Source organism: Microtus oregoni, unplaced genomic scaffold, assembly GCF_018167655.1.
Source record: "Microtus oregoni isolate MIOR12 unplaced genomic scaffold, Mior012 000025F_ref0000491, whole genome shotgun sequence".
Taxonomy (NCBI): domain Eukaryota; kingdom Metazoa; phylum Chordata; class Mammalia; order Rodentia; family Cricetidae; genus Microtus; species Microtus oregoni.
In genome coordinates, this window is record NW_024543084.1 from 24,803,905 (window position 1) to 24,924,575 (window position 120,671).

At 53.7% G+C, this 120,671-nt stretch overlaps 7 protein-coding genes and 1 non-coding gene across 25 annotated transcripts; 3 read left to right on the top strand and 5 right to left on the bottom strand.

Moving 5' to 3' along the window:
• Positions 1-9,755: 9,755 nt before the first annotated feature.
• Slc5a5 (solute carrier family 5 member 5) lies at positions 9,756-19,437 on the bottom strand. Of its 4 annotated transcripts, XM_041674102.1 has the most exons (15): positions 19,056-19,427; positions 18,380-18,445; positions 18,033-18,084; positions 17,862-17,929; positions 16,820-16,974; positions 16,424-16,564; positions 16,196-16,325; positions 15,815-15,903; positions 15,559-15,671; positions 15,416-15,486; positions 14,974-15,060; positions 14,715-14,896; positions 12,956-13,080; positions 11,850-11,965; positions 9,756-10,797 (listed from the first exon to the last, which is right to left on the bottom strand). In XM_041674102.1, exons 1-15 carry the CDS (start codon positions 19,410-19,412, stop codon positions 10,699-10,701), a joined length of 1,851 nt encoding a protein of 616 aa, XP_041530036.1. In that variant the 5' UTR covers positions 19,413-19,427; the 3' UTR covers positions 9,756-10,698. The 4 variants fall into 4 exon arrangements, with proteins under 4 accessions (XP_041530036.1, XP_041530037.1, XP_041530038.1 ...); XM_041674103.1 differs by lacking the exon at positions 12,956-13,080 and having other exon boundaries at positions 19,056-19,437; XM_041674104.1 differs by lacking the exon at positions 14,715-14,896 and having other exon boundaries at positions 19,056-19,433.
• Positions 19,438-22,160: 2,723 nt separating this feature from the next.
• Rpl18a (ribosomal protein L18a) lies at positions 22,161-24,500 on the bottom strand. Its single transcript, XM_041674785.1, has 5 exons — positions 24,404-24,500; positions 22,924-23,103; positions 22,709-22,838; positions 22,378-22,487; positions 22,161-22,287 (listed from the first exon to the last, which is right to left on the bottom strand). The coding sequence occupies exons 1-5, from the start codon at positions 24,419-24,421 to the stop codon at positions 22,195-22,197; spliced, it is 531 nt and encodes a 176-aa protein (XP_041530719.1). The 5' UTR covers positions 24,422-24,500; the 3' UTR covers positions 22,161-22,194.
• Positions 22,542-22,672, bottom strand: LOC121463192. The gene has a single exon (XR_005976410.1). It is a non-coding gene; the product is annotated as a small nucleolar RNA SNORA68 (small nucleolar RNA).
• Positions 24,501-33,096: 8,596 nt separating the features above from the next.
• Map1s (microtubule associated protein 1S) lies at positions 33,097-41,813 on the top strand. Of its 2 annotated transcripts, none has more exons than XM_041675021.1 (7): positions 33,097-33,251; positions 35,501-35,605; positions 36,303-36,385; positions 36,599-36,739; positions 36,945-39,054; positions 40,275-40,498; positions 40,836-41,813. In XM_041675021.1, the coding sequence occupies exons 1-7, from the start codon at positions 33,146-33,148 to the stop codon at positions 40,989-40,991; spliced, it is 2,925 nt and encodes a 974-aa protein (XP_041530955.1). In that variant the 5' UTR covers positions 33,097-33,145; the 3' UTR covers positions 40,992-41,813. The 2 variants fall into 2 exon arrangements, with proteins under 2 accessions (XP_041530955.1, XP_041530956.1); XM_041675022.1 differs by having other exon boundaries at positions 36,945-38,630; positions 40,836-40,978.
• A 12,852-nt stretch (positions 41,814-54,665) lies between these two features.
• On the top strand, positions 54,666-71,556 carry Fcho1 (FCH and mu domain containing endocytic adaptor 1). 6 transcript variants are annotated; one of them, XM_041675109.1, is made up of 28 exons: positions 54,666-54,732; positions 58,256-58,296; positions 58,795-58,847; positions 61,442-61,533; positions 62,199-62,273; positions 62,426-62,567; positions 62,772-62,924; positions 63,062-63,166; positions 64,552-64,650; positions 64,720-64,816; positions 65,287-65,331; positions 65,445-65,517; positions 66,160-66,184; positions 66,428-66,485; positions 66,846-67,024; positions 67,115-67,139; positions 67,388-67,439; positions 67,772-67,866; positions 68,020-68,262; positions 68,898-69,019; positions 69,104-69,191; positions 69,294-69,402; positions 69,864-70,019; positions 70,203-70,335; positions 70,558-70,757; positions 70,919-70,974; positions 71,151-71,315; positions 71,404-71,556. In XM_041675109.1, the coding sequence occupies exons 3-28, from the start codon at positions 58,821-58,823 to the stop codon at positions 71,424-71,426; spliced, it is 2,637 nt and encodes an 878-aa protein (XP_041531043.1). In that variant the 5' UTR covers positions 54,666-54,732; positions 58,256-58,296; positions 58,795-58,820; the 3' UTR covers positions 71,427-71,556. The 6 variants fall into 6 exon arrangements, with proteins under 6 accessions (XP_041531043.1, XP_041531049.1, XP_041531048.1 ...); XM_041675115.1 differs by having other exon boundaries at positions 68,898-69,007; XM_041675114.1 differs by having other exon boundaries at positions 54,696-54,732; positions 58,799-58,847.
• Positions 71,557-83,277: 11,721 nt separating this feature from the next.
• B3gnt3 (UDP-GlcNAc:betaGal beta-1,3-N-acetylglucosaminyltransferase 3) lies at positions 83,278-89,755 on the top strand. 4 transcript variants are annotated; one of them, XM_041674588.1, is made up of 5 exons: positions 83,278-83,393; positions 83,624-83,833; positions 87,386-87,451; positions 88,126-88,698; positions 88,802-89,753. In XM_041674588.1, exons 4-5 carry the CDS (start codon positions 88,138-88,140, stop codon positions 89,351-89,353), a joined length of 1,113 nt encoding a protein of 370 aa, XP_041530522.1. In that variant the 5' UTR covers positions 83,278-83,393; positions 83,624-83,833; positions 87,386-87,451; positions 88,126-88,137; the 3' UTR covers positions 89,354-89,753. The 4 variants fall into 4 exon arrangements, with proteins under 4 accessions (XP_041530522.1, XP_041530523.1, XP_041530521.1 ...); XM_041674589.1 differs by having other exon boundaries at positions 83,624-83,756; XM_041674587.1 differs by having other exon boundaries at positions 83,624-83,789; positions 88,802-89,752.
• A 469-nt stretch (positions 89,756-90,224) lies between these two features.
• Positions 90,225-91,826, bottom strand: Insl3 (insulin like 3). 2 transcript variants are annotated; one of them, XR_005976363.1, is made up of 2 exons: positions 90,908-91,598; positions 90,225-90,773 (listed from the first exon to the last, which is right to left on the bottom strand). XR_005976363.1 is itself a non-coding variant. In XM_041674591.1 (2 exons), the coding sequence occupies exons 1-2, from the start codon at positions 91,823-91,825 to the stop codon at positions 90,571-90,573; spliced, it is 387 nt and encodes a 128-aa protein (XP_041530525.1). In that variant the 5' UTR covers position 91,826; the 3' UTR covers positions 90,225-90,570. The 2 variants fall into 2 exon arrangements, 1 of the variants encoding a protein (XP_041530525.1); XM_041674591.1 differs by lacking the exon at positions 90,908-91,598 and adding an exon at positions 91,642-91,826.
• A 22-nt stretch (positions 91,827-91,848) lies between these two features.
• On the bottom strand, positions 91,849-104,752 carry Jak3 (Janus kinase 3). 5 transcript variants are annotated; one of them, XM_041674585.1, is made up of 25 exons: positions 104,699-104,752; positions 102,669-102,861; positions 102,375-102,505; positions 102,107-102,218; positions 101,846-101,991; positions 101,319-101,604; positions 100,660-100,782; positions 100,410-100,567; positions 100,169-100,280; positions 99,453-99,639; positions 98,958-99,079; positions 98,724-98,855; positions 98,269-98,353; positions 97,868-97,995; positions 97,052-97,184; positions 96,797-96,948; positions 96,533-96,683; positions 95,821-95,960; positions 95,483-95,672; positions 95,201-95,325; positions 94,908-95,080; positions 94,436-94,553; positions 93,885-93,995; positions 92,824-92,939; positions 91,849-92,701 (listed from the first exon to the last, which is right to left on the bottom strand). In XM_041674585.1, the coding sequence occupies exons 2-24, from the start codon at positions 102,771-102,773 to the stop codon at positions 92,832-92,834; spliced, it is 3,228 nt and encodes a 1,075-aa protein (XP_041530519.1). In that variant the 5' UTR covers positions 102,774-102,861; positions 104,699-104,752; the 3' UTR covers positions 91,849-92,701; positions 92,824-92,831. The 5 variants fall into 5 exon arrangements, with proteins under 5 accessions (XP_041530519.1, XP_041530516.1, XP_041530518.1 ...); XM_041674582.1 differs by having other exon boundaries at positions 102,382-102,505; positions 104,699-104,746; XM_041674584.1 differs by lacking the exon at positions 104,699-104,752 and adding an exon at positions 104,538-104,571.
• Between the last annotated feature and the right edge of the window lie 15,919 nt (positions 104,753-120,671).

Sequence of the window (120,671 nt, forward strand, 5' to 3'; positions counted from 1 at the left end):
AGCGAGTAGAAATTTAATTAGACTAAAATGCAACCGATAAAAAAAAAAAAACACAAAGGGTAGCGCTCACCCGCCTTTAATCCCAGCACTCGGGAGGCAGAGGCAGGCGGATCTCTGTGAGTTCGAGGCCAGCCTGGTCTACAGAGCTAGTTCCAGGACAGGAACCAAAGTCACAGAGAAACCTTGTCTGGAAAATCCAAAATAAATAAATAAAATGAAATGAAATGCAGCCGACATAGCCAGGCGTAGTTTCCAGCGCAGTGGGGCCTGAAGCAGCCGGCGGGGATGCTGAGATAAATCACCCGGATAATAGACAAACCGCAGCGGCTCGGCTTCCTCCGTTGTCCCTGTTTCTTCTCTTCAGCTTCGCTCCCCGACTCCGCGGAGCTGTTCTCTGACACCTGTAACTTCATCCGTAACTAAGCTTATCCTAACCTGCCATAGTCAAATGTGCATCTGTCAGATTTACTGCCGCGTGGGTCACCCCGGGTCCCTGTGTGTCCAGATGGTGTTGTGCCTCCAAGGAGGTTTTCAGTGAGTCGTTCGCCATTCCCCGACGGCATCCTCGGCCCCGCTGCAGGGCCCTGGCTCCCCGCGGCCCCGCGGGGCTTCCTCCACCGCCTCCTCTCCCCAAACGCCAGGCCTGGTCCTGCCTGATTCCGCTTCCCCTGTGACTGTGATATCGGGAACCGGGGACCTGAGGCATTGGGGTGTTGTTTGGCATCCGGAAAGCGGGGAAGAGCAGGACCCATGTCCACACCCACTGTGGGGCTGGGGACTGGGGCACAGCCCCGCTGTTCCCTGAAGCAGCGCGAGGAACAACACTTCCAGAGAACTTGACTGTGGTGAAAGCCGGATGCTGCGTGGATGGAAAAGCACCTCGGGAGCTGCCTCAGGTACGGGGGCGCAGAGTGACTAAGATTGGCTCGGGAGCCAAGGCCCCCCGGGGCGCGGGCGTGGACTTTCAGGGAAGATCCGTGCTCCGGCAAGACACTTTCAAAGTTTTTAAAGTTCCATTTCCCTTGCGGTGCGCGTGTGGACTCCGGACCCCGGTGCAGGTGTGGCGTTCGTCCTCTCACCTCAGGGCTGCGGGTCAGAATGTGGCAAAGGCGGGAGCAGGAACCCCTGGGACTGTGCCCTTTCTGGAAATAGGAAAATTTCAGGTCTCCAGCCTGGGAGGAAGCATTGGAAACGGTTGGGGTTCCAGCTCAGCCAGATCCGCGGGTGAGGGTTTCCTCCCATCTCAGGGTCTCATGGTTTGCACCCCACCCTGCCTCGGGTTCAGGGCTCAGACACCAGATGGTATCTTCCAAGGAGACCCTGACCTCAGGTTCCTATTTTAGTTCTGAAAACAAATGGTGTAGACCAGGCCGGCCTGGAGCTCACAGAAATCTCCCTGCCTCTGCCTGGCAGGCAGGGATTAAAGGCGAGCGCCACCACACCTGGCCATGTTTGTTTATTTAGACGGAGGACTCTGTAGCCCAGTCTGGACTAGAACTCACTCTGTAGCCACGGAGCCCATCTGAGTGCACTACATCCTGAGATCTGGGATGGCAGGTGAAAGGAACCGGACTGTGCAGTCCGAGGTCATGGAAAGTGGGGAAAGACGCCGAACCCAACAGCCTGAGCTGGCCCCCCATCTCGGGGCATGCTGAGAAGGACCCAAAGGAAAAGAGACACAACTGTCAACCTGTAACACTGAAGTCGACTCTCTCCGGTGCCTCTCGGCAGTGATGGGATGGGGGATGGGCCCCTACAAGGAAGCCCCCTCTTGGCCAGGCCCTGCTCGCAGCACTTCTGTTGCCATGGAGACATCCACATTGAGTGGCATTCACAGAAGAAATCAGCCGAAGGATACCAGGTGTGGTGGCACACGTGCATTATGTCAGCCCTGGGGAGGCTGAGGCAGGAGAATTATCACAAGTCTGAGACCAGCCTGAGCTACACAGTAAGACAAGTCTCACAAAAGTGAGTGCTGGGGCTCAGTTAACAGTGCTTGCACAGACTAGGACTGAGCCATAAGCTGGATAGAAGGTGGCACCATCTGTCACCATAAGACACAGGAGGAAGGAGAATCAGGAGTTCAAAGCTGGCCTTGAATTTGAGGCCACAGTGGGCCACAGGAGAACCTGAGCCAAAAAGAGAAAGCCAGGTGGTGGTGGCGCACGCCTTTAACCCCAGCTCAGGAGGCAGAGGCAGGCGGATCTCTGTGAGTTTGAGGCCAGCCAAGGCGATAGAGGAAGAAAAACGATGAGGAAAACAAAAGAAAGAGCATAGAACAATCAGACAGTGCTGTCTCTGCCTCTCAAGCGATGGCAAAGGCAGGCAGGCCTCCTGTGACAGCAGCGTTTGGTGCCCCCAGAGAAACACAAACGTTTGTCCTGATAAAGCCATTGCCTGTGTTTGTTATTAAACTTCATAATTTTATCTAAATGGCAAAGTTCACATGTGACATTGATACGATGATAAATTTACAGTGTGTTTGGAGACAGAAACTCAAGCAGCTGGGGTGACCTCCTTGGGTCGATGTTGCGGCAGGATCTCCCTGTGCAGAGCAGGCTGGCCTCAAGTTAAGAGCCCTGAAGAAGGAAGTGGGCACAGTGCACCCCCATTATGTTAGGGATGGACCAGCGCTTCATGCATGCTAGGGAAACCCTCTACCGTTGCGCTGCAAGCTCTGCATGCACTGAGCCCCCGCACTCTGCCTGCTGGGCTGGTCACTTTCTCTGAAGTCTGTTTTGTGGTGAAGGTTAGAATGTCCCCAAACCCTGATGCTTCATCTGCCCGTGTGGAAGGTGACAGGAGTGGGGTTCATACCTGGCTCAGACTTGCTCATCCATTTTCAGTTAAGCTCAGGCCGATCAGGCAGCCAACAGGCTCACGTTCCTCCCACTGTCCATGTGGCATGTTGATGCTGCTAAACACAGAGACCCCTTGACAGAGCGTGGCCTTACACACATGGCTCCCGCGGGTCACAGCAAGGCTGCTGAGAAGCTGCCCTCACAGCCACGTCCTGCGAACAGACCCAGTTCTCACCACTGCTACTGCAGGAAGAGGAGGCCGGGGGACGGCTCCTCGAGAACCTTTCTACGCTCCTCCTGAAAGGTACATTTTCACACACTTGCGAAATTCGTCCTCAGAATCGGGCCTTAATCTTCCACACATGAAATGTTTCTGAGGTCACGGCACCCTGGCCAGCAAGCCCAGCCATCCACAGCCAGAGCAAACTGGTTATCTTCCCAGTCAGCAGGGGCCCAGAGGCCCTGGCTACACTGTGGAGGGGTGGGGGTGCCGGTAGGGCCCACCTAGGATCTCCCGAGGGGCTGGGGCCAGTTCTAGTTTCCTCCCAGTAGGGGACATAGAAGGAAAAAGAAGAAAATGGAGTCAATTCAGATAAAATGAATTCCAACATCCAAGTGAGTTTGTGGTAAAGGCAGAGAGACACTCTGAGTAGCTTTGTCCAGGCCCTCCTCACAGGGGCTGCCGGTAGACCCCGCCGTGTTGAGGGGTGTAAGAAGAGGCTCCCCTAAGAGCACTGGCTGCTCTTCCAGAGGTCCTGAGTTCAATTCCCAGCAACCACAGAGTGGCTGACAACCATCTGTACTGAGATCTGGTGCCCTCCTCTGGCATGCGGGCAAACATGGAGGCAGAATGTTGTATACACAATAAATAAATAAATCTTTTTTAAAAAAAAGAGTTACCTGCATTTGGGGCTGGAGAGATGGCTCAGTGGTTAAGAGCACCGGCTGCTCTTCCAAAGGTCCTGAGTTCAATTCCCAGCAACAATATGGTGGCTCACAACCATCTGTAATGAGATCTGGCACCCTCTTCCTGCGTGTGGGCATACACGGAGGCAGAATGTTGTATACATAATAAATAAATAAATCTTTAAAAAAAAAAAAGAAGAGGCTCCCCATTTCTTCTTTATTATTTTGTTGTTGTTGTTGGAATTCAGATAAAACCTAACAGGACTAATCATAGCTGCTGCTTTTCTTCTTTTGTTTAGAGGCAGGGTCTCTCAAGCCAGCCCAGTCTGGCCTGGAACTTGTGACAATCCCTCTGCCTCCACTTCTCCAGTGTTGAGATGACTGTGTGCACCAAGCCTGGTCTTGATTTTATTTTTGTTGCTTTATTTTTTTTTGTTTTCTGTTTTTGATTTTTCGAGGCAGGGTTTCTCTTTGTAGCCCTGGCTGTCCTGGAACTCACTCTGTAGACCAAGCTGGCCTCGAACTCAGAGACTGAGATCCGCCTGCCGCTGCCTCCTGAGTGCTGGGATTAAAGGCCTGTGCCACTGTCACCTGGCCGTCCTTGTTTTCCAATGTGTTTCTAAGTTAGTTTTTATTTGTTTTCTGTGTGTGAAGCCCAGAAGTTCGCGCAGACCCACTTCCTTCCCCTCCCCTCTGCCTCCTTTTGAATCAGGATTTCCCTGAACCTGGAGGTCGCGGATTCAGCTAAGACTGTGTGGCCAGCAAGTCCCTCTGTGTCCCCATGCTGGTATGCCAGGGGCCTGCCTGGTATATCTGCTGTTTTAAGCGTTCTGTGTGTGACTGTCTGCCGTCGCGTCTGTGTGTGACTGTCTGCCGTCGCGTCTGTGTGTGACTGTCTGCCGTCCATCGCGTCTGTGTGTGACTGTCTGCCGTCCATCGCGTCTGTGTGTGACTGTCTGCCGTCGCGTCTGTGTGTGACTGTCTGCCGTCGTGTCTGTGTGTGACTGTCTGCCGTCCATCGCGTCTGTGTGTGACTGTCTGCCGTCCATCGCGTCTGTGTGTGACTGTCTGCCGTCGCGTCTGTGTGTGACTGTCTGCCGTCGCGTCTGTGTGTGACTGTCTGCCGTCCATCGCGTCTGTGTGTGACTGTCTGCCGTCCATCGCGTCTGTGTGTGACTGTCTGCCGTCCATCGCGTCTGTGTGTGACTATCTGCCGTCGCGTCTGTGTGTGACTGTCTGCCGTCGTGTCTGTCTAGACACGCATGTGTCAGTGCCCACAGAGGTGAGAAGGGGGTGTCAGCTCCCCTCAACTAGAGTCCCAGGCTGTTGTGAGCACCACGTGGTGCTGGAGTTGGGCTCTGGTCTGCAGGAACAGTTGTGCTGTAGCTGCTAAGCCGTTTCTCCAGTCCCTGTGTCTGGTTTAGTTGATCAAAGCTGATGTAAAATGAAACTTACCATGGTGTCTACAGGGACTTGGCATCTTCTCTCTAAGGACCCCCTACCTCTGCCAAGCCCCAGAATGTTCTGCCGCCAGACGCCTGTCATGGAGGCCCTTGCTCTGGGGACTTCTGTGCCTGCTGTTGTCAACCAGGGATTTGTGTGTCGTTTTCCTCCCAGACCCCAGGATGGGAACCCTGGCGTCTCCTGGCCCCCTGGCCTAACCCTGCCTTGCGCTGGTCCCTCCTAAGTGACCCCAGATTCCCATCTGGCCCTGGGGCTTGTGCAGCTGCAGCCTGGGCCCTCTCCTCAGCTGCCCTGGCCATGACTCACCTGCAGGCATCTTGTCTCAAAACAAATGTTTGAGAAAGGACAGAGCCAGCAGCCGCCCTGGAGCCTCATGTGAAGTGGGCTGGGCAGTGTGAAGCCCAGCATGTGACAAGGCCCCTGGGGACACAAAGCGGAGGCCAAGGGCCTGTTTGCTTTCTGGGGTTGACCCCTCTTCTCCTCTCTAGCCGCAATCTGGTGCACTGGATAAGGTGGGCCCAGAGCTTGCTGATATGGGGACAATCTGCAGACTCTCTGCCGGCATCAAACGGGGGCAACCAACAGCCCTGCGGTGTTCAGTGCAGAACCTGGGGAGACCTCCAAAACGAGTCCACATTCTTCCTTCCTTTTTCTTTTTCTTCCCCACCCACCTTTCTTCCTTTCTTATTTCAAGACAGGGTCTCACTGTTTAGCCTCGGCTGTCCTGGAACTCACTCTGTAGACCAGGTTGGCCTTGAACTCAGATCTGCCTGCCTCTGCCTCCTAGTTCTGGGATTAAAGGCAAGCGCCGCCACCACCGTGCAAGTTTTTTCTTTCTTTCTTTTTTTTTTAAAATATTTATTTATTTATGCAATATTCTTTCTGTGTGTATGCCTGAAGGCCAGAAGAGGGCACCATTACAGATGGTTGTGAGCCACCATGTGGTTGCTGGGAATTGAACTCAGGACCTTTGGAAGAGCAGGCAATGCTCTTAACCGTTGAGCCATCTCTCCAGCCCCAAGTTTTTTCATTTATTTATTTATTTATTTATTTATTTATTTATTTATTTATTTTTGGTTTTTCGAGACAGGGTTTCTCTGTGGCTTTGGAGCCTGTCCTGGAACTCGCTCTGTAGACCAGGCTGGTCTCGAACTCACAGAGATCCGCCTGCCTCTGCCTCCCGAGTGCTGGGATTAAAGGCAAGTTTTTTCTTTTAAAACATGTTTATTTTGTTATTTTAAATTATGTGTGTGTGTGTGTGTGTTGCCTGCAGAGGTCAGAAGTGGTGTCGGATCCCTGGAGCTGGAATTCCAGACAGTTGTGAGCTGCCATGTGGGTGCTGGGAACCAAACCTGAGTCCTCTGCAAGAGCAGCCAGGGCTCTTAGCCACTGAGCTGTCTCTCCAGCCCCTGCAATTTGTCTTTTTATTTTTGTTACAGAAGAGATGGTGGTTTGTTCTTGAGGCTTGTTAAGAGTTCCTATGGTCCAGGCTCACCTCATTCAAGGAAACCTTCTACCCCACCAAGGAGCAGACAGCACTTGTGTCCATCACTGGGCTCCAGGGGAAGGGGAGGGGTTTGAACTCCAGGCCAACACCTTGGCCACCTCAGATCCCCTCGCGCACCCCCCCCCGCCCCCGTCACTCCCCACTGCCCTCCTTTCTTCTCTCCTTCCCAGTGTCTCTAGTTCTGTTGTGTTTCAGGAAGACTTTGGGGGGGGGGGGACGTCTGGCCTGGACCTGCTCCTGGGCTCAGTCCTGCCACAGAGGAGGGCCAGTGGGTGACAGCCACCAGCCTTGCCTCACAGGGGACCAGCAGGGCTCTGCGCTGAGCCTCGCTCCCCCTCCCCTCCTGTCAGGAGCCTGGGTCATTCATTAGAAAAGCTCAGAGCAGGCTCTGGTCAGGCTTTGTGTTCCCAGGGCAACTGCATTTTAACCCCTGCTGAGAAACCCTGGCCTGGCCTTGGTGACAACAGCATAGAGAACCAGAGAGGGGCAGCCACAGGCTGCAGCTCACACAGCACCCTCACTGGGATTCTCGTGGATGATGCTGTGTGCAGGAAGTTGTGAGTGAGCCCCAATACTCTCTCCTATGTGAGGCCCGACTGTGGGCAGGTCTTCAGTATTGAATTTGTTTGGGACTTCAGTCTCACATAGCCCAGGCTGGCCTTATACTCGCCAGGAAACCAAGGATGACACACCTTCAGCTTCTGGTCCTCCCACCTCTGCCTCCCACATGCTGGGATGCCAGGCAGGGACCACTCAGCTGGAAGGCCCTTGGGTTACTGCATCACAGGTGTCCCAGAGCCAGCCACACCTGGAGCTAATGCTGCCAAAGAACTTAACTGCTTCCTGCCTGCTGTGACCCCGTCCTCCTGTCTGTCTGCTGTGACCCTGTCCTCCTGTCTGTCTGCTGTGACCCCGTCCTCCTGTCTGCTGTGACCCTGTCCTCCTGTCTGTCTGCTGTGACCCCGTCCTCCTGTCTGCTGTGACCCTGTCCTCCTGTCTGTCTGCTGTGGCCCCATCCTCCTGTCTGTCTGCTGTGACCCCGTCCTCCTGTCTGCTGTGACCCTGTCCTCCTGTCTGTCTGCTGTGACCCCAGGAGCCAACAGGAATGTCAGGCTTTTGGCCTTAGCTATGAATGCCAGATCAGCAGGGAAGCCCTGGAGAGAAAGGCTCCACCTGGCCCTTTGGCAGTCAACTGGAGTGGGGGCAGAAGAGGGAGGGGAAGGGCTCCACGCTCTGTTCCAGAGGGCAGCAGGCAGTTCTAGGAGGGGTCGCCAGAGTGAGTCAGCAGGTGGGCTTCAAGGGAGCGTCTAGAATTCCTGCTCAAAAGAGCCTCACCACAGGATAGAGCGCAGAACAGCCAGGGGCCCATGCATGCAAAAATGCTATAAACAACATAGGAGATGAAAGCCAGCTGTGAAGGTCGCTGGACGGGGGTGTGACGGTTTCTTTCTGGGACCAGGGGGCCCAGAGCTCTGAGTGCCTGGGTCATTCAAACACAAGAGGAGAAATTCCCCCAAGAGCAGTTCCCCGTGCTGAGTTGATAACATCCCGCAACGCTTTAGAGGCCTAAAGTCTGTGCTAAACGAGGCATTGGGGAGACCAGGCTGATGGGAGCGGGGAGTGGATGGGGCTGTGGCCTCCTGTCAGGTGACTGAAAGACAGACACGATATATTCTGGGTGCGGCAAGGCGGCCACCACCCTGGCTGGCAGTCAGCGCCGCTCTGGGGATGTTTGCCACTGAGATAAGAAAAGGAATCGAGGGTAGGGTGAAACAGAAAAGAGGGGCTGTCGAGAGGGCTCAGGGGGCACAGGAGCTTGCTGTGGAGTCTGAGAACCAGAGTTTGATCTGCAGTTTCACATGGTGGAAGGAGAGTCTGCTCCTGCGAGCTCCTCTGGCCTGTGGCCTGGCATTGGTGTGTTTGCATGCACACAGAAGAAGGCAACGACCTTTTCGGAAAAAAAAGGAAATAAGGGGAGTGGTGACATGGTGGTTCACGTGTTCAGTCCTGGCACTCGGGAGGCAGAGGCAGGAGGATCTCTGTGAGTTCCAGGACAGCCTGGTCTACAGAGTGAGTTCCAGGACAGCCAGGGCTACACAGAGAAATCTTGTCTTGGAAAACCAACCAAGCAATAAATAAATAAGTAAGTAGATGGATGGAGAGATAGATAGATAGATAGATAGATAGATAGATAGAGGAGTAGAGGAGGTGGTGTCCTGGAGGAGGGGATGTGGGGGGCTCCGAAGCTTCTTGCTTGAAACAGTGAACACTGGGGAGGTGGAGGCCAGAGGGTCAGGTGTTCAAGGTCATCCTGAGTTATACAGCAAGTGGGGGGCCAGCCTGGGCTACATGACTTTGACTCAGTCCTGGCCCCATATTAAACATGTCACTGCCATAGGAACCAGCCAGGTCATGGTCACCCAAGAAAGGAACTCCTCGGGAGAAACCGAAGCGCAGTAGCCTGAGGAACATGGCTGCCAGGACACAGTGCCTGCTCAGGGCCCCACACCGTGTTTGTACAGAGACCCTGCGCACAGTCGGCCAGACTCGTCTTTCTTGTGCAGGGACAGCACCTCTGGCGATGACAAACCTTCACCAGGTCACAGCACCAGCTGTCCGCCTATTATCCTGTTTTGAGGCAGGAAAACTCCATAGCCCAGATGGGTCTGGGGCTCAGCACGTCTCCCGCCCCAGCTTTCTGAGGGCTGGGATGGCACCTGGCTTGCTCCTGTAGACTCCCTAACTTACAGTGCTGACTTGTCTCTGTAGATGTTTCTTTCTCCACCCTCGCCCCTAGACAGGGTTTCTCTGTAGCTTTGTAGTCTGTCCTGGAGCTTGTTCTGTAGACCAGGCTGGCCTCGAACTCAGAGATTCACCTGCCTCTGCCTCCCGAGTGCTGGGACTGAAGGCGTGCGCCATCATGGCCTGGCTGTAGATGTTTCTTACACTATTTGTCTAGGGAACCAGGATCCCCAAAAGACCACATATGTTCAATAAGAAAGTAAGTCTTTTTGAGATCTTTTCCGAGGAACACAGACGTGGGGCCAATCGATCACATCACACCCATGGCACTTGAACACCACAGCAATTTTATTGTTTTAGACGAGGCTGGAACGCAGCTAGCCAGCTGACACACTGTGGTATGTCCGTACAATGGAATACTACTTGGCACTGAATAAAAGTGAAATATTGATATACCTAGAAGCATGAACAAATCACTGAGTCAAAAAAAAAAAAAGAGGCGGTCTATGTAGGTGTGCAGTTCAGTGGCAGCTTGCTCAGCACGCACCCGGAGGTGAAGGTGGGAAGCATGGGAGATGGCATTTACGGGGCCTTGTGAAGCGGAAGGAATTAGCACAAAACAAACGCGCTCTCTGATAGTTCTGTTCTACAAACCTTAAGTCCGCAGTCAAAGTGTTACCACATCCATGTGTCTTGTGGGGGCTCCGGGAATCCATCCCTTGGCAGCTCCCGGCAGCTCCCGCAACCCTGGCGCTCTATGTCCTAGAGACCCCTTGCTTTTGCCCCTGCCTTGGTTTTCCATGTGTCTATGTCCCTTCCGCTATTGGTGGTGGGGATGGGACCCTGGGCCTACTGTGTGCTGGGGAAGCCCTTTCCTGCCAAGCACGGTGCCAGCAAAGGTTACCTATATTTGTTTGTTTGGGGACAGGGTCTCCTGTAGCCATGTAGCCGAGGATGACCCTGTATTTCTGAACCTCCCCACTGCTGGGGTGACAGTCCTCAGTTTCTTTGCCTGTTAAAAGGGCCCGGGTGGCTCAGCCGGCAAGCCTGTCAGAGCAGCTGGGCTTTCTCAGCAGCTGACCGCAGCTCTACAAGGTCCAGAAGGTTCCAGACGGTTTCCTTTGTGGATGGAGAACCATCCTTTGTGCGTAGGAGGGCCAAGGGGACCCGGGAGGGAGCAGAGCCAGTACCAGCCAAGCTTCTGTCCGCTCCCGTCCAGCCAATCAGAGAAGAGGCTGATGACCCGAGGCCCGCCATTGGCCTTCTGGGGCCTCGCCCTCAGAGGTTAGTCTCCCGCCCCAGGGACAGCAGGTGGGCCTCGTCGCCTGGCAGGAAGCCAGAGGGCTTTTTGGTCACAGCAGGGATGTCTTCCGGACCCTGGGAGAAAGCGGAGCACATTGTACACCCGTCCCAGATGGGGTCCCCGAGGACCAGGTCGGCCCCCAACCCCCAGCCGCGACTCATCCTCCCGCCACCCCACCCGGTGCTACGCACGCGCTTTACCGCACGCGCTCTACCGAGCCTCAGCCCTGCTCCATCTCACTTTTTTTTTTTTTTTTTTTTTTTGGTTTTTCGAGACAGGGTTGCTCTGTGGCTTTGGAGCCTGTCCTGGAACTAGCTCTGTAGACCAGGCTGGTCTCGAATTTACAGAGATCCGCCTGTCTCTGCTTCCCGAGTGCTGGGATTAAAGGAGTGCGCCACCACCGCCCGGCCATCTCAGTCTATTTTTGAGACAGGGTCTTACTCTGTACCCCAGTGGACCTCAAACTTGCAGTGATCCTCCTGCCTCAATGCTGGGATCATCACCGTGCCCGACCCAGCTTCATAACCTTATTACTGTTTTATTTTTGTATTATGGGTATGCATATTTGGCCAACATATGTGTGTGTGCTGGGTGCCTGGAGGCCAGAAGGGGACCTCCTGAAGTTGCAGACGTGGGTGCTGAATAGGGACCCGGTCCTCTGTGAGCCGCTGCCTGCTTCTTACTGTCTGTCACGTAGACAGGCTCTCATGGTGCCCCAGGCCTCGAGCCTGCTGTCTTTGGTGTCACCTGCTGGAAAACCTCTTTCTTTGTGTCACTGTGGTCTCTCAGGAGGTGACAGCGTCTCCCACTTTCGGGGACTCTGCAGTCCGGGGACTTGGCTCCAGCCTAGCTCCCACCCCCTGTTTCTTATGTAATTCTTAATTAAGTAATGTTATCTTAAGAATATTCTTCAGAAGTGTCTCTCGAGGGGAAACCAGTTTCCCCCGCCACAGGCAGGAAATAATTGTTTAAAAAAACAGATATGATAAAAATAGGCAGCGTTGATGTGTGCCGGCCCCTGGGAAAGAGACAGCTTTGACCGCAGAGAGGAATCTGCCCGGCCCCTAGGGCCACACCCACCGGGTCCCCACGGCCCTGGCGCCCAGTGACCCTAGCTGGATCTGACCTTCACCAGGCTGTCCTCCAGAGTGGCGGCGTCCTCCTTTGGGGCCACGGATGCAGTCTGCCGAGCCAGGTCCCACCACAGCAGTCCAGGGCCCAGGGAGCTGCGCTTGGTGGGGCCTGAGGGGGCAGGAGGACAGGAACTCAGTGCTGGGTGTTCTTTCAGCCCTGCCAACACCCATGGCAGCCCACTCGTGAGGAGCTGGGTTGGCTTCAGTTTTAGGTTATCTTTCCCCCTGCCCTCTCTGTCCTAGGAGTCTCGTTTGGCCTACTTTTCTCTTTTGAGACAGGGTCTCCAGTCTGTCCTGGAACTCAAGGCAATTAATTCTCTTGCCTTTGGCTCCGGAGTGCTGGCATCACAGGTGGGCACCGTCACTCAGTAGGCTAGGAGTGCCCAACCTTCCATCCACCCACTTTCAACCCTAGTGTCTAGAAGCTCAGACAAAGCCAAGGGCATCAGCTCACTCTCTCAGAGGTTCAGCTCAGGCTGGGGCTGTGCTCGACCATCACAGCTTGCAGCTCAGTGGTTGAGGATTGCTTTGCTAGCACTGAGCCCCGACTTCCATCCCCAGAACACATAAACCAGGCATGGCAGTGCATGCTCCCATAAGGATCCGAGGTTCAAGGTCTGCCTCAGCCACATAAGGGATTCGAGGCTAGCCTGGGCTACATGGAACCCTTGTCTCAAAAGGAAACACGTGAATGAGAGAAGCAAGTGTAGCAGGGGTTGAAGGTGGTGATGCACACATACTGTCCAAGCACACAGAAAGCTGAGGCAGGAGGATTGTCACGAGTTTGAGGGTCAGCCTGAGTTACAGAATGAGGACGAGGACGCCACTCCCATCTCAAACCCAAGCAAACAATTCTGCGGGGGTCTGGGAGCCTCCTAACAACGAGATTTGGCTTCAGGACCGCGGACAGCGCCTCGCATCCCTGGGCCTTAGCCGGGACCCTCCTGGAGGAGCCGGCCTCAGTTCCCAGGTCTGCAAAAGAGAACTGGCCTCGGGGGCGGGGGCGCAGCTCACAGCGGGATCCCTCCCAGGTTCCCTTCAGGGAGTGGGGGTGAAGGCAGGAGGATGAACAACTGACCTCGGAGGCCACTGCACTAACCTGTCAGATAGCTGATGAGAACTCCGCACAGCATGGTGGTCAGCGTGCCCAGAGCCCCGTAGTAGAGATAGGAGATGGCATAGAAAGTGTCGGCGAGCGCGGGGCGGTCTGCCTCTACTCTGGAGCTGGGTGGGAGAGGAGGGCACAGATGCCGGCTGTCCACAAGCACACTCTCCGCCCACCTTGTCAGCTCAGCCATCACTCAGACCTGTGCAGGAGCTAGGTCTCCCCACCCACCATGGCTCCCCACTGATCTTGGAATTAAATGAACCTAAATACTTAGAAAAAAACCCTTCTGGTCACCCTCCACAGATGCACCCTCTGAGGCAGAGGCACAGGAAAACGTCAACGGGGCCTGACCAAGCTCGGAAGGTTCCAGATGGGCATGTTGCATTTTCTCTTCTTATTTTTCTAAAGGAACCCAGGCCCTCTCCCATGCTGGGAAGTCACTGAGCTACACCCCAGCCCAGGCCTCCTTTTGAGACAAGGTCTAGCTAAGTTGTCTAAGAAGGGCTGGAGGAGAAGCCTATGCAAGCTTGGCTTTGTGAAGCGCGAGGGTCCACAACAGCCCCAAGCGGGACACTGCCCACATGTCCACTAACTGATGGGCAGTTACACATGTGTGCGATCTGCATGGCATGGAGAGCAGAGGAACAGCACATCTTCCCCACAGTCATCAGGGATGAACCTTCAAAGCCCGGAAGAGGGAAACCCACAGATTCAGCACATGGATCTTCCCAGAAGCTGGGAGAATTAAAATTTTTGATTTATTAATGTAGCCCAAATGTCCCTCTGTAAGCAAGGATGATCCATGATCTGCCTGCTCCTCCAGCGTTAGACCACACCAGCTAAACCTAAGATCCTATGGTGAGTTATGTAGGGTGCTAATTACATCCCAATAGAAAATATAATCACCAAGAGAGAAGGAAAGAAAAGGTCGCCAGAAATGTTGGGCACACATGTGGTCCAGCATGCAGCAGGTGCAGACAGACAGGAGGACCCAGACATGCTGGGCACACATGTGGTCCAGCATGCAGCAGGTGCAGACAGACAGGAGGACCCAAACATGCTGGGCACACATGTGGTCCAGCATGCAGCAGGTGCAGACGAGAGGCTCCAGACATGCTGGGCACACATGTGGTCCAGCATGCAGCAGGTGCAGACGGGAGGATCTAGACATGCTGGGCACACATGTGGTCCAGCATGCAGCAGGTGTAGACAGACAGGAGGACCCAGACATGCTGGGCACACATGTGGTCCAGCATGCAGCAGGTGCAGACAGACAGGAGGACCCAGACATGCTGAGCACACATGTGGTCCATCATGCAGCAGGTGCAGATAGACAGGAGGACCCAGACATGCTGGGCACACATGTGGTCCAGCATGCAGCAGGTGCAGACGGGAGGCTCCAGACATGCTGGGCACACATGTGGTCCAGCATGCAGCAGGTGCAGACAGACAGGAGAATCAAGGGTTTGCTCAGGGTCATCATGGCTACATAGCGAGTCTGGGGCCAGTCTGTCTCAAACTACTAAAATACAAAAATAAAAAATAAAGCCAAAGCCAGTCAGTCTTTGGGCTCCTCTTGTCTTTCTGTTAAGCCCAGCTCACACACCTGTGGCCTTCGGAACCTGAACGTGGCCCCAGGGCCTTTGCACAGACTGTTTTTGTCCCCTAGGAATGTTTTTTCCACAGCTCCCAGTTCCTTCCAGTTGACACCATGACATTGCACACTGGACCCTACCCCTGGGCTGCTCACCTAGGGACCCCACTGGAGGTGTTGGCAGCTCCGAGTGGGCCCATGAGGAGCGATGCATTGGTGCAGCCGGCGGCCGAGGTGGGCAGCACTCCCATGATCTGCTCTCCGGGTGGATACAGTGTAGCCCCCAAGGCCACCCACAGGGATACAGCCAAGCCTGCAGCCAGTCCAGACAGGACGCCCTGGGGGCGGTGCCACCATGAAGGGCGGTGCCTCTTGACCATGCCCCGCAGGCCACACCCACACCCTCCCCACTCACGGGTGTGTTGCAGGCTGGCAGCAGCATTCCCAGCGTGAAGGCACCTAGCAGAGGCCCACTGATGACGCCCATCACCGTGAAGGAGCCCTGCGAGGCAGGCGGAGAAGGGCTGGGCTTAGCCACCGCCTCTCGGGACTCAGTTTACCCTAAGGAAACCCACTGCAGGCCTTGACACTGCTCTGCACCCCAGTTTTCCCAGTCCTCTTTCTCCTCGAAGGCTGGTAGAAAATGACAGTGGCGGGTCTCAGGTATGCCCTCGACCTCTTTATGCAGGTAGCTAAGTCTAGCCTTGAACTCCCCATCTTCCCGCCTCAGCCTCTCGGATGACTGGTGCTCCCCACACCAAGTCCTGCCTCTCCAGTGTCACAGCGGCCTGAGCATCTCCTCGAGCCTTGACTGGGACTCACTTTGGGGTGCAGGGCAGGTGGGGTTGAAGTCTCACCTGGAGGACACCACCTCCCAGCAGCGAGGACAGAGCAGCCACCGTGAGGCAGGCTGAGCCATAGATGAGGGCTGTGGGGGTGGAATGACGCAGTCAGTGTGGGGGTACTACCTTGGCCCCACACTCTGGTCCCTCAAACTCACAGAGCCCTTTCGAGATGAGAACGAGCTTCCGAGGTGCCAGGCCAGGCATCCGCGGCTTGATGAGGTCTTCCACCGTGACGGCTGCCATGGCGTTAATGCTAGTGGATGCCGTGCTGCAGGCGGAGGAGAAACAAGGGCGGAGCCTCAGGGCGCACAGCGCTATCCTGCAGCAGTCTCTCTGCCTACGGCCCTCCCCATAATTTACAGACAGGGCCCCCTCCCCCGCTGTTACAGCTGGAGTGAGCAGGGTGCTCACCTGAGGGTGCCACTGTAGGCACAGGCCAGGAAGAGTCCGGGGACTCCGGGCAGGTCCTCGAAAATGTCCAACACGAGTAGCGGCATGTACTGCAGGAGACAGAGGCCTGGCTGTCACACACGGGACGTGGGCGGGGTTTCTTTTTTTGTTTTTGGTGTCCTGGGCAGGCCTCAGCTACGTAGTGAGTTAGGCCAGAGCCCCTGTGTCAACAGTCCGGCTGCTATCATGCTGGCCCGAGGTCTTGCCTGCTCACACACCCACCCTGCCATCTCCCTCTCCTCCCAGGCCAAAAGGGCGGCACAGACGGTGCCTTTGAGAGGGAATGCTTTTCCAGCCCCGCCTCTGGGCCTGGAGAGGGCGGAGTCTGGTGTGTGAGCTCACCTGATCTGGTGCAGAGATGAGTCCTGTGAGGAGGGGGTCACAGTCCTTGTAGAAGACGAACATGACGATGCCACAGAAAGCCGCGCTGGCCACGATCAGAAAGAGGCCCAGCTGGTTGACAAGCAGGGCCCTGGAGGGGGGGCGGGGATGGGGTGGCCTTAGGAGTGCGTGGGGGAGGGACAGCCTGTCCCCGAAGCCTCTGCGTGGGTCCCTCACCTGCATACTCACAGTTTGGCCTTACTCTCCGAGCGGCAGGCCACATAGCGCTGTACCTGGGCTTGGTTCACACCGTACATGGAGAGCCACACCAGCGTACCACCAACTACAAAAGTCCAGAAGGTGTAGCGGCTCCGAGGATCTGGGTCAAAGCTGAGGAGGGAAAAAGGTAGGCTAGCGACCACGTGAGGATGCCCTCCCCAGATCCCCAGGGCTTTCCAGGTCCTAATGGGGTGCTGTGCTTGCAGGGAGTTTTGAAAGGTGGGTAGGTGTTTTCTAGGTTGAGTTTTGTTGCCCTGGGACACCTGTGGGGGGGGGGGGGGGGCGGACTCAAAAACCTTCACAGAGACTGAGGCATAGATGTGAGGCTAGCCTGGGCTACAGAGTGAGGCCCTGTCTCTCACTCACTCCATCAGGTTGATCCGGGAAAGGTTCTGGGCAAGACTGAGCACATTCCAGGGGCCTCCCATGAGCATGGCGCCTCGGGCCAGGATCACCCAGAAGCCGCTGAGCATCACCACGACCTGGAACACATCTGTCCAGACCACAGCCTTCATACCGCCCTGTGCATGAGAGGGGAGAGGGGAGAGTCACAGGCAGGCCTGTCCCTGGCTGCTGGGGCAGGACTCCACCCAGCATGGCTTCCTGTGACCCCCCCTTGAGTTTCCCCACCTGTGAAGTGAGGATAGTGTGCCTTCCCAGTGTTGGTTGGAGGATTAAACAAGAGCGTGGGTGGAAAAGGTGCGATTGTGCTAGCCGTCACAGCAAATACCCCAATATCTCTTATCATTCCCCCCCTTTTTTTTTTCTAGGCAGGGTTTCTCTGTAGCTTTGGAGCCTATCCTGGAACTCACTGTTTAGACCAGGTTGGCCTGGAACTCACAGAGATCCGCCTGCCTCTGCCTCCTGAGTGCTGGGATTAAAGGTGTGTGCCACCACCGCCCGGTTTCATTATCTTTTTTTTTTTTTTTTTAAGGCTTGCAGAGCCCAGGCTGGCCTAGAATTTCTAAGCCTCAGCCTCAGCCCCGAGCGCTACTGTGATGGCTCTTGGGCAGCTTCCATCTATTCTCTTTTATTGTTAGCTCTCCCTGTGTTCTCCTGCCTCACCGAAAGCTGAGCCTCCAGTGCCATGAACAGCCCCAGAACACGCCAGTCCCTCAGGAGGCACAGCCAAGACATGGGGCCCAGAGAAAAGCAGGCCGGAGTCTCAGCCAGCTCCAGCTAGCCCCCCCTCCCCCCACCGCTCACTTTGGAAAGGCAAAGGCCACAACTCAGGGACCGACCAGAGAGCCCAGGCAAAGCCCCTCGGGGCTGCTGGATTCAGCAGCACCTGAAGTGCGCCTGCCCATGAGGCCCTGGGGGTCCAGTCAGGCAGGGGAACAGGGAGTTGGGATGGTGCTGCCCGCCTGGAGTCGTCCACAAGACCACGCAGCGGCCACGGCTCACTCACCACGGTAGTGTACAAGGTGCAGATTACTCCGGTGGACAGTAGCGACGCCCAGATATCCAACCCGGTCACTGCAAAACACACCTCCTGTCAGGCCTCCAGCTTCTGTGCGCTCATACAAGGTCCAGCCTGGGCTCCTGGGCGCCCGGCCCCTCCCCCACCCGCCAGTCTGACCTTGGTTCAGGATGAGCGCGGGTGCATAGATCACGATGCCTGTGTACAGCATCTGTGGGTGGAGAGGGACGTGAGATAGGGGCGAGGAAGAGGGCGGGACCAGACGGTGGGAGGGGCGGGGCTAGGTTACAAGAGGGCGATTTTAGGAGGGATGGGGTGGTGCAGGACAGGAGGGTATTTCCAGGCAGGATGAGGGCGGAGTCTTGGGCGTGGTCCCGGTCGGTCCCTCGGAAGCACAGTTCATGCGGGTATGGGCGGGGCCAGGCAGGATGGGGGCGTGGCGTGAGGGCAAGGTGGGGTGGGATGAGTGTCTGGTGTGGGCGTGGTTGGGCGGGCAGCTTGCTCACCGTGGCCACCAGGTACTGCAGCGTTCCGCAGAGCCGCACTACTCGGCTGAAGCGAAGCTCTAGATACTGAAGAAGGAGCCAGGGCTGGAGGTCACCGGGAACGTAACCCCTCAGCCACCCTCCTTATTCTCCCTCTCTCCCGGGTGCCCACCGGCGCTCACACAGTTCTTTTGAGTCAGTGTCTCTGTGTGTAAACCAAGCTGACTTAGAACTCGAGGCAATCCTCCTGCCCGAGCTTCTCAAGTACTGAGATATATCAGGTATAAGCTTTCAATTGTCACTACCCTTGTTGGACGGTTGCAGTGTGCCCAACTGTGCCCGCAGATTTGAAGCTGAGGTCTCCCTAGTGAGCCCAGGTTGGCCTGAAACTCATGGCTATCCTCCTGCCTCAGTTTCCCCAGTGCTGAGACTACAGGCCCGAGCCATTTCGTTTGCACTAGGCGTTGAAAGGTTGGGAAATCCTGAAGGGCCCTGGTCTCTCTGAAGGCGTTTGAACCGTGTGCGGACGCGGGTGGGTGGCCCGTCCCCGGGCGCACACGGAGACAGGTGTCTGCGGGAAGTCACCGCCCCGAGGCTGCTTCGAGCCGCCGTGGGACCCGGACTCTTCCTCTTTCCTGGCCCTGCCCCGCGCCCGGGGCATCTTCCCGGAACATTCCCGCGGGACCGGGTCCCCTACCTGGTAGGTGCTGGTGAGGCCCAGGCGGTAGAAAACCGGCAAGAAGACCAGCGCGGTGAGCAGCGAGTTGAGCAGCTGGCCCGCGCACATCCACAGGAACTTGAGACCATAGCGCGCCGCCTCGGCGGGGACCCCGAGCACCTGCACCGCCGACATGAAGCTGGCGGCCAGCGACAGCCCCACGGGCACGGCCGCCAGCTGCCGACCCCCGGTGAAGAAGTCGTCGGCGCTGCGCTGGCCGCCGCGGGCCAGGCCGACCCACAGCCCGATGCCCGTGGACACCAGCAGCATGGCCGCGAACACCCCGTAGTCCCAGGCGCCGAAGGTGGCAGGCGGCCCGGCTTCCATCCCCTCCATGGGGGCAGGTGACTCGGTGCAGGGAGGATGCAGAGACGGGCAGGACCCTCGGTGAGTGCGTGCACGGCAGCGCGCGACTCACCGTGTGTGCCGTCGGTCCCCTCGCTCCTCGCGCCGAGGATTTATTGGGCTCCGGGGTCAGTGCAGCTCCGCCCCCAGCCTGGGAGGCGGGCGCGACCCGCACCCTTTCCACCCTGAGGCGAGCGGGCCTGTAGGGGTGTGGGCGGTGTTGGGGGGGGGGACTCCTCCGCGACACTCGCTTCTCCCGACACTTTCTCTCACGTCCAGGGCTATGAACAGACCGGACATTGGAGGCTAAGACCCGCGCTCGCACAGCCTGCCGGGTTTTGGTATCCGGAGCTACGAGGAGCCTGGCACTGGGATTTCCTTGGGCGGGGGGGGGGGGGGGGGGAGAGCTACCGGACCCCATAAGAAAAAGCGCCCTCCCCCAGAGGGCGTCTGTCTTTCCTCGCAGTGTGGGACAGGGAACTGTCCAATCTTGCCCTCCAGCCAATCCCGGTGGGAGGCACTCTGGGCTTCCCCAGTGATAACACACTTGGAGAATTTTTTTTTCTGTTTAGGTGTTTAGTACTCATCTTCTCCGTCTGTACGAGGGCAGTCTGGACCTACTTCCCTTTGCGTGCGTGTGTGTGTGTTTGTGTGTGGTGTCTCTGTGTGGTGTGTGTCTGTGTCTGAGGCAGGTTCTCAAGCAGCTCAGGCCGGCATTCATGGAGTCCTGGCCGGGTTGACAGGAGTGTGCTCCACACCCGTCCTTGCCCTCCTCCCCTTCCCGTCTACTCTTCCTTCCCTCCCACAGGCTGACCTTGAAGCTATGGCAATCCTCCTGCCTCATCTTCTAGTGCTGGGATGGCAAGTGTAGACCAGCCTCCCTGCGCAAACTCGTTTGCTCGTTCTTTGAGCGCCCATCCTTTCCTTCAATTTGGCGAAGACCTAGGTCCTGAGCTGGTTTTCAAGGGAATGAGGACTTGGCCTGAGGTTTGGGACGATGCAGCCAGAGGCTCAGGAGATTCCACCGTGGAACCCTTCCCGGATGAGCTGGTGGAGAATCTGGGGTATCCAGTGTTGATTCCCTGTCGAGTCCCCCACATTTCGGGTGATCTGACAGGTAGAGGACCTGGTTGCCTCAGGCTGTAGACCTGCCCAAAGTGCCTAGCTCTCCTCCGTGTTTCCCAGTAGGACGAACGCTGTCTCCATCTGAGGTGAATCGCCAGGCAGGGCCCCAAGGCAGAGAGGAGCTGGAGGTACTGGCTGTTACTGGCTCCCAAGTCTCGCTGTCAAGGGCACTGGGAGAATTTTCAGGTCTTCAAAATGCTTCGGAATGGGTAGAGCTAGGGGAAGATGTGACAGGCATGGGGCACTCTGAGTCTAAGGGGACTGGAAAGGGAGAGGCAAGCCCTCCCAAAACAGGACTGCTGTTTTTTTCTGTACAGGCCAGCCGGCAGGCAGGCTGCAGGTGCTGAGCTGACAGGTGGGGACACACTAGCGGTCCTACCAAGAGGAGCAGTCTTGTGCTGAAATGTAGCGTCACACAGAGCTGTGCCCAACGCTCTTACGCTGCCCTACACAATTTGCAGTTGGTTTCTCCAGACTTGTTTGTCTGTGTAGTCCTGGCTCTCCTAGTCGCTCTGTAGATCAGGCTGCCTCTGGCTCCTGAATGCTGGGATTACAGGGATGGGCCACCACTGGCCGGCAGCAGGTGTCTTATTATAAGACAGTGCTTCATTGCAGTTTTGGAACCTCTCCTGAACTAGCTCTTGCAGACGACACTGGCCTCAAACTCAGAGATCCTGCCTCTGGCTCCCGTCCGCTGGGATCAAAGGGCATAGGCGTTCCGCACGGTAGCAGTTGTTTTTTTATAGCTCATTCAAGAGGCAGAGGTAGGTGATAACCTGAGGCCAGGCAGGCTTAAACTACCATTAACAAATCCTAAAGATGAGTGTGTAAGGGTGAGGGACAGGTGGACAGGAATGCGGGTGCCTGCAGAGGCGATAGCAGCTCTCCTGAGGCTGGCTGGAGTCACTAATGTGGGCCTGAGGCCCTGGGTGGAGGCCACGCCAACTCCTCTCCTGCCCACCTGCACAGTATGACACCACCTGAGTTGGAAGTTCAGCCTTGCCAGATGGGGAAAGTAGAGGACAAATGAACTATCTGTATCCTTTCTGGTTGATGTTACTGAGTGGATCCCAGACGCCCTCTTTGGGCCTCCAGAGGTGAGGAGTATGTTAAAGATGCACAAACCTCAAGTGCATTACTTTTAATGTTCTTCCACTCTAGCTCTCAGCCGCACGAGCAGGAACCCTGCACACTTTAACACCGCTGTATGCAGGGCACGCAGGCTGGGCCGGCCTGTACCACTTTCAGAATCCAGCCTGGCCATGTCAGTGCTGGTCACACCTGACCAGGAGCCTCAGTTGCCTGGGCAGCAGCACCTAGCACCCACATTGACTCTTGGAAAAAGACACCTCTGGTCCTCAAAGGCAGCCTTGAGGCCCCGTCCCTAGGGCTTGGCTGGCCTCATTCCCACCAGTAGAGGTTTAGTGCCCGCAGGATAAGGGGCTTAACCAGGTCCTGGGGGTGGATTAAGTTCGTGCCTAAAATTCTCAGGCCTGAGCTAGCACCCATGCAGCCTGCGTGAGCAATGAGGGTCCTGGGGTACAATAGCTATAGAAAGAGGCTGAGCCTGTGCTTAGTCGTCCCCGCCCCCCACAGAAGCAAAGGAGCCAGGCAGAACTCTGAAGTTTTATTCAGTGGGTCTCTGGGTCTAGAAGAAGGTGTTAGGCCTCTTGGTAGTGAAGCGAGGCTTGTGCTGGCGCCGCAGAACACGGTGGGGCAGTGGGAACTTGATCTTGGAGTCCTGTGGAGAGGGAGGGGATGAGTGTCCAGGGCTCAACCAGGCAGAACCACCCCCCACAGCCCTGCGTCAGCCTCCACTCAGGGAACTCACATGGAACTGCTTGACAGCCGGCCTGCGACATTTGCCGGCGGCAATCTCTTCCACCTTCATGATCTGGATGGAGTGTGCACGGGCACGATGCCGGGCACCCATGTCTCGGTCTGAGGACGGAGAAGGAAGTCAGCCTCAGGCACTCACATGGCACCTGTTCCCAGGGCTGTGGAACCTCCTGATTCACTCTGGGGGGCACTGCACAGCCCCCCAAAGGCGACGAAGTTCCTTTGCTGTGTGCACCACTGTTTAAACAGCCGCTATAGGCAGTGGCAGTTCTTGGGTTGGGTGCAGGGCAGGGTGGGGGAGAGAGGCAGGGGTGGGGACTCACAGCACTGTGTGACAGCCCCAGCAGTGGTCAGGTCGCGGTACTCGCGGTACATGTTGTGTGTCCCACTGCGGGAGTCATAGCGCAGCCAGATGCCGAAGTTCTTCACGCGCAGGGGGGACTTCTCGAATACCTGTGGGCAGGGAGGACAGTCAAGTGTGCTGCCTTGGCTCTGGGGGAGCCCAGGCACTGCCACCCTGCGGGGCCCTGGGCCGCACCTGCCCACAGTACACGATCTCCCCGGATGACTTCTTCATCTTCTTCAGCTGTGACACGAAGTACCAGAAGCGGGACTTAGCCACCACATGGTTGGGGGCGAAGATGCGCATTCGGTACAGCGGTGGTGTGTGGCACTTCGGGGTGGGCAAGCAGCGCCCCACCACCTTGTACTCCCGGAGCTGAAAGACAGGGTGGTGAGCTGAGGCCTGCCTGTCACGCCAGAGGCAGCCACTTCAGAACGCAAGTGCCCCGCCATGGACTGCCTCAGTTTCCCCAGCCCCCGAGCCTAGGTCAGACTAGCTTTTCACCAGGAGGCAGAAGGAGGGCCCCCACGCTAGGTCAGCCCTGTACCTGCACAGGCATAGGCGGGGCAGCTCGCAGCAATCCTCCTGCTCACGGCGCTAGTGTGAGACACCACACCCTACACGGCTACTCTTCTGCCCTTCCCAGGGGTTACACAAATACCAGGCAGGCCAATTCGGCCTCCAATTTGGAAATAGCTAAGGATGACTCAATCCTGACCTACGTGCCTCTACCTCCCAAGCACTGAGATAACAGGTGTGCAGCAACATGCTTGTGGACTTCAGAGCCGGAAGGGGCCGCAAGGCATGCTTGTCAAAGGCTCTAACTGAGGCAGAGCGCCACCTCCTCGCGTGTCTAAGTAATCCAGGTTAGCTTTGAAATTGAGAGTGTCCTGTCTCGGTAACAACCAAACTAGACAACCGTATCTCGTTTCGTTTCTTTCTGGATTTTCGAGACAGGGTTTCTCAACGTAGCTTTTTGGTGTCTCTCTTGGAACTACCTCTTGTAGTTGCAGCCAGTTGTGGCCGGCATCGAACTCAGAGATCCGCCTTTCTCTGCCTCCCGAGTGCTGCGATTAAAGGCCTGCACCTCCACCGCCCACCTTCTTTTTGTTTTTCTTTTTTTTTTTTTTTTTTTTTTTTTTTTTTTTGGTTTTTCGAGACAGGGTTTCTCTGTGGTTTTGGAGCCTGTCCTGGAACTAGCTCTGTAGACCAGGCTGGTCTCGAACTCACAGAGATCCGCCTGCCTCTGCCTCCCGAGTGCTGGGATTAAAGGCGTGCGCCACCACCGCCCGGCTCTTTTTGTTTTTCTATACTGGAACTCGAGATAATCCTCCTGGCTCTGCATTCCAGTTCTGCTATCACAAGCATGCGCCACTGTGCCAGGTAGTTTCCAGACAGGCGAACCTTGGCCTGTGGTCCTGGAGGGGGAAGCCGGCCCCATCGGCTTGCCTAGTGGGCCATGCTCCCACACGCGCCCTGATGCGCCCGCTCCCTCCGCGGCTGCTCAACACGCGGCGGCCGCCATGTTGCCGCGAGGAGCCTGCGACCCGCGGATCGCTGCCCGTGCCCGGCGAGCGGGTCCCCGCGGCCGTGCCCGGCGCCATCCCGGCACACAGCCACTCCGCGCGGCCCCGCCGCCAACGCCGCGCCCCCAGCCGCACCGCGCCCGCCTTACTGTGCCCGAGGCCTTCATAGAGGTCCGTCCTCGTCCGCCGCCAGTCACAAAAGGAAGTGTTACTTTCCGCGCAGGCTCTCACCATGTACTCCCTGACGGAAGTCCCGCCCTTCTCGATGCCGTGCGTCCATTGGGTACGTACACTAACGCTCTACGATCTTAGTTTCTCTATTGGTTACAGATCAGCTCCGTAACCCCTCCCTATCCCTCTCACGTCGGGACTACAATTCCCAGGAGGCAGCGAGGCAGACCGACGAGCTTAACAAGATCCTCCGGAGTTACGACAGAGCGTCTGCGTGCGGGGGATGCTGGGAGTGGTGGGCGTAAAGGCGGTCTCGATTTCTAATTCAGCGGTCTTCTTTTTTTTCTTTCCTTCCTTGCTTTCGCTCTTCCTCCCTCCCTCCCAACCCCCCCCCCCCCCTTTTTTGTATGGTTTTGGTTTTTTTGAGACAGGGTTTCTCTGTAGCTTTCGAGCCCGTCCTGGAACTAGCTCTTGTAGACCAGGCTGGCGTTGAACTCGCGGATAATCCTCCTGCCTCTGCCTCCCGAGTGCTGGGATTAAAGGCGTTCGCCACCACCGCCCGGCTCCTTCCTCTTTTTACGTCATCTCCCTGTGTATCTACCATCTGTCACCCATCATCTGTCCATCTTTTTAAAAAGTTGTTGTGCTAATTCTTTTTTAGGTGTTGTACCTTCAGTTAAGTTTGCATCATCTGCGTGTCTGGTGCCTGCGGGAGGCCAGAAGAGAGCATCGGGTTCCTTTGAGACTGGAGTTAAATGGTTGTGAACCATCATGTGGTTGCTGGGAATCGAACCCCGTCAGTGCTCTTAGTTGCTGAACTATATCTCTCTAGTCCATTGATCTTTTTATCTGTAATCAATTTATTTTTACTGTTTGTTGAGACAGGAGTTACAGGCCAGCTTGTAACTCACTGTAATTCTCCTGCCTCAGGTTTCAGATTCTTGGGATGCAGGACTGTGTCACCCGACGGCTCACGTAGCTGTTTTCTTCATAGAATTGTATCACTCCGTCTCTTAACTTTGTTCTTTTCCTGTTGGTGTTCTCTAAATTGTAGGGAGACAGGCAACAATATCCGCTGTGTGTCTCCACTAGCGACCACTAGGTAGCGCGCGCCTCCCTTCGGCTTCGCTGCAGGGCAGAGCTGGACCTTTCTGGGCCGCCTGCTGGTTGGCTTCCTGCTCCCATTGATCTTAGGAATACACAAGTGTGGGGCCTTAGTTTTCCCAGCCTTCAGAGAAAGCCACAAACGCTCCCCGGCACATAGGATGGTCCTAAGATTTAGAATTGGACATGGTGGCACATACTTGTGTCTTTACGAATAGGAAAGTGAGGCAGGAGGATGCCACTGGCTCCTTAGCAACATTTCATCATACAGTCCCCCTTCCTCCGCCGGAAAAAAACAGCATATCAGAGTAACTGCAATGGGCAGGCTAGGACACAATGCCTCCCTCTGCTGGAACACAGGCTCCATGCCTCTGTGAGAAGCAGGACAGATCCTGGGCTGCAGCCTGTACCCTGAGAGGGCACAGTGTAGGAAGTGGAGATGCAGAGGAGAGAGAAGTCTACCGAGATACCCGCAGTTCCCAGCCTTAGCCATGTGCCCAGAACACAGAGCCAGAGACAGGGTGCTGGGAATGTCACCTCTGCAGATGTCCCCTTCGGCCTCTCCTGCAACACACCTCTTGCTCTAATGGGCTCCACTCTGGGGGGTGGGGGGAGGCTGTGAAGACTCCCAGCAGGGCCACCTGTTGGTAGGACCTGGGCTTCCATCACCAAAGGCTGTCAGGGTTCTGGATTGCTAAATTGCTGGCTTCATCATTCCACACTGCACCCAGCTAATCTGGGGTCTCAGGCCACCCTGCTTTGATCCAGGGTGAGCTGTCCCCTCCCTGCTCACTCCAGTCCCTGTGCCTTTCAGAAGTGGGGAGGATTCTGCACCCAGCCCTCAAGCCCCAAATACCCTCAGGTGATCTGTTGGGTCCCAGGTTTCCCTCACAGAACACACCCAGACATTCTTGGCACAAAGATTTATTACCCCCCAAGAGGGACAGCTGGGGCTGGGTGCCTCTGGGTCCCACAGAGGTGCCAGCGGATGTCTGTGTATGTGGGAGGTCTGTCCTGACTGGACAGGTCAGCCAAGCCAAATAGTGGGTTTTGATTGCTGGACCTTGAGTTTAGTCAGGCATGAGGGAGTGGCCAAATAAGGGAGTAGACTGTGGGGGCAGCTTTAGGATGTTACCTAAGGCTCTTGGTGAGGCGAGGGAAGGGGGAGAAAGGCAAGGCCTGCTGGGCAGTGTTTGTCACTGTGTCCTCTAGGAAAGGACTCGGGCTCTGGGCTCCCCTGTCTTCCCAGCTTTGCCACCCCAGCCTCCGGGTGCTCTTATTACAGGTGTGCACCACCGCATGAGGCTCATTTAGGGGAGTACGGGTGTTTAGCCCGCATACATGCATGTGCGCCGCTGTGTGCCTGGTTCCCAGGAGGCCACAGAGCCATGTTCCCAGACGGTGACAAATGTTGTCCCTGGGAATGTTCTGTCTGTATTCTTCCCATGAGGCCTGGCTGTGCTCACAACGCTCATGAGGTCAGGGGGTCAACAGCACTCACCAAATCTTGGGGTTCACCAGCATTTACCATTGATTGTGGTGATATTTTCTTTGTATTTTAAGAAATAAAGCTTGCCTGAAGATCAGAGTGCAGAGCTAGCCACTAGTTAACCATGGAGACCAGGCGGTGGTGGCGCACACCTTTAATCCCAGCACACAGGAGGCAGAGGCAGACAGATCTCTGTGAGTTCAAGCCTACCTGAGCTACACGAAATTGATCCAGTCTAAAAGAGAAACAGAGTCAGGTAGTGGTTGCTCACACCTTTAATCCCAACACTAGGGAGGTGGAGACAGGAAGGGATATGGCTGGGCAGAGAGAGGAATATAAGGCAGGAGGAGACAGGAGCTTAGGATACAGTCTAAGGTTTCATAGAGACAGCGTTTGGCCTGAGGATTTGTAGAGGTGAGAACTAGTGGCTGCTGCTCTGCCTCCCTGGTCTTTCAGCCTTCACCCCCTAATATCTAACTACGGGTTTTATTATTAAGACCATTTAGAATTCACGCTACAATCAGTCTGTTAAGTTCCAATAAATTCTGAGTCCTGGGGCCGAGCCTTCTCTCCCAGGGCTCAGCTAACTCCTGGCTACTCATCTGCCACCTCTGGGCTCCTCTGTAGCCCCCACTCACCCTGTTCTGTACGCTTTCAGCCTCCCCCTGGCCAGTGGTTTTCTCCTGTGACTTTTAACTTCTCTGGGTCTCCACATCACCCTGTGAAGCCCACGGAGAGAATGGGCAAGGGACAAGAGTGTGTGTGGGGCTCGCCTATCTCCCCAACATTAGGAAGGCTGAGGCTGGAGATTGGAAATTCAAGGTCAGCCCTGAAACAGGTCCTCAAATAAACAAAAACAAGAAGCCACGAAGGTGGCTAAGGTGCCAAAGGCAGTTGCCACCAAAGCCTGGGGACCTGAATCAGACAACTGAGTCCCATAATGGTGGGGTTTATTTCTAAAGGTTGTTAAGCCCAGCACTTGGGAGGCAGAGGTAGGCTGATCTCTGTGGGTTTGAGGCCAGCCTGGTCTACAGAGTGAGGGCCAGGACAGCCAGGGCTACACAGAGAAACCCTGTCTCCAAAAACAACAAAAAAGTTGTGCTGTGTAACAAACGTGCTGTCACACACGCGTGCACGCACGGTCTGTTTGCCTGGGATGGGCGTCCACATGTGACATCCCAGCCACTCTGGAGACTGTAGGTCTGACTCATCATCAGAGAAAATTCCTAAGTAGGCGCTGGGGGGTACTGGCTGCTCATCCAGGGGATCCAGGTTTCCTTCCAGCACCAGTACAGCAGCTCGCAGCTGTCTGCACCACAGTTCCAGGGGACCTCCTTGGGCACCACGTGGCAGCTCGCAGCTGTCTGCACCACAGTTCCAGGGGACCTCCTTGGGCACCAGGCGCACATGTGCACATAGACACTGTAGGCAAAACAGCACCTACACAAATTAAAACTGAGGAAGGTGCATGTGATGGGTGGGCAAGATGGCTCTGTGGGCTGAGTGTCTGCTGCCAAGCCTGACACCTCTTCATCCCCAGGACAATTCCCCCCCCCCCCGAGACAAGGTTTCTCTGTAGCTCTGGCTGTCCTGGAACTAGCTCTTGTAGACCAGGCTGGCCTCGAACTCACAGAGATCCGCCTGCCTCTGCCTCCCGAGTGCTGGGATTAAAGGCATACACCACCAGCACCTGGTTCCCCAGGACACACTTTTGAAAGGAGAGAACGGAAAGTTTTCCTGACCTCGCCATGCCTGGTTGTCCCAGATGTGGTATGTGCCCTCCCCACATACGCATTAAAAAAAAAAAACAAACAGTACTGACTGCTGGTGGTGGCACACACCCTTAATCCCAGCAATCGGGAGGCAGAGGCAGACAGGTATCTGTGAGTTCGAGGCCAGCCTGGTCTTCAGAGGGTGGTCCAGGACAGGCTTCCAAGACAGTTGCAGTTTCTACACAGAGAAACCCTGTCTCATACCCCCCAAAACAAAACAAAAACCCAACTCAGTCTGTTGGTGGGCTACTGTACTCTCCCGGGAGATTCAGACTCTCCGGGCCCTGTGGCCTGGGTAATTTGATCACTTGCCCTATCTGGATCTGAAAACACACCCAGGAAGAATAATCGATCAACCATTGCAATCAGTGGGGAAGGTCTGAGTGGGGTATGGGAAAGCTGGACGATTCCCACTCAGGAAGGCTGGGAGGGCAATCTGTGGGCACAGGCTGGGACTGACCTCTGAGGGAGCTTGCCTGCACTTACCAGACCGAGATCAGCTGATTTGACCATGAAGATTTAAACCACACGGGCTGAAGGGGCCTCAGCAATACTGACCCTGGGAAAATTTTATTGCAAGCAATCAGACCTTTTATACCCCACCACCACCCAGGGCCTTGCCCTCGCTAGGCAAGCACTCTACCCCTAAGCTAAATCCTCAACCCTGCAATCAGACTTTTTATACCTTTATCAGAAAGAGAATATAGTGGCCATTGCCAGGATCAGTACAGTTGTAGTTGCCAGGATACAGTGATATTTGCAGAGTTTACAGACTACACAAGATGAATGTCTAAGACAATTGTCCGGAAAGCTCCCGTGCTTCCGTGATTTCTAAGGGATCACACAGAGAAGCACATGGCAGTCTGAGAGCTTCACTGCCTGAGGGAGGAACTGAGAGGCACAAGGTGCCCCAGGAGCCGTGGACTCTAACCTGGAAAACCCCAGGCACTGGCTGTCAAGGGAGCGAGGCCGACCAAAGCCCTGAGCTTCCTTAGCACCCGAGGGGGCGTGTCCTCGTGCTCATTCCTCCAGCGGACGGAAGGGGGCGGCATGAGGCTGTTGGTGATGGGACTGGAAAAGCCCAGAGTTGGGGGGAATGAAGAAAACTGTGAGCGATAGCAGTTGTTCTCAAAGCTCAACAGGGATGAGAGATGGAGGCGGGAAGATTGTAGGTTCCACGGAGGTGGTTGGTGCGTGGCTCGGGTAGAGTGGCAGCCTAGGATCCTACAGAGAGGGGCTGGGGGCGTAGCTCAGGGGCGGAGCGACAGAGGGATCGCCCAGTGAGGGGCTGGGGGCGTGGCTCAGGGGTGGAGCAGCCTACAGTCACCGGAGCTGGCCTGTGGCTACGGTCCTGTGGAGGCTGAGACCTGTCCCCAGCCGCGGAGAGGGACGTCTGACTGAACTAGTTGGGAGTGTTGCAGACAGAATGCCTGCCCTGAGGGCTCACAGTTTCCTCCATTATACACACACACACCATTCCCACGAGGACAAGACGGCTGACCCGTCAGCTGCCTGGATCTACATGTGGACCTAGTATTTTGGGATTGACCAGTGATTCTTCTCCCGAGGAGCCTAGCACCTCTACTCCTAAACTTGGGGATAGAGAAGCTCAAGGACACGAAGTTTTTGTTTTAATTTTTTCTTTTTGTGACCACTAGCAATGGCCACACTGTGCAAATGGTAGAGAGTAGGGAAGAATAATGGATATATAACTCTGAACACCAGCCCCATGCCTATGGACCCGCCACACGGCTGCTAGTGGGAGGGGCTGCTGGCTAGCACCCTGGGCGACTAAGGAGGCTGAGCTGCCATACAACTCAGCCAAGGGGACCAGTCTGGTCACCAGGAGTGGACTCTGCTGGCAGGGGCGGAAGTAGAATCTAAGGTGCTGGGGATGGAGCAGGGAGTTCTGGGGTCCCAGTCAAGGCCTTTAAACATAGCTCCGTCCTATGCTATGGGTGTGGGTGCCTTTGCTCAAGACAAGTGCCCAAGAGGCATGCCTACACTCCAGCTCTGCCCCAGGCCAGTAGGCCTGCTGTCCCCAAACTTCCAGGCGCAGATACCCTAGCAGTTACCAGGGAGGCCAGGAAGGACACGGTTTTGTTTTGGGGATTTTTTTTTTATTTTTGCAAAGCTGTTGACCTCAGAGCCTTTCCCCATTTGACTCATGGTGGAGGTGTACTGTGCCCTCAGAGGTCAGACTGTAACAGCACTCACTTCAGGTGTGACCGACCGTGCAGGACTGTCTTGCCAAAGCCGGGAGCAGAGCCTGAGGCAGGAGAATTGACAGCTTGGGGCTGCTGTGGAGTACAGAGGGAGATGGGGAAAAAGAGAACAGAGGTGCCAAGGCAGCTGGGAGGGTACAGACTTCAGCTCCTGGGTTCAAATCCTGACGGGCTCATGGACCAGGGAAAGACTGAACAAACAGAATGGGCTGTTGTTGGTCCATTCGCTTAGTGTCTTCTGCACGGGGACAGAACCAGACAGCAAGAAGCTACTGGGCTTCAGCAGGCCTCCAGCTCTGTTTTTCAGTGGGATTTTCTCTGTAGTCCAGGCTGACCATAAACTCACAGAAATCCTCCTGCCTCTGCCCTATGTGTGGGGATTAAAGGGGCCAACATGCTCATCTCTTTTTGGGCATGCACCCATGAAGGCCAGAAGGGGGCGTTAGATCCCTTGGGGCGGGAGTCCAGGCAGTTGGGAGCTGTAATGTGGGTGGTTTTAAAGGATTAGCCTGGCTGGCCTGGGTCTCTCTGTACTCCTGATTGACTCTGAACTCCCTATGTAGCCCAGGCTGGCCGTGGGCTTGCTCTGTAGCCCAACATGGCCTCAGACTCTCCTAATGAGTCAAACCCGGCTCTGCACTTGATCTCAGCCATCAAGCCCAGTTCTGTTTCTGTTATAACAGGAAGTGACAGTCCCCAGGTTTCGCCACAGGCTGGCCAGCCACGGAGGGAGAGAGGATTCGGGAAGAATACTAGCACCAAAAAGGCAGAGAAGTTGGTATCCAGGAGCCTCAGACTGTGGCAGGAGGCCATGGCTGTTGCTACACACTGACCAAGGAGGAAGTTTGCTTGGAACATCCCCGACAGGCCGCAGTCAGCAGTGGGCCAATCCTGCTGCCTGGCCTTTTTGGCATCAGCCCTTGTTTGCCTTTTCCTTAGGTTTTTGTTGTTGTTATTCTGAAGCCCTGGCTGTCCTGGAACTCACTCTGTAGACCAGGCTGGCCTCGAACTCACAGAGATCCTCCTGCCTCTGCCTCCCAAGTGCTGGGATTAAAGGCACGAGTAGGTTTTCTTTTATTTTTCTTTTTGATGCAGGGTCTGATGTAGCCCAGCTGGCCTCATATTTGCTAGGTAGCTGAGGCTGACTGTAAACTTCTGATCCCCCTGCCTCAGCCTTCTTAGGAATGCCCAAGCACCTTGTCTTAGTTGTTTACTCCAGAAACGGGGGCTCCCTTTGGGAGGGAGCCAGTGGGCCATTCCTGGGATGAATAGCCGTTCAAATATTTAACATGGAATGGCAATAAAAGATATAAGATTGGAGTGCCAATGTTCCCCAAGGTCTGGATGGGAGTCAAGTCTCCATCAGGCTATAACCCAAGTGAGCCCCAAGCTTTTGTATTGGCTGTCTGTATTGACTGTCTGCTGTCCCAGTGTGCAGGAAGCAGTGGAGGCAGGATTACTAGCTCGAGGTCGGTTGAGAGACAAACTTACTTGGAGTCAGATGGGCGCTAACATTTACCAGGCCTGCTGATTTCACCCCTCCAAAATGTCCTTTCTTCTTCTTCTTCTTCTTCTTCTTTTTTTTTTTTTTTTTTTTTTGGTTTTTTGAGACAGGGTTTCTCTGTGGTTTTGGAGCCTGTCCTGGAACTAGCTCTTGTAGACCAGGCTGGTCTCGAACTCACAGAGATCCGCCTGCCTCTGCCTCCCAAGTGCTGGGATTAAAGACGTGCGCCACCACCGCCTTTCTTCTAAAAAGATAGGAACAGTGCTCACCTAACCTAAAGACCTCCCATGACATGTGTCTCACTTGGTCCCGGCCCACCACACACACCTCGCAAACTCCTACACATCCCTCAAAGCCCTCTGTCGGAATGCTACCTTAGAAAGCCCGCAGCACCCACCGGGCCCCGGTAACAACGGTTATAGTGAATGAATGACATTTTGGCAGGGACGCCGTCGCCTTCGCACTCAGCTGTCTCAGCGATCTAAGGTCTGCAGAGGCCTGGAGGGCGACCACAGGCTGGAGAGGAGGGGGCGCTTCCGGCCGGGGTCTCCGGCGCTTCCGGTACGCTCCTAGAAGGGGCGTGGCCAGCGGGGCCGGGGCGCTCAGAGCGTCGGGGCGGCGCGAAGATGGCGGCGGTGATGGCGGCGCCAAGCTCGCTGCTGCTGCTGGTGGTGGGCGGCGAGTGCGGCTGCCCGGGGCTGCTGGCCCACATCCTGGAGGAGCTGGAACGAGGTGGGGCCGCGGGCACCGGGGCCGCGGCGGCGGGGCGGGGCGTCCGGGTGGGGCTGGGGGTTCCGGCGGGCCGGGGTCCGAGTGGGGCGCAGCGACCCCGGACGCAATGTTCCGGGCGGCGGGGTCCTCGCGTGCCAGGCAGGGCCCCTGGGCCCCTCGTGGCTGCGCGGGTCGCTGGGTCTGGGTGGGGGCGCGGCGGCCTGGGCCCCGTGTGGGGCAGGGCAGGTGGGGCGTCGGGTTCCGGGAGTACAGGGTCCCGGGGGCGGCCTGGGGCCCCGGTGGGCGCCGCATCACCTGCTCTGGGGTTCTGGCGTGGTGCGGCCTCCCTCTTCTGACCCCGCCTGTCGCCGGGCTCGCACGTTTCCCCGCGGTGTCCCGGGACCTGCTTTCCCCGCTGCTAATTGGCGCGTGGGTGGCGCCTCCGCCCCGGGGGAGCTTGGCACGAGGGGAACTGACTCAGGTGCACCTGTCACACTGGGACACGGGCGGGGCTGCATCGCCTGCAACGGGGCAGCGAGTGCGATGCACGTGCCGGTCACCCATGCACTCCGGAGCTGAGGCCGGAGGAGCGCTGAAGCTCCAGCCAGCCTGGGCTACAAGACCGCTTTCTCGAAAACAAGTGCTGGGGTTCAGTAGAGTCGTTGCCTGGCATGCTCGATCCAGCTTCATCCCCAGCGTCCTTCTCTGGTCATCTCAGCGCTTCTGAAATGGAGGCAGGATAAGGGCTTTATGCTCAGCTAGAAGCATCATAGGGAATTTGCGCCATCCGGCGGTGGTGGTGGCACACGCCTTTAATTACTTGGGAGGCAGAGGCAGAGGCAGGCAGATCTCTGTGAATTCGAACCTGGTCTACACAGCGAGTTCCAGGACAGTCAGGGCTACACAGAGAAGCCCTGTCTCAAAAAACAAAATAAAGACCCCCCAAAACCAAAATCCCCAGAAGAACATAGAATGCCCATCTGAATGTGTGATCTGGAGTGTCCCTAAGTGTGACAGCTCACCACAGGCCGGCCTGGCAAGGGATAACGGCCAAGGTATTGGTCCTTAACCTGTAGGTCTCAACCCCTTTGAATGACCCTTTCGTAAGGGTCACATATCAGATGTTTACAATTCATAACAGCAGCAAAACTATAACTGTGAAGTAACGAGATAATTTTATGGTTGGGGTTCATCACAGCATGTATTGGAGGGTCGCAGCATTAGGAAGGTTGAGAACCACGGGCTTAGAGTAAGCCTGCTGTAGAGTCTGAAGGGAGGGGTCACAGTGATGGACCCTGCACATTGGGGAGGGTGGGAGAGCATAGGAGGGAACAGGCCAGGTGAGCCAGGGATGTGCAGCCCTTGTTGTTGCAGCCCTTGGATTTAGGCAGGAGAATTGTTGTGAATTCCAGCTTGTGCTCGTGGGAGACTGCTGCCCCAAATGCAGTGACTGAGTAGGCCAGGTGCTGGGAGTCTGAGACTCACATCAAAGCTGGGCTTGGCTGTTGGGGAGTATACTTTCAGGTGTTGCTGTTGTTTCTGCTGCATTTGTTTAACTCCATGGAGCTGTGATTCTTTGCCTGTCTAAAACACCTGAGGGTCTAATCAAGAGCTGCATGAGCAATAGCGAGACAGGAGTAAGAAGAGGCGGGGCTCTCAGGTAGAGAGTATAAATAGAAGGAGAACCAAGGAAGAGAAGGAGGAGGGTAAGATCACAGAAGTAAGAAAAGGAGAAAGCCCAGAGACAGAAGGTGGACGGGATAATTTAACAAAAGCAGGCTAGAAACAAGCCAAGCTATGGCTCTGTGTGTTTTATTTGGGAGCTAGGTGGCAGAACACCCCAAAAGCCAAAAGACTAAAACATCACACTATATTTGGCAGTGTGCGCCTGTAATCCCAGCTGTGGAGGGGCGCAGGGCAGTGCTGGCACTCAGCCTGAAGACTCCGTGAAGGCTCTCCTGAACATGCGATGCAGGGAGGATGGCGTCCTGTGCTGACCTCTGGCCTCCACATGCACGTGTGCACATGCATGCACACGCATGGTACACCTATGCGCATAGATGTTCACACAGGATCCTAGCAGGAAAGCAGGCATCAAGAGCAGGTGGCCCCTAGACCTCAGGCCTGCCCGAGTCCCTCGACTCTGCTGGCCCGTGATCCGAGCTGTGGGAGCCGGGGCAGGTTGACGGGTACTGCAGCTGAGCACCATGTGTTGCTGTGGGAGCCGGGGCAGGTTGACGGGGGCAGCTGAGTGCCATGTGTTGCTGCAGGTGTCCGCTCCTGGGAGGATGTGGACCCCGCCGTCTGCAGTCTGGATGAGCAGCTCAAGACCTTCGTGTCCCGGCACTCGGCCACCTTCTCCAGCATTGTCAAAGGTGACCTGTCCCACTCTGCCCCTCACGGGATGTCACGCTGCTGAGTAACTGCTGTGTGCTGGGTCTGGGTTGGAGCACCACCCAGGCCTGCGCAGTGCTACCCTAACTGGGAGATGCTGCCTCGGCTTCAGGACAGCAGGGTGCAGTGACTCTAGGGAGGGACCCTACAGGGCGCTCGCAGTCAATACAGAAGCAGGATGGGGTGCAGGGTAGACTTCCCAGGGGATCCCAGGGTGTCTGGAGCAGCCACTGGCCACTCTGTGTATTGCTTATAGTTATAGCTCAGCGCCTGGCCGGGGGGTTGAGTCACCACCCACAGCTTCCTGAGAGGACGGAAGCGTCCATCTGATTGTCCCTGTGAGTCACAGAGACTTCCTGATCCCTGGTGGGGTGGAGAAAGAGCTGGAGATGCCATACGTGTGCGACCCACTGTGTCCTCGGGAAGCCTCTCTGGGCAGGCAGCCTCGCAGGGGCAGGCCTGAAGCTCCTCTGCCCGCCTTGGCGGTGCTATGCAGCCTCCTGCTAGGGTGACTAGCCCAGCACCAGTGCTGCTGCTCGTCCCCGTTGTCCCTGCTTGATGCCCCAGGCACCCTTGGTTTCCATCTGCCCTCATCTGCACACAGCTGTATTGGGGCTTCAGGAGTTGGCATCAGGCTAGCCTGATGCTGAGTCAGGGCCTGGACCTGTCATCCCACAGGCCAGCGGAGCCTGCACCACCGTGGGGAGACCCTGGAGACTCTGGTGCTGCTGAACCCTTCAGACAAATCCCTGTGCGATGAGGTAGGAGGGCTCGGGACAGGAGAGCTGGAGTCTAGCTGGAGGCGTTGGGGAGCATGGTGGGGAGGAACCTTGCCTTAAAAAAAGGCTGCCTAAAGCAGTCTCTTGCCACGAGGAGCTGAGCCTGCCAGGCAGGCCACATCAGTTGGTGCGGGCAAGAGGCCGCTGGGCCCCAGCCTGGGCACCACTCACGAGGTCCTTCATCCTCACCCATAGCTCCGGAACCTCCTGATTGATCCGGCCCCTCACAAACTGCTGGTGCTGGCAGGGCCCTGCCTGGAGGAGACCGGGGAGCTGCTGCTACAGACCGGGGGGTTCTCAGCCCAGCACTTCCTACAGGTGCTGGGGGACAAAGAGGTGAGCTGTTCTTCCCTTCTCCCCTCCACAAAACTGCCCACCCACTGCACGGTGCACTGAGTGGGGGCGGGGAATGTTCTCACAATGGGGCTGTAGGCCAGGAGGGCAAGCCCGTGAGCCTACGGGGTGCCTAGTGGCAGGTTGGGGATTAGGGGGAGTGGTGCACAGGTCCTTGGGTCCTGATGGCCCTGTGCTGGTTCCACAGGTTCAGGAGGCGCTAGCCTCAGCACCCACTGCCCCACCGGCCCTTACCGTGTCCTGTCCGACTTTTGGGGACTGGGCGCTGCTGGATCCCGCACCCGGACTGCGGCTGCGACTGAACCCTCCCGCGCGGCTGCCTGCCTCCGAGGGCCTGCGAGCCTTTCTGGAATATGTGGCCGAGTCCCTAGAGCCGCCATCGCCCTTTGAGCTGCTGGAGCCCCCGGCCGCGGGTGGCTTCCTGCGCCTGGCCCGGCCCTGCTGCTACGTGTTCCCGGGCGGCCTGGGCGACGCTGCGTTTTTTGCAGTCAACGGCTTCACTGTGCTGGTGAATGGCGGCTCCAACCCTAAGTCGAGCTTCTGGAAGCTGGTGCGCCATCTGGACCGCGTGGACGCTGTGCTAGTGACCCATGCCGGTGCCGACAGCCTGCCTGGCCTCAATAGCCTGCTGCGCCGCAAGTTGGCAGAGCGTGAGGCAGCCGTGGGGCCACAGGGACAGCATGAGGAGAGACTGCGTCGCCTGCTGTCGCCTGCCCTGGGTGTCGTGTTCCTGAATGCGCGCCAGGCAGCGTCTCGGTTGCATGGGGGTGAGGATGAGGCGGTCTGTGCTCGGGGCCTGCTGCGGAGCCTGGGTATTGCGCCCCTACCTCTGCAGCGTGGCCCGCAGCCCACGCGCCCCACCATCCTCTTCGAAAAGCTGGGCGTCGGCCGTCTTGAGCTTTTTGTGCTGCACCCGCCACCCGGGGACCCTGCGGCACCTGCCTGCGCTCTGCTGGTGTGGCAGCCTGCTGCGCCCAGTGACAAGGTGGTGCGTGTGCTATTTCCGGGCCACACACCGCCTGCACGCCTACTGGACGGGCTGCAGCGCCTGCAGCATCTGCCGTGCCTGCGCCGGCCAGTGGTCACTGCACGTGACTTGGATACACCGGCGAGGGCCGACAGCCAGGACAGCTTGGCCTCACGGGACAGCTCGCGCAAAGAGCCGGTCCGGTGTACTAGCACTGTCGCCAGCTTCACCAGCAGGAACACAGTGCGAAGGGAGTCTGCTCCACCCATGCGTGACCTGAAGAAGGACACAAAACCTGGGCCTGCACGGCCTACAGTCCGCGACGTGCGCCGCTCTGGGCCTGGTGTCACCAACATGAAGCCCCGCGTGTCACAGAACGGGCCTCGTGCCCCGGTTCCAGTAGGGCCACCTATGGCTCATGTACCTGAGTGCCCCGGAGCAGCTGGGAGCAGTGTGGAGCCTGAGCAGCCACCTGCCCCATCCCGGACCCTGTCCCCAGCTCGGTCCCCACAACCTACCGCACCTGGCAGTAGCCCTGAGCACCTGTCACTCAGCCCGCTACGCTCTGAGCCCGCTCCAGATGCATCGCCCTCAGCCACTACACCCACGGCCACAACACCCACGTTGACCACGCCCTCGTTGCCCGCAGAGTTGGGCTCACCGCACTCCACTGAGGTAGATGAGTCACTGTCTGTGTCCTTCGAGCAGGTGCTACCAGCAGGCGACTCGGGGCTTAGCCTTCCCCTGCGCCTTGCACGCCGCTCCACATCTCCGCACGACGTGGACCTGTGCCTCGTTTCACCTTGTGAGTTTGCACACCGCAAACCGCCCCCTCCCACATCTCCAGGCAGCTCAGACAGCAGCGCCCATTCACAGGAGCGGCCACCCGAGACACCGCCCACGTCGGTGAGTGAGTCACTGCCCACATTGTCTGACTCTGACCCTGTGCCTGTTGCGGACTCCGACGATGACGTAGGCGGTGAGAGTGCAGCCAGGGACCCGCTTCCCACTCCCCGTGTGCCACCACCGCTGCCCGATGCACCCGGCATCTGTATGGTGGACCCTGAGGCGCTGCCGTCCCGCTCCAGGCAGCCCCCCAACCCTGCCAATATCAGTCGCAGCCGCAAGGCCCCTGCAAGGCCCAGCTCCGCCTCTGCCGCCCCCAGAGCTGCACCCTTAGCTGCCAAGACCAAGGGCCCTACGGGGGACCGGGCCCGGCCACTGAGCGCCCGCAGTGAGCCCGCAGACAAGCCAGGCCGTGTGCCCCTCACCAGGAAGCCCTCGGTCCCCAAGACCACTCCCAAAGCCCCTGGCACGAGGATCTCCTCAGGTGAGTCCTCATTCCTGCCTTTGTGCTGTGGCTCCTGTTCTGGGCCTGTCGGCCTCCTGCCGCCTCCTCTTAGATCACCCAGAGACATCTTCCTGGGTGTGTTGCTCCCTAGGAAGTTCAGCCTGGCCCTGGGCGGGCACTGAGATTTCTGCTTGTCAGTATTTTGTCTAGTTTGTGTTTTGAGATGGCCTCATGCTGGAACCTTCTGCCTACAGAGGCTGAGAGGCCCAGGGTGTCGGGGCAGGGCATGCTTAGCTTTTTTTTTTTTGGTGTTTTGAGAGGTTTTTGTTGGGTGTGGTGGCCCAACCTTTAATCCCAGCACTCTGGGAGGCAGAAACAGGCGGATCCTTGTGAGTTTGAGGCCAGCCTGGGCTATGTAGTGAGAAAGACTCTGTCTCAGAGATAAACTGAGTGTTTTGAGCTGTAGCCCAGGCTGCCGTAGAACTGGAAACCATCCCCCTGCCTGGGTCTTGTGAATGCTGATTTGATTGAAAGTAGGTGGCCCTGAGGGTGCTCTTGTGCCTGTCCCCAGCTGACGGTGGCTGCTTTGGCACAGGTTACAGATGGGTCCTGAGGCCGGAGGCCGCACTGACAGGAAAGAAATTAAGTGGCTAGGGGTACTTGATAGCTCTGTCTACCCCTCAATCCCGCCTTGTGGCCCCACTGCAGACAGGCCCACGCCCCAGGAAAGTGCATAGCTAACCATGGCAGAGCCAGGCGGGGTGGTGTTCATAGGTTCTCAGGGTCAGGCTCCGAAGGGCCCGCAGTCCCTCTGCAGACCTCACCTCCATGCTGCATCCCCAGGGTCCCGCAGGTCAGTTCCCTAAGTCACAGCTCTCACTGACTGTGCCAGTTCCAAGCAGGGCTTGATTTTGTCCTAGACTTGCCATCACCTCGCTCCCTGCGACCCTGGAGCTGCGGGGTGTTGTTCTGGGACTCTCGGGCCTGTTCTGCTGCCCAGGGGGTGGGTGCGGGGCTTTGCGGCTCAAGCACTTGCCATGTGACCAGTTTTGTGAACACTCTTAGTTCTCACACTCAAATCTCAGGCTGTGGGCTGAGCTTGTTCCCTGAGCACCCATCTCTGTATGGCCCAGGAGGTGTGGCCGACACTGGCCCCTGTGAATACAGGGTGTCTGTCCCCTGCTGGGAGGTGATAGCCATCTACCACAGGGTTGCCCTTCAGCCATGTGATTCCACCACCAACCTGTATATCCCCACAGGGCCCAGTAGCCGCCCTGTGCCACCCACTGCTGGCTCCCCTGTCTACTTGGACCTGGCCTACCTGCCCGGGGGTGGCGCGGGTCACCTGGACCAGGACTTCTTCCTGCGGGTGCGTGCACTCTGCTATGTCATCAGTGGGCAGGGCCAGCGCCAGGAGGAGGGGCTGCGTGCTGTGTTGGACGCACTGCTGGCCGGCAAGCAGCAGTGGGACCTTGACCTGCAGGTGAGTAGACCCCAGGACTCAAGTCTTTCTTCTGAGAGGTGGTCTCTGCTCAGCCTCAGGACCCCAGTGCAGAGGGGTGGGTGCTTCCCAAGTCTGTGGGGCCAGGACACCAAAGTGAGGGACTCTGGTTGAGAGGCACATCACATGCTGAGCAGACGGCCAGGCACCCCGTGTGTGCAGTGTCAGATTTGGGCAGAGCTGCATCAGCGCAGAGGAGCCCACAGCAGGGGAGGTGACATCGTCAGCCTGACTGCAGCACTGCCCGTCACAGTGGCGAGAGACTCGCACAGGGGGGACAGGCAATGGGTGTGACCTGTGTGCCTGCTCCACCCCACAGGTCACCCTGATCCCCACCTTCGACTCCGCGGTGATGCACAGGTGGTATGAGGAGACACACGAGCAGCACCAGGCGCTGGGCATCAGGGTGCTGGGCAGTGGCAGCATGGTGTCCATGCAGGATGAGGCCTTCCCGGCCTGCAAGGTGGAGTTCTAGCCCTGGCCGCAGTGCACCCTGGGACCCAGGTTGCGCTCCTTACTCCACGCTGAACCCCGACACCGCATACGAGTGAGCCACTGTGTGACACGCCAGCTTCCATCCTAGCACAGACGGGGGCAGTGCTGCTCTTACCAGCTGTTGAGCTGGCCACGGGGCAGGCACAGCTACCCACGCTCTCCTTCCTAGCACTCAGGTTGCAGAGGCAGGAGGATCATGTGGGTTCCAGGCCATCCTGGTCTCACACAAGATAAAGCGGATGGGGAAGATTTTGGTCTTGATGTCTTAGTTAGGGTTTCTTGTGCTTTGTAAACACCTCGGCCGTAAACACCTCGAGGGGTTTGCTGGAGGCAGGAAGGAGCCTGGAGGCCACCGGAGGGTGCTACTTACTGGCTTCTCCCACGCTTGTCAGCTGTTCTCTTATGCACCCAGGCCAGTCTGGGGGTGCAGATTGTAGTTTATGTTCCCTCTTCTCAAACGGCTCTCGCCACCACACTTGGAGAGAATCTAACAAGGAAAACAGACTGGGGTGTGCTCGGTAGTCCTCTGTCAGCTCAACACAAGCTGGAGTCACCTGAGAGGAGGGAACCCCAGCTGAGAAGATGCCTCTGCTAGATCAGGCTGTGGGCTGCCTGGGGGCATTTTCCTAATTAGTGATTGATGGGGACAGCCAAGTCCATTAAGGATGGGACCACACCTGGACAGGTGGTCCTGGGTTCCATAAGAAAGCAGACAGAGCAAGCCGCCAGGAAGCAGCACCCTCCATGGCCTCTGCATCAGCTCCTGCCTCCAGGTTTCTGTCCTCTGTGAGTTCCTGTGATAATGAACACCAAATAAACCCTTCCCCTCCGTGCTTATGGTCATGGCATTTCTTTCTTTTTTTAATTGATATTTATTGAGCTCTACATTTTTCTCAGCTCCCCTCCCTGCCTCCCCCCCTCCCCTTCAACCCTTCCCCAAGGTCTCCATGCTCCCAATTTACTCAGGAGATCTTGTCTTTTTCTACTTCCCATGTAGATTAGATCTATGTAAGTCTCTCTTAGTGTCCTCATTGTTGTCTAGGTTCTCTGGGATTGTGGTTTGTAAGATGGCTTTCTTTGCTTTATGTTTAAAGACCACTTATGAGTGAGTACATGTGATAATTGTGTTTCTGTGTCTGGGTTACCTCACTCAAAATAATGTTTTCTAGCTCCATCCATTTTCCTGCGAAATTCAAGCTGCCGTTATTTTTTCCTGCTGTGTAGTACTCCACTGTGTAAATGTACCACATTTTCCTTATCCATTCTTCGATCAAGGGACATTTAGGTTGTTTCCAAGTTCTGGCTATGACAAACAAAGCTGCTATGAATATAGTTGAGCACATTTTTTTTTTTTAAAGATTTATTTATTAAGCATCCAATGTACTGCTGGCAAGGAAAGCACCAGGTCTCATTACAGATGTTTGTGAGCCACCATGTGGTTGCTGGGAATTGAACTCAGGACCTTTGGAAGAGCAGCCAGTGCTCTTACCCTCTGAGCCATCTCTCCAGCCCCCGAGCACATGTTTTTATGGCACGATTGAGCATCCTTTGAATATATACCCAAAAGTGGTATTACTGGGTCTTGAGGAAGGGTGTCTCCTAATTTTCTGAGAAATCGCGACACTGACATCCAAAGGGGTGTACCAGCTTGCATTCCCACCAGCAGTGCAGGAGTGCTCCCTTTTCCCTACAACCTCTCCAGCATAAGTTGTCATCAGTATTTTTGATCTTGGCCATTCTTACAGGTGTAAGATGGAGTCTCAGAGTTGTTTTGATTTGCATTTCTCTGATGACTAAGGATGTTGAACATTTCCTTAAGTGTTTTTCAGCCATTTTAGATTCCTCTGTTGAGAGTTCTCTGTTTAGGTCTTTACTCCATTTTTTTTTATTAGATTCTTTGAACTTCTAATGATCAATTTCTTGAGTTCTTTGTATGTTTTGGAGATCAGACCTCTGTCTGATGTGGGGTTAGTAAAGATCTTTTCCCATAGCTGTCGTTTTGTCTTGTTGACCATGTCCTTTGCTTTATAGAAGCTTTTCAGTTTCAGGAGGTCCCATTTATTAATTGTTTCTCTCAGTGTCTGTGCTGCTGGGGTTCTATTTAGGAAGTGGTCTCCTGTGCCAATGCGTTCAAGTGTACTTCCCACTTTCTCTTCTATAAGGTTCAGTGTGACTGGCTTTATGTTGAGGTCTTTGATCCATTTGGACTTGAGTTTTGTGCATGGTGATAGATATGGGGCTATTTTCATTCTTCTACGTGTTGATATCCAGTTATGCCGGCACCACTTGTTAGATATGTTTTCTTTTTTCCATTTCATATTTTTTTGCTTCTTTGTCAAAAATCAGGTGTTCATAAATGTGTGGATTGATATCCGGATCTTCAATTTGGTTCCATTGGCCCTCCTGTCTGTTTTTATGCCAATACCAGGCTGTTTTCAGTACTGTAGCTCTGTAGTAGAGTTTGAAGTCAGGAATTGTGCTGCCTCTAGAAGTTCTTTTATTGTACAGGATTGTTTTGGCTATCCTGGGTTTTTGATTTTCCATATGAAGTTGAGTACCATTCTCTTGAGGTCTGTGAAGAATTTTGCTGGGATTTTGATGGGCATTGCATTGAATCTATAGATTGCTTTTGGTAAGATTTCTATTTTTACTATGTTAATTCTATATACCCAAGAGCATGGGGGATTTTTCTGCTTTCTGGTGTCTTCTTCAAAGATTTAAAGTTCTTGTTATACAAGTCTTCCACTTGTTTGGTTAGAGTTACTCCGAGATATTTTTATGCTATTTGTGGCTATTGTGAAGGGTGTTGATTCTCTGATTTCTTTCCCAGCCCTTTTATCATCTGTGTACAGGAGGGTTACTGTCTTTCTTTCTTTTTTTCTTTCTTTCTTTCTTTCTTTCTTTCTTTCTTTCTTTCGTTAATCTTGTATCCTGCTACATTTCTGAAAGTGTTTATGAGTTGTAGAAGTTCCTTGGTAGAATTTTTGGGATCACTTATGTAAACTATCACATCATCAGCAAACAGTGAGAGTCTGACTTCTTTTCTGATTTGTATCCCCTTGATCTCCTTTTGGTGTCTTATTGCTCTAGCTAGAACCTCAAGAACTATATTGAATAGATATGGAGAAAGTGGACAACCTTGTCTTGTTCCTGATTTCAGTGGAATCGCTGGGAGTTTCTCTCCATTTAGTTTGATGTTGGCTGTTGGCTTGCTGTATATTGCCTTAATTATGTTTAGGTCTGTTCGTTGTATCCCTCCTCTCTCCAAGACCTTTATCATGAAGGGATGTTGTATTTTGTCAAAAGCTTTTTCGGCTTATAATGAGATGATCGTGTGGTTTTTATTTTTCAGCTTGTTTATATGGTGGATTACGTTGACAGATTTTCATATGTTGAACCATCCCTGCATCTCTGGGATGAAGCTGCCTTGATCATGGTGGATGATGGTTCTGATGTGTTCTTGGATTTGATTTGCCAGTGTTTTATTTAGTATTTTTGCATCAATGTTCATGAGTGAGATCGGTCTGTAATTCTCTTTCTTAGTAATGTCTTTCTGTGGTTTGGGTATCAGCGTAATTGTAGCTTCATAAAAAGAGTTTGGCAATGTTTCTTCTGTTTCTATTGTTTGGAATAATTTGAGGAATATTGGTATTAGTTCTTCTTTGAAAGTCTTGTAGAATTCTGTGCTGAAACCATCTAGTCCTGGGCTTTTTTTTTTTTTGGTTGGGAGACTTTTGATGACTGTTTCTATATCTTCAGCAGTTATAGGTCTGTTTGGTTTGCTTATCTGGTCTTGCTTTAATTTTGGTAAATGCTATTTATCCAGAAAGTTTTCCATTTCCTTTAAGTTTTCCAATTTTGTGTAGTACAGGTTTTTGAAATATGACCTGGTGATTCTCTGTATTTCCTCCGTGTCTGTTTTTTGTACCCCTTTTCATTTCTGATTTTTTTAATGTTGATATTCTCTCGCTGTCTTTTGGTTAGTTTAGATAAAGGTTTTTCTATTTTGTTGATTTTTCTGGAAGAATCAACTCCTTGTCTCATTGATTCTTTGTATTGTTTACTTTGTTTCTATTTTGATTTCAACTCTCAATTTGATTATTTCCTGCCATCTTGTCCTCCTGGGTGAGTTTGCTTCTTTTTTTTGTTCTAGTTTTCAGGTGTTCTCTTATTCCATTTGTGTGGGATTTTTTCCAGCTTCTTTATGTAGGCATTTAGTGCTATGAACTTTCCTCTTAACACTGCTTTTATTGTGTCCCATAAATTTGTGTATGTTGTGTGGTCATTTTCATTGAATTTTAGGAAATCTTTAATTTCTCCCTTTATTTCTTCCTTGACCCATTGATGATTCAGGTGAGTATTGTTTAGTTTCCATGTGTTTGTGGGTTTTCTGGAATTCGTATTGCTGTTGACTTGTAGTTTTAAAGCATGGTGATCTGATAAGGTACATTGGGTTATTCCAATTCATTTGTATTTGTTGAGGTTTGTTTTGTTACCGAGTATGTAACATGAGGTGCTGAGAAGAAGGTATATTCTTTTATGTTTGGATGGAATATTCTATAGATGTCTGTTAAGTCCACTTGAGTTATGACATCTGTTAGTTCTCTTATTTCTCTGTTCATTTTTTTTTTTTTTTTTTTTTTGGTTTTTTGAGACAGGGTTTCTCTGTGGTTTTGGAGCCTGTCCTGGAACTAGCTCTTGCAGACCAGGCTGGTCTCGAACTCACAGAGATCCGCCTGCCTCTGCCTCCCGAGTGCTAGGATTAAAGGCGTGCGCCACCACTGCCCGGCTCTCTGTTCATTTTTTGTGTGATTGACCTGTCCAATGGTAGGAGGACAGTATCGAAGTCTCCTACTATTAGTGTGTGGGGTTTAATGTACGATTTAAGCTTTAAAAGTGCCCTTGTGTTTGGGGCATAGATGTTCAGTATTGAAATTTACTCTTGATGGATTTTTCCTGTGACTAATATGAAATGTCCTTCTTTGTCTCTTTGATTGATTTTAGTTTGAAGTCTATTTTGTTAGATATTAGGATAGCTACACCCGCTGTTTTTTAGGTCTATTTGATTGGAATATTTTTTCCCAACCCTTTACTCTGAGACGATGTCTGTGTTTGAGGTTGAGGTGTGTTTCTTCTGTGCAGAAGAAGGATGGATTCTGTTATTCGTATCCAATCTGTTAGCCTGTGCCTTTTTATAGGTGAGTCGAGTCCATTTATATTAAGGAATATTAATGACCAGTGATTGCTATCTCCTGTTAATTTAGTTTTTGTTGTTGGTGATGTTAATTTATTTGCTTTTCCCTTCTTTGGGATTCGCTGCTATGAGATCATCAATTGTCTGTGTTTTTGTTGGTGTAGCCACCTTCCTTGGGTTGGAGTTTTCCTTCTAGTATTTTGTGTAGGGCTGGGTTTTTTGGCTAGGTATAGATTAAATCTGGTTTTGTCATGGAATATTTTGTTTTGTCCTTCTATGGTAATTGATTTTTTTTTTTGTTTTTTGTTTTTTGTTTTTCGAGACAGGGTTTCTCTGTGGTTTTGGAGCCTGTCCTGGAACTAGCTCTTGTAGACCAGGCTGGTCTCGAACTCACAGAGATCCGCCTGCCTCTGCCTCCCATGTGCTGGGATTAAAGGTGTGCGCCACCACCGCCCGGCCCTTCTATGGTAATTGAAAGTTTTGCTGGGTATAGCAGTCTGGACTGGCATCCGTGGTCTCTTATTGTCTGCATAATGCTTGACCATGACCTTCTGGCTTTTATTGTTTCCAATGAGAAGTCAGCTGTAATTCTGATAGGTCTACTTTTATATGTTACTTGGCCTTTTTTCTTTTCAGCTCTTAATATTCTTTCTTTACTCTGTATGTTTACTGTTTTGATTATTATGTGGCGAGGGGACTTTTTTTTTTTTAATTCAGTCTGTTTGGTGTTCTGTAAGCTTCTTATATCTTCATAGACATATCTTTCTTTAGGTTGGGAACATTTTCTTATATGATTTTGTTAAATATATTTTTTGTGCTTTTGAGTTAAACCTCTTCTCCTTCTCCTATCCCTATTATTCTTAGGTTTGTCCTTGTCATGGTGTCCCATATTTCCTGGATATTTTGGGGTAAGTTTTTGTTAGATTTAATGTGTTTTTTTTTCTTTTAGTAATGAGTCTATTAGCTCTATTTTATCTTCAGCGCTTGAGATTTTCTCTTCCATGTCTTGTATTCTGCTGTTCATGCTTACGTTTGTGGTACCTGATCTTTTTTTTTTTTAATATTTTTTATGGTTTATTTAACTTTATTTTATGTGCATTGGTGTGAAGGTGTCAGATCCCCTGCAACTGGATCTTCAGACAGTTGTGAGCTGCCATGTGGGTGCTGGGAATTGAACCCGGGTCCTCTGGAAGAGCAGTCAGTGCTCTTAACCACTGAGCCATTTCTCCAGCCCCTCCTGATCTTTTTCTTATGATTTCTGTTTCTATAATTCCCTCGGCTTGTGTTTTCTTTATTGTCTCTATTTCAGTGTTCAAGTCTAGAATAGTTTTTCTCATATATTTGATTGCTTTTTCTTGGTTTTCTTTAAGTGATTTGCTGATGTCTTCCAATTTTTTGTTTGTCTTTTCCTCCACTTCTTTGAGGGAATTTCTCATTTCCTCTTTCAGATTTTCAAACATTCTCTTGAAGTTATTATTTAGGTTATTTTTTTCTGCTCCATCTATATTTGGTTGTTCAAGTCTTGCTGTTGTAGAGTCTTCAGGTTTTACTGGTGTTGTGTTGCTCTCTGTGGTGTTGCGTGTGATCTTACATTTTCTGGTCATCTTTTCCTCTAATAGGTGTGGTTGGGGGCTGTCTGTGACTCTGGTGATTAATCTTCTAGGTGCTAGTGAATCCAAGGCTCAGATGGTTGTTCCTCGTGGTACTGTCAGTGCTATGGTTCTAGCTATCCCCTTGGTGACTGTGTGTTCCTGGAGGTTGCTTAGCCCTCCTAGGCTTTGCTCCACTCCCTTGGAATTTGCTGTCTCTGGCCTGCTCTAGCCTAGGTTGTCAGCTAAGACCTGTTTCTGTCAATGTTCCTGGTCTGGATCCCCTCCTGCAGTGGTCCCTGGCTTGGGTTTGGTCCTACAAAGGTTTCTGGCTCCAGTCTACTGCCTCGGAGTTCCCAGGCTCGGGTGCACCCAGACCTGCAGAGGACCTGGCTCAGTCTGACTCCCTCAGAGGTCCCAGACTCATGCTCAGACCCGCAGAGGTTTCTGGTTCCTGCCTATTCTCTTTGACGTCCCAGACCAACACCCAGACCCACAGAGGTCCTGGTTCAGGCCTACTCCCTCGGAGGTCCCAGATTCATGCCCAAACCTTCAAAGGACCCGGCTCAGGCCTAGTCCCTTGGCAATCCCATACTCACGTCCAGACCCGTAAGGGTCTTAGCTTAGGTCTACTCCATTGAAGGTCCCAGCTTCATGTTGAGATCCTCAGCGGTCTCTGGCTCTGCCTCACCCACTCAGCGGTTGCTCCCCTGTACCTGTTCCTGTGGAGTTCGCTGTCTGGGGTCTGCTCTGGCCCAGGTCGCTGGCTCAGTCTGCTCCATAAATGTCCCTGGTCTGGATTCCTCTCCCGCTCCTGTGAGCGCCATCTCAGGCCACTCCAGCCTAGGGTGATGGTGTTTCACTGCAGCAGTAGAACCCTGACTAACACTGGAGTGGGACACCTGGTGCCATGGCTTTGTACACAGTGCTGCTTGCCCATGTCACAGGCAGTGAGATGGGCACCAACTCTCTAGAGCCTTGGTTCTGGCCTCACATCTCTAGACCAGGCCTGTTTGAAGCAGCCGTGGGCAAGACTATGTCGTGACAGGCAGCTTGGGATGCGTGCTCGGCAGGGGACAATCAGGAATCCAAGACAGGGCTCTGCCACCACAAGGCCTCCACAGGTGCACTCAGCAGGGGGTTCACATCCCACGACCAACTGCTCCAGCTGACATGTCCCTAGTCCTTCCAAAGCAGACAACTGGCCTGCTTCCCACAGCCTTCCCGATGACAGGAGCCACCTCAGTCACACAGGACTCACTTTTTATTATTTTGCACGTGTGTTGGCTTTCCTCCCTCCATCATGTGAGTGCAAGGGTTGAATTCAGATGTTCTGGCTGCGAGCACCTTTGCCCGGCTGTGACCTAGCCGCAGTTCTGCACTTAGCACGCTTGCTTTAGCGTCCTGGTGCTGCTGGGACACCATATGCCACCGCTCTGCTTCTCCTAGTCTCGGGTCTTTAGAATTTAGTCTTTAGGTTTTTTCTAATTTTATGTGTATTAGTGTTTGTCTGTCTGTCTGGACACCACACACCACAGTGCCCACAAGGCTGGAACTGGAGTCCTGGAAGGGTAGTGGAGATCCGGTCCTCTCCCAGAGCAGCCAGTGCTCTTAGCCTCGGACCTGATTTGTCAGCCCTGGGTTGTTTGTTTGTTTGTTTGTTTTTTCGTACTGTAGTGGCTTTGGGGGCTCATTCCCTGTAGGTGGTCACTTCAATCAGCACGAAGTTTGTGGGACCGGACGTCTCAGCTGTGATGGAGCACAAACAGCCTTCTGGGGACTGGGCTGCTGCAGCCTGTGTGTCAGCAGCAGGGATGGCCCTCGGGGATCAAAGGTCTGGGCTGTGGTCATGGAGTCCAGGGCCCACATGGTCGCACAAGCAGCAGAGCTCAGGAGAGGCTGCAGCTGTGGCACACCATGACCTTGAGTTCACCTTGCAGCAACTGAGCCACCCATTGCCAGCAGAATCCACAGGGCAGGAATCCTGGGCCCCAAGAAGAGCCGTCAGCGCCATCCCAGTGTTCACCCTGAATGTACCCCTCATCCCCGAGAGTCTAAGGCCTAGACCTCACCAGTCCAGCCTTCAGCACTTGCTCAGGAAAGCTGACACTATGTAAACCCTCACCTCCTGATCCATCTGCCTCCACCCCCCAGCTGCTGGGGTGCCAGGCTTGTTCCTGTGGGCCACAGCCTTCCAGTGCCGCTCTGAGCACTGTCAGCTGAGTTCAGCCCCCTAGTCCAGACAACTGCAGGGAAGGAGGTTTGTTCAGGCTTCCAGTGTTCAGGCATGGCAGAGCCACTCAGTTCATGGCTACCCAGAAAGGAGTGTACAGGAAGGAACAGATAACACACAAAGGTTGTGTTTCCACAACCACCAACCTCCAACTGGACTTCCAAAGAGCCTCCCAAAGTAAAGAAAGCCACAGCTGGGACCCAGGCATGGGAAACAGCTGCCGCCTAGGCGGTGCCACCTAGACGGTGCTTGGTGACCTCACTAGAGACAAGGAGCAGCTGCTTATAACCCAGCGGCTGCTGTTCAGCGGCTGTGCACTTGAGGACACCTCCAATACTGAAGTCCACCAGGGCAGATGGGGAGTGCAGCTTTTTTCTTTTTTTACTTTTAGAATTTCTCTGTGTAGACCAGGCTGGCCTTGAACTCACAGAGATCCACTTGCCTCTGCCTCCCGAGTGCTGGGATTAAAGACGTGTCCCACCGGGCCTACTTTGTGTGCACTTTCAGCAGGAGGCAGGTGGATCCCTGCTGTTCAGGACAACCAGGTTCGCATAGAAAGCACCAGTCTCAAAATAAAAAAAATTTTTTTTTGTTACTTTAGTGTGCTCATGTGGTGCCTGATGCTGAGCCCTGGGCCTGGGGGCTATGCGCCCACTCCCCTACTGCAACTGAGCCCTGGGCCTGGGGGCTATGCGCCCACTCCCCCTGACTGAACTCCTCTGCTGCTGTGGAGACTGGCTGTGCTGTCTGCATTGTCTTCAAACTGATCATCCTCCTGCCTTAGCCCCCCAAGAAGCTGGGTATCTATTTTCTCTTAGGCTGTGTGGTCACTGTCCAGCACCCTGCAGTGGTTGCCGCCCCAGTAACTGACCAGGTCTTCTGAAGAGATGGGGTTTCACCCGGCCAGACCGTTGGCGCACAGAAGACATGGCCGCGCAGTGATAGACATGAGACCATATCCCCCTTTGTCAAACCCAGGCCAAGGCTTGGCTTGCTAGGGCTGGTGGGCTGGGTGGCCGTCTCCTCCTTAGGTCTTCCTCCCAGCAGGCCTTACCTTATCCTCCCTCTCCTTTGGATCACTCCTTCCCCTCCGTTTGTACCTCCCTCCACGGCTGTCTGATTGCGCACTGGAAACACCATGCGGGGCCCCAACTTGAACCCCGAGTGGACGCCAGGGGGCACGAGGCCAGGCTGACAGCTCAGGGCGCCAGGGAATGGAGGCTGTGGCCGGGGAGGGGAGGGGAAGGGAGGAAAGGAAGGATAGAGACAGAGTAGAGGCTTGGCCATGGGTGGCAAAGTGCCTTCACTGTGCCCCAGGAAGATGAGGCGGGAGGATATCGACATTAAGGCCAGCCTGGGCTACCTGGTGAGATTGTCTGAAATGGGGAGCGGGGGAGCAAGAGAGGCATTTGTGGAGCGGGCGAAATGGCTCCACGGGAAAAGCGTTTCACTCACAAGCCTGAGAACCTGAGTTTGATTCCCAGAACCCTGATAAAAAGATGCTCTTGAAGGCACATCTCTGTAATCCCAACACGGGGTGCGGAGGCAGGAGAATGCCCAGGCTTGCTGGTCCCCAGGTTGAGCAAGAGATCCTGTGTGCTCGCGCGGGGGCTGGGGAGGCTTTGGGGTCTCCTGTCTTGTGTCAAGGTGTTCCTTCCCTGCCTTGCGCATTCCTGAGGCTGCTGCGTTGCCTCCCTGGGTCTTAGCCGCCGCCCCCTAGCCTTACCTCCCGCCTCTCCCTTGCCCCTGCCCAGGTCTGCCAGGAGGGGCGGGCGTGTGAATGCGGTCACACCTCGCCTGATGGTTGTGTGAGGCGCCGGATTCCCCGGGGTTCCCGGCCTGACGCTAAGGGCGGAGCCCACACCAGGCACCTTCCCGGGGTCTAGTGCTGGGCGGGAGAAAAGCCTCCCCAGGTGGCTTTGGAGCGGGAAGAGTTAACAGCAAGGAAATGACCAATCAAAGGGGAGCTGGCGGTGGGGGGCGTGGCTCATTGTAGAACAGCTGCTGTGTGTGCTCGCAAACCCCCTCAATCCCAGCTTATTCCCAAAAACAGAATGAAAGGAAAACCGTGGGTGCTGGGCGTATCCTGCAAGAGCAACCTCCCTGAGGAGAATGGGACGTGTGGAGATGCACAAGGGCCTGGCGTTTGGGGCTCAGACCAGGGTCACCCAGGTCATACTTTGTTAACCCTTGAAATGGGAGAGCAAAACTGCAGAGGCCAGGAAAGGGAGCTGGGATGACCCCTCCCCCCAACTAAAGGCTCGCCTTCTAATGTGTCAATCATCTTAAACTGGAGTTATTGGTAGACTCACCCACTGATGATGGCCGAATCCTCTGGCCACCTCTGAGCCTTCAGTTTTGAGTATGGGAGCCCAGGCTAGCCTCTGAAGTGCTGGGATCCAGGCGGGAAGTTCTCTTTTATATTGCCCTTTGGGGGAACATTCTGAATCTGAACCCATTCTCGTTCAGACTGATTCGGACTTAGGGCTCTATGGCAAACTATTTTATTGTGTTGAACACCCTGATACAAAGCAATGGGGGACTGTACTTCATTTCCAGCCCATCAAGCAGGCCAATAGTTCATGCAGGAGCCTGGAGGCAGGAACTGAAGCGGCGGCCATGGGGAGTGCCCCGGGGGTGGAATAGCCCACAGTGAGCCGTCATCAGTCAAGAAACTGCCCACAGACACGTCCACAGGACAGCTTGGTGGAGGCCTCTTCTTTGAGGGCACTTCCCAGGTTTGTGTCATGTTGACAAAAAAGCTAAGCTCACACATTGAGAGGTATGTATAAATGGTTCACACACACATGCATGTGCACACATGCACATGCACTGCACGTACACAATCACATGCATGCACATGGTCACATGCACACATGCACCATTGCATGTGCACACACATGCACACGGTCACATGCGCAGAGAGACGCACATGTGCACAGTTTTCCTCCTGATAGAGCACACTAGGGAGACTCTCATCTGTCCTGACTTCATAGACAGGAATAAAACTGAGTCATGGCCGGGCGGTGGTGGCGCACGCCTTTAATCCCAGCACTCGGGAGGCAGAGGCAGGCGGGTCTCTGTGAGTTCGAGACCAGTCGGGTCTACAAGAGCTAGTTCCAGGACAGGCTCCAAAACCACAGAGAAACCCTGTCTCGGAAAAAAAAAAAAAAACAACTGAGTCATGTAGCAGATTCAGGCGGCTGTCGGGCACACCGGGCACACGGCTGTAATGGAGCTGCCTGGGAGCCTGAAGCACCGAATCTTGAGTCCAGGACGGCATTAGCAGCAATGCCCCGTCAGCGGCAGGTGCGGTGGATCCAATGCACGTTCCACCCGACTCTGATGCGTGCAGGCACACACTAATATATATTTTAAAACGTCTGATGCTGGGGCTGGAGAGATGGCTCAGAGGTTAAGAGCATTGCCTGCTCTTCCAAAGGTCCTGAGTTCAATTCCCGGCAACCACATGGTGGCTCACAACCATCTGTAAAGAGGTCTGGTGCCCTCTTCTGGCCTGCAGACATGCACACAGACAGAATATTGTATACAAAATAAATAAATAAATATTAAAAAAAAAAGTCTGATGCTTTTGCGTTTTCAAACCCCAGAAAACTGAACATGACTCAAAGACTGAATGCCACACGGGCTCGTGGGGCAGACAAAGCACCCTTGGAGCATGTGAGTGTCCGTGTGGGCTCACGCGAGGAGAGCTGCTGCTGCCGACTCGCCAGGCACAGGCTTGATCTTTACAGTTTTAGCCGACAGCTGCTGCTTGTGTGCACACGAGGAGTTCAGAGGACACCATGCAGGTCCCCTTCTCGCCCACCGTGGGGATCAAACCCTGGCTTTGCCACAAGCACCTGTGCTTGCTGAGCCTTCTCACAAGCCCTAAAGTCATGTTTAAGTGTGCATGGTTGCCATGGAAACCCAGCATCATTTGGGGGAGAGAGCAGTAGATGGGTCTAAGTGAGAGGTGGGGCAGTGGCAGGCTGGGACTGACCTGAAGGTATCTGAGGTCCAAGGCTGCAGGGATACGCACTGGGGATGAAGGAGCACTTAGCTTTCCAGGCGTCCCCAGGCCCATGGGACAGGAGAAGCTGGTGGCTCAGTAGTCCTGGGACTAGTCAGGCAGCCTGTGTCCCTGAATGGAAGGTTGAAATGGAGTCCAGGCTAGGGAGTCCTAAGTCTCTAAAAACTGTCTTATGGGGGTAGGGTGGATATGTAGCTCTTGTGTAGTGCTGAGTTCTGTCACTAGAACATCCTGAATAAGCTAATGAATGACGTGTGGTATGAATGGATGGACTGGAGTGGCGTGTGACCTCCAAAACAACTCCAACCCTCTCAGTTCCTTTGTAAAATGGGGCTCAATATTAAATATTACCTCACGGCCTTGGAAGGGCTTTGCCATGAGCCCAGCACAGAGCAGGTTCTCAATAAATGCTGCTCCTTGCTTTCATCTCCCCTCCCTCCCTCCCGCGGAACCTGCCGGTGCAGGGAAGTAGGAGCCTCTCTCCTGTCACTTTAAACCGTGTATTAGCCGGCGGGTGAGTGGTGCGGCTCAGCCAACCAGCGCAGGGCTTGTGAAGCTCCACGGGGCGGAGCTCCTCCAGACCACACCTATGGGCGGGGCCAGAGGCGCGCTCCGCAACGCGCGGGGAGGGCCGGCCGCGGGTCTGGAGCACGCAGGTGGCGGCGGCGCGGGGTGAGTGTCCCCCGGGCGCGGGGCGCGGGACGCAGGGACGCGGGATGCGGGCGCAGCCTTCATCCTGATCCGACCCCAAAGCAGGTGCCCTCTGCAGAAGGCGGGGCGCCGCTCCACTGGTGCCCCCCTCAATCCAGGATTGGGAAACGGGGACCCTGAGGACCCCCAAATCCTTTCTCCGGGTCTTCATCCCTGAGCTCCCAGGCCCTGAGGTGGGGGCCACCTCCCTCGCTGCTCATGTGGTCCCCATTCTCACCTCCCTCCTATTGCACCCGCCTCGGGCTTGTCAGATAGGTGGGGGCTCTGCAGGGCCAGTGCTGTGGGGCCGCGGGAAACTGGGGTCCGCTCCCTGACAATCGGGGCCTGGAGAGGCCTAGAGCCCGCACCGGGGACTCCCGCGCTCTGTGAGAGGGGCGGCCTGCATCTGCTCCCAGGGACAGAATTATTCGAGGTAACTGAGGATGGGGTGCAGAGGAGGTCGGGGGTGGCAGCCCCTCCGCTTGTCTGCCAGCAGCATTGTGGGACTTGTTTCATGGTGACCTTGGGCAGGTGACAACACCTCCCTGACCCTCAGTCTCCTCTTTGGAATGTAGAGGTTGAGGGGACTGTCAGTCTCAGATTCCCAACACGTACACCCCATTTTTGCCAGATGGGGATCCCAGTCTTTGGCCGAAGGTTAGGGGAGACTCAGTTTTGGGCCCTTTAAAATGGGTTTAGCCTGGCAGGGTCATTCCTGTCCTGGGGAGACTGAGCCAGAAGGAAGATCTGCAGCTTGTGGCCAGCCTGGACTACATAGCCAGATTCTGCCTCATAAAAAAAAAAAGCATAAACAAAAACAAACCATGACATTTATTGATGCGCACAGTCTGGCCTTCCTGGAGGAAGCTAGGGCCAGGACAGGATAGTTCCCATGTGACCATAAGACAGGACCCGCCTGCAATCAAGACCTGGCCTCCATCACCCCGGTCCCACCGGTGTGGCTGCCTGGGTCACACCCTGACCCACATACCACCACCTACACCAGGGCCCAGCCGGTTCCTCGGCCAGGTCCCAGGTGGGAAGCCAGGCATTTAACCCCTGTCCCTTGCAGGACAGTGAGGTGAGCCCTAGACAGGAAGCCTGACACCCCCAAATTGGTGTGCTCCAACTGGCTGAAACCCCGTGGGAAGATCAGAGGGGCCGGTAGGAGGGAGCGCGCTGTAAACACCCTCTCCTGGTGATATTAATTATGATATTGCGCTCACTAAATGGGGTCACAGCTGACGAGAAAATGGATGTCTTTGAAGGGTGTGACCAGAATCAGTGGCACGGTGGACTGGAGTACACAGTGATGCTCAATGTGTGTGTACTGGATGAAATGACAGCCAAGGGCTGGTACAGGGGCCTCGGCTCCGCATGGAGTGCTGGGGACACAGAGGGGGTCAAGGGCTGTGGGCACTGCCAGCCCACATCCAAAATCCAGAGTGCCAGCTCTGACCCAGCCGTGCCTGCCCTCCGTGCACACCCAGGCCCCGGGTTTTGGGGAATTGGTGTGTGTGTGTGTCGGGGGGCAGCTGTGTGATGCCCAGCAAATGTCTGTCACTCTCTGGGCCTCCTTCTGATGTTGCAGAGGCCAGGGAGCTCTGGGTTACATTAGGAAAACTGTCTTAGGTCCACAATATTTTTAGGGGTTTTGGAAGTGGTTTAGCTTCTTTTCAAATCTCATTAGTAAAAAAACAAAATGACCCCAAGCACATGGGGATGGGGGCACTGTACTCAGAAGCCAGGCGTGGTGGTTGACCCTGCACCTGGGGGGGGGGGGGGAGGACCAGGAGTTGTCTTCCATCTTCATCTGCAGCATAGTGAATTCAAGGCCAGCCTGGGCTGTACAGGAGACCTTGTCTAAAACAGACTTCATCTGTTGGTTCTGAAGTCGTTGTAGAAAATGTTTGAGTTTCCCTGTCTGAGGGAGAGGCTCTGGGCATCTTCAAGTCTCAGTCCCCCCTCTTGGGTAGTCATCTTATTCTCATTAGTGTGTCTCTGGGAATAATCCTGTCGCCCCACCTGCTCTCTCAGCCCCACCCTCCCACGTGCTGCCTGTGGCTTTGGGGAGGTCCCAGGGGTGCTGGGCGGGGAGGTGACGGTTGGGTGGCAAGCAGGGCGCAGGGCGGGCCAGGCTTCCTGTCCTCCTCCAGACACAGGGGCCTCCACTCAGGGCTGGCGGAAGTGTCGGAAGTGTCGGGGCCTGTAGCCTCCCGGTGTTTACCCTGTGCCCCAGGGGCCCTGCCTCCCCCCCGCGGTGCCCATCGGTGAGTTTGACCCCACCACCCATCTTTGTCACCTCAGAACAGGAAGGTGTCCCACAGCTGTGGGCTCAGGTCTGGGGTCAGCAATAGCTGTCACTTCCTAGGCCAGGTGGCAGCATCAGGGCCCATCTTTGGTACCGCCTCCTGCCACCCCAGGTCAGCCTTTCAAGGGGTACTGGGTGGCGTTTCGGGCAGCCAGGTGGGCAGCTGTGGCCGTGAGAGATGGTGTCTGACATGGGTTGGGATGGCTGGTGGTGTGAGTTGGTGTGTGTGGGGTGGGGACTGCAGGTGTGACTCCTCAGTGGCTTGCATGTGGCGGAGGGGAGATGGGGGAGGTCTGGTAACACGGATGACTTCCGGGACCGGAACCCATTAACCCATTACCCAAGAGCCTCTTCAACCTGGCAGCAGTTTATCTGGCCTATCGCAGATGGCCACCACCTCCCCTGTGGCTCCCAGGCTTGTGCGGGTGAGGGCCTGGCCGCAGGGGTGGCCACGTTACCATGCAGGTGGCAGGTGTAGGGGCTGGGTCCCTGTCCTTCAGCACATTTTAGGGATTCAGGCTGGCTGGATCCCACAGCCACCAGGCCACAGGAGGACGGTGGTGTAGAGGCTCCAGGCTGTCGCTGCAGTGCTTGGGAGACTGAGGCAGGAGGATAGACATGAGCTCGAGGGCAGCTGGGGTATAGAATCCAGTGAAACAAAGACAAGCCACAGTCTGGCCATTTGGGGCTTTCCTCCCTGCAGAGGACCTTCTGGAAGCCTCACCCAAGCAGGGGTGGGAGGGTAGAGGGCCTCAGGAGGAATCTGCTGCCGTGTCCCTGCAGTGTTCCTCCTCTCGCACTGCGCTGGGGGAACCTGCCATGCGCAATGACATGCAGCTTGAGTCCCTGAACTCTAGAGGCTGAGGCAGGAGGATCCATAGTTCCAGGCCAGGTTGGGCTAGGGAACAAAAAAACAAAGGACAGCTAACTTTTAGTGTTAGGTAAACTGAGGCTCAGGGCTAAGTGGGGCTAGGACAGTCTGATCCTGTGGTCAGCTGGCCCTGTCCAGTCTGTTGCTGGGCCTCCTGGGCCTGGGCTGTCACCAAGCAGCCCAGCAGCTCATCAACTATGGATGAGGACCCGGCTCCTGTGACAGCCCAGCCTTGATGTGCCAAGGATTCTGCACACCCCACCTCACGCAAAGTGACCTGAAGTCTCCAACAAAACTGTTCCTGGCTTTTCTGTCTCCTACAGATGGAGAAACTGAGGCACAGAGCTGAGTGACTTGGAGCCAGGTAAATGATGGCTTCCGAGGGGTGGTTGAGACCCATGGAACTCCTGACCTGGGCAGGGGAAACTGTCCATGACCCTCTGGGGACCCAGTACATCATTCCTTGACTTTCCCACTGTCCCGCAAAATCCACTGTCCCTTCTTGTTGTTTGACCTTGGCAAGTAACTTCCCCTCTTGGGAAGTGACTCAGTTTCCCTACCTCTGAAATGGACTAGACCAGTTCTGTCTAGAATTCAGCTCACTCACTACCACTCCGGTCCTTGCCCACAAACGTCTACCCCACTTAAAGCCCCTCCCACCACGGCCCCTCCATCCTAGCTCCGTACGACTGAGATATAAGTGTCCTGTTGCCTAGGCTGGGCCATCTCTTGTGGTCTGACCTGCTCCTGCCTTGGGCTTCACTTCCTTAGTCCTCCCTACAACAGGGAGGGAGGGTGGAATTTCCCTGTTCAGGCCCTTGCTAGCAATGACTCAGACCCTCAAACTCACCTCTCTTTTCAGACAGATACTAGACGGAGGCCAGCAGGATGTCATATTTTGGGGAGCATTTTTGGGTAAGGCCTGCTGCTACTTCTGCTTCCTTCTCATTTTCAGGGCTCTTATTTTGGTGAAGGCTCCCAAAGGGCTTTAGGGACTTTTATGGTCAAGGGGGACCTGGGCAGCTGGAAGTAGAATTGAAACATCCCTGCCAAGGAACACAAACTGTAACACTGAGCAGCAAGTCTGAGGACAGTGCAAAGCTGGGTGTGGGGTACATACCTGAGATCGCAGACCTAGGGAGGCTGAGGCAGGAAGATGGCCAGTCTGGGCTACAGAGTAACATGTTTCCACAATGGCATGTTCCAAAGCATGCCTCACTTGCACCTGGGACCAAACTGAACTTCCCAGATCTGGGCAAGCCATGCAGGGAAATTCCAGGCCTTTTTTTTTTTTTTTTTTTTTTTTAATCTTGGAAATATTTTTTTTGGTGGGAGGGAGATTGACTCCCTAATCTCTGCCCTCTTGGCCACCTAGGCCTGCTGCAAATGGAGTCTGGGTTACCATGGAGGCAGATTGTGCGGCTCAGCCCATCTCAGGGCTCCCCACAACCCTGTTTGCAGTAGCCCCGAAGGCCGGTTTCTAGGATGTGCAAAAGCTATTACAACCACAAGAAACACCCTAAGTCCATTTCAGAGGTGCGACACTTGGTGGCACTCAAGGACCAATGTCCCCTCCTGGTTAGTTGGGTAGCGAACTGGGGAGCCACCGAGGATGCAGAAGCAGCCCCAGAATGGGAGTCTGGAGTCTAGGAGGCATCAGGCTGAAAGGTCCCTTCCTCCCCAGTAGGCCCACAGTTTGCAAAGTGGTAGCTGGTTGCTAAGCAACCGGTTGCCCCTAGCAACAAGCCCCATTCCCTCCCATTCTCCCTCCCCAGCTGGGACTCCTCTTACTTGACTCTGCTTTCTTAAAGGGCCAGCTGTCCCTTGCCACCTGCGGGGCTCAGATTCTCCCAAGGCCTCTGAATGGCTGTGTGACCCCCCCGGGAGGTGTTCTCGGGGCTGTCATTAGAACCCCTGGACTGCAGCGGCAGCCCAGAAGACAGCCACATTTGGGAGCAGTGGCAGTAACTCCTACGGGATTGCCGGTGTTTTATATTCCATGTGGTATGAAAACGGGGGAAGAAGTCAATGAGCGAGGAGAGAATAGAAGCCACCTCAACTTCCCTCCCATACACACCCCAAGATAGCACAGCTGCGAGGGCTCAGCCCTGAGTCAGGGTCCTACTGGCTCAAAGGTTCTCCTCAGGAAGGGGCTGGTCAACCAGCCTCCATTTTCTCAGGAGGTTCAGCAAATGAATGAGAATTTTGTCTTCTGGGACATGGATGTGTGGCTGAGATATCAGACTCCTTTTCTGCTAGGCCAGTGCCTCAAATATCCATCCACCGAGCCACGCCCCCAGCCCCTCACTGGGGGATTCTAGGCAGGGGCTCCACCCTGAACCACACCCCAATGCTTAGGGGTGCCCAGGTCCTTTGCGACCAGTCAGAGTCAGAAGCCTGGAGAGCTCTGGGGAGCCATGGAGGATGCACGGGCACTAGAGGGGTATGGAGCGGTGATAAAGTGTTCTTTGGCTGTCACCCAGAAGTTCTGATCAGAGACACAGGCTCTGGACATCTCTCCTCAGACCCTCTGTTGTTTGCCCACTTCGCTAAGGCAGACAGTGCTGAGGGTTTGCCAGGTCTGGGAAACCGGCCAGTGGCTGACTCTGTGTTAGCCCCAGATAATGGCCTGGGCGGCAGTGCCTGGTGCAGCCTCACGGGAGGATCCCCAGCAGCGGCAGGTGGGCTCATTGGGAGCCTGTGGAGCCCTCGCTATAACCCAGAAGGCCTTTGTGTCCAGCAGAGTACCAGACACATCTTGCCCGTGAAGCCGTTGTGTGGCAGTTGCTGCTCATTGACATCATTTGTCGTACGAGAGAGAGAGAGAGAGAGAGAGAGAGAGAGAGAGAGAGAGAGAGAGAGAGAAGGGCTCAGGATGGTGCAGCCACCACCCGAAGTAGCCGGCGCACTATGGTTGGAAGAGATAATATATTCTTCTGGCGGGATGGAGGCGAGAGCTCTGAGTAGCCACGGGGCTGTGGAAGGTGGGGAAGCTGCTGGGGCCAGGAGGAAGCTGAGCTGAGGAGAGGAAGCAGGAACACACTAAGGACTTTTGGGGTGTTGGCCGCTGAGAACCATGGATCTGGGGTGGGGGATGGGAACGGTGGCAGGGACATTCGGACATAAGGCTTTCCTGGGTTTGTCCTGCTTTGACTTGGTTGGAAAAGTACTTGCATCACAAGTAACCGGATCTGAGTTCAAGGCCCCAGCAGCCATGTAAAAAGCTGGCATGGCAGGACAGGTAATAGCGCAGGGGGGCAAGAGGCAGGCGGAGGGCTATAGAGGAAGACCCGTGATGTCGACCTCTGGGCACATAAAGGGGCACCCAGGAGGAGATGGTGGAGCCTTAAAAATGCAGTGAAAGTCCCAGGCTTCCCACTAGCTAGGGGAGAAGTGCAGCCTGCCAATCCAGTTAGGTCTCACCTCCTCTCCGCAGAAGGCCTGTCTCTGTTGCTAGGCAACCTGGAGTCCCTTTCTGCCTTCTACATCTCTTCTCTCATCCCTTACAGGGTGACAAAAACCATGGCTTTGAGGTCCTCTACCATTGTGTGAAGCAGGGCCCTGTGGCCACCAAGGAACTGGCTGATTTCATTAGGGAAAGGTGAGGCGTGGGACACGCCCACCCTGGGCTCTGGTTCACAAGGTCCTTACTGGTATTCAGGAAAGGATCCAGGGTGTAGATCTCCTGGCTCTCCAGGAATCAAATGACCTAGGCATTTGTTTATTTTTATTTTATTTTCTATTTTGTGGAGGGGTCGGTGCTCATTCCAGGACACACACGTGACGGGCAGAGGACAGCTTAGTCAAGCTGATTCCTTTCACACGTGGGTTTTGGAGACTGAACTCAGGTAGATCTTAGACTTGGGCCATCTCACTGACCAGCATGCACCGTGTTCCAGGGTCTGTTACCTCCTCTTCTGAAAATGAGATTGCGTACTCATGAGAGGGGTTAAAATTCTGAGTCCTGGCATCAGAAGTGGAAACATGCGTGATGAAGACATGATGGTGTACCCCCCATAACCCCAGCACTAGGGCGAGCTGAGGCAGAGCTACCACGAGTTTGAGACCCGCCTAGGCCACATATACAGACCATTAAAAAAAAAAAAACTAAACTAAAAAAGATTGCTTAAGGAAAAACAAAATTATCCAATCAGTTTCCAAAACTTTGTTTTGAGAGCAAGGTGTAGAGATGGGGGAAACTGAGGCAGAGAAAGGCCTGTCTCAGGGTACTTGAATCTGCCTGTCTTTGTCCTTCTTCCAATGCAGGGCTAGCATCGAAGAGACATACTCGAAGGCCATGGCCAAGCTGTCCAAGCTCGCCAGCAATGGCACCCCAATGGGGTGAGTGCAGCTGGGTGTATGTGGGGAACCCTAGTAAAGGTAACCCGGGACCTGAAGAACTCAACTTCTGCCAAGTTCCCTGTCAGCAATGACACCTGTGCTGTGTGAGGGTCCCGGGGGTATCACACACTCTGGACTCTGCCTGTCCCCAGGACCTTCGCCCCGCTCTGGGAGGTCTTCCGTGTGTCCTCAGACAAGCTGGCGCTGTGCCACCTAGAGCTGACGCGGAAACTTCACGACCTCCTCAAGGACGTGCTGCGCTATGGCGAGGAGCAGCTCAAGACCCACAAGAAGGTAGCGGCCGCCCTGGCAGGCATGCAGGGCCCTGGGGCGCTCAGGACCCCAGATGGGCCTGTGCACCCACTTGCAGCTTATGAGTGTGTGTGGATGAAACTGGGAAAGCATGCTTAGGTGCCCTGCCCTGCCCCTCACTGGGGGATTCTAGGCTGTCACTCCACCCCTGACCCAAAGCCCTTCCCTGCTTTTCCCTACCTACAGTGCAAGGAGGAAGTTCTGGGCACTGTGGATGCAGTGCAGGTATTGGCCAGCGTGGGTCAGCTCTTGCCGAAGTCTCGGGAGAATTACCTGAGCCGCTGCATGGACGTGGAGCGGCTGCGCAGAGAGAACACCAGCCAGAAGGAGATGGACAAGGTTTGTTGGTCCCACAGCGCTGGGCACTAAACTGTGAGGCCACCTCCCCTGGATTTCAGAAGATGGCTTGGCAGGGTGGTAAAGCCACCCGATGGTCCCTATGGCGACTCACTCGGTCCTCTGTCTATGATTCCCAGGCAGAAACCAAAAGCAAGAAGGCAGCTGACAGCCTGCGGCGCTCTGTGGATAAGTACAACTCTGCCCGGGCTGACTTCGAGACCAAGATGCTAGACTCGGCCTTGGTGAGATCCTCACCCTGTGGTGGCTGGTCCTCACACTCCCTGCAGGGGTGCCCTGTCCTCAATCCCAGGGGTCCGAGGCAGGAGGATCAGGAATTCAGTGTCATTCTGGGCTATATATCAAATATAACACCAGCTTTGGCATTCTGAGAAAAAGAAGAAATTTTCATTTAAACAGATTTACTTATGGATTTGTTGTTGGAATTGAAGTTAAAGTATCCTCAAAATATATAGGTTGGTTTAATTTAGCAGTTTTTTCTATAATGCGGTGTCTGTTGGCAGTGTTTGCCCTTTGCTCATCAACATTCAAAAAATTTAAACTCAACCAAACACCATGCCCGATCCAGGTGTCCGAGTATTTTCCACCTGCGCATTGTGTATTCTTTTTATATTACTTTATTCTCTCTTTAAAGACTGTATTATTTTTAAACTATTTATTTTTGAAAATTTGCATCTAAGCTTGTTCGGAGGTCTTTAGCAGTCTGGGCCTGGCTTTTTGTGTGGGTATCTGGCTGCATGGGCTCCCTGCCGACGGGTTTCCCATAGCACATGGCGACGGGGGCTGCTCTGCCCCTTACGGTGGGTTTGCCTTTCCAGAGGGCATTGGCCCCTGAGAGCAGGGTCACTGCTCCACCAGTCCCCAAATATGGACACGGAGACTTATTATTAATTATGAAAGGCTTGACCTTGGCCTTGGTGTTCCCAGCTAGCTCTTATAACTCAAGTCAACCCGTGTCTGTTAATCTATGTCCGTCATGTTGCTTTTTACCTCTCCTCTCTTCTGTATGTGCTACTGTCTCCACGTCTTGCTGAGGAATCCTGCCTTTCTTCCCAAAGTTCCTCTCTCTGCTCAGAAGTCCCGCCTATCCTCTCCTGCCTAGCTCTTGGCCATTCAGCTCTTTATTAAACCAATCAGGTGCCTGATAGACACATCTTTATCAGTGTAAACAAATACTCCACACCGTGGGTTTGCTACTGCAGGGGCTTCAGGAGTGGCTGGATTCAGGCGTTCCAATGGCGTCATTAGGATGTCATCTCTGCGGTTGGTCGTTGGTTTCTGGGGACCTCATTCCTAGGCTGGCAGAGTTTGTGTGTTTGTGTGTGTGCAAAGAGTAGCTGCGTCTCTGATCCAGCAGGACCATTTTTCTTTTTTGAGACAGGTCTCACTATGTAGACTAGGCTGGTCTCGAACTCAGAGATCCTCCTGCCTCTACCAGTACTAGGACCAAAGGCAGGCACATGGGGGCGGGGAGGTTGGGGGCAGAGGTGCGCTTTTAATTTACCCCAAAAATCCGAATGCGGAGTCTCATGCTTCCCTAAGCCGATCAGAGCTGGAAGCGGGACTGCTCTGATTGGTCAGCCTGGGTCACATGCCCTTCCCATCTCAGCGCTTTCAGGCCATGGAGGAGGCCCACCTGCAGCACATGAAGGCCTTGCTGGGCTCCTATGCGCACTCCGTGGAGGACACCCACGTGCAGATCGGGCAGGTGAGGATAGGCCCCGCCCTCCTGCCCCGCCCGCCGAGGGCCCACCCCTCATGCCCTGCCCCCTACCAGGTGCACGAAGAATTTAAGCAGAACGTGGAAAATGTGACGGTGGACATGCTTCTCAGGAAGTTTGCGGAGAGCAAGGGCACCGGCCACGAGAAGCCTGGTGAGTGACAGCGGGGCCTCCCTGACCATCGGTTTCTTTGGAAAAATGGGCTGGTGGCAGTTCTCTGTCCCCTAGCTCACGAAGAGAAGGCAGCATGAGAGCGCTGCTGGGAAGCTCGGCGGTTCCTCTAGGAACCATTGCGTACATGATGCCCTTGTGAGAGCCGAGGGAAGGGCGGGCTTGGGTCCTTTGCTCACAGCTCAGCTCGCCGGGAGACTATAGTCGCGTGTCTCTGAGCGCTGCCTCATCACTGAAGTGGAGATCACAATCCCCTAAATGCTGGCACACTGTGTCCCCAGACCCAGGTGACCAGGAAAGCCTTCCTCCTTGCCGGCTTGCTGTCCAGTCTGCCTGGGTCTACCGCTCCTAGGTTCCCCTCACACCCTCCATGGCTCCCATTGTGGAGCCTGGTGCCCTGATATCCCTGCCAGGCAGCTTCTGCCCCTCAGATGCCTTTCTTTTTGCCCCAGGGCCTCTGGACTTTGATGCCTACAGCACAGCTGCCCTGCAGGAAGGCAAGTACGTCTGGGCCTGGATGCCCAGGCTAGACCAGGGGTGTGGGAAGGGGGTTCTGTATAGAAAGGGGGAGAACCTTCCAGAGGTTAGCATGCCCTCCCTCTGTCTACAGCAATGAAACGCCTCCGAGGAGCCAAGGCCTTCCGTCTTCCAGGACTGAGCCGGAGGGAGCCCCGTGCCTCTGTGTGAGAAATTGCTCCACCCTGGTCCAGGCTAGCCCAAAATTCTGCCTCTTGCTCCAGCTAGCATAGAAGTTCCCTGTGGCACTCTCCCTATGTCAGACCAGCCCAGATCACTTCAGCCTGGGCTAGCCCAGAAAACCTCTGTCCCAGGCTAGCCTAAGAGAACTATTCTCTAGACTAGTCTGGAATTCTTCCTTTCACCTAGGCTGGGCCAGAAGCTGCTTGGCCCATTGTAACGTAAGTTGGACGTGGTCCCTTCCTTTCCCAAGGCTAGCTTCTCATCTGCTCTGCTGTTAGAGGCCATCTCTGACAGCTCCCTCTAGATGCCCCCCACATCCCCACATTCTCTCTCTCTCTCTCTCTCTCTCTCTCTCTCTCTCTCTCTCCCATTTTCCGAGACAAGGTTTCTCAGTGGCTATGGAGCCTGTCCTGAAACTAGCTCTTGTAAACCAGGCTGGCTTCAAACTCACAGAGATCCGCCTGCCTCTGCCTCCCGAGTGCTGGGATTAAAGGCGTGTGCCACCACCACCCGGCTTCACATTCTCAAAGAAGCCCCAGGGTTCCAGGCTATGGGCTAGCTTGGGCAACATGGTGGGCATGCCTTCTGCTGGCACCAGACACTTACCCCTGTTCCTTTGTCCCTAGTGACTTCCTGGAGTCTGATTCGGGGGTGAGTACTGTGGGGGAGGGGCAGAGAGGGGGCAGGGCTTGTTCTTCAAGGCCTGAGGAGGCCAGAGGGGCCCAGGGTGGGGCTCAGAATCCGGTCTGGCCTCTGTGGTCCCCCTGTGAGGGACTAAAAGCTCTACCGTGGCTCAATTTCCCCTTGGATTTACCTACATCCTGGAATATATTCTGGTGGGAGTTGACGGGGCAAAACAAAGGGTCGTTAAGGGACCTGACTCTGCCTCCCCAGGTGCCTCCAGAGGTGGACGAGGAAGGCTTCACTGTGCGCCCTGATGTCTCCCACAACAATATCCTGTCTGTGACTGTGTACCCCCTGGGGAGGGTCAGGCCCAGGCCCTTGTCCTGTGTAAGGGGGGTGAGAGCTGGGCAGTGGGGGTGCAGAGACTGGTGAATCGTGGAGTGTGAATCCAGTCAGTAAGTTCCAGGCCAGCCGGGGCTATGTAGAGAGAGCCTGTTTCATAATAAAGATGGACAGACAAGGTGGGCTTTTATGGTGGGATACCCAGGAGGGCTTCCTAGAGGAAGGGCATCAGTGTTGGACTGTAGTGGCTGTATAGAAACTCCCCGGGTAGTTTCCTGAGCATAAAGGGACCTCTGCGTGGGGAAGTGTGTTCAGATTCAAGACTGGCTCCTTGACAGAGGTGCACCCACAGCCGAGCCCCCGCGATTCTCCTCTAGCGACTCTGATTTTGACGACGAGGAGCCTAGAAAGTTCTACGTTCACATCAAGCCTGCCCCACCCCGCACCGCGGCCTGCAGCTCCGAGGCTGCAGCTGCCCAGCTCAGGGCCACAGCAGGCAGCCTCATCCTCCCGCCAGGCCCAGGGGTGAGCTGGGAAACTGGGACTGTGAGGGATACCAGGGCCAACAGGCTGCAGCTGGGCCTCATGTTGGTCGGTTTCTCCCTTTTTCCTCAGGGCACCATGAAACGTCACTCGTCGCGTGAGTAGCCTGGCCTGTCTGGGTTAGAAGGTGCCCTTGGAGGGGAAGCAGGCCTGGATGGCGGGGAACTGGGATTGCGCACCCTCGGGCTCCTCCTCCACCGAACAGCTTCACTGTGGGACTAATGGGCAGCGGGGGCAGAACTAGAACCCCACGCTGCTGTCCCCTCTGTCCATGTTGTCACCTTGGGCCACTGTCTGACAAATCCAGCCGTGGGCCTGGTGTGACAGAGGCTCTGTCTGTCCTAGGGGACACTTCTGGGAAGGCACCGAGACCTCAGTCAGCCCCACGGACCGGCAGGTGGGTCTTGCGGGGACATGACTGTTGCAAGCAGATGGGCCCCACCTCCCGCTTCCTCACTACGAGGCTATTGGACACTAGGCCTGGGAGGCCTGTGGACACTCTAGGGGCTTTAGTTGTGGATGAAACTGGCATGTCACCCAGCGCTCAGGAGCCTGGGCAGAGTGAGACCCTGCCTCGCCAAACATGGGGTCAAAATGCCTTCAAAGCCTGGTCTTAGCATGGTGATGCAGGCTGCGCTGGGCTGAGTGGGTGATGCAGGCTGGGTGCTCTGAAAGACCATGGAAGGCCTCAGGTGCCAGACTCAGCCCCACCCCTGTCGCTGTCCCCAGCTGTGCTGAGAGGCCGCTGGCCTCGGAGGAACCATTGTCCAAGAGCCTCTTTGGGCCGCCGCTGGAGTCAGCCTTTGACCACGAGGACTTCACGGGTAGAGGGAGAGCTGGACAGGGCCCCACAGTGGGTGGGCCCTTGTTTGGAGGGGCGTGGCTATGGGCGTGTGGAGGGTATGCTAATGTGGGGGGAACATCTGGATGTGGGCGTGGACTATTCTGACCACGCCCCTGGCCCTGCCCCTTCCTAGGCTCCAGCAGCCTGGGCTTCACATCCAGCCCATCCCCTTTCTCTTCCTCGTCCCCTGAGAATGTGGAAGACTCAGGCCTGGACTCTCCATCGCATGCTGCCCCCGACCCATCCCCTGAGTCCTGGGTCCCCCGGCCGGGCACCCCGCAGAGCCCACCCACCTGCAGGATGCAACACCCAGAGGCCAGGGGCCCAATTCCCCGTGCACCCTCGCCAGGCCCGTGGGGACCAGAGGCAGGCACAGGTGAGCCCAGCGGGTGTCCCTGGTAGACTGGGTGCCAGGTGGAGGCCTTCCTAGGTGGGATCATCATATGGTCAAGCAAAGGCCCTGTGTCAGAAAGGTGGGTGTCGACTTGGCCATGTGTGGTGCTGGAGTCTCCTTTTGGCCATGAGACTGGGAGTGAGCTGCGGCAGTCGGGTGCTGGAAGGATGGGTGGGCCTAAGACATCTGTGGACTCCGAGTTTGAAGGAGTCGTGGCTGAACCCTATGGGCCACTGCTGAATGGAGATGTCATCAAAATGGGCATCTCGCCCACTCAGGCTGTGGGGAAAACACCCGGCCGAGAGCCTAAGTGGCTGGGAGGGTGGGACGAGAGCGCATCAGGCTCTCACAACTGCCACCTGAGGCCTGGTCACACTGGCGGGCAGCTGGCATCCATGGGAAAGAATCTGGTTCCTGGCAGAGCCAAGGGGGTGTGACAGCAGAGTGATGGAGGCTCAGGTGTGGCTTACCCACCTCTTGAGCCGCCAGCAATGACGCGCACCCAGACACACACCCCTGTCCGCTGCACCCTGGGCTCTTACCCAGAAGCCCTCAGCCCATTGTTTCTTAAGGGCTAACGCCCAGCTGGAGCCAGCCCTGCACTGTCCTCTTTCTAGACTCCTCGCTGCCTGCTGACTCCACCCCCAGGGAGGGCCTAGCTGCACCACCCAGGAGACCTCGGTCCAGAAAAGTGTCCTGCCCGCTCACCAGGAGCAACGGTGACCTGGTGGGTGGCATGGTGAGGCAGTTTCTGTTGGGAAGGGGCCGCCCCTGTAGGGTAGCTCTGGGCAGCTCACAGCCCTGATCCTGTCGTTTCCTGCAGTGCCGATCCCTAAGCCCCTCCCCTCTGGGATCTTCTGCCCCCAGCATCGGCCCGGATCGGCCTGGCTTCTCCACTCAGATGGCGCATGGTTTGTAGGGGCAGCTCCCCTTGAGGCCTTGGGTCCTCTTTTCTGGGATGCTGGTTAAGTGGGTGAGGCTTGCCTTGCTTCTGACCCCCCATCTTCCTACAGGCATCTCCCGTGGCCCCAGCCCTGTGGTCCTGGGGTCCCAGGACACCCTGCCTGTGGCCACAGCCTTCACTGAGTATGTTCATGCCTATTTCCGTGGCCACAGCCCCAGGTAGGCTGTCACGTGGACAGTGATGCCAAGTGCAGGGTTAACCTGAGGGCATTTGATTGAGGCTAGGGAACCCTGAGGTTCCTCATTGGGGGTGAACTAGGGACCTTGAAGCAGGCCTGCCATCCCTGTGGTTGACAAAAGGAGACCTTAACATTAAACCACAAAGAAGAGGGACCATTAGACCCTAAACCCAAGCTAGGGTTGCTCAAAACACGAGTTATTCTGGTTTGAGATTCCTGGTGGCCCAGGAGAAAAGGGACCTAGGGAAGATACTTTTCTTAGCCCACACTGTGTGTGGTGTGGGGGGTTCACCCTGCCAGGCGGGGATGGAAGAGAAAGAAGTTGGGGAGAGGGTGCTGGGAACAATTAGAGCTTCATTGGAGGTTTGGGTGCCAGGGGAACCAAGAGAGTGGGAAACACAGAGCCCAGATCCCACATCCCGTGTTTCCCCGGCTCCCCAGCTGCCTGGCTCGAGTCACGGGAGAATTGACCATGACCTTTCCTGCCGGCATTGTGCGAGTGTTCAGTGGGACCCCACCCCCACCCGTCCTCAGCTTCCGGCTCGTGCACACGGCGCCCGTGGAACACTTTCAGCCCAACGCTGACTTGATCTTCAGGTGCCTTGCATGGGTGATGGGAGAAGTTGCCAGGGCTCAGGGCCTTAAAATGCCTGCAGTGCCTCCAGCCCTTTGCTCTGTGATGTGAGGCGGGTGGCTTTCTCTCTCCCACCCACGGCAGCTCAGACTGGAGTGGGAGAGCATTTCCTGAGGGATGAAGATGTTCTGTCCCCATTTCTGCAGTGACCCCTCCCAGAGTGACCCAGAGACGAAAGACTTCTGGCTGAACATGACGGCGCTAACAGAGGCCCTGCAACACCAGGCAGAGCAGAACCCTACCGCTTCCTACTACAACCTGGTGCTGCTGCGCTACCAGGTGGGGTGCTGGGGCAGGGCGGGACCTGGACGCATGAATCCTGCAAGTGAGCAAGTGGTTTCTGGCGACTGTGCGCTCTCCTGCTCCCTGCTGGCCACGCGGAATACTGCATGTGGTTCTAGTGGTTGCATATTGCTTGAACTGGACTAGGTGGAGTGCTTGCATAGCCCGTGGGAGGGACATGGCGACGTCGCCCAATCACCTCTGTCTTCTTATCCTTAGTTCTCCCGCCCTGGGCCTGAGTCAGTGCCCCTGCAAATGAGCGCCCACTGGCAGTGCGGGCCCACGCTCACGCGGGTCACGGTGGAGTACAGCTACCGTGCGGGCGCCACCACGGTGTCCACGCCGCTCACTAATGTCCAAATCCTGCTGCCTGTGGGAGAGCCGGTGACCAGCGTGCGTCTGCAGCCTGCTGCCAGCTGGTGAGCCACCCAGTCCCGCTGTGAGCACAGGCCAACAAACAAGTGTAGCTGTGCCACACTGTAGCTTATGCATGGGTGGGGAAAGGAGGCTCCGCTGGGCAGTAGGTTAACAGGTCCCACACAGGTGACTCTGCTGCTGACCCATCTTCCCTTGCTACCAGGAGCACAGAGGAAAAGAGGTTCACGTGGAAGCTTCCAGATGTGTGTGAGACAGGAGGTGAGTCACAGCTATGATGAGGGCTGCTGCGTGGGAGAAGTCATGGGTAGGCAGCACTTGTTAAAACTGGGGATACTCTGGCGCACCTGAAGAATCCCTGAGCAGGGTTCTCAGGACAGGGTGGGCAGTGCTAAGGGCCTGCGGCGGGAGCGCGTCCCTGACCCCAGGTTCCGCAGGCTCCGGCCACCTGTCCGCCAGCTGGCAGCCGCAGTCAGGGCCCAGTACTCCCAGCCCGGTGGCCGCGCAATTCACCAGTGAGGGTACCACGCTGTCCGGTCTGGACCTGGAGCTGCTGGGCGGCGGCTATCGCATGTCCCTGGTGAAGCGGAGATTCGCCACAGGTAGCTGCAGGGCAGGGCTGGGCTCTCAGGCCAAGTGCAGAGGAGCCCACGCAAGGAACCCACGCCAGGCCCTGCTCTGTCCCCACAGGGATGTACCTCACCAGCTGCTAAGGTGCTCCGGGACCTCCTTCCCTCCCGCCCACTTCTGCTCCCTCAGCTCAGGCTGGACTGAGCCAAGACTCCTCCCTCCTCTCCAACAGGCCCGGACCTTTTAGTATTCTTTAAATAAACACTTTTCTAACAAAATAAAAAGGAATCCATGTTCCCGTTCTGTCTTCCAAAGCCAGACCATGAAGGGAAGGGTACTGGTACCCGTAATGCATTTCCTCTCCAGGGCAACATGCCTTCTGACTCCCCACACTAAAGGGAGGGAGAAGTAGGTGAACCCCTAGAGCAGCGATTCTCAACCTTCCTGTCGCTGCGACTCTTATATACAGTTCCTCATGCTGTGGTGACCCCAACCATAAAAGCATTTTTGTTGTTACTTCATAACTATACTTTTGCTTATTGTGAATCTTAATGTAAATATCTGATATGTGACCCCTGTGAAAGGGTCATTCAATCCCCCCCCCCCCCCAAGAGTTTGTGGTCCACTAGTTCAGAGTCACTGCTCTAGAGAGTTCTGAGGGATACATAGGAGTTCACAAGCTGGAGAAGGGCAGGCGCACCAGGAGATGCGGGCTTGGTGTGGAATCCACCAGTCAATCCAGGCTCCCGCAGGGCTCTGCACCTAAAAGGTCCAGATTGTGTTCCCAGAACCCATGCGCCCTCTTCTGGCCTCTACGGGCATCGTACTCACATGAATGTAGGCACACTGATACAGGAATTAAATAGAATTAATCTTAACAAAGAATCTCAAGTGTAGTGATAGTTCATTTGTATTTTAATAAATAAAGCTTGCCTGAAGATCAAAGAGTAAAACAGCTGCGCTGGTCGGCCTTACAAACCAGGCAATGGAGACACACACCTTTAATCCCAGGAGCCATACTAATTGCCATAGAAACCGGACGGTGCTTGCCTTTAATCTCAGTGGTGCACGACTTTAATCCCGAAACTGGAGAAGATTATAAAATGGGAGAGACAGCTCTCACTCATTCTCATTCTGAGATTCCTAGAGGCAGGATTGCCGTTTCGGACAGAGGTACAGGTAAGAAGAGTCAGTGGCTGGCTAGTTTGCTTTTCTGACTTTCAAGTTGAACCCCAATTTCTAGCTCTGGTTTTTATTAATCATGCTACATTTGGCACCTAACGTTTGGGATACAAATTCACAAAAAAGGTCATTTGCCTGAGGCCTTTTAGCCACCTGGGTTTGGGTGAAATCCCATTCCCCAACTTAGCTTCCTCTCGTGCCCACCTCCAGTTTGCAGCTTTCTGTGGCGCCCATGGCTGCTGCCATCAGGAATCGCCCACAGAGCGTCCTGTGGTTCTTGCTTGCCAGCCCTGCATGCAGCTCCCACACAGCTACCCTGGCTTCCCTGGGCTCAGGTGGCCTGAGAACACGCACTGCAGGGCTGCTCTGGCCCAGCATCTCTTTAACAGAAATCCGTCCAGAGGCCGGGCGCTGGTGGCGCACGCCTTTAATCCCAGAGGCAGAGGCAGAGGCGGGTGGATCTCTGTGAATCCGAGGTCATCCTGGACTACAAGAGCTAAGCTAGTTCCAGACTAGTTATGAGCCCTCTCTTGTGTATGCAGCATTGGTTTGGGGTATTTTTTCTTCCAGAATGGTGTTATTGCAGTTCAAATGCAATTCGAAAGTTATTTTCTTTTTTTTTTTTTTTTGTTTTGTTTTTCGAGACAGGATTTCTCTGTGGTTTTGGAGCCTGTCCTGGAACTAGCTCTTGTAGACCAGGCTGGTCTCGAACTCACAGAGATCCGCCTGCCTCTGCCTCCCGAGTGCTGGGATTAAAGGCGTGCGCCACCACCGCCCGGCTGAAAGTTATTTTCTTAATGTGACATAGCAGTGGGCATGGCCACGTGCCCATACTATGGTGGCGGGCTCAATGTATACTCCTAACATAATAAATAATGAGGAACCATTAAAAAAAAAAGAGTTAGTTCCAGGATAGACTCCAGAGATACAGAAAAAGCCTGCCTTAAAAAACCAAAAATAGGGGCTGGAGAGATGGCTCAGAGGTTAAGAGCACTGGCTGCTCTTGCAGAGGATCTGAGTTCAATTCCCAGCAACCACATGGTGGCTCACAACCATCTGTAGTTTGATCTGGTTCCCTCTTCTGGCCTGCAGACAGATCACTGTATAAATAATAAATAAATAAATTAAAAAAATAATCATTCAGTTTGGTTTTGAGTTCTGCTTAGAAAACCCACGTTATTGACACTGGAATAAACCCAGAGTGCAGCGTCTCAACTGCTTTAGTGGTATAACTGTGACACCTACTGGTCCACATCATTATTACACCTTAAAATTCTCATCTGAGCCAGGATTTCAACAGACAATGGCAGATAATACTATCATCCAGGAATTTAATAACCTTTGCATTCCTAATATGGAGGGAGCTCTGAAAGAAGTAAACGACCTACCTGGGATGTGTACATTCATAGACATAGCACCTATTAGTTTGATAATTCATGTTATATTCTTTTTTTTTTTTTTTTTTTTTGTTTTTCGAGACAGGGTTTCTCTGTGGTTTTGGAGCCTGTCCTGGAACTAGCTCTTGTAGACCAGACTGGTCTCGAACTCACAGAGATCCGCCTGCCTCTGCCTCCCGAGTGCTGGGATTAAAGGCGTGCGCCACCACCGCCCGGCTCATGTTATATTCTTAAAGACATGGTTTGATAACAGCGTCAAGAAAGAGAACCTTTTTTATTAATTTATTTTAACCTTATTTTATGCGCATTGGTGTAAAGGTGTCAGCTTCCAGGGAGCTGAGGCTACAGGCAGTTGTGAGCTGCCATGTGGGTGCTGGGAATTGAACCCAGGTCCTCTGGAGGAGCAGCCAGTGCTCTTAACCGTTGAGCCATTTCTCCAGCCCAAGATTGAGAAACTTTTAGAAATGATGCAGACTTTACAGACCAGTGATGAAAAGCTGGCTGAAAGGTTTCATAACATTGAAAATGGCAACCATAATTTGTCAGGTGAAAGCCGCTCCATGGCATGGGTTATGAAACCTTACTGAGAGATTACCTGAAAGGGTTCATACTGTTGAAATTGGCAATCAAATCCTATTGATTAATTTTTACATGGTATATGTGGTAAAGAAAGATCCATTCTAAGATAATATCTTCCCCCTGCACTAAAATTCCTGTAGGGGAACATGTGGAGAGTAATATGACCAGAACGCAGTTAAGATTCGGATCCGCACGATCCACATGTGCCTCCTGTAACTTCTCTTCAATCAAACCAATTCTCTCTTCGCTTCAGTTGATAATTCCCTGGGACTATTTAAGCCCCTGTCATCATCTAATGTTTTGTTTAAGTTAATCAGTCCTCAGGTTTTATTTCTATAGTGGGTCACAGACTGGAAATGCCTCCTAGCTGTTTTTGGAAGTCATTAAGTTTCTGCAATCAGTCTCTCCTAATTTGCAGTTTTTGTGGTCTAACTTTCTGTAAATCTGTTTTATAACCTAAATAATTGATAGAATTTTCTTTGTATTTTTTCAGGAGCAATTTGTAATCCCCCAAAAGGCTAAGCCTTCTTTACTTATTCAAACATTAAAGTATCTACATTTAAATCAGATAGCAAAATATCACCCTGTAGTAGCAAACTATAGATTCAGGAAACTGCTTGAGTATCATTTCCAATGGTTGACTTATTATGGGGTGGGGCTATTTAACATTACCTTGGAAGAACCAATCAGCATTTATTTAAAACATAATTGACAGAATGCAGAATTGTTCCACACCACAACACTAGTGAATTAACAGAACTTTTGAAAACTTTAGAACAAAAAGAAACAAACTCACCCAAGACAATTAGACAGTAGGAAATAATCAAAGTGAGAGCTGAAATCAACAAAATAGAAACAAAGAAAACAATACAAAGAATCAATGAGACAAAGAGCTTATTCTTTGAGAAAGTCAACAAAATAGACAAACCTTTATCCAAACTAACCAAAAGGGAGAGAGAGAATATCCAAATAATCAAAATCAGAAATGGAAAGGGGGACAAAAAACAGACATGGAGGAAATACAGAGAATCATCAGGTCATATTTTGAAAACCTGTACTCTACAAAATTGGAAAACTTACAGGAAATGGACAACTTTCTGCATAAATAGCACTTACCAAAATTAAATCAAGACCAGATAAGCAAATTAAACAGACCTATAACTGCTGAAGAAATAGAAACAGTCATCAAAAGTCTCCCAACCAAAAAAAAAAAAAAAAAGCCCAGGACTAGATGGTTTCAGCACAGAATTCTACAAGACTTTCAAAGAAGAACTAATACCAATACTTCTCAAATTATTCCACACAATAGAAACAGAAGATACATTGCCAAACTTTTTTTATGAGGCTAAAATTACCCTGATACCCAAACCACAGAGAGACATTACTAAGAAAGAGAATTACAGACCGATCTCACTCATGAGCATTGATGTAAAAATACTAAATAAAACACTGGCAAATCAAATCCAAGAACACATCAGAACCATCATCCACCATGATCAAGATGATCAAGGCAGCTTCATCCCAGAGATGCAGGGATGGTTCAACATATGAAAATCTGTCAACGTAATCCACCATATAAACAAGCTGAAAAATAAAAACCACACGATCATCTCATTAAATGCCAAAAAACTTTTGACAAAATACAACATCCCTTCATGATAAAGGTCTTGGAGAGAGCAGGGATACAACGAACAGACCTAAACATAATTAAGGCAATATACAGCAAGCCAACAGCCAACATCAAACTAAATGGAGAGAAACTCACAATGATTCCACTGAAATCAGGAACAAGGCAAGGTTGTTCATATCTATTCAATATAGTTCTTGAGGGCCTAGCTAGAACAATAAAACACAAAAAGGAGATCAAGGGGATACAAATTGGAAAAGAAGAAGTCAAACTCTCACTGTTTGCTGATGATATGATAATTTACATAAGTGATCCCAAAAATTCTACCAAGGAACTTCTACAACTCATAAACACTTTCAACAATGTAGCAGGATACAAGATTAACAACAACAACAAAAAAATCAGTAGCCCTCCTGAACACAGATAGATGATAAAAGGGCTGGGGAAGAAATCAAAGAATCAACACTCTTCACAATAGCCACAAATAGCATAAAAATATCTCAGAGTAACTCTAACCAAACAAGTGGAAGACTTGTATGACAAGAACTTTAAATCTTTAAAGAAAGAAATTGAATGGTGATGGATGGAGATAGAGACAGAGACCCACACTGGAGCACTGGACTGAGCTCCCAAGGTCCCAATGAGGAGCGGAAGGAGGGAGAAGATGAGTAAGGAAGTCAGGACCACGAGGGGTGCACCCACCCACTGAGACAGTGGGGCTGATCTATTGGGAGCTCACCAAGGCCAGCTGGACTGTGACTGAAAAAGCATGGGATAAAACCGGACTCTCTGAACATGGCGAACAATGAGGGCTGATGAGAAGCCAAGGACAATGGCACGGGGTTTTGATCCTACTTCATGTTCTGGCTTTGTGGGATCCTAGCCAGTTTGGATGTTCACCTTCCTAGACATGGACGGAGGGGGGAGGACCATGGACTTTCCACAGGGCAGGGAACCCTGACTGCTCTTTGGACGGGAGAGGGAGAGGGAGAGGAATGGGGGGAGGGGGAGAAGGGTGGGAGGAGGGGGAGGGAAATGGGAGGCTGGGAGGAGGCGGAAACTTTTTTTTTCCTTTTCTCAATAAAAAAAAAAAAAGAAATTGAAAAAGAGACCAGAAAGAGGAAAGATCTCCCATGCTCTTGGGTAGGCAGAATTAACACAGTAAAAATGGCAATCTTACCAAAAGCAATCTACAGATTCATTGCAATGCGCATCAAAATCCCAGCAAAATTCTTCACAGACCTCGAAAGAATGGTACTCAACTTCATAAGGAAAAGCAAAAAATCCAGGATAGCCAAAACAATCCTGGGCAATAAAAAACGTCTGGAGGCATCACAATCCCTGACTTCAAACACTACTACAGAGCTACAGTACTGAAAACAGACTGGTATTGGCGTAAAAACAGACAGGAGGACCAATTGAATCAAATAGAAGACCCAGACATCAATCCTTGCATCTTCAAACACCTGATTTTTGACAAAGAAGCAAAAAATATATGAAATGGAAAAAAGAAAACATATCTAACAAGTGATGCCAGCATAACTGGATATCAACACGTAGAAGAATGAAAATAGCCCCATATCTATCACCATGCACAAAACTCAAGTCCAAATGGATCAAAGACCTCAACATAAAGCCAGTCACACTGAACCTTATAGAAGAGAAAGTGAGAAGTACACTTGAACGCATTGGCACAGGAGACCACTTCCTAAATAGAACCCCAGCAGCACAGACACTGAGAGAAACAATTAATAAATGGGACCTCCTGAAACTGAAAAGCTTCTATAAAGCAAAGGACACGGTCAACAAGACAAAACGACAGCCTTCATCAAACAGAGGTCTGATCTCCAAAATATACAAACAACTCAAGAAATTGGACACCAAAAGAACACATAATCCAATAAAAAATGGAGTAAAGACCTAAACAGAGAACTCTTAACAGAAGAATCTAAAATGGCTGAAAGACACTTAAGAAAATGTTCAACATTCTTAGTCATCAGAGAAATGCAAATCAAAACAACTTGGAGATTCCATTTTACACCTGTAAGAATGGCCAAGATCAAAAACACTGATGACAACTTATGCTGGAAAGGTTGTGGGGAAAAGGGAACACTTCTGCATTGCTGGTAGGAATGCAAGATGGTATAACCCCCTTTGGATGTCAGTGTGGCGATTTCTCAGAAAATTAGGAAACAACTTTCCTCAAGACCCAGTAATACCACTTTTGGGTGTATATCCAAAGGATGCTAAATCGTGCCACAAGGACATGTGCTCAGTTATGTTCATAGCAGCTTTGTTTGTTATAGCCAGAACCTGGAAACAGCCTAAATGGCCCTCAATCGAAGAATGGATAAGGAAAATGTGGTACATTTACACAATGAGTACTACACAACAGAAAAAAATAACGACGGCTTGAATTTTGCAGGAAAATGGATGGAGCTAGAAAACATTATTTTGAGTGAGGTAACCAGACACAGAAACACAATTATCACATGTACTCACTCATAGGTGGTTTTTAAACATAAAGCAAAGAAAGCCAGCCCACAAACCACAATCCTAGAGAACTTCGACAACAATGAGGACCCTGAGAGAGACTTACATAGATCTAATCTACATGGGAAGTACAAATTAGAAAAAGGCAAGGTCTCCTGAGTAAATTGGGAGCATGGGGACCTTGGGGGAGGGCTGAAGCGGGGAGGGGAGTCAAGGAGGGGAGCAGAGAAAAATGTAGAGCTCAATAAGTATCAATTGAAAAAGAAAAAAATGAATATGACACCCACATTACCAAGAGTTAGGGTGGGTGGTTTTTGTTTGTTCAATGGATTGTGGACTATTTTTTTTTTGATTTTTCGAGACAGGGTTTCTCCGTAGCTTTTGGTTCCTGTCCTGGAACTAGCTCTTGTAGACCAGGCTGGCCTCGAACTCCCAGAGATCCGCCTGCCTTTGCCTCCCGAGTGCTGGGATTAAAGGCGTGCGCCACCACCGCCCGGCCTATTTTTCTTTTTTACGGGGCTAGTTACAAGTTATTATTGATAATGTTCAGGAAAAAAACTAATCAAAGGTAATTAAGATTCAAGATTCTTATTTTTCAAAGAAAAAAAAAAGAGAACATACAATAGGATCAATTTTAGGACATGCTGTACATACATTTCTAATCTTGTTCACGGTGTTGTACCCATACAGCTCATTTAACAATGTCATGCAAATTTCTAGTCCTTGAAAGTTATCATTACCAACTGTTTAGGATAATAAAGAAATACAGGCTAGTAATTAGTCACCTATTATAATTGAATTAAAACAAAGACAGATTTTATCACATCATTGTCAAACACTTCAGAGATCTGCAGAATATGGCATTTAAGATGTGTTAATAACATTATCTCCTTTTTATGACAATGAGGCATGCCTGGCAGCACCAATCTACTTCAGCGAAGAATGCCACTTAGAGTTTTACTTCCTTCGTGGCAAAAGGGAGCCACAGAGCACGAAAATGTCCTTACTGCGACTGCTGACAGAATGCTGTCCTAACTGGACAAGCAGAACAGAAAACAAAGTGACTTGCCAGACACTGTCAAGACAAGGAGGGACAGACCTTAGAATATCCTGCTTCACAGAAAAGTCTGTCAGATATGCTAGGCCTGTAGGCCTAAGATGGATGCCCCAACATTGCAGAGGAACTTTGGGTGACTGTCCAGGCAGCCATCTGTTTCTGTCATTTCTCACATTTTTTGGAAGTTCCTTGCTTGCACTTTCTGTTTACTAAGTTATTATTATTTCCTTATTGGGTCTCGGAGGGAGTTGAAGATTAGTTAGTTATACTTATAGTTTGCCAGACACAGAAATCAAGTTATGACAGATAGTAAATTAGATATAAGACTTTGGATTCACCAAGATAAGATAGATATGGAGTATTTTCTCTGAATTTATCAATTGTTAACTGACTAGACATTGTTGATATATTGCCTGTATAGACTGTATACAGTCATTGTATTTATTGTATATACTCTTAATATTCTTATATTAGTTATAGCTTTCTTTTTATTTTAGACAAAAAGGGGAAGTGTAATAGTAATATGTCATTTGTATTTTAATAAGTAAAGCTTGCCCGAAGATCAGAGAGTCAGCCTTACAGACCGGGCAGTAGTGACACACACCTTTAATCCCAGCCCTAGAGAGGAATATAAAACGGGAGGAGACAGCTCTCAGACACAGTCTCATTCTGAGGATTCCTAGAGGCAGGATCACCATTTGGGACTGAGGTTGCGGTAAGAGCCAGTGGCTGGCTGTTTTGTTTTTCTGATCTTCGGTCTGAACCCCAATTTCTGTCTCTGGGTTTTTATTAATCGCGCTACACCTAAAAGCCAGGACGGCTTTGATTGACTCTAGCCTTAGATTGCCTGTCTGCCACGGGTTGGTCAGGATCTGTGGGGAGGCTGTGCATGTGACGTATGCAGAAGAGAAGAGTGGATGGGATCCAAGTCAGGAGTGACTCCAGCTTGCTGGGGTGGGGAACAGGTCCATCTTGAATCTCAAAGGACATGTGGGGACCTCTGATTACACCTTGTGTCTTTGAGGATCCTTGACCAAGCCTGGACCTCAGATCCAGAACCTAGAAGCTGGGGGTGTGGCTCAGAGGTGAAGTTACAGCCTAGAATCCTCCAATAAGGGGTTGGGGCATGAATCAGGGGTGGATCCCCAGTTTAGAATCCCCAGTGTGGGACTGGGGGTGTGGCTCGGGGTGGATCCTGGCCTAGAATCCTCCAGTGAGGAGTTGGGGGTGTGGCTCAGAGGCGGAGCCTCTGCCTAGACTTCTCCAGTGAGGCGCTGAGAGCAGGACTGCCTAGTTGGTGTGGGAAGTCCTTCTATCTATGTGTTGCTTTTGTTGGTTAATGAATAAATCTGTTTTGGCCAGTGGCTTAGCAGAATAGGGCAAGGCAGGAGTTCCAAGCAGATAGAGGAGGAGAGAGTAGGCAGAGTCAAGGAGAAGCCATGTAGCCCCACGGGAGACAGACTCCCGATGGAACTTTACCCACACAGCCACATGACTATACACAGATCAATAGAAATGGGTTGATTTAAGATATAAGAGATAGGGGCTGGAGAGATGGCTCAGCAGTTAAGACCACTGGCTGTTCTTCCAGAAGTCCTGAGCTCAATTCTCAGCAACCACATGGTGGCTCACAGCCATCTATAATGAGATCTGGTGCCCTCTTCTAGCCTGCAGGGATACATGTAGACAGATACTGTATACATAATAAATAAATAAATAAATAAACCTTTTTTAAAAAAATATAAGAGTTAGCCAGAAATACACTTAAGCTGTTGGCCAAACAGTGTTATAGTTTCTGTGTGATTATTTCATGGTCTGGGCAGCCAGGAACAAACAAGCAGCCTCCACCCACACCTGTGTTATAAACACCCTCTGGTTCTCTGACCTCCCCACTGTGGTCTGCTGAGAGGGTCTGGGTTTCTGAGTTTTATCCTGTAAATTGTTCATACCTCAGAAGCCTGTTGTTGCGCCCACTTCCCTGCCTCCCTCTCACGTGTGCATGTGGATTGGTGGCTGGTCCCTGTTTTCACCTCTACAGGTGCTACGTGGCAGTTACCGTCAGCATCCCAGCATATGGTTGATCTGCCCTTGCCGCCCTGCCCATCTGATAAGTTCTGAGAACATGGCACCTCCTGGTAGCTTGAATTTGCTTTCCTTGGGGTACAGGAAGGTAGGGCACCTTTAAAAACACAAGAGGCCTTTTTCTCAGATCTGACTTCCTTCACCCGGCCTCCCGGAGCCCTGGGGAGACAGGTACTTATCTTAGGAGGGTGCGTCTCAGCAGCAGGGCAGGGCCCTGGGTGGGGTGTCATTACCTGTTTATGGCGTTGTGGTCACTTGCACCTGAGTGATTCCAAAACCTCAACTATGCAGAGAGTGACCATTTGAAAGGCAGTGGGTGGCTGAGCCACTGGCATTCCGGCAGGGGCCAAGGGACGTGTTCTCAAGTGAGTGGAACCGAAGGGCAGAAAACAAACCTTTCCCAGGGCAATGGTGCAGCAGCACTTGGCACTGTGGGCCTAGGCAGCCTCACCTCGTGTATTTCTAGAGAATCATTCCCCCCCAAAACCCCCTCCCCAGCCCTGGCAGCCCCCGATCAGCTCCTTGTCTGTGGATTTCCCTGCCCTGTGACAGTTGGGACATTTGTGTCGGCTGCTGACACTCAGCAACATGTCCCCCTACGGAGGCTTCATTCCCTTTTCATGACCGACCAATATTCCAGCACCTGGGCAGACCACAGCGTTGCAAGTGGGACTGCAAAGACCTCCAGTTGCAGAGCCTGATCCCTTGTTTGGAGTTCTCTGGGGATTGCCACTTAGGGAGGGATCACTGTGTCATGTGACACTTGATTCTGTAACTCTATCTACTGCATACTGGTCCAGGAAGACTCAGTTTTTAGTTTATGTACTTAATTCCTCTCTCTCAGCAGACTACTAGGACCCCAAACTCAAGAATTAGGACCTACAGGTTTTGTGGGTAACTCCGGAGGAGGGGAACAGGTTACGTGAATCTGGTATTTAAGAGTCAAGGGGGCCCAAGCAGTGGTGGCATACGCCTTTAATCCCAGCACTAGGGAGGCAGAGGCAGGCGGATCTTTGTGAGTTCGAGGCCAGCCTGGTCTACAAGAGCTAGTTCCAGGACAGGCTACAAAGCTACAGAGAAACCCTGTCTCGAGGGAAAAAAAAAGTCAGAGGGCCTATCAACAGGTTTTAGGGCTCTGGAATCCTCTAGGTTTCTGGGATCTCTCTTCTCAGTGGAATGTGTCTTCATGCAGCGGGGGCTGGGCTGCGAATGGGGGCTGCAGCGAGGGCTGAGCTCTGGATGGGGACTGCAGAGGGGCTGAGCTGCGGAGGGGGCTGCAGCAGTGGCTGAGTTGAGGAGGGGGGTGGCAGACGGTGACTGTACTGTGGCTTCTACAGTACAGCGCCGGGGAGCCCTTGCTCCCTCACAGTGGGGTGGGTGAAGGGAAAGGGAGGCCCTAAGCGAAGGAGGGGCGGTACCACAGAACTGGTGGGAGGATGGATGGGGGACAGGAAAGGTCACCATGGGGAACAGGATGGGGAGGGGAGAGTCAAGGAGTCGGAGAGGGGGCGCGGAAACAGCGCGAGGGGGACTTTCCCCTCGGTCAGTAGGCAGCTCGTGGGGCTGGGGAAAGGATTCCACAGGGAGGGCGGGGAGGAGGCGGAAGGAGGAGAGAAGCCAAGAGCCAGGGTGGGGCTGTCGGTCAGGTGGAAACCATTCTTCCTCCCCCGGCAGTCCCGAGCTGGCTCCCACGGTGAGTGCGGGAGTCCTGGGGGCCGTGGGGGGTTTGGGGGGTCTATGGCGGCCCAGACAAGACTCTCTGCGCGTCCTTGACCGCGAGCTACTGACCGCTCCAGTCCAGGGGCCATGGGGACGAGCCATATTCCAGGGTCAGGTGCCAGCGCTTCTCGCCAGTTCGTGTCCGCATCGCCTAGTGGCTCTGACCCTGACTCGGTTTCCCGTTTGTGTCTGTGATGTTTCCAGGTGTTCGGAATCTTTGTCCTCACGCCGACACCGGGGAAGCTCGGATGAGAAGCATTGGATCTCCAAGCCTCAGTTTCCCCCTGTTGGCATGAGCCTGCGGTGAAGGTGATCTGCGAGGCGCGGTGGCCACTAAGTGGGTAGTCAGTCTTCTATCACCATAGTTAAAGTAAGAGAGTTCGTGTTGCTAGCCAAGGTTCGGACACTTTGAGGGTAATTTACCTTCTTTTTTCTTGCTTTATTCCTTTCCTTTCTGAGACTGGCTTTGAACCTTCTTTCCTCGGCCTCTCGAGAGCTGGGTCTGGACCCCCGTTTTACTTCTTCCCTTGGCCTGTTGTTGTCAGGAGAGGAAGGTGTGGCTGCGGGAAGACACTAGTTGGTCTCCATCTGGCTCCAGTGTTTGAGCAGCCAGGCCCAGGCCAGATCCCCTCCCTCCCGTAGCACTTCCCGCCTCGGCTTAGGCTGTGCGGACCCTAGGGGGCCTCTGGGGACTCCTCTGCGTCCAGAGGTCCGGAGTCCCACAGGCCCCGCTCTCGGCTGGGCGTCCAGCTCAGTGTCCCCCCTTGCGGGAAGCTAACTTGGTCGATCCCAGTGCTGACCGACCCCCTGTCTCGACCCCCAGGCCTCTGAGCTCGGCCCCTGTATTCTCTTGAATCTTGATTACTTGGCTCTTTTGTCTGTGACATTTATCTTTGAGAAAATTAACGTGATTATTGTAATCCTGATGGAAATGTCACCGGAAGAAATCTATTGCATGGATGGGACCCACCTGGAGGGGTGGGGACTCAGAGTGACCCTAAATGGGACCCTGTGAGGCTGCTGTGAGGCCGAGCCCTGCTTCCTGGAAGGGGCGAGGATCCAGGCCTCCCCTCCCCAGCCTCAGTTTCCCCATCTGGGATGATGGTCTGGGATCCTGGCTCCTTCCTTCCCTAATCCGGAAGAGGGAAGCGGCGCCCTTCCGTGAATCACGGACCTGGTCACCATGTGGACCTGGGGCGAGGCTTTCCATAGCTTTATCTTTATAGAAAGTCTCTTTTTGTTTATAAAGAGAAACTTGTCAACGTTAAGGGAAGGCAAACTGGGTACAATCCCGAGAGGAACCTCACTGGGGTCAGGGCTGGTACAGCTCACCCTGCCCAGCCTGGCGCGGTGGCCGCGGGCACGTGTCTGTCAGCTGGAAACCGAGGCTGACCACTGGACCCAGATAGGTTCCTTCCCAAAGCTCCAACCTGCTCTACACCCCCCAGTCTGTGGGAGAATATCCCAGAAGTGTCCCAGAGGTCCAGACATCCATCCCAAAGATGTTCTCAGATCCTCCGTGTATCACGCTCTGCAGCTCCCACGGCCTCATACATAGTGATATTTTATTTGGGCATTAGTAAATAAAGCTTCCTAAAGATTAGAGTGTAGAGCTAAGCCACTAGAATTCCAGGACTCAAGGGCACCCTTGACTACCGGAGAGCGAGTCAGGGTAAGAAGAGAAACAGCTCACACCTTTGATTCCAGCACTAATAGGAACCTGAGGTCCGAGTTCAGTGCAGTCTCAGGGCCACTCAGTTTGGTGGAGAGCTACAGTCACGCTGAGCGTCGCCCTGTGTTTGTCTGAGCTCTCATTGGCTGATGCTTTGCTTGTCTGATTTTCAGCTTGAACCCCAGTATCATCTCTGGGTTTTCATTATTCGTGCTACACTCAGGCTTCTCCGTGTAGCCCTGGCTGCCCCAGCACTCTCTCTGTGGACCAGGCTGGCCTTGAAATCCACCTGCCTCTGCCTCCCCCTGGGATTAAAGGTTTGCTCCGCCAATGCAGTGGGGGAAGGGCAGTGAGTGAATCCTGTGCCCAGCAAATGCTACTCAGGGGCTCCACCCTGAGCCCCGCCCCAGCCCTTCACTGGGAGATCCTAGGCCTTCCCTGCAGCCTGCTTCTTTTCCCTCCTGTCCTCCCGGGCCCCTCCTCTCCTGCTGCTACTTGAAGCTGTTTCTGTTTCAGTTTCAGCATGGATGTGGCAGTCACCACAGGGACCGCTTTCTCCTCAGTTCCCCCACCACTACCCCTCACCTCTGTTGGTGGGAACAGAACACTGCTCTGGGCTCCAGGCCTGGGGACCGCCGGAATTTTTGCGACTTTCTGTGACCTCAGGCTTCTGATACCGCGTCCCACTTCAGCGCCTTGCTGGTGGTGGGCAACAGCGCGCACGCGCAGTGCTTTGCCCACGCACCCAGGTCCCTTACTGGGGTTTGTGTCCCAAAGGGTCCTTCAAGCCCCAGATGCCACCTCCCTCGCCTTGAATCCCCTCCATCCCTCACCCGCCGCATGCGGGTCGGTTTCCATCTAGGTCCTCAGACTTGGTGACAAGCCCCTTTACCCGCTGAGTCCTCCCCAGGCCACTCTCTATCCTCACAGGTTTAACCTCAGGCTGGGGTGGGCAGATCTCCTGAGTTCAAGGCTAGCCTGGGCTGCACTGTGAGCTGCTGTCACTGCAGATGTGTACTCAGGGCCGCTGGGGGTGACAGGTGACCCTGGTTCTGTTCCCAGTGCACTCACACTGAGCTGCCTAAATCACCCCACCCTGTACGAGGCCCCGCCCAGCTCTCTCAGGGTCACCTCCCTCTGTGTCCCCTGAGCTGTGTCTGCCTCACCTCTGTGTGACCCCACATCATCCCCTGCTGCCCCAACCCTTGGCTCCACGGGCCAACTCCCACATTCAGGCAGCTGTTGTAGGGACTGAGACTGAACCAGGTCATGTCCCTCTGTGGTTTGTCTGTGGTCTGCCCTGACAGCTGGATGGCCTTCGTTGAACTCCTGTGCATCCTTCAAAGCCTCAGCCTTGGTGTCCCAGTCCCATTTACTAGGTCACTGTCTTCTCTCTGTGGGACCCTGGATGTCAGGGTCTTCTCCAGGATTAAGGTGTCTCAGGCTTCTGGACACCCACACACAGAGTTGTTGATGAGATGAGGAAAAATATCTTATTTATTTATTTATTTATTTATTTCTGAGACAGAGGCTCAGTTTGTAGTCCAGGCTGTCTTGGAACTCATCGTGTAGACCAGGCTCACCTTGAACTCATGGAGATCCCTCTGCTCCTGCCTCCCTAGTGCTAGAATTAAAGGCATGTGCCCCAGGCACTCCTGGCATGTTTGAGTTTTTAACAGGAGTTTGGGTGGCTTGGCAAAATCTGAAGATCTCGTTCATGTTAACAGAGGTCTAGCCTAGGTGTTGATAGAGGTCTAGCCTAGGCATTGATAGAGGTATAGCCTGGGCATTGGTAGAGGTCTAGCCTAGGCGTAGATAGAGGTCTAGCCTAGGCATTGATAGAGGTCTAGCCTGGGCATTGGTAGAGGTCTAGCCTAGGCGTTGATAGAGGTCTAGCCTAGGCATTGATAGAGGTCTAGCCTGGGCAGGAGGAATTTTCCCTGACTTTGACTGAAGCTACTCAAACTTCAGGAAAAGCCTGAGAGCCCTATGTGTATCCACTAGGCGAATGAATGAATGCCCTAATGACCCATAGGTCAGGGTCTAGCTGAATGGCAGCTAACAAAACCTCCCTGTGAAAATCAATAGCAGTAGCAGACTACATTCCTGAGGCCCCCGGCACTTTTCCTGGGGTCCATCTTGTTTGACTTGGAGGTTCAGAGAGGTCAAACCACTGTGTCAAAATCACACAGCAGAACCCATGGCACAGAGCCAGAGGCCAGCCTGGTCCAGGCAGTAGCAGTGGGTTTGCTTGAAGCCTACGGTCTCAAGGACACTTGTTAACCCCCACATAGTTCCAGGTTCTGTGGAGGAGTTCCAAGACTGCCTGGCTCAGCACGGATACGGATACCGATACCAAGGTAAGTGCTAAGTTTCAGCAGTCATTCAACAAAGACTTGTTGCTGGAAATGCTTTGTGTGCGGTGATGGGGGTGGGGGGGGTGCGGGAGGCGCCAAGGTCAGGGCACAAAGCCAGGGTGTGTGGGCCTGTTCAGTGAGTCTGCTCCCCGTGCTCAGGGTTCCCAGTCCTCAGGCGAGGCGCTTGTAGGCTAAGCCCTGCGGCCTGGGAGGAGAGCCAGGCCTGGTGACAAGGACGCTAGGGCAGGCGGTGGCAGCTCAAGGCCATCCTCAGCTCCACAGCCAGTTTGAGGCCAGCCTGAGCTACACGACTCTGTGTCAGTGGGGAATAAAGTTTCCTGAAATCGAGACCATGTGAGCTGGGGTTCCGATGGATTTGTAAGAGTTTACCACAAACATCAAATGCTTTCTGCCATGGCCTCATGCTGGGCGGGGCCAGGGCCCAGAAGTGCCAGGGGCCAGAAGGGTCAATGAAGAATGCCTGGGTCACGGATCATTCAAAATGGGTTTGAAGGAGGGTGGGAGATTGCCAAGGGAGACAGCTGGGTACAAGGCTCCGTGAGGATCTGGTCTGGGTTCGAGTCCAACAAAAATCAATACTGGTAGGGGAGGGCGAGGAGGACTGAGCGTTCGTGTCTGTCCACCCTGGGTCCACAGCTCCCATGATCTTGCTCTAGGCCTCCCTACGCATGCGGATGCCCCGGCCGCGCCCCGGCGTGATCCTCGTCCTGGCCATGGCTGCCATCTCCCTGCTGCTCCTGTCTCACGTGTGGCCGCCCGGCTGCCCCGCCCTGGAGAGGCCCGCGGAGCCCCAGGAGGTCGCCACGTGGCCCCCGAACCCTCCGAGAGCGGCCTCCGCCCCGTGCCTGGCCAACCTGTCGGTGGCCGAGCACCCGGACTTCAGCGAGCTGCCCGCGCACGTGCGCGACTTCCTGCTGTACCGACACTGCCGCGACTTCCCGCTGCTGCGGGAGCCGCCGGCCGCCAAGTGCGCAGGGCCCGTGTTCCTGCTGCTCGCCATAAAGTCGTCGCCGGCCAACTATGGTCGCCGCCAGGTGCTGCGCCGCACGTGGGCGCAGGAGCGGCAGGTGCACGGGGCGCCGCTGCGCCGCCTCTTCCTCGTGGGCAGCGACCGCGACCCGCGAGAGGCGCGCAAATTCAGCCGGCTGCTGGAGCTGGAGGCGCGGGCGTACGGCGACATCGTGCAGTGGGACTTCCACGACTCCTTCTTCAACCTCACGCTTAAGCAGGTGGGCGAGGGAAGTGGGGTTCTGCAGTATGCGTAAGAGGCCCACGCAGGGAAGGGGGCCCGGGGAACCTCGCCAGCCCGCGTGTCCCCCACTCCACCCGCAGGTCCTCTTCCTGGAGTGGCAGCGGACTCGCTGCCCCGACGCCAGCTTCGTGCTCAACGGGGACGACGACGTCTTTGCGAACACGGACAACATGGTCACCTACCTGCAGGGCCAAGACCCGGACCGCCACCTCTTCGTGGGCCACCTGATCCAGAACGTGGGCCCTATCCGCTTGCCCTGGAGCAAGTACTTCGTGCCCAAGCTGGTGACCCCGGACGAGAGCTACCCGCCCTACTGCGGTGGCGGCGGCTTCCTGCTGTCGCGCTTCACGGCGGTCGCGCTGTTTCGCGCAGCGCGAGACCTCCCAATCTTCCCCATCGACGACGTGTTCCTGGGCATGTGTCTGCAGCAGCAGGGCCTGGAGCCCGCTTCGCACGACGGGGTGCGCACGGCTGGGGTGCGCGCCCCCAGTCCCCGCCTGTCCTCCTTCGACCCCTGCTTCTACCGGGGGCTGCTCCTCGTGCACCGCTTCCTGCCCTTCGAGACGCTGCTGATGTGGGACGCCCTGAGCCAGCCCCAGCTCTCCTGCGGCAAGCAGAGCGCGGTCTCCTGAGACGCTGGGGTGGTCAGCACCCTCCCCCCTCGCCCCGGTTCCTGTCCCCACCCTCGTGCGGTGTCAGGGCAGGTCTGAGGAGCCGGCGTAAGCTTCAAAACCCTCTCGGTACTGCTCACGGTGGCAGGCTCGGGGTTGAACAAGCATGAGCTAAGGAGAATTGCTGCGGGCCGCGGCCCAGCTCGGAGCTCCCGGTGGCAGGCTCCGGCCTTGCCCTGAGCTTCTGCCTCCGCAGGTCCCCAAGAAAGTGAGGCCAGGGAGCGAGGAGGATCTTGACTTGGCCCCAGTGATGTCCCCCAAGGACTCAGGGAACAGCGTAGGGATAAGAGGGGTCCTGTGTCCCACAGACGGGTGGCGGGAAATAAAGTCTGTGGAAGGCTGAAGGCGATGGCTTACAGTGCGGGGGACAGAACACGGGACTTGACCCCTTTTCGTTTCATCGATTTAGAATTATTCTTTCATTGGGTATGCCACGCCGTGGGTAGACAAAGGGTCCACCCCTGGGGCTTGAACTCAGATCTTCAGGCTTGGCGGCAAGCGCCTCTACTCAGAGTCCTCTCGCCAGTGCCAGCTTTAATCTTGTTTCCAGCACTATTCACGTTCTAATGCTGTCTGCGATACTCCGCTCTTTTACCTTGGATATTAACTTACAAAATCGAGCGTCCATGTGACATCATCACTTCTCAAGTCCCCTTTGGTCCCCATCCATTCCTTTGTTTTGTTTTCCTCAAAGGTGGGGGCCCCCGGTGTGACTGTTGTTGCTGCAACAGTGGGGGTCCTAGTCAGGAAGGACACAGAACTCTGCACACCTGGGCGGGGGTGGGCGGGGCAAACCCGCCTAACTTCCCCAAGCAGCGAGCCTGTTTCCCCTGTGTGATCTGGCGTCACCTCAGGTCTTCGTGTGACTGGAGCACAGCCACAGCCCGCCGCTGCCCCCCACCCCCGTGTGGCTTTTCCCAAACAAAATGTGTGAAGTTGCTTTTTTATTTAGATCGTCGGGGACACAAGGGGTAGGGGGGAATGACACAGGGCATGTTGGAGGCTCCTCCTGGGACAGGACGTGTGACCCTCCATTTTTGGGATCTAAGAATAACTGGGACTCCTCCGAGGCAAACCCGGGCTGTTGCATTCACACGGGCCCTGGAGGTATAGAGCATCCTGACGGGGGGTGGGGGGGGGAGCTATCAAGGACCCATCGCCTGAGTCCAGGACCCCCCTCAGGTGGGACAGAGGCGCCTCAGGTCTTGCTGAGTGCAGCCAGTGAGACAGCAGCGGTGTGCAGGGTTCATGGCGGCACTGCGGCGGTGGCGCTGAGGAGCCTGGGGAGGAAGCTGCCGGCCGGGGTCCAGCGCAGGGTCCAGCGTGTCAGCCGCAAGCGCATGCAGGAGCTGCCGCTGCTCCAGCCACCGTAGCAACTCCCCTGCAGGTCGAGCAGGAGTCAGTTTAAGTCACTCCAGACACCCAGCACGCGTTTATTATGTGTCCAGTGACAAGGGAGCGCATACAGAGCGCCTGCGGAATTCTCCCGTACTCTCAGCTGCTGCCCACACTCACCTTCCATCTGTGTGTGTCCCCATAAACCTCCTGTGAGCCTCAGTTTCTGGGCCTGGAAGGCTGGGGTCCCTAGAGATGCTCTCAGGACTGGGATCCCCCGTTGCTCTTTGGGGAGTACCCCCAGCGTCAGGAAGGAGCCACTGAGAGCTATGCACAGGTACCAAGGGGTGTTTCTCCTCTAGGGCTGGAGAAAGAGTCCGCCCCAATCTCCCAGGGAGGGCGCTGAGAATGCCAAGGCAAGAAGATTCCTGTGAGTTCAAGGTCACTTTATGTTGTGTAGTGAGAATGTGTCTTTAAAAAGCAATTAGTCAACCCGGGCGGTGGGGGCACACGCCTTTAATCCCAGCACTTGGGAGGCAAAGGCACGCAGATCTCTGTGAGTTCGAGGCCAGCCTGGTCTACAAGAGCTAGTTCTAGGACAGGCTCCAAAGCCACAGAGAAACCTGTCTCAAAAAAAAAAAAAAGCAATTAGTCCTGTGGTGACGACTTATGCCATTCACCCAAGCAGGCAAGCCTAAGGTGAGGGGTTCAAGGTCATCCTCGAGTACGTCGTGAGTTTGAATCCAGCCTGGGCTACATGAGACCCCGTCCCGAAAACTCCAAAAATGGAAAAGTTAAATTAAAAAAAAAATGAATGAACTCCAGTCCCCTGTTATGGGGGCGACACCGTGAGGGATCTGCCCCTCCCAGTTATCTGTGCATGTCGGCCCCGCCCCGCCCGGACCCCCACTCACGGTCGCGGGCGTTCACTGGCTGCGTAACTTCGGGGGACCAGAGCGGGCTCCCGCATACCCGCACCAGTGCGCGCACCAGGTGGTGGCCGCAGAGTTCGGCTCGCATCTCCTGGGGCTGCGGGGCTCGCAGGGCGAGCTCCAGAGCCGGGAGCAGCAGCAGCAGCAGCAGCGTCAGCGTGTGCATGATGGCGGGAGGCGGCTCGCGTGGACACCCCTTATAGTGGCTTCGCGCCGCCCACGGGCCTTGGTGGGAACACCGCGTACAGCACGGAGAAGGTCGAGGCTCTCATTTCATGGCCAGAGGCCGTGTGTCCAGCCAGGGACCCTGAAGTCCCTCTCCCAAGCGCCAGGACCTCCCATCATTTTTGAACAAGCCAATGCCCCTCTTGCTGGAAGGGTAGCGCCCACATATCTTGCTGGCACTGGGAAAGCTGAAGCAGGAGAATTACTATGAATTAGAAGAAGTTTGGGCTGTGAAGGAGATGCGAGGGAGTATTTATGATTTGCACCCCCTCCCCTGTTTCCCTACCTCGGGAGCTCTTGTGGGGGACTGTGGGCACCGTTCTGGGGTGCCGCAGTTCTGGCTCCACCCTTCTTGGGCCTTGGCCTCTGCCGGTCCCTTGCCAGAACCAGTCAGCCAAGGACCGCAGCTGGGCAGAAGGGGGGGTGTCCTTGGGTCTAGCCAAGGCCTCTCCTTCAGCTGTTCTTCCTCTCAGAACCCCACAGTTGGCCCCCAAGTCTGAACCACACGCCATAAGTCAGTTCTCCAACACCCCTAATTCCAGTCATAAACCATTTTTTTCTAATGAATTCATTTATTTATTCATCAAACAGTCCCAGAGCCCAACCTGTAAGGAGTCGCACTGAGCCCACAGGGCAGGGGAGATGGATACAGGCACTTTCTGCACACCCTGACCGGGAGGAAGGGGCGGGTGAGTTCCTGGCCCAGGTGGAGCAGTACTAGGATCTGGACTTCTGTAGGAGGAGGCTGTGCCAGGAAAGTGTTTCCAGAGGTGACAATTGCGCAGATCCTGGGGTCATATAATTTAACATCTGTATTCTGAAAGGAAAGGTTGGAAGGGGGGGGGGAGCAGGGATGAGCAACCTGTAAAGGGTGGGGCCCAGGGGCAGACAGCTCCCTGCTGAGGTCGGACAACCAGCCCATGGGAAACCGATGCTCACCCTGGCTGCTACCCGGGGTTTCCACGCCACAGCGCGTCCAGCTGCGGACTCAGGGTGCTGAAGGTCGGTCGGTCCTGCGGGCGGGGCGCCCAGCACAGCTGCATGAGCTCCTGAACCTGAGGGCACAGAGGGAGGTAGGTGGGACCAGAGCTGATGACCCACAACTCTCCACGGCTCCCTGTGGATCTCGGGACAGAAAGTAAGTCTGAAGACAGGGTCTCAGTAACCTTGACTGGCCTCAGACTCGTGGCAATCCTCCTGCCTCAGCTCCAGACTGCTGGGGTGACAGGCATGGCCACAGCTTGCCCCACATTTGCTTCTGTCTACCACGTAAAGGCACCACGCCCACCTTATGGCCTGGTCTCTGACTGGGAATGACTTCTACCACCTTCTCCAACGGCATGGTTTACGCTTGGGAGAGGCCTGACAAACCCTTGAATCATCTTTTAAGGCGCCTTAGAACACTGTAGCTCAGTAGTGGGGCGCTTGCCTAGAGCATGTGAGGCCCTGGCTTCAATTTTCAGCATTGCAAAAAAGTAAATAATAAAAGAAAAAATAAAATATGGATTTGGGAGGGGTCGTAGTGGTGCATGTAGTTGTCTTCTCCGTATAGGGGATACTGAGGCTGGGAGATGTCGTCGATTTCCGGGCCGCAGAGGCTGCATAGCAAGATCTTGTCTCAACCAAGGTAAAACAAAAGCCTCGCCGCCGAGCCTCCCTCATTCTGTTAAGCAGGGGCATTCCAATTCTGCATATGGGTAAACCAAGGATCTTCAAAGCACCTGTCACTAGCCACACAGGGACGGAGAGGCCAACTTGGGGCCAGGACCCCCGCTGTTAATCAAGAATGGATACTGGCAGTAGTGGTGCATGCTTTTAATCCCAGCACTCGGGAGGCAGAGACCGCGGATCTCTGCGATTTTGAGGCCAGCCTGGACTACAGAGCAAGTTCCAGAACAGTCAAGGCTGTTACACTGTTACACAGAGAAACCCTGTCTTGAAAAATAAAAAAAGAAAGGAAGGAAGGAAGGAAACTGGGAAACCGAGCCTGCCTCCCTCACCTCAGTGGGGCACGCAGGAGGCCTTGGGAGGCGCCGGCCCTCTGCCAGAAGCTCCAGAAGTCGGCAGAGCGCAAGCCCATCACGCTCTGGCCCCATCATGCGCAAGAACTCCTGTAGGAAGGAGGGCTGGGGGTCAGGGGGAGGGGCCAGGAGGGAGGGCTGGGAGTCAGGGGGAGGGGCTTGGGGTCAGGAGGGGGGCTGGGAGTCGGGGGAGGGCTGGGGGTCAGGGGGAGGGACTGGGGGTCAGGAGGGAGGGCTGAGAGTCAGGAAGGAGGGCTGGAAATCAGGGGGAGGGCTGAGGGTCAGGAGGGAGGGGCTGGGAATCAGGGGGAGGGGCTGGGAGTCGAGAGGGGGAGGCTGGGGGTCACGAGGGAGGGCTGGGAGTGGGGGGGGCTGGTGTCAAGTGGGTAGGGTTGAGAGTCAAGAGGAGGGCTGGAGTAATCAGGAGGATTGGGGGTCAGGAAGAGGTCTGGAAGTCAGGAGGGAGGGGCTGGGAGACGCGGGGAGAGACTGGGAGTCAGCGGGAGTGGCGCGGCGGGGCGGGTACGCACGGCCGAAGGGCTGCAGCTCTTGTCGCTATAGGTGAAGAGCTCATACAGCACCACGCCGAAGCTCCACACGTCAGACTGGCAGGAGAAGATGTTGTCGGACAAGGATTCTGGGGCGTACCTGCGTGGGGACAGGTGCGAGGTTAGCTCACGTGTATGGTGGCATGGGCGTGGTCAGGCGCCTTCGTAGTGGCACTGCCCGCAGGAGCCGACTCAGAAGCTCCCGGGCACTAAAGGGATAATGGGGGGTCCTGTGGGCGTGGTCTATGGGGATAGGACGGGGCTTGGGACTGGTCAGCTTTGTATGATGGGCATCTAGGTATAAGGTGCGTGAGGGGAGGAGCCAGACGGTCAGAGAGGAGAAGCGAACCCGTGGAGTTTGAAGAGCCGGGCCGTGGGGAGAGGCGGGGCTAGACTAGAAACGGCCGAAGGGGCGGGGCCTGGTGGGCGCGGCGCCTGGGGCTGGGTCTCTCACCAGAAGATGGGGCTCTGGCCTGGCTCGCGGACCACGTAGTAGTCCTTTCCGACCGGCAGTAGTTTAGCGAGGCCGAAATCCGCGATTTTCACGTGCGCCTCGCTCTCCACCAGGATATTTCGCGCAGCCAGGTCGCGATGCACGCAGCGGCGCGCGCCCAGGTACTCCATGCCCTGCAAGGGGCCGTGAGAGCCCATGGGCCCGGGATCCGGGACCCTTGCTGACTCCCAACCCCCAGCGCCAGGATTTCGCACCCCAGGGCCCTCGATCCCCGACCTCCGCGATGACCGCACCTTGCAGATCTGCCAGGCGAACAGCAGCAGGCGGCCGGAGTGCAGGCGCGCGCGGTGGCGCTGCAGGAAGTCCCGCAGGCAGCCACTGGGCAGGTACTCCATCACCAACCGCAGGCTCTGGCGACCTGCGGACAGCGACAATAGCTCTTGCGCACCTTCTACCGCGTGCGTTGGTTCGTTCATGCCTCAACTATGTAAGCCGGGGTTCGGGGGGCGGGGTCGCACGTCACTGCTCAATGGGGCCCGATGAAAGGGAATAGAGACGGGTTTCGAACCGCTCACCTGGCCCGTAGCTGACTCCCCGGTACTTGACGATGAAGTCGCTGTGCAGCGCCTTGAGGATCTGAATCTCCCGCTGGAAGTCCCTCTGCTGGTCTGGCCCGCTGTGCTGTAGCTGCTTCACTGCTACCAGGGGTCCTGTATTGTCCCCCAGAGGGTCATATCGGCACAGTTCCACGTTGCCAAAGTTGCCCTGTGAGAGGATGAGGGGTCAGCTGGCTCATCTGGGGCTGAGGGCTGCCTGCTCCACCCACCCCGCCCCGCCCACTCACGCCCATGTCCTGCCCACTCATGCCTGCTGTCCGCCCCGCCCACCCACGCTCGTCGCTCTGCCCACTCACCTTGCCCAACAGAGAGATGTATTTAAGGTGCCTCTCCTCAAAGATGGTGGGGTCCTGGCAGGCGTAGAGCTGGGTGCCAGTGCACAGCTCATCTCGGGGACTCAGGCTGCCGGGCGTCGGGTCTGAGAGGAGCTCATAATCTAGGGGTCACATGCGTAAGTGTAATCTTTCTCTGCCTCAGATCGAAATGACTTGCTGTGTGAACTCCACCTGAACATTGCCTTCTCTGTGTACTATACCCAGCCCATGGGTACCACGTGGGGAGAGGAAACCATCTCTGTCCAGACAAGGCACTTTCTGTGGGACTCCAATGTTACAAACAAATGGGCCCCAGTGGGGGCAGAGTCATGGAGTGAGAACAGCCTGTGATCCCAGATACCCTCAGATGAGAAATCGTGTTGGCAAACTTTAAGATTAATAAAATAAAACCAAATCCCAGCATCCCAGAAGGTGAGGCCGCGAGCGCTCTAGTTTGAGAGGCCACCTTGTGAAACAAATGCGTATCGAATCTTGAGCCAAGGGGCCTGTTTGTTGCTGCAGCTGTCTTAGATGGCGCTGACTGTTGGAGCCAGCAGCTTCCTTGTGCACACTTGAGGACCCTCCCCGCCGCCCCCAGACCCTCTCCTCCCTGGGGACCCTTCCCTCCCCGCCCCTGGTACCCGCCCATCTCCGGGGCCCTCCTCCTTCTCACCACCCGACCAAGACCGGGCACCTGAGGTAATGAGGCCGTTGAGGTCCCTGAGGATGGCGCGGAAGGAGGGCCGCTGGCCCGGGTCGTAGGCCATGCACTGCGCGATGAGCCCCGCCAGCTCCGTCCACTTTGGGGCCGGCAGCTGCCCCCGGTCCTCGTAGAATTTCAGCTTCTGGGGGGCAGGGAAGGGAGATGCCCGTCACGTGGCCTCACCTTGCCCTCCCTCCCCACCCAACCTCGCCCGCCCCTCTCCCCCCTGCATCCTGGCTCAGTGGCCGCCCCGACCTTGGCGGGTTCCAGCGAGGTGATGTGCATGGGTCCCCCACTGAACACCTCCCACGCGGTGGCGCCGAAGCCCCACTTGTCGGCCTCTAAGCCGAGCGCCCGAGCTTCCTGCAGACACTCGGGGGCCACCCAGGGGATCCTGTCGGTGAGCACTGGAGGACGAGCAATGGGCGGTCACCTTCCGGAAACGCACACCCGTGCGCACCCAGTGCGACTGCGCCTGACTGCAGACTCAGGAGGCTAGCCTGTACTCACTTTCTAGGCTTAGCACTGTGGGGCTGACGCCAGGGTCACTCAGCTTGATGAAGGGAGGACTCCCATCAACCCCCTCTCGAGCCAGGAGCACCTTCCGCGCTGAGACGTTGCCATGAGGGAGGCCTTTGTCTTCCTAAGTGTTACACACACATGGAAGTGTGGGTCAGAGATTGGTGAATGAATACTGTCAGACAAACTCCTCTGCATCCTTCAAAACCTAGCTGCCCAGATAGAACAGAACAGACGCTGGCGTCTCCTGTGGGCTCCTGGCATCTTGTAGCCCTAGTCCCATTATACTGACTTACCAGGCCCTCCCTCCCTTACTGGTGAAAGCCCCAAGCCTGGTCAAGACCTCTCTCTCTCTCTCTCTCTCTCTCTCTCTCTCTCTCTCTCTCTCTCTGCTTTTGAGACAGTTTTCTCCCTGCAACAGCCCTGGCTTTCCTGGAACTCTGTAGACCAGGCTGGTCTCTAACTCACAGAAAGCCTCCTACCTCTGCCTACAAAGTGCTGGGATTAAAGGTGTGCGCCACCACTGCCTGCCTTCTTGATGAACTCTTACTTAACTTTCTAATCCCCCGAAAGTCCAAGGTTCCCTGCTTTTGAAAAGCCTCTCCCCAGCGTGGCCTCATCACTCACTACTCCCCTTGACACCCGTGGGTGCACTGTTCTCACCCTTGACGCTCTCAGTCCTCTGAGCCGACCCCTGTCCTGGTCCCTCACTCTGAACTGGCCACTCTTTCTTCCCACACCACAGAGCCCGTTTTCATTTCCCTGTCCTCTGAGGAGGCTTCCCCTATGAACACAGGGAACACTAACCAAATAGTTGAGGGCATAGGCCAGCTGCTTAACCACCTGCAGCTTCCAGCTGGCCGGCACCAAGTGACCACGCTTGCGCAGGTACGTATCAATTGCGCCTAGATAGACAAATTCCTGCACCATGATGCCTGAGGACAGGAGAACAGGGTTGGTGGCTTGGCTAGCCTCAGCCGGCTCTGGCTCTGCTCTTAGCACAGGTTAGACTTTCCTTTACTATCAGCGCAACTAAAGAGATATAACAGAGAGGGTGTGCCAGAAGTGCAATGTTGCACAGTGATTAGCCAGCAAGGTAGAAAGAGAACCAAGTCTGTGGGTGTGGGTCTGGGGTGTGAGGTAGGTGAGTTTGGGGTCGGGAGTCGGTGAGGGGCAAAGGCTGGGTTGGGGTGCAGGGTGAGGCTCACTATCTCCAGCCATGCAGACGCCATGCAGCAAGACGAGGTGCGGGTAGGATACTTGGCTCATCAGGCTCGCGGCTTCTAGAAAGGACTGGGGAGGGAAAGCAGAAGATGCATGGGTTCCTCCCCATCTGTCCCCAGTGTGAGGCTCACCAAGCTGACGAGATGCGCCCAGACTGTGTTGGAAGTCTCTGGTGATGTGATGGGCTTGGGGAAGAGCTGAGATCTCACGCCCTATCAGTAACCCTCAGGATCTCTGCTTGGCTGGGCCTGCTGCTGCTCTCTACCGCCAGGTAAAGCATAGCTGCTCTCGGTTTTGGTTTGATGGAGTCCCTATGTCCCTCTGGCCTTGGACTTCTAAGTCCCAGTGAGCTTCCTGCTTCAGCGTCCCCCAAGTGCTGGGACAACAGGAACGGCTCCATGCAGGTCTGCATGGCCTTCTGTTCTGGTTCCTACCGCACCTCCATGCAGTTCCGGTGTCTGGCGTCCATGACCTTTAGGAGGACTTCTGTCTCGTGTGTCTCGCCATCCACGGCCTCCCTCCGGCTGCCACGGTAGATCTTGGTGAAAGAGCCGTGGCCCAGGTTCTCATGCTGCGCGGAAGAAGCAGAGGCAGTGACAGTTGACAGTGGCTCTCACGTCCCCCGGAGAAAGGTCTCATGACCCTCACCCACTCTGTCCCCGGGGACCCTCACCCACTCCAGGCTGTCCGCAGGGATCGTGTGGAAACTCAGTTGCATCAGCGTGCAGGATGGGGTGCGGCTGGGGGCTGGGGAAGGGGTGCAGCCCCTTCTTACCACTATCAAATTGGACTTTTCTAGGGGGCAGAGGCAAGAAAGCAGAGGTCAGAGGCAAAGGTTCCCAAGAGTCCCCCTCCCCTTCCTGAGGAACTCCCAGAATTCGCTCCTGAGAAGCACCCTGAAAGTGCTGGTTTGTGAGCAGAAGGATCCAGGCCCCAATTATCCTGGGTCAACCAGGGCAGCATTGTGGGGTGGGGAGACATGTCCCAGCGGGGGCTTTGTCTCAGTGACATTCACTCACAGAAAGAAGCCAGGGGCAGCACAAAGTCAGATCGGGCCACGCCTGAAGACTGCACCAAAAATAGATGGCGGGTTCTTTCCTACCCCTGGTTCCCCGATTTCAGTCCCAGCCAAGAACTGCTAGGATTAGGGGGAGGAAGACCGGCTCACCCTTGGGTCTGGGGGCGCAGCAGAATGTGAGATTCAGGGCGGCACCATCTACATGCAGCCCAGAATGCCAGCAGGCTGCCAGGAGCTCCCGGAGGCTCCTGTGCGGCTGACTGAGGCCGACCAGGGAGAAGGCCCCGGTGGGGTCCCTGCGGATGAGGCAGCCCTTGTAGTCTGGGCCAAGGGGCGTCTGTGAAGGGAAACTGGACCTGAAGCAGCGGTGGGGAAGGAAGCAGAGCCCCCAGCCCATGCAGCCTCCAAGCCTCTGCAGACACTCTTCCAGGCACTGGGAATGTGTGTGTCCCCTGAGCTTTTATTTTTTTGTTGTTTTGTTTTTCCCCTGAGCTTTTTTGAGTTTTTAAAATTACATTTATTTCTGGAGTTTCCGTGTAGATGCACTGTGCACACATGGAGGTCAGAGAGCAGGGTCAGTCCTGTCCTTCCATCAAGTGAGTGCCTGGGATCGAACTCGCATGCTCAGGCTTGGTGGGAAATACCTTTTCCCCTTGAGACAACTGTCCCAAGTCCGTCCTCACATTTTTTGATGCACAGTTTCTCTATGTAGCCCAGGCTGGCCTGTAAACTTGATCCTAGGATTATATATAATTCTAGGATTATAGTTCAGTACTCTTCAAGAAAAAAATGAATACTCCTGATAGTGTCCCAGCTCAGATGTCACCTCCTCCAGGAAGCCACCCTGCCACCAGCAGTAAACCAACCTGGACGCAGGCAGTGAGAAGAAAACTGTCATAGTCCTGAGGGCTGCGGCGGAGAATGTAGGAGCCCGGGAGGGAGCCAGCGGTCTTCAGTTTGTGGACAGCGAAGTCTGACCTAGGCCAAGACAGAAGGCAGGTCAGACTGGGACCAGTCCCTGTCGCCCAGCCACGCCTCCAGGGGTGTCCTCACCACTGTCCAAGACCCTCTGCGACCCCTCTGTGACCCCAGCTGCCCACTCCTCACGTGATGGGTCCGTGGCACATCTCTGCCACCTCCTCCAACAGCCTTGGCGGTGCTACCTCCTTGCAGAAGAAATGCCTGGAGTCGCAGGTCAGGCGGAAGTAACCATCTACGAGGGCCACGAAAGACAGCGCCTCAGGCAGCCCCGGGAATTCTGCTTCCTGCGTGGGAGAACTCTTCAGCAACAACGGAGCCCCACGCCGCCCGCCCCGCTCCCAGGGTCAGCACCAGAGCAGCGGGTCCCAAGACCCACCAGGATGTGGCTGTCCATCCTGGTAACGGTGACCTGCCGATGCTCCCCTGCCGGACCCACGCGTGGGGCCTGCTTGATGCTGACGTCCACGATTTCGGGAAAGTCACAGAAGGTCTGGAAAAGCTGAGGAAGAAAGAACAGACTGAGGCTGGGGGATTGCATTCCTGAGCATTCAGTGCCTCAGTGAGCCTGCAGCCCTGATCCAGCCCTGCCATACCTACTTTTCCCTCCTTCCCACCCCCAATTCCTAGAGGGGGATTGGGCCTCGAACTAGCTACCCCACCGATCCAATCCCAACGACCCCCTCAGTTTGACCCCACCCCCACCACGCCCTGACGGCCCCACCCACCGACCAGCCCTTGGTGATAACCAGGCCTCAGGTTCCTCCCTAACTAGCTCCGCCCTGCTGGTCCAGTCCCTGCCTCCAGCTAACCCCGCCCCTTGGTGTTGCCATTCCCCGCCCCCAAATTAGCCCCGCCTATTGACTGGCCTCGATCCTTGATTGGAGCAGGCGGCTCCGCCCCAACTGTTCCCTCGCTGGATTGGTTCCCCTGATTGGCCCCGCCCCACTCTGGCCTTTAACTGCTCCCCTGATTGGTCCCGTCCCTGGCTGGCTTCTTTACTGACCGCCCCTCCCCCTAAGGCCCTGCCCCCAGCACCTCTTGGTCCCCGGGGCTCCAGGCGACACCGCTGCCCCCGGCCACGCGCAGGAGCCCTGGCCCCTCCTGGGTTCCCGGGAGCCCCACGCGGAAGGTCTCGGCGGTGGCCGCCGGATGCAGCCTCTCCAGGTCCAGGATGTACTTGGCCATGAGCGAGTAGCGGTCGGCCTGGCAGGCGACCACGCGGCGCAGCGCCTGGAGCACCGTCCTGCGGATGCGCCTTCTTGTCACGAAGCTCAGACCCTGGATCAGGTCGCGCAGGCCAGGTGGCAGGCAGGCCTTGTAGCTGTGGGGTGGGAGCACGCGGGGTCTCAGGGTGGGGAGAGGTGCCCGAAGGACACGCGACAGACATCGGGGACCTTTTGGCAGAGGCGGACTGAGGGAGAGTCTGCAGGAGTCAGCTTTGGAAAATGAGGTATGTGTAGAAGTTTGGTAAGGGAAAACGATGGAACCCCAGGTCCGCAGCTAGTTGAGACGAGGGAGCGATGGCCCGGGAGCCTCATCACCGGGCAGGCCCAGGTCCTCACCTGACAGTCTTCAGCAGCTCGCCTGGCCGCTGGGCCTGCTCACGGGCCATCTGCGCCAGGTCCAGCACAGCCAGGCTCAGGCACTCTCCCTGCTCCTTCAGGCTGAGGCCCACTGGGAGGCGCCCACTCACCAGGTCACTGCGGTGCTGAGGTCGGGCACAGGCGGACAGCCAGGTGAGGTCCTGCCCAGCCCGACCTGGGAGGTTGTTGCTTTGGGGTCCCAATCCCTGGGTTGAACCTTACCCACCGAAGACTACCAACCTGGGCAAAGAGGTGTTCTAGAACGTGTAAGTCGAGAATGGCGCTGGTCAGATCTTTGCGCAGCCCAAAGCGGTGACATGTCTCCAGTCCAAACCAGTCAGGGAAATAAAACCTGTGGGTTCAGAATGGGGTGGCACACTCAGCTCTGGCTTCACAGAGCCCAAGCTGTCACTGATGGGCTGTGTGGCCGACGGCCCACCCTCTCTGGTCTCTGCCTCTACTGTGGACTGACAGTAACACCACCCTTCCGGTGAATGGAGGAGCTCACTTCCTACCGGAGCCTGTAGACCAAGACTTGAATGTCCGCGTCCTCCACAGAGAAGATGTGGTTTGGGGGGAACCAGCGAGACAAGTCCTCGGTGGCCAGAGCGAAGAGCGGGTGATAAACAGGCAGGATGCCTGAAGGGATGGGCCATGAGCTCGGTCATCAGTGCAGCAACGCAGGCTGAGCCCATGGCCCTCCCTTACCAAACTTCTCCTCATCCCCCAGAGCCCCAGCACCCAGGCTGACCACTCCTTTTCTCAGTAGATGTCTCGCTCAGTCATCTAGGGACCTACTCACCACAGACCTTGGCTGCCCGCACACACAGATCCTCTGCCAAGTAGTCCCCAAAAGAGAATGACAGTCGCTGGGGAGGCCCAGATCCCCGCGGAGGAAGAAGGACATGCAGAGATCCCGCCTCTGAAGATGAGAGGCTGCAAGAACGCTGAGGGATCAGAGGCGTCTCCTCACTCGGAGGTGCCATGAGCACAACCTGGAGAGGCCGAGAGGCGGGTCAGGGAGGACTGTGGCATGCGGGCTGGGGACCGGTGTCTTTTGGCTCTGTGTGAAGTCATACCCTCTGCACTTCTCTGCACCCAGGGCAGACATCTCCAACTGATCCCCAAGCCTGCCTCCACATCCCATCCTAGCCACACAGGCCAGTACCCCAGGCAGGCATGAACAATCAATGGCAGATACAGAAATAGGTCTGAGCAGGAAGCAGAAGGGGTTTGGAGGGATGGGGACAGCTTTCATTCCCTGTGGGTCTTCAGGTCACATGACCAGCTGAGCTGCCTCTGGTGTGATGGTTTGTGACCTGTTGTCTCCCCAGCCCTTCCTGGTCTCTCTTCACCTCCACATCCAGCCAGCACTTTGTGGGCCTCTTAGGTCCCCACAGTGGGGAGGTTCCCAGCCAGCCTCAGAGTTGGCGCTAGCAAGGGGCGGGACTTGAGCCTCAGGCCTACCACCTCAGGACCAGGAATGTGGCCCGGAAAGACACTTGCCACCAAGCCTGAAGATAGGCATTCCATCTGCAAAGCCACATAGAGAGAGGGCGCTTTGACGACAGAGTTGCCCTCTGACCTCTGCATGTGCATCCTCCCATAAAGCAACAAAAGTAGGCATGGTGGCTCACACTCTCCACCACAAAAGTCCATTAGTGGAGGCAGAACACTAGAAGGCCAAGGCCAGCCTGGGCTGCAGGAGACGGGGGTTTAAACAGATAAACAACAACAGAAATACGTAAGTAAATAAATAGATTAAGAAAACGAAGTGCTGGAGACATGGCTGAGTGGCCACCGGTGCTCAGGCAGAGCCTGCATTCAGTCCCCAGCAACCATGGTGGCGCTCAATCATCTCCTGCGCCGGTGGACCCAGCGCCCCCTTCTGGCCTCCATAAGCATTGCATTCGTGAAGCTCATGTTCACGGGGCTGTGGGGCCCAGGGCTTTAGTCCCAGCACTCAGGAGGCAGGGGCAGGCGGATCTCTGTAAGTTCCGGACCAGCTTGGTCTACAAAGCGAGTTCTAGGACAGCTGGGGCTACTCACTGAGACTCTGTCTCAACAAATAAACACCCAAAACAAAACACATAAAAATAAAGTAAATAAAAATAAATAAAACTAATGCCAGGCATGGTGGTCACATGCGAGCACTTGGGAGGCAGAGGCAGGCGGATCTCTGTGAGTTTGAGGTCAGCACACTTTTAGTGCAGTCAGTGCTTCATAGATAGACACTGTCTCAAATAAAGAAAATAGAGAAAATTAACCTATCACCAAGGTTCAAGGTCAGACTCGTCTCAAGAAACAAATAAGGGTGGGTGAGATGGCTTAGCAGGTAGAGATTTGCCCCAAGCCTGAAACCCCCAGGAGGAAGAAAAGAACCCACTCTGACTAGGTGCCCTCTGGCTTTCAAAGTGCGCCATAGCAATATACTCACACACAATAAAATTATTAAAAATGTTATTTAAGTATGTAAAAATAAAACCATCATTGTCATTTCCCCCAACTCTTGTTGCTCCTAAGGAGGCTGCAGGAGGATTGCTACGAGTTTGGGGGCTACATAGTGACCAGGCCAACAGGGCTACAGAAGGAGAAGCCAGTCTCAAAATACAAAATGAAAGAAATAAAACAACAAAGCAGATACAAGTCCTAAAGGAGCATGAGCTTTTACCAAAGGAAAGTTCGGGCCCTTTTCCTCCCGCGCCGCGGACTGGAGAGTGGGGGCAGGGAGCCGCAGCGCATGCGCGCTGCTGCCGCCGCCCGGTGCGGTGTCTTCGGCTGCGTCCGGCTTCCGCGCCCCCAGTGCCCAGTGCCTGCTCCCCGAGCTCCTACCTGCAGCTGCACCGAGGTGGCGGCAGCCAGGCTGTGACAGGAAAGTCCCTGCTCCTTCCTGTGCGGCCTCTGAGCTTCCTGGCCGCCTCATTTACCGAAAGTCAGGACGTCCTGGGGGCGGGGCGGGGTTGGAGCCTAGAAACCTGTGAAGCTGAGGCCACCCTACTAGGGTAGGAGCCTGGTAACAGCAGACAAAACAGGAACGGAGGGGGTTGCTGGGGACCTGAGTGTACAGAGGGAGCCCTTTCGAGGGTGTTGTCACGCGTGTCCTTGGGGGGGCCTGCCCGGGCCGGGACCTGCTTTACATTTCAGGCTTTGGTTTCCACTCCACCCCCAACCTTTAACCTCGTAAAGGTTAAAGCAATGCTCAAAAAGCACAGGGGGAAAAACCCAAAACCTCTGAGCCACCCAGTCCTGATGAGCTAAGAGGAGCCTTCTCCTGGGGACCTCTTCCTCTGAAAACCTCGCCTTCTATTGATGTCTTGCTCAAAACTACAGCCACGGGAGCCTGCACGGCTGAGCCAGCCACACAGCTCGAGTTCGACCCGTGGAACTCACAGACTCAGCCTGAGGGTTTCTGGAAAGAAGTCCTCAGGCCGCAGCAGGTGATGGTGGGAGCCCTTCCTCCATCCCTGGCTCTCCTGACGTCCTCAGCTCCTTAGCAGGCTCCAGACCTGCTTGAGCCCTGCCTCCGTTTACCCATCTGTTGCCAGTGTGGCTGCTCTGTGCAGAAGGAGCCGGTTCCCCCGAAGAACGCCAAGTTATGTTCTCAGATGTCTCTCTCCGAGCAGTTCCTGGAACACCATGCAGAGCAGTCCAGTAAACCTTTTGGGCTGCCAATACCCAAAAGTTAAGTGAGAAAACAGACTTCAGGAATAAAAACAGGAAGAGAGCCGGTGTGATATGCAGGATGAGGCAGAGGATTGACAGAGGAAACCAAGATGCGCCACTGGAGGGGCTGGGGGCGTGGCTCAGGGGTGGAGCCCCAGTGAGGGGCTGGGGGCCTTGACCCAGTGGCCCCACTTGCACAGTGTCCTAGGTTCCATCCCCGTGTCCAAACTCTCCTGACCTGCAGAAGAGAGAGTGAAACAAAGAATGGGTCTTACGGCTTTGCAGCAGCGCATTTGAGTTCCATCCTAGAAACTGAGAAATCCTGAGACCTCCAGTTCTTGTTTTGCTGTTGCTTTGTTTCTCCGAGACAGAGTATCTCTGGGTGTTGCCCTGACTGTCGTGGAATTTGCTGTACACCAGGCATGGCTGGCCTCAGATGCACAAACATCGCCTGCCTCTGCCTCCCGATGTTGGGATTAAAGATGTGTGCCTCCACCACCCGACTTCATTTTTAAATTTTTAGATAGATATCAGTGGTAAATAAGGCCACTTAAGGCTGGAGTGTGTGGGGTCCCACAGTGACTCGGTTCCCATCTTGACTTAAGGTCAGAGAGTTCAAGCTTGTCAAAGCCAAAGAACAGGATGTTTGACTAAGGGCATGGTTGCTAGATGTTTTGAGTATTAAGGAGGTGATTATGCTTGTTTTTCCTTGAGTCATGCTAAGGAAGCCTTTTGCCCTTCCCTTTTACTTTGGGAATACAAGGGCTGTGAGAAATCACTTGGGGCTGCTGCATTCTCGACAGGCTGGCTGGTCCCACAGGAGTCCCGGCTGTCCCTGTGGGGTCCCCATTGCCCCCTCTTTTCTCAGAAATGTTAATTCCCTTATTTTCCTTCTTCTTGCTTCTTGCAAATGCAGCTGTTTTGTATGCTTTGAACTTTTTGTAAGGAAATGCAACAGTCGCTCCTTTTCCTCTCTTAAAAATATTTTATTTTTCAGACAGTATGGCTATGTACATAAACTAGTCTGAAACTTACTATGTGGACTTGGCTCAGAGTTGCAGCAATCCTCCCGCCTCAGTCTCCTGAGTGCTGGGATTTCACATATGTGCCACCATGCCTGACAATGGCAGCTTAGGTGTCTTCTTCACGTCCTATATGTGTGTGTATGCCAGAGGAGGAAGTCACTCACGGTCCCCTCCTTCCCTGGAGACAGGGTCTCTTGCTCCCTGTAGCTATGCTGGTGGCCAGCAAGACCTAGCCACCCTCCTGTCTCCACCCACTACAGCACTGTGTCCATACAACGTTTTCACTTGGTAACCAGGATGGAATCCCAGGTACTTTTGCTTGCACAAGTGCTCGACCCTGAGTCACATCCCCAGTCCTTCTATGGAGGATCCTAGGCAGAGGCTCCACCCTGAGCCACGCCCCCAGCCCCTCACTGGGGATCCTAGGCAGGGGCTCCACCCTGAGCCACGCCCCCAGCCCCTCACTGGGGATCCTAGGCAGGGGCTCCACCCTGAGCCACGCCCCCAGCCCCTCACTGGGGATCCTAGGCAGGGGCTCCACCCTGAGCCACGCCCCCAGCCTCTCACGGGAGGGGCAGATCTTAGGCAGACCTAAATGAGGTATGATCACATCTTGCTGTGATGAATTCCTTGGTGCTGTGCTGTGGCAGAGGCTCCATGAACTCAACCTGTAATTATATTGATTTTTTTGTTTGGTTTTTTGTTTGTTTGTTTGTTTTTGACTGGGGGTGGAGGGGTGTTCAAGACAGGGTTTCTCAGTAACTATGAAGACTGTCCTGTGTTATTCTTTCGGTCCCTGCCCTAGCCACGCCCACTCCTTTTTAACCTCTGACCTCTGCCCGCCATCGCTCTCTCTCCCTGTGTTCTCTCCCGGTGTACACACGGGGCTTTGCCTCTCTCCTCTTCTCTCTCTCTCTCTCTCTCTCTCTCTCTTCTCCTTTTTAATAAATACTTATATGGCTATTTCCTGTGTTTATATGTCTGTTACCCGCGTAGCCGCCTGTTGCATGGCGACTCCGCCAGCCCGCCCCGGGGACCAACAACAGTCTCTTCGGGGCTAGCAGCTGCTTTTATGGCTCCATGGGTCTGCTCACATGCGCCCGCTGCATTGGGGGTTCCGCCGCGTGGCTTCCCGCTGCCGCTGGGAACCCCCTTATATTTTTCAATAATAACATCCTGGAACTCGCTCTGTAGACCAGGCTGGCTTCAAACTCTGAATGCTGGGATTAAAGGTGTGCGCCAGCACTGCACGGCTTGTTACATTGGTTTTCAAGACCCAATAGGAAGAGTTCTGTAGGCGTGGAGCGCAGAAAGCAGAGCAGAGTTGGAATCAGGACACAAAAGTTGCAGGCACTTGAGGTGACTGGAGACGTGTAGTCCAGCACCTCGGGAAGCTGAATCTGGAAAGGCGGGAGGCTTAGCTCTCCGACAGTCCACCTAGGCCCACCCATGTAAAGGTAGTTCAGTATGTGGTAGGACAAAGTAACAGAGGGGCTAGGGAGATGGCCCGGCAGTTGGGGGCACTCAGCTACTCCTGGAGAGGACCTGAGTTTGATTCCCAGCACCAATGCTGGCTCACCACCGTAGCTCCAGTCCCAGTGATCTGAGACCTTCTCACCTCCATGGGCACCAGGCGCTCAGCCGGCACACAGACGCGGGACCGAAGCACTCACTCTTGTAGGATATTTAATCTCACTGAGAAACTCCGAGACCATGTTAATAAAATTACCCTTGAATCAGGGGCAGAGCCAGCAACGTGTTCACAGAAATTAGTCATAGAGGCAACAGAGGAGCCAGAAATACTGATACAGAGATTCACAGGATGGACTACGGTGGGGCTTAGAGATTTGCTCTTTTTGGTTTGGGGCAAGTGGAAAGAGATACTTTGTCTGCTGGGTCTCCCTCAGAAATGAAGCTCAGCTAGTTGTTTCTCAGCTTCTCTGAGCTGGGTCATTAATTGTAAACAGAACCATAGAGATTCAGTTAAAATCTACATTTGGCAGATTCAGCCAAGCTGGGACTGGAAGTCCCACCAGGCCTCTGACTAAGCAGCGGGTTGCTGACAGTAGTTAAAATATCAGTAGACTCTGCAGCAGCTAAGCCCACAGAAAAACAACCAACACATAAAAGAAAAATTAACAAGCTTCTGATGTTTGTTTTTTGAGATAAGGTTTCTCTGTGTAGTTCTACCTGCCCTGGAACTCAATCTGTAGACCAGATTGGCCTTGAACTCACGAAGCTCCAACTACCTCTGCCTCCGCCACCACCGCCCACCTAAAGTAAATAAGGTTTAGCAAGACCAACAGAGGCGAGGCATAATGGCACACTAAAAAAATAAAAACAGGACAGCAGCATGTAGATACAATTAGCAAAGTCCACAAGAGCCCAGAATAAGGAATAAAACTATTTATTTTGGAGAAAAACAGTAAGAGTAGAGAGTGCAGTCCTCTGTTCTGTAGGCGCTGGAAGTTGTTAACAGAACTCTGACCACCACCCAAGACAGTGAGCACAGTCAGGCAGTGGTGGCGCAGCCTTTAATCCCAGCACTCAGGGGTGAGGGGCAGAGACAGGCGGATCTCTGTGAGTTTGAGGCCAGCCTGGTCTACACAGCGAGTTCCAGACTCCAAAGCTACAGAGAAACCCTGTCTCAAAAAAAAAAAAAAAACAAACAAAAAAAAAAAAAAGGAGTGTGCACACATGTTACATCTGCACATGGAGTACCTCAGACCACACCGTAATGGACTGGTACCCAGAAGGCTATTGGCTAAATGAATTCCCACAACAGTAGAGGGCAGGGAGAATGGTTTGAAGTTAGATGTGCTCTTGTGGGTGCTGTGGAGGTGTCGGAAACCCAAGGATGCATTCTGTCTCCAGTGCCGGGCTGACCTCAGGGAGCTGCTGAGGGGAGGGCTCCTGCGGTCCCAGCCTAAGCAGTGAACCCCAGGCCCGTCAGACACTGCAGCAACAGCAGCAACAAGAACAAGAAAAAGATGACCTGAGTATAAGCAACAGCATTCAAGGTTGTCTTCTGGGTTTACATGCAGAGGTTTGCATATACACACTAACATACTCACACAGACATGTGGACACACACAAGCGAACAAGCACATGCACTCATACACACATATATACACATGCACACACAGACACACACACACAGACACACACATGTAGGACCCAGGGCAGCTTGGTACACAGCTGCCAAGTCAGGCTCTATAGACCAATAGGAATGTAGGCCTGAACCTCGGTTTACCCTAAGACAATACCCGGTTCCAAGAAAAACCACAAACTGAGCCCATCCATGTTTCTCCCAGAAACAGACCATCCAAAGGCAATTCCTAATGTTCCAATACTATAAATAGGATCATTTGATGTCTGTAAGCCCAGTAAATACCCACTCCCTTTAACCAGGGCACCCCTAGACAATGTCAGTCAATCAGGAGTCCTGAGCCTTAAAAAACCCTCTGCTATTATAAAAACCCCATCCCAACTGTGCTCAGGGCTCTCTGGTCTCACTAACACATTGGGCACATGGAGAGTCTGAGTTCACAAATTGTATAATAATAAAGGCTCTTTGCTTTTACATACAGGACTTGGTTTCCTTGTTGGTTTCTGAGGAACTCTGTGGATCTGGGTATAAAATTTGGGTGCTGGTCCTGGATCCCTCAAGCCCACTGGGACTACTACCCATAGACCCTTCAGCCTCAACTGGCTGGTAGATTTTCTGTGTTTTGTTTCGTGTCTTGTGGTAGCAAGGGAGTGAGTCGCTTATTGGTCCCGGCTGCCCAGAACTGAAATAATAACACAGAAACTGTATTAATTAAATCACTGCTTGGCCCATTAGCTCTAGCTTCTTATTGACTCTTACATCTTAATTTAACCCATTTTTTATTAATCTGCATATCACTTCAAGGTCGTGGCCTACCAGCAAAGTTTCAGCACGTCTATCTCTGGCGGCAGATCTATGGCATCCTTCTGACTCTGCCTCCTTTCTCCCAGCAAGCCATTTAGTTTTCCCTGCCTAGCTCTGTTCCCCTACAGCTCTGCTATAGGCCCAAAGCAGTTCCTTTATTAACCAATGAAAGCAACACAGAGAGAGAAGGAGCTCCTTCACCATTTCCCCTTTTCTGTTTAAACAAAAAGGAAGGCTTTAACATAGCAAAACTATATATAACAAAACAGTTATCAAGCAAGAACTACAGTTACAATATTTGTATCTACTTTATCTTTTATCATAACTAAGGAAAACTATATCTGTTCTTCAACTCCATCAAAGACTCCAGAAGGATATAATATTACCTAAGTAAACAGGAAGTACATTGTAAGCAACTTCCAAAACTCTAGAATTGACAGAGACATCTCGCTGCCTGGACAGGTACCCAAAGTTCCTCTGTACCGTTGGGGCATCCATCTTCAGCCTACAGGACATAGTATCCAGCAGACTTTTTCACAAAGCAGGACATTTCAAAGACAGTTCCACCTACGTTGGCAGTTTGTCAGTCACTTTCTTCTGTGTCCTGAAGAATGTCTCGCAGACTCTTTCATGAAGTAGGAACCCCGAAGGACTGTCTCACCTTTAGGCAACTTCAGCAGTCATTTCTCTGTGGGTTCTGCATGTCCAGTTCATAAGGAGCCTCTTTGATGCCCATCTTCCTCTTGAAGTAGATTGATGCTGCCAGGAGCAGATGTGTCTCATTGTCATGAAAAGTCCTAAGTTCTTTTTTTTTTTTTTAAATATTTATTTATTTATTTATTATGTATACAATATTCTGTCTGTGTATATGCCAGGAGGCCAGAAGAGGGCACCAGACCCCATTACAGATGGTTGTGAGCCACCATGTGGTTGCTGGGATTTGAACTCAGGACCTTCGGAAGAGCAGGCAATGCTCTTAACCTCTGAGCCATCTCTCCAGCCCCCTCCTAAGTTCTTAAAACACTTTAAATGTCAGATTCTGAAGGTCTCTGAAAGATATGAAGAATACCTATCTATCTGAATTACATTTCTGTACATTTAGAAAATCTAACTTACATGGCTACAAGCTTGACTATTATAGATGACTATCTATTAACCTATATTTTTTAATTTTACATCACATTTTAAATGAACTATACAAACACAATACCTTAATCATAGGCAGAAATATACATATACAATAGAACAAAAATTACCTTAAATTTGTATCAATAAACCAAGATCCATACCAAAGCAAATTATTTATCTCTATAGCATATCCCCCTTTAAATGTAACATAAACTAACAATTATAAACAATATTTGGGAATATGGGTTCAGTTCTGTCCAAACTTCTTCCTGCTGTTTATTGGGTGAAGTGTTTTCTTTGTGGGGTGTTTACAGAAACGTTTCAGGGATCTTGTTCCATGAAACCATATTGGTTTAGAAGCAATCCACAGGTTCTTATCTTCTCTGAAAACAGAAGAAGAATCTCTTTTCCAAAGCAACATATTCTTAAACTCAAATTTTGGAATCAAGATACCTTTATGTTGGTTTAGCTTAGCAGCCCATACAATGAAATGTCTCTCTGTACTGAGCTCCTTCACAGTCAGAAAATTCAAAGAAAACACAATAATATACATAATCCAGACTCTCTCTGTATATTCCATCTTTACATGGCTTCTTTTTCTTTTTTTTTTTTTTTAAGATTTATTTATTTAGTTTACAGCATCCTATCTGCTTTATGCCTGCAGGCCAGAAGAGGGCACCAGATCTCATTACAGATGGCTATGAGCCACCATGTGGTTGCTGGGAACTGAACTCAGGACCTCTGGTAGAGCAGCCAGTGCTCTTAACCTCTGAGCCATCTCTCCAGCCTACATGGCTTATTTTTCTTTACTCCTTTTAAACTATGACAGTCTGTCTCTTTACTTTATTTATTTATTTTTTTTATTTTTTGGATTTTCGAGACAGGGTTTCTCCATAGCTTTTTGGTTCCTGTCCTGGAACTAGCTGGAACTACTGGTTCTAGACCAGGCTGGCCTCGAACTCACAGAGATCCGCCTGCCTCTGCCTCCCAAGTGCTGGGATTAAAGGTGTGCACCACCACCACCTGGCTTATCTGTCTCTTTAAAGACTATTTTTAAACATTAATTTTATTTTATAACTCTCTATACTCTTTTTCTTCTCTCCCCCAAGCCTATGTATATTTATCCAACACTATGACCTATTTTTAGATCTTTTTCATCTCAAATTGTCTTTTTTGTATATCTATAATTGTTTTCTTTGTAAAATACTTATTTATTTATTATGTATACAATATTCTGTCTGTGTGTATGCCTGCAGGCCAGAAGAGGGCAATAGAACTCATTACAGATGTTTGTGAGCCACCATGTGGTTGCTGGGAATTGAACTCAGGACCTTTAGAAGAGCAGGCAATGCTCTTAACCTCTGAGCCATCTCTCCAGCCCCTCTGTAATTATTTTCTGATCAGAAGCATTTCTTAAAATGCTAAGCAGCTTGGTCTCTGAAAGACCCTCTGAGAGGACCTTCCCTCGGGAGAAGACCCCGGGACCCGAAAAAACAGTCCGAGACCACTGGCTGCAATCAGCAAGAGGTTTAATAGGTGCACACAGGTACCTGCGGGCGGCAAAGTCTTTTCGGAGGACTTGCGCGCCTGCAGACTGGGAGAAGGTCTTTTCATAGGAAAAAGGGTGGCTGAAGCAGTCATACAGAAACTAAAGCATGGTTACAGGGATCTCATTGGTCGGTTGGAATGAGGCGAGGGGCATATGTGGTTTTTCCTCTCCCAGCACAGATGTATGGCCACAGATATCCTGTTTTGTGGCTAGAGGCCCTGACCTCACCCTGCACTTACATTTGTTTTTTGTCAAAGCCTTGCACAATGACGTTACAGCAGCTAAGCTGGGGTCTTTCATAGGGGCGACTGTTCCTTTGGTGAACTGCTAACATTCTAAGTTTGGCACATGTGCCGACTACAGGTATTCTGTTCTCCTAAGCAAACAGGATGTTCTCATGAGAGCAGGCTAGCTGCGGGTCCTGAGGGGGTCCTGAGGGTCTCAAGCAAACAGGATGTTCTCATGGGAACAGCCGACTGCAGGTCCTGAAAATCTTTCAAACAAACAGGACGTTCTCATGGGAGCATGCTAGCTGCGGGTTCTGAGAGGGGGTCTGTAGGGTCTTTCAGTCTCAGTGACCCTGGGCGCTGGCTCCTCCTCTCTCAGGCTTTAAATATGGTGGAGGTAGTTTACCTCAGCTCTAGAATGCTGGGTAGGAGCCATCCTCACCACCTAAACTTTGGGTAGCACCAGACAGCATATAACCCCCACTTTTTTTTCTGAGTAAAAGCTAAATCCTTCATGCAGCACACTGCATGGCCTGGAAACATCCCTGTGTATGGCAGCAGGAACCCACCATGCTCTCCCCATGTGCACACCTAGTAGACCTGATCCCGCTGCCTGCCCAGGCAGGGAGCACCAGCCACGGGCATGGTCTCAGCTACTTTCCTCCTGACCCCAAGTGGGCACACAAACACCCGGACCCATTGAAAAGCTTCATAGCTGGAGTTTGTGCTGGTGGTGCAGCCCAGGAAACTGTGTCTTAAAACTGCAGCTTTTTTCTGCTGCAGCTGAGTCAGGAAAATCTTAAAGGAGCTGAGGCATGTCACCAGCAGACAGCAAGAAGCTGTATTAAACTCTGTATTTTTGTGTCTAGAGTTCCTTTTCAAACTCTCTCAGGTCTTAGTGGATTTAGCTAGCACATGTTGGAGCACCAATCTGTAGCAAGGGAGCCACTTGTTCATCCCGGCCTCCCAGAACCTAAATAATAACACAGAAACTGTATTAATTAAATCACTGCTTGGCCCATTAGCTCTAGCTTCTTATTGGATAACTCTTACATCTTAATTTAACCCATTTTTATTAATCTGCATATCACCATGAGGTTGTAGCCTACCAGCAACGTTTCAGCACGTCTATCTCTGGCAGCGGATCCATGGCATCCTTCTGACTCTGCCTCCTTTCTCCCAGCATGCCGTTTAGTTTTCCCTGCCTAGCTCTGTTCCCCTACAGCTCTGCTATAAGCCCAAAGCAGTTCCTTTATTAACCAATGAAAGCAACACATAGACGGAAGGACCTCCTTCACCCTCCGGAGGAATTCTTCTGTGTGGGAGTGGATCTCTCTGGGTTCTGCAGACAGATGTGGGTGGCTCCCAGAATCTCAGTTTCAGTTCTGCCCCCGGGAGCCAGACGGACTCTTTACTTGTTCATTGTCCTGTGTGTTGTGTTTTTGTCCCGACTTAGCTGATGCTGACGACATGGACAGACTAAGACTACTCTCACTCCCCTAGCTTTGATTCTGGACCATTTCAGGACTTCAGAAACAGGGAAAAGAGGGAAAAACCGGAAACTAAAAGGGTAAACTTACCACGTTTTTTAAGACTGAATGGCTAGCTTTTGGAACCCGGTGGCCAATAGAGGGAACCTTTGACCCATATATCATTTCTAGGACAAAAGACCTGATTATTGGCGAACTTGGGCACCGGAACCAGATTCCTTATATGGTCACTTGGGAGAACCTTGTAGCTACCCTCCCCTTGGTTAAAACCCTTTATCTCCACAGGGCTGATAAGCAGGGCCATCTTTGCCTTACAGGAAGACAAAAGGTGAGAGGACGCTAATGTTGTTCCTTTTGGAGACAAGGCCACACATACGCAGAGAATACAGCATCCCCCTGGACTACAGATCCCAGCTCAATGGAAAGCCACGCATGTGCAGGACATTCTCCCAGACGCACCTGGATTCCCCCTTTAAAAACTGGGGATGCCACAATTCCCCTCTCTTTCCCTTTCGTCTCTTCACCCCCGTCCCTCACCTGTCGTCACCCCCTTCCCCATTAAAGTTCACCCACGTGGGACCGCCTTGTGTCTCGTGTTTCTCTCCAACCCCGCAGAAAGAATAACATTTTGGTGTTGTCTACTCGAGGACCTCTCCTCCTGGTCACCTGAGGCTGTGGCTCCGGTTTGGCGCCTCCTGGAGCCCGGGGCCTCCCGGGACAAGGTCAGGACCGAGAACCTGTGACCGCCCCCATGTGTTCAACGTGGGCATCTCACCCAGAGATCATCCGGTGGAGCTCCCGGCTTTCTTTGGCGTGTCCTGGGTACAGATGCTGACTCCTCCCCCCTTCCCCCAGCCTTCCACCCTCAGCTAGACCTGTTTTTTATCTGCCCCTGGGAGCTCGGAGCTTCCAGTTCTCCCCTCTTTTTTCTGATCTTTTTCTGTCCTCTTTACGTACAGGCCTGACTGTGCCCTCTCGCCTGGGACCCCGCTCCCGTGGGAGGCTGGGATCGGTTCAGTAAGGTCTTTTAACACTGCCCTCTAATCACTTGGATGCCTGTGATTAGAGTTGCCAGTGTTCGTGGCACCTCCCGGTACCTTCTGCGGATATTTCCATGGTTCTAGCCATGGGTGCTAAGCCTTCAAAAACAGTTCCCCCATCCTCTCCCCTGGGACAGCTGTTGGAAGCTCTTCAGCCTCACGCCCTAATTCCTTCTGTTAAGTTATCTACACTCATCCGTCTTTGCTCTAAGACGTGGCCAAAATACAATTTACAGGGAACTTCAGATGACCTTCTCAGGGATCCTTTGGCCCCGATATTTTATGGGAGCTAGCTAACTTTTGTCACTGTTCAGCTAAATGGAAAGAAATGATGTACATTATGGCATTTTTTACATGGCCATTAAAACTGACCCCTCTGCTGCTTCTCACTGTTCACCTGCATACATGTTCTTATCAATGCTGTCCCTCCAGGAACCCTCTGCTCCAGCCATGGGCCCCACGAACAAACCTCCACCCCCCCGGGCTCGAGGGGCCACCCCCTCTCGCTCTGCCCAGCCGAGCGGCAGCTGACCCATTCCTCTTTCCTCCAAGATTTCTTCTAGGCACAGGAAGGACTCACCTACATCTCCCCAGAACACCTTTAAACATTCCACTTCTAGGTCTCCGGGAGTCCCGTGTAAATATTCTTCCAGGTCACCTAACCGTTCCCCTTCTAGGTCCCCAAGAAACTCCCGTTCCAGATCTACAAGGGCCTAGCCTAGTCCCTCCGACTCAGCTTCACCCCATTTTTCCCGCAGCAGGTTGCGCAGGCAGCTGGAGGCTTCCCCCCGCCGCAGGTCGCACAGGTGGCTGGAAGCTTCTTTGGACTCTTCTCCATCCCCTTCCCGCCCTACTCTGCCCCCTGATCTTCCAAAGCCCCTCTGGGCTCCAGCCATTACTAATCACCATTCCACCAATGTTATTCACTTAAAACACCCACACCTAAGGATATCAGGTTCCTAAAAGCTACCATGGCCTCCTGTCAGATCTGCCAAAAGATAACGGCCCAGAGTTTACTTCCCAGATTTCTCAAAATCTGTCTAGGGCACTTGGAATCCCCTGGAATTTCCACATACCGTACCACCCTCAGTCATCAGGTAAGGTAGAAAGGACTAACCGCTCTTTAAAGGAAGCCCTCGTCAAAATGTCACAGGAACTCCACCTCGACTGGGTAAGACTTCTGCCTCTGGCTCTTCTCAGACTTCGGGCTCTCCCAAAGGGCCCCCGTTTTCATTTCACCCTTCGAACTCTTGTACGGGCGGCTGGTTTTAACCCCCGGCCTCTCATTGGGAACCTCTCCCCTTCCTGATCACCTGCTCACTCCCCTCCTTTTCCACCTACGCACACAGATCACTCACTGCCTCAACCATGTGCTAACACATGTCCACCGCCGGTTAAAATAAGAGATAAGTTGCCAAGCTTGAAGGAATTCCTCACTGGATTCACCTGTCACATCTTAAACCATTCATCTCCACGGCTCAAGATAATCCTCCATACACGGTAACTCAGACAGGACCTTGTTCTCTTAAGTTTCAAAGGACACCAGGTTCAGCCCCCTCTACTCCAGTCTAAGGAAAACAGTGGTCCCATCCTTCACCTAATCCTCCTGTGTTAACACACCCTCCCTTCTTTAAATTCCTAAATAACCATCCAGGTGTCGTTACAGAAATCATCATCGAACACGGAGTCAAAGGCTCAGGTGGTAAGCAGAGTCTTAACAAAGTTCCTTGACATAACAGGTCTGTCACTGACTGCAGCAGTGACCCCTAAAATGTTAAGGAATATACGGTTAAAATCTATTTCTTTTAAGACATTTTCTTTAAGCTCCAGAACACCAGTCCGACCCACCTAAACAAAGCAAACACAAGCGGATCATTAACGTAATAAGTATCATTTAATTTTTTTATCATTCTTAACCCCAGACCTATTAAAACCCCCCATCCCAAACCTCCTCTTTAATTTTCCAAACCTCCTCCCAAACCTTCTCTCCCCTTTAATTTTTTTCTCTACTAATTTGACTTTTGTTTTCCAGCATCTTAACGATGACCCAGCTACTCAAGAGCCAGACAGATGCGATTTCTTCAATCAGCCACCTCAAAACGCCAGCAGACAAGACATAATCAACAGGACATTGTCAGAATAATCAGACACTCCCTGGATCCCTCGACGCCCAAAGTCAGCAGGAAGCAGTCATGAGAGACCAGGCTACGCCCCCATTCCCTACCCGCTAAGACCCTCAATCCCTCCCAATTTTTTAAAATAAAACCAAAAGGGTGAAATGTTGTTCTGAAAGACCCTCAGAGTGGTCCTTCCCTCAGGAGAGACCCCTAACCCAAGGAACAGTCGAGACCACTGGCTGCAATTAGCAAGAGGTTTATTGGGTGGGCACAGGTACCTGTGGGCGGCAAAGTCCTTTCGGAGGACTTGCGTGCCTGCAGGCTGGGAGAAGGTCTTTTTATAGGAAAAGGGTGGCAAAAGCAGGCATACAGAAGCAATGCATGGTTACAGGGATCTCATTGGTCAGTTCGAATGAGGCGATGGGTTCATTTAGGGGACAAGTTTCCCGGAGACATGAAGGTCTGATAATAATAGCAGACTTGGCCCTATCTAGGGTACGTGTAGTTTTTCCCAGAACTGTTCGTTCCCCTCCTAGGCCTGGTGTCTGACCACAGATATCCTGTTTTGGCTGCCTAGGAGTACCGACTTTACCTTGAACTTATATTTGTTTGTGTGAAAGCTTTGCAAAATGGCATTACAGCAGCTAAGCTGGGGTCTTTCAGTTCCTTTTGGAGACAAGGTCACACATGCACAGAGAATACAGCATCCCCCTGAACTACAGATCCCAGCTCAATGGAAAGCCACGCATGCGCAGGATCCCCCTGAACTACAGATCCCAGCTCAATGGAAAGCCACGCATGCACAGGACATTCTCCCAGACGCACCTGGATTCCCCCTTTAAAAACTGGGGACGCCACAACTCCCCTCTCTTTCCCTTTTGTCTCTTCACCCCCGTCCCTCACCTGTCGACACCCCCCTTCCATTAAAGTTCACCCATGTGGGACCGCCTTGTGTCTCATGTTTTCTCTCCAACCCCACATCCAACCACGCAGAAAGAATAACACCTAAGCCCTCTGTCCCCGTGCTACAAGGGGGTACAGAGAATGGACTCCTCTTCTCAGCCACCCCTTACCGACTGCCTCTCCCAACTGATCAGGTGGCCAGGATGGCGCCCCAGGGTGTCTCAGGGAATTTAGGAGGCCCACATTTCACCAGGGGGTGGGCACAATGAGAATTGCCCTGTGTGGCCGACTCGGTTGCTCTTCCTATGAGGGCAGTCAGCCCACGGGACGGTGAGGGCAGTAAACAGATGCCGTGTTGGACCTTAGCCAGTCATGATCTCTATAACTGGAAAAACAAAAACCCCATTTTCTCACAGACACTCCAAGGGTCCTTTTTAACCTTTTAGATTTTGCTATTTTCACTCACCAGCCCACGTGGGAAGATTGCAATCAGGTGTTACAGGTCCTGTTTACCAGGGGAGAAAGAGAGAATTCTGACAGAGACCCAAACATCAGTCCCAGGACCTGGTGGTGACCACTGTCACCCCTGCCCTAATGGACCAAGGCTCCCCCTGACCCCCACTAACTGGAATTTCAGCTTGGCAGAAGGTAAGGAAAGGTAAGCTAAGGTATACCACCAAGTTTTGATGAGTGTTCTCTGTGTGGCCACTCATCGGCCCACCAATTTGGTCAAAGTCAGGATGTACTACAAGAAGACAGAGTCTCCATCTGCTTTCTTAGAACAGATTATGGAGGCCTTTACTGCACCCTCCCCTACAGATCCTGAGACTGAGTAGAATAGGTCAGCCATGGCTATGGCCTTTTTTTGTTTGTTTGTTTTTCGAGACAGGGTTTCTCTGTAGCTTTGGTGCCTGTCCCGGAACTAGCTCTTGTAGACCAGGCTAGCCTCGAACTCCCAGAGATCCGCCTGCCTCTGCCTCCCGAGTGCTGGAATTAAAGGCGTGTGCTACCTCCACCCGGCTTGGCTATGGCCTTTTTTAATTAGGTGCAAATTACAGAAGAGAGATGGGATTGCACCCAGAGCATCCGGGAGCTGTTAGCCGAGAGACCCCAGAAGATAAACAGAGGAGATCATTGCTACAGAAAACACAAAGCAGACTCAAAACCTAGCAAAAATTCTCCTAGCATCCACCACAGGAGATCCAGATGAAAAGAAGCAACTGAGATGCCTACCCAGAGACCAAGGTAAGGACCTCCACTAAAGGGAGCTCCCCAGGCTGCAGAGGATCTATGTGCTTATTGCAAGGGAATGGGACATTGGGTTAGAAAATGTCCCCGAAAGTCCAAATATAAGGGCCACCAGGACTTGGGATGCGACTCTCACCATGTGCTGGACAACTACAGTGACTAGGAGAGATGGGGTTCAGACCCCCTCCCCAAGCCCAGGGTAACTCTCAGAGTGGAGAAGAAACTTACAGGTTTTGTGGTAGACACTGGAGCTCGACATTTGGTATTGACCAAACCTCAAGGGAACCTCTCTCAAAAAATATCTTAGGTATAGGGAGCCACAGGTATGCGCCAACATTCATGGACTACCTGAGGAACAGAAGACCTCGGTAGGGACCGGCTTTCCCACTCATTCCTGGTCATACCTAACTGCCCCTAACTCATATTAGGAAGAGACTTACTCACTAAGGTTGGCGCTCAGATCACATTTAATAAAGATGGAGTCTCAATTACAAGTCAGGAG

Coding starts and splice junctions, on each gene's coding strand:
- Insl3 (XM_041674591.1), bottom strand. CDS start 91,825: ATGCACACGCTGACGCTGCTGCTGCTGCTGCTGCTCCCGGCTCTGGAG. Junction 90,774..91,641: donor GCCAGTGAACGCCCGCGACC/GTGAGTGGGGGT, acceptor CTCGACCTGCAG/GGGAGTTGCTACGGTGGCTG.
- Fcho1 (XM_041675109.1), top strand. CDS start 58,821: ATGTCATATTTTGGGGAGCATTTTTGG. Junction 61,534..62,198: donor GCTGATTTCATTAGGGAAAG/GTGAGGCGTGGG, acceptor CTTCCAATGCAG/GGCTAGCATCGAAGAGACAT. Junction 70,020..70,202: donor AACGCTGACTTGATCTTCAG/GTGCCTTGCATG, acceptor CCATTTCTGCAG/TGACCCCTCCCAGAGTGACC.
- Map1s (XM_041675021.1), top strand. CDS start 33,146: ATGGCGGCGGTGATGGCGGCGCCAAGCTCGCTGCTGCTGCTGGTGGTG. Junction 36,386..36,598: donor ACAAATCCCTGTGCGATGAG/GTAGGAGGGCTC, acceptor CCTCACCCATAG/CTCCGGAACCTCCTGATTGA. Junction 39,055..40,274: donor TGGCACGAGGATCTCCTCAG/GTGAGTCCTCAT, acceptor ATATCCCCACAG/GGCCCAGTAGCCGCCCTGTG.
- B3gnt3 (XM_041674588.1), top strand. CDS start 88,138: ATGCGGATGCCCCGGCCGCGCCCCGGCGTGATCCTCGTCCTGGCCATG. Junction 88,699..88,801: donor TCAACCTCACGCTTAAGCAG/GTGGGCGAGGGA, acceptor CTCCACCCGCAG/GTCCTCTTCCTGGAGTGGCA.
- Slc5a5 (XM_041674102.1), bottom strand. CDS start 19,412: ATGGAGGGGATGGAAGCCGGGCCGCCTGCCACCTTCGGCGCCTGGGAC. Junction 18,085..18,379: donor TGCAGTACCTGGTGGCCACG/GTGAGCAAGCTG, acceptor CTCCACCCACAG/ATGCTGTACACAGGCATCGT. Junction 15,061..15,415: donor TGGGAGGTGGTGTCCTCCAG/GTGAGACTTCAA, acceptor CCTGCCTCGCAG/GGCTCCTTCACGGTGATGGG.
- Rpl18a (XM_041674785.1), bottom strand. Junction 22,839..22,923: donor AGATCGTGTACTGTGGGCAG/GTGCGGCCCAGG, acceptor CCCTGCCCACAG/GTATTCGAGAAGTCCCCCCT. Junction 22,288..22,377: donor CGGCTGTCAAGCAGTTCCAT/GTGAGTTCCCTG, acceptor CCCTCTCCACAG/GACTCCAAGATCAAGTTCCC.
- Jak3 (XM_041674582.1), bottom strand. CDS start 102,852: ATGGCACCTCCGAGTGAGGAGACGCCTCTGATCCCTCAGCGTTCTTGC. Junction 100,281..100,409: donor ATGTGCCACGGACCCATCAC/GTGAGGAGTGGG, acceptor GTCTTGGCCTAG/GTCAGACTTCGCTGTCCACA. Junction 92,940..93,884: donor CTCCTGCGTGCCCCACTGAG/GTGAGGGAGGCA, acceptor CTGTGCCCTCAG/GTTCAGGAGCTCATGCAGCT.